The sequence below is a fragment of the Agelaius phoeniceus genome, chromosome 4 (assembly GCF_051311805.1).
Source record: "Agelaius phoeniceus isolate bAgePho1 chromosome 4, bAgePho1.hap1, whole genome shotgun sequence".
Classification (NCBI taxonomy): domain Eukaryota; kingdom Metazoa; phylum Chordata; class Aves; order Passeriformes; family Icteridae; genus Agelaius; species Agelaius phoeniceus.
Window position 1 is genome coordinate 24,323,688 of NC_135268.1, and position 121,896 is coordinate 24,445,583.

General features: G+C 38.5%; 1 protein-coding gene across 4 annotated transcripts; it reads left to right on the forward strand.

Annotated features, from left to right (window-relative positions):
• The first annotated feature begins 28,726 nt into the window (after window positions 1-28,726).
• Window positions 28,727-121,340, forward strand: RAP1GDS1 (Rap1 GTPase-GDP dissociation stimulator 1). Of its 4 annotated transcripts, XM_054633286.2 has the most exons (15): window positions 28,727-28,999; window positions 60,516-60,623; window positions 75,904-76,026; window positions 80,987-81,112; window positions 93,658-93,804; window positions 101,650-101,778; window positions 104,099-104,224; window positions 108,028-108,171; window positions 108,394-108,525; window positions 108,927-109,061; window positions 110,642-110,767; window positions 111,757-111,896; window positions 115,080-115,206; window positions 116,485-116,613; window positions 120,673-121,340. In XM_054633286.2, the coding sequence occupies exons 1-15, from the start codon at window positions 28,996-28,998 to the stop codon at window positions 120,798-120,800; spliced, it is 1,824 nt and encodes a 607-aa protein (XP_054489261.1). In that variant the 5' UTR covers window positions 28,727-28,995; the 3' UTR covers window positions 120,801-121,340. The 4 variants fall into 4 exon arrangements, with proteins under 4 accessions (XP_054489261.1, XP_077033209.1, XP_054489262.1 ...); XM_077177094.1 differs by lacking the exon at window positions 75,904-76,026; XM_054633287.2 differs by lacking the exon at window positions 93,658-93,804 and having other exon boundaries at window positions 28,732-28,999.
• The last annotated feature ends 556 nt before the right edge of the window (window positions 121,341-121,896 follow it).

A 121,896-nucleotide genomic window follows, 5' to 3' on the forward strand; every position in this document is an offset into this window, starting at 1 on the left:
CTTCCCAGCCAAAATACCCACAGTCCATGCGGCACCCACCTGGGACCTCCAGCCTTGAGACCTCCCAAAATGGCCTTGGGTAGGTCAGGCTCCAAGGCAGGGGAGAGGAAAATATCATGCAGCAGCCAGAATTTCCAGAGTGGCTTTAGCCACTCTCTCTGATCTTTGATCACATAACTGTGCACCCTTTTGTTCTGAACATTTCACTGGATTTCATGACAGCCCCTGCTTTTTGCATTGAGAAGAAAAAAATAAATCACAAACATTAACTTCCATTCATATGTTCTACGGAACCCAACACTACATAAAATTCCATCTTGGTTGTAACTTTTTCAAGATGAGTAAACCTAACCTGTCTAATGAACCCTTAAAAAACGTCCTTTCAGATCTGTGATCATCCTTGATGTCCTTCTTTGTACTATTAAAATTTAAAATACACTTTCAGGATACAGGTAACCAGAATTTCAGGTAACAATGAATCTGTAGGTAAATTATGGCATCTATACAAGGGCATAAGATTTTATCATTTGTTTTCCCTTCCTTTTCTAATGCTTCTTAATAGTCTACTTGTCTTTTTTTATTTTTTTGTTTGGACTGCTACTGTGTTTTGAGCTAGCATTTGTTTAGAACAGTGTTAAAATTTTAAGTTCTTGAGCAAAATTTAATTCAGTGTCATGGCTTTTAATGTAGAAAATTAAGATTGGATCCCAAGTGCACTTATCTGCACTAAATCTCACATGCCATTTTATCACTCCATCATGCATCATCATGAAGTCTTTCTACAGCTCTTTGCAACTACATTTGTCTTTTGCTACTTTGAATAAAGCAGTGCAGAGCGCAAACTTTAGAATCTTGGTCATCCCCTTTTTCCAGATCACTTATGGGAATATTAAATATCAGTGAACCTAGAATAAATTCCTTGAGACTCCCTTACACAGTAAAGTCAGGGAGTTTTTCTCATATTGTTTTCTATTTTGTTAACATTTACTAAACCTCGATGCATAGAGCTTCAATTTCTTTAAACTCATTTGAAGACACCAAAGTCTCTCTCAAAATGTTTATAGATTACTTAAATCAAAATTACTTTGTCTTTCTGTCAGAAAAAATCTTCAAAAATGCCTCATCTCATCTGTTACTAACCAAATTGTAATAATTTGCATACCATATTTACTCAAGTCAGTAGTTTCATAAGTGAATGTCTTTAAAACTATTAGGTTATAAGTTGTTTGTTATATTGTGAATACTTTTTAAGAGGTATGCGTAAAATAAAGTGGTAAAAACCTGTGTACCTTGGAAAAGTCTCTCAGCATCACTTGAATTCACTTCCCTTTCAGAGACAAGGATTTAACAAAACTTATGCAAACTTCTCTTTCTTTAGAAATCATCCTCTTGTTATTTCATTAGTCTACAAGGACATTTTTAGTTACAGCAAAATCTAACTTCAGATAAGCAGCAAAAAATCGTTTAGGAAATACAACAGCTATCAAAAACAACAAATGCAAAACTGATTTTTAAACATCAGATAGCATTCACCTTCAGGGGCTGCATTATAAGAATCTTACTATAGAAAAATAAAGAAGAAACTAAGGGAAACCAGATACATGAGATAAATAATAATTGTAGCAAATGGTTCCTCCCTACATTCTTTCCATTGTTGGCCAACTTACTTGAAAGAAGAGGAATTCTAATCAAATTTGTTATAAGAGTGCTGATGACTGTTGCCATCCTAAGTACAAGGTTTCAAACTTGAGATCTCCAACTCCCCACTATTGTTTACCCCTCAAGTTGCAAGGGAACTTCAGCAGGTTAAACTGGAATCACTATGATCACATATGGTACCATAGGTAGAAAGTGTTAGATCAACAAAAATACAGAGAACAATTTTAAGATGGAACCTCTTTCCCTGTGAGTAAAGCAATGCCTAACTGAAAATTTATTTTCAGCTGAGATTTTGTTGTGCTTATGTTACTGTCTGGTGTAACACTGAGAACTGCTGCAGGAGTGTCAATTTGTCACTTGATTTCTAAACAGCAGTAAAAGTGAAGGATCAAGAAAAGAATATATCCTTACAATAATTATCACTATACAACAAGGCTCTAAAGAGGCTAAACTATCACCTGGAGTGATTATTGCTAATGGTTATAAATTATTATTATTATATGTGCTGTTTCCAGCTTTGTTTTCCAACAAGTCTGAAGTGACAAATGCTGACCACATGACATTTTCTGCTCCCACACCACAGTGGCTGAGCCACATGGACACTTCCAGGCCTGCCCAGCACAGATTCCCAGGCTGCTGACAGCTGCCTCAGTGCTTGCTCTCAAAATGCAGTGCTCTACTCAGACATGTCCTCTTCGGGCTTGCACCCCAGCAACAGCTGGGTGAGCTGGTTCTTTGCACAAGATCTGCCATTAAAGAGTACAGATTATTTCCTAAAGACACCTGAAACCACATCCGGGGAGACCTTTTCAAGACACAGGGAAATAAGGGAAGATAAACAAAAGAACACATTTTCTCCTTTGACACTCAAACTCAGAGAGATTTCATTCTCCCTAGAATTATTTTTCCTTACCATTGGACTGGAGGGGTTTTTTTTTTTTTAAAAAAAAAAAGGCAACATACAACGGTTAAAAATATTCACTGCCCTTCGCTGGTACTAAGAGGTTGAATTTCTTGCTAAAGTTTTCAACAACGGATTTGTAGAGAAGACTGGAAAAGCAGCACACAACCGCAGGAAAAGAAGTACTACAGAGGTGGCTATAGATGGCGCATTTCCCCAATTTTTCTCAGGCTAGGTGGGTAAACTGAATTCTGCCCACTCCACCATTGCAAACATGATGCAGCAGAAAACGTTGCCCTTTCCAGTGCCTCCAGGAGTAAAAAAAAAAAAAAAAAAAAAAGGAAAAAGTGATTTATAAATAGTATCTTCAGGCTACTGCAACACCAAGAATAAACAAATCCATCCTGCACTCACATGAAGAAATCACACTATCAACATCAGTTCCAGAATTACACACAGTAAGGATCACTCTAGGAAGCTGCTGCAAGGGGAATTCAATAATGAAACTCTTCCTAACTGATATTCTTCCCATTTAGGTGAAATAGTCATGATTTTTATTTGGGTTACACATGTGAAATGCTGATGGAGCTCTCACATGACAAATGTCTCAAACATGGATCAGAGTTCACCCAACCTGAGCCCCAGATCCAGGACAGCCAATAACTGCATTCAGGGTATGGAAACCTCTGCTCCTCTAATCATTTCTGGAGAAGGCTTTGTGCAACAGGAACTGCAGACTTCTGCTCACCTCTTTTCTGCTGTCACCCTTATTTGAGTTGAGTAGCCATATCTACCTGAGGCTGGAAAGGAACTGCTGTGACATAAAAATCTCATGAGGACAATAAGCCAGGCTTATTGTCTGTTTTTACTGGCTTATTCACGAGGTGAATAAGCCAGTAAAAATAGAAGCATTTTTTTGTCTCTGGTGAAAATTTTACACAATTCACACAGACATCCCCACAGAAAACCAGTTTCATGGCATGAAACTAGCAGATATAAAGTTTGGCAATATATCAGAATGAAGAAATAAAAAATACTCGTATTTTGTCTGGTTTACATGAGAAGTGCCAGGCTTCAAATTCAGTATCAGAGACAGAGCCATTAGACATGAAGGAAAGTTTCCTAGTTAAGTGTGTTTTATCAAACTTGTAGAAATAAAATCATGTAAATAAATAGTTTTAAAATAACAATTCAAAAAATAAAGTACTAAATACATTTTAAAAGGGTGCCCAAGCAGTGTGAAAAGGTGCTTTAGTAATGCTGCATTATTATTTCTGATGCATCTAAGATCATGTAGACTTTGAATTTAATCTACTCTGAATTGCACTACACAAAGATGCTGATTAAAGAACGTAGCAGTGAGAGATGAGTGCATTTCAAGTTTAAAAAAAAAACAGGGAGGAGGGAGACAGGAAAAATGGCTTATTACAGAAAGAACGGTGATCAGGGAAGCTGAAGATGATCAAATCACTGTTAGAATAAATTATAAATGTTTTAAGACATTGCAGATGAAATAGTCCAGATTTCTAATCCTGGGCCAGATGTTTTTTTATTGTTGGGAATATTCCCAAGAGATGATTCTCCTTACCCTAGCATTTCTTTCTACATCCTGCTGCAAATTCAGCATCTGTTTCATTTTCCAAGCTTGTCATGTGAAAATATCTAGCCACAGCTTTCCACCAGAATCCTTCCTGCAGCTCAGACCTCACTCTACTCACATTATCTTCTTCCAACCTGGTGTGAGATTTTTTGATTAATTTTCTTTTCCTACTGCAGCTGAAACCAATGCTATCAGTTGGGTTACTGAATGGATAAATTGCATGCATAGTGTTTGTCTGGAAAGAAAGAGATGCCGGTCTGACTGAGGACAGGTATGGTATAAAGACATACTTGTTCCAATTGTTTTCCCTAGTTCCCATACTGTCTTCTAATTTTTTCATGCAGCTTTTCTATTTATCATTATTTATATATATATATTTCAGTTTCATCCAAAACATCAAACTCAGGATTAAATTCTCCATGCAGATAAGTACAGTTCATACACATGAAAAATACAAAGACTTCTGCAGATGGAGAAATGCCAATGCCATCACGTGAACAATTTTTAAAATAAGCAAGTTGCTCTGATGAGTGCAGTCCCAGATTTGCAGTTCATACTGCCACAATATGTCAATGACAATCGCACAACATCCAGGACATGCTGTGGAGGGTGTGAAAGGTCCCATGTCATATTACTCGCTGAAGCTGAATATTAAATTTCTAGAGTGGGGAAAAAAGCTAAAGAAGGGGGGGTTGAGTTTTCATTGTTTGCTTGATTTAAAGGTTGTTTACCCAACCAATGATTCTGTGAAAGAAAAAATGTTATAAACAGAAAGCATTATATTATTTTACAGCTATGGGTCAGGAGATGTTCTCAGCTTTCACACAATACAATATAAACACATTACATGTTGCAATTCTCTCCAAAGGGGTGATTATTACACATAAAATGCTTTGGAAGTTGCTTTTGACTGCTCAGTGTTTTCCATTAACACATGTAATGTGTGCACCTATATATCTATGCCCTTTGCACTCAACCATGCACATCAAAAAGAATTGCAGGGGGTTGCCCTTATCACATGAGCATTACTAGAAATAAAAATCTATTACTGTAAACCATGGAGTGTCCCATAAGGAGTACTGAAAATGGATTCATATTAGGAAGAAAAAATATATGCTTGGCATCCAAGACTGTCACATGCCCATCCTTTTTAACTGAAGCTGCTTAAACAGCATCATCTACAGAGCTGGTTGAATTTACTACATTCTATTGTTTTCATTAGGAACCAGAAAAGCAAACACTGACAATACAAATGTGTCACCAGAGTAATCTCATCTCACCTGTAAACTTTCCTTTGTTAATAAATTGGTGGCTTTTTTTTTTCCACCTGATAGCTGAGAAACTTCTCTTTCAAGTTTCATAGTCTTACAAAACAGATAAAATACATTAAAATGGTGGGATTTAATAATCACTGTATTCAGGATGCTGGAATTTTTCTTTATTATGTTAGAACCATAGTAATTCCAAAAGAAAAATAAAACTATTCTGGAAAATACAGCTACTAATGAGTTTTATTAGGTTGAGTAAGAACCACTAAAGTATGGCATGGAGGCTACATAATTATGATGTTGAAGACTTTAGGAAGGTTGAATAGTACAAGGAGGAGGGGGAAGTCAGTCTTGTCTCATTCATAATGCCACAAGGTGAAAAGCAAGCATGATGAAACCAATGCACAATTTCAGACTCCTAACTATGAATGAGAACAGGCACCAGCAGTGACAAAGAGCAGGTGATGGGATCCAAAGCCACCCCTGATTCTGCTGCAGTCACAAGTCTCAGTAGAAGCCAGCTGCCCCTTGACAGCTGCTCAGCAGCTGCTGGGAACTGAGAGCACAGTGTTCTTACTCCAGTTGCCAGTGAACAGCTGTCTGGCTTGGGAAAAAAGCAGCATCACCCACTGTCAGCAAGACAAACCAGCAGACTCAGCAGTTCTGTCCTTATTTTGCAGTGGCCAAAGCCATGTGGCTGCAGTAAGCCTCACAACAGCCCTGAACTAACTAGCCCTTCTAAAGTCTCAGTGTCAGCCTTAGCTCAGGACCATAGAGGTACTGTCACATCACTTCTGGTTGACTTTAAGACCAAGCTGTGCTTGCCCATGGCTGCCTGTAACACACCTTGTGGGGGTATATGGTGCATGTCACCCCAGGACACCCTTTATCACCTTCCATCAAGAAATCAGTCAAGTAAGTAGAGAATTTTTTTCATTAAACCTTCTGCTAAATGGGCATCCACAACATGCTGGACTAAGTAAGGTAAATAACTAACTAAATCTGTCTCCTGCTAAATCCTGAAGTTACCAACGTGAGCCTTTAATAAATCCAAAATAGGCCTTCTCCCAGTAACTTGCTACCACTGGAGAAACAGGAACCCAAGATGCAAGACAAGAGACAGAAGGAAAATGACTCAAGCTCCCAGCTCCTCAGTGTTCTGGGCACACAGAGCTATTGCTTCAGTGCCACCCAAGATCCCACCCACATCCAGAAGCAGCATGGATTGCTGAGCCTGAGCTTGGATGTCTGAGTTGCTGTTACATTCCCCAGCTGCAGCTTCCCTCAGCCTGTGTCTTCCACTCACACATTATGTGATCACTCACACCACCTCTATAAATTGCCACCAGTGCACAATACCTGTGCTCAACATTCACATCACCCAGCTGAAAACAATCACCCACACCCTAAAGCTACAGGACACTGAGGATCACCCACTTTCAAAGGAAAAATTGGATTTTATCTCAGAACTGAAGCAAGCTGAATTCAATCTTGTTCACCAAGCCAAAAGAGACCCTTGCACAAGCCTGCACAAATGCAAAAGAGACAAAGACTTTCCCCTATTAAAATACCATCATACTTTACAGCACCACCAGAATTCATGCTTGGCTCTGTATGTGTCCTTGACAATTAGAGTGGTATTTGTTCTCAGTCCTACACTTATTATTCTATTTTAGGAGCTAAAAGGCTTCTCCCTTCTTCCTTGTCTCATCAGTGGCTTTATGCAGCCTGTGGCCTGTTTCCATGGTAACCACAAAGCCAGGTGGAATGCACAGATGCCATGTGGAAGTGCACTTCCAGCAGCAGGCAGCAAGGAGTCAAGGTGAAAGGACTTCATGGGTATATATTTCTCAAAGCCTTTAGAAGTTCAACATGTCAGGGGTGAAGGGAAAAGGGAGGGTCCAAAGCTAAGCAAAAAGTGATTACAAGGTGAAAAAGAAGAAAAAAATAATCAAAAATTAAGACCACAAAAGCGAAAAACTAATTGGAGTATAAGGTGGAGATCTGTGACCCATCTCCAGAACAACATTTGCATCAGCAAAACCCAATATTTGTTCTTTGTTCTGCAAAGACACAGACATAACTGAACTAGGACTCACACAACTGGGATTTTGTTAGGTTCTTCCCCTCTACTTAGTGTTGGACATATTTTTATTTTCAAAAAAGCACTAGTTATTTTAGAGAGAGGCTTTTACTAAAATCCCATTGCTAATCCCCTTTGGGATATTTGATAGCATGCCAGCTGTATTGTGAGCTCAGAGGCAAGCAATGTAGGCATTTTACACAGCAAGCACTATAGACTCTACAGCTGCATTCCATAACTCCCCCCTCTCTCCCTACTAATACCCAAACAGCACTTTAGGAGACTCCTTTTGCTGTGCATGAGGCCCCCATCCACCTCATCTGTAAATGAGCTTCTCACTCCCATTTGTGAATGCACAGCACCATTTGGTAATTGAGCCCTTCAGTACAGGCAAAAGCTACATTAGAAATTACTTTTCTGGAAAGGCAACAGAAAAGAAACAGCAAGTCAGCACAACTTGCCTGGTCACTCTGGACCAGGGTTTGTGAGGCTCAAAAATCTTTCAGTGTGCTCCAGCTAGCAGCCACATGCACATCTAATGGCAAAAGAGTCTGTTAGAGCTGGCAGCAAAGGAGAAACAGCATTAGGGTGAATCCAGTGGGATGGCAAAAGGCTGACTTTGTTCTTCTGAGCTCCTAGGTTTTGCCCTGCCTGCACTTATTTACTTGCATCTTTTTCCTTCGTCTGAAAAATAAGGTGTAAATCCTCCTTTTGTCTTTCAATTTAAGTCAGATCTCCTCCAAGCAAATCTCAGTTCAATATTAATAAATATGGAAATAAAAGTAACACACTGTAGATCTAACAGAACACTTACCAAATAAAATACGCTGTTATTCCACTAATGTATCCACAAAAAATGTGGAAAGGAGGATACACCATATTAACCCCTCGAAAAATGAAAATTCTTCAGGGAATGAAAGACCTTAGCTGAGGTCTATATGTGCTGCTAAAATATCTACTTTGTAAACAAAGATAAAGACACAGCAGTGGCACAGAATTTAAGATCCAGCCTACACACCTGAAGGTTACTGTTGAGATGGGAAATCAGTATTTTTTTTGTTTTAAACACACTTTTGTAGACAGTTCAAGTATAAAATCTGAGTAGTGACTGATAAGTCCAATCAGCACTTTACAGAAGTAAAGATCATACTCAAAATGCCAAGCAATATCGTGCCCTTCTGCTGTTATAGTTGGAAAAAGATATTATGTGTTTCCCCCAACATGAGATCAAACTTTTACAAATATTTTCTGAATTATTGATGTTTTTCACAAAATACAAATATTTTGCTAGGTGGCTGACTTCATATTATAAAAGCTTTTCTGGATGCTTCCAATTTTAATCTCAAATCCTACCTTCAGCAGTTGGATTTGTTTCAGTTGTTTAGTTTTTAGCAAAATATATGGGATTCTCTTCAGAAACATATCCAACTTAGTTCCACTTTATTATATCTATTTTAAAAACCCCAAACTTATAAAAACTTTTCCAATTCAAGCATAATACAGCAGTTTTAAACATGGGAAGTAGATGAGCGTCCTAGTGATTAAATATGCATTGATGTTTAGTTTTTCTCTACCTCTCATTCACTTTTTCTGCTTTCTGTTTACCTTCTGTGCCTATCTTACCATGGACTAAGCCCAGCTGCAGCTAGCCTGTCCTGGAGCCTGTTTTCTTCTTCTCAAACTAAGTTTCTATTCCTCTCAGATAAGCATTCATGACAGAGGATCCCAGGCAAAGACTTTTGAGGTTTTAGCCATCTTATTCAATAATGTGGACTGTCTCTTCCATTTAGCTGTTAGGGAGGATGTCCATGCACTAGAATTCATCTTAAATGAAGTCCACAATTGCTTCCTAGTGCCTTCTCCCACATAATGCAGTTTCCTCCCCTGCTTTGCAATCCTAGCTCACAACTAACTCAGTTAGCAAAGTACATTCTGCTTAGATTCACTGGGCCTGTTGCAAGGCCTCTGGAAATGGAAAGGTTGATGTACTAACCATGCATGTTGTGTCACAGTTCATCAAATGTTACTGTGTGCCCTAAAACCACAGAAGCTGACAGGCACCCTATCAGCAGTGTACAATGATATCAACCCTGAACTTGCATGAGCAGTTTTAGCTGCTGAATTGTCTCAAGTACCCAAAGGCTATTTTGGCCTTGACATTACACACAATGAATCAGGGAGTCCTCACATTCTGCAATACCTTCCTGCTTCCTCCTTCACACGGTTCCTTCCTTCTCCAAATCACCAGAACAGACCAAGCTCCCAGCACTTCCTGCTGCAAGCTACCATCTCATCAGAGAATGGAAAGCAGCCTTCAGCCTGCTCCCAAATGGAAACTGAACTCTAGAGAAGGTGCTTTGCTGGGTTGGCATGCATTCAGCAGAACAATTATGGAATGAAAGCTCATACATCTGGCTCTTGCCACACTTATTTCTTACCATGTGCTTAAGTGGCCCATTTCTTCAGGGTCTATCCTGTATCAAAGGCTTCACACATCAGGTGCAGTACAAAATCCTGCAGTCACCTTAGATCCATTGCTGTAAGCAAGATAATCAAGTCTTTTTAAAAACCTGATTAATAGGAAAGTCATATTCATGCACCTCAGCTGCCAGGTGAGAAACCAGAGGAAACCTGGGCAAGGTTTCAAGCTTTGGCTCTTGGCCAACTCTGCAAGGTTCTTCAGCCTCTGTGTTTCAACACCCAACACCTGAATTAGCCAGGGCTTTTTTTGTCTGCAAAGTTACACTATTTCTTTGCTACTCTCAGAAGCTGAGAGCAGACTGTGCAAGAGATTATGGTCTGCCACACTGTTGACAGTTGATCATGTCATCAATAGAAACAGTAGTTAACAGATTCACATCCTTTTATTTCTCTGCTGACTTGAGGAAAGAGCTAGGCTGGCTGATATTTCAATCCTTTTTTACATCTACTTAGAATTAAATATTTGTATATCAGAATCTCAAGTGCAGTGAAAAACACCTGAGGTAGTGTTACAATATTTTTGACTCCTTATGGCAGAATTTCCAACTGTTTTATAAAATACTCTTCTAGCCCAGATATTAGTCTAAAAGTCAGTGTTCTTTTTCTCAAGCAAGACCATATCACATCAGTATTCATACAGACAAAACACTCTTTAGTATTCTCACTAGCATTTGCTTTGTCTTACACTGGGGCTTTTCATCTTTAGCCTTAAATTCCAATGAACAAGAAATTGGCCTGCTACCAATTTACTCCAGAATGCCTCATGGGGTTTTGGCTTGGTAAGGAGCAAATACCATTTCATACCTTTAACAGTCCAAATGAAATTTCTTTTTTCTAGTTCTCAACTGTCTTTTGGCCAACAATGATGGATGTGTAGTTCTAAGGCACATATTACAGACTTGTTCGAGCTTTGGATAATGAGGTTTCTTTTCCTGCGGGTAATCTCTGCAGCATCCTCAGAGGTGGGTCACTTCAGCTGTCTACCAAAACTCCTCTTTTCATCCATTACAGTAAAATAATCATCACAAGGAGCTCTCTCTTTAAAGCTAAAGTCATTTAAACTGAGGCAGTCCAATTTCTTGGCTCTGCCTTCTGCACATAGGATATTTTCCCAGCCTGCTCTTATTTTACACCCTTGCTTACCTAAGCCCTTTGGATGTTCAGCACATCTTATGCAGAAGGCAGTCCAAAACCTTTTTCTTTGTTTTCAAGCTAATTATTTCATTCCTGCACTACTTACAGCATCTTATCTCAGCATTTTCCAAGCTGACCAGCAGCTTCCATGTCTCCTTCATTTCCTGGAAAACTTTCTGGGACATGACAGCCAGGTCACTGAGCACCTCATCAATCTGTCTTGCTCTTACAGACAGAGAACTCTTTGATTTGGCTTCCACATTCACTCAGACACTTTAAATTACAGGGTCAACAGAGTTTTTATCTCCCCTGACAAAGCATTGGAAATATCCCAGAAGAGACTGGGAAAGAATATTTGAATTCATTTTTCAAAATCTCTAGTTTCCTGGCTCATTTCATGAATGCCTTTTAGCATTTTTTGTTTTGGGAGGTTTGGGAGGTTTTTTGGGTGCTTTTAAGAGCTTTCAGTATCTCTAAGAGTTCTGTTTGGGCTTACTGGAAATACCACCTCAGTAACTTTCTCCCTGGAAACTCTTACTTTGACAACAGCGCACCAAAATTTAGCTTTCATCTAATAGAGAAAATTATAGGGTCTCTTAGGTAACATTTTCATTGTTTCATATGTGATGCCCCTTACAAATTACCAAAGAACAGGGACAGGGTTAGCAAGGCCCACTACTGTCCAAGTGGACAAGTCCATCTGCCTGTCCAAATACCTGCCTTCTGTCTGTCACCACCACAGCACCCGAGCAGCAGGCTGGCTGTGGAGGGCATCAGCATGCAAAGCCAGCAGCCCAAAGTTTCTGGGACACATCCACACTTTCTCTAGCTGTCAATTCCCTCTCTGCTGGTAGCTGGAGAATGTAGAAGTCATTCCATAAGCTCTGCATCCTGCCTGGGCTCTGATGCTGCTGCTGAGGCACCTGTAGGGCTGCCTCCTGTCTGGCACAGAGCAGAGGCTCATCTGCAGGGCAGCATTCCTGTTTGGTGTCAGATAAATCTTAAAGCAAACAATAACAAAACCCCACACACAACCACACAACATCAAACTAAGCATGCCCAGACAGAAAGAACAACTGCACTAGTCTAAGAACTAGCTCTTGTCTGGATCAGTGCCACAAGGTATCAGACATTGGAAGGAGCTCATTGAATTCTAATTGCTCATCATTCCTATAATGCTACAAACCCCAAATCACTCAAAAACTGAGTACCTCACCCTCCTGATGTTGACAAATTAAGAGATGTGTTGGCCAATCTATTGATTGATAAAAATCTATTTGCAACAGCACAGCTTGTACTCCACTTTTAATACAGAGACCCCACTCTCCTGTACAGCAAATTTAAATTTGCCTTTCCTGAACATGAATGATCATTGTTATGTAGAGATCCTAAATAAGATCTAACCACTAAGAGACAACTTACAGCTTGAATTTTCATGCTGGAAACAGATCAAGACATCAGTGAGATGCTAAAGAGGAGGTATTATTAAGGATCTGTATATTTGACAACCTAAGAGGAGATAAAGCCCTGGATTAATGCACATGTCCCTCTTAACTGAAGTCTCTTAAGCCCCATGTTATCCATTGCAAAAGAAAAAAGCAGGTCCTTGATTAGAGGCTAGACTGAAAGAAGTGCAAAACACAGCCCATATTTATTCCCTTGTTTCAGTAAAGTAGGAAGACTGAAAAGACTGAAACAGTTGGTTTTGCCACTTCCTGCATGTTTAACCCTTTTCTGCCCATGGATCAGGTTAATGCAAGTAGGCTCAGGAAGAACACCAAGTTACATTTTGAAATAATTTTTTTGTTGATGCTTATTTACACTTATGTTTCATTTCTGGCTTGTCCACACAGATTTTCATGCTGCTTTAACTAAGGACCAGATGCAGCAAAAGACATACAAAAACACACATACAGAAGGATTCTATCTATGCCAGGGCAACATCCAGTTCTAATGACTGTAATCAAAATTAGTCTTGGCAGAAAATTAACACTGAACTAGTAAAGACTAAACTGTACTTGGTACTGACACAACTGAACTGTTACACAACTCTTTACCTTACAACCATTGCTCCTACCAAAATACTCAATTTCAGCAATTACTGTCCAAGTATTATGAAAATTGCCTCCATTATCATCAGTACCAGAGTGCTTGATATCTTTTAGATCCCTTTGCTTATCAGTCCAAGATGCAGCAGTCAAAGCATTTCCTCAGTGATGTCTGAGAGCCATAATTAGGCTCAGCCCATGCCTAAAACCTCATGCCCAGTCCATTTAATTTCCCTGACAACCTCTCATGAGGCACAAGCCTGTTTCTCTCACCAAGCTCATTAGTATCTATTCCCACTACACCAGGTAGATCTCAGACTTCCAGGGTCTTTTACTTAGAAAGCTATTTTATTGACAACTGTATACAAAGAAAAGGGTTATTATGAATAAAAGATTAGAGGAAATCAGTGGCTATCCACCATTCAATAAAAGTATCAACAGCTATGCCAGCAAAACTTTGTAGTGCAAATCTGACTTTGAGAAAGAAAACTGGGTTTACATCCTAATATGCAACTGATATAGTTAAACACCTATTTTACTGACACATTGATGTCTGCATAAATGTGATAGCTACTGCTAGTTTACATGTTTAAAGCATCTCTTCCTTATAAAACACGCTGATAAAATCCTGAGTGTGGAAGCAATTTTATATTTAAAGGGAAAAAAATCATATCTTTATTTACTAAACTCATAGCACCCCAAAATATTTGGATCTGCTCTTTAAAGTTTTGGATAAGATATAACTTAAATGAAGTAATTAGAAATACAAGGATAAACACCCTTTCCCACAGCTACAGAACACTTAACATTTTCCAAGGTTTAGTCATGCTTTGATAGTTATTCTGTCTCTGCCCAGAAAAAGAACAGATTTTCTTCCACTAGATATACTTGCATCTCAATATATGTCCTTAGTAACACTAAGAATTTAGTGGGGTTTTCTAAATAAAAAAAATTCTCTGTATGTCTTAAAAGTATGCCATTTAAGTGTTTGTTAAGTAGTATAACATATACAGCTATGTCTCTGAATTGTAAAAAATCATCTCACAGAGGAATGGTAAATTCAGATTCTGGAAGAGGTACTAATTTATATAGGAAGAAGAATGACTCATCTTTTGTGAAAAATTATCTCAATGTATTCAGCCAACACCAGCCTCATATCTGTCAGGCTTAGAGAATTTCTGGGAATCTAAAGAGCCTGACATTCCTGTCAGCTCCAACAACGTGTACCCTTAATCAAGATACACACACGTACAGTGATGGGACATCAATCCTGTCAACTGATCTGAGGGTTTGCCTGCCAAGAGCAGCTATCCCAGAACTCACAAGGGTGTGAATGCAGGCTGTCCACACCAAGAGCTTGCATTGAACTGGTATCCTGTGGTAGCTCTTTCATCATTTTTCCTCTTTAACAAAGGACAAATATGAAAGCCATCAGTATTTTTCTGGTTTTTATCAACTTTAAGTCATATTTGATGTCTTATTTATGTCTAGCCCTGGATTTTAATAGGGTACTACATGTGGTACATTGGGGAAAAACACAGCATATATATAAAAAGGAAAAAAATAATATGTAAAGATTAAGACTCAATAGATTCAGAACACCAAAAGAAGTGAGAACAGAAATACATTTAATTGAAACATATTACCTGTGGTCTTAAAGACACTTGCAGCTGTACAGAAATCTCTTATTAAAATGAAAGACTGAAGTTTTACATGCAAAATTACATGCAAAACCTTTGCCATATCTGTTTCTGAATATATACAATAGCTCACAGGCTGTAAGTATTTTCAAGGAGGCCATGCTTAGAACAGCTTGAGGACTAACTTCCTGTGTATCTTTTGCAACCATTTATTTTAGATTGTTTCAAATACAAATCATGTACAAAAAAAAAAAAAAAACAAAACAGCAAAACCGCAGTTCTGTGCTTTCTGGAGTATTTCTTTTTCAATAAACTCTGAGAAGTGGAACATGAAAGATGGTAATTCGATAACTCAAATCTATAGGCCTGGATTTTTTCCTCCAAAGAAAATTAGGAGGAGACAGGGCATTGCATACATCCCTCCCAGTCTGGATACTTCTATCTGTGGTGCACATTCACCCTAAAATAGAGACAGACAGCATAAAATGCCTGGAACGCAGTCTGTCTGCTCTTTTCCCTTCCTAATTATTTTCTTGCACTATCTGTGATGAGACACAAGTGACAGTCTCAGTTTCAGTCTGGAATTTCACTTTAGAAAGCCCAAGCATGACAAGTTAATTCTGCTATAGAGAACGCCTGCTGAATGCTGTGCAAAACCCTCAAAAATAACACATCTTTGATGTGTGCCTTGGCAGGGCAGCAGGCAGCACCCACACCTTGCTGCCAGAACACAGCCAAGACCACCAAGAGCCCTACAACTGACCAAATACATATACAGACATTACTTTGGTAAGTTTTACAAGGCAAAAATTAGAATAATAAACATGGGCCATCCTTCTTATCTTAATTTAGCTCCACACTACACAGTGAAATAGCATAAGCTCCCTACATATTTCAGGAGTTAAGAATAAGTTTTTTTCCTCAGACTTGTTCATCACCATTTTGCTCATTTAATGTGCCTTAAGGAAATATAAGCCTGCATGATGAAAGATTATCACAGCTCCTACCCAATTGAACAAAACTACTATAATTCAGCAACAGCACTGAAGAGTAGGAAGTAAGATTAACTATTATTTTCAACACCAAAACACAACTCCAAAGGCATAGTAGTCACAAAAAACCAAGATAGCAGGCGTACCACAAAGCATGTAGTCACTTGTGTCATTATAATGTTCCTCTCACTTAGAAATTACAAGTTTCAGTCTGCATTAACTCCACTTAAAGAACTGCTACAAGATCCAGCAGGAAATCTATGCATTCAGCCTTTCCCAAGTACATAGGTTAAGCCACTTAGGATCATACAGACCAGCTATACCTGAAGATTATTTTTTTAAAGTTTCATATACATATATAACCAAGCTTATTGCTGGTACATGGTTTAAGTTCAGAGTGAAGAAAGAGTGGGAAGAAAAAGAAAAGCTGGAGCTAATGATTTTGAACAGCATGGCAGCCAAGTAAATTGCCATCTTTTTCTCAATCTCAAGATAACACCCTCCCACCTACAAGTTCCTCTTAAATAGGACTCAAAGGACATACGCAACCTCTGGCTGCAGGGCTTGGCAAATGTGAACAGAGTAAAATGTCACAGGCAAGGATTTTGCAGTGGAGCAAGACAAAAGAGAAGGTAGGGAAACCTATAAGTGTTGATAAAGCTGATAGAAAAACCAGTCTGTATTTCAGTAGAAAATGTCAAGTTTAATTTATACACTTCTAGTTTTCTCCTAAGATTCTATAAAAAAAACAAAACAACAAGATGCCATGAATGCTAACAAAAATAATAAATAATAATATTAATAAAGCCTGTTCTTTTTAAGTCTTAATAAACCTTGTCTTTTTAAAGGCCAATCATGGAGGCTTTATACACTACAGGTTAGATTATTGCATTCAGGCTTTTCAGAGAATAAAAAGGGATTTTTTTTTCCTTCTTGTTGAAAAGCACCATATAAAATATAGCCTCAGTGTAAATAAAAGGCAACCTCTTCAAAATTACAATATAAACCAGCATGAAAGAAAGCTTAAAAAGCAAACTCCATTTTCTTCTTCGGCACATCATATCTATCCAGATGATCTCCTTTGATTTAATTTGAATTGTATCTTTTCCACTGAAATAAGAGCACTGCAAAGCATGGTTAATTATCTTTTGATTTTTCTATATTTTTATGGTGATATCTTGTAAATCCAAAAATCATGGCTGAAAACATGGAAAAGAGTAAAGATTTCATTCTCCCTCCAGACAAGATAAATCTGAGTCAGCAAAAATGCATAGAAAGTTACAGTAGGTTATAAGGACTCCACAAAGGGGTTATTTGAGCTCATTTTCTATACAGAAAACAATCATTTTTCACATCACTGGCCAATTAAAGGAGTTCAAACAAACCTCTCATATCCTGGGGCAATGCAGATTTGCAAGTAAAAAAATAGCACTCAATCTTAGAAATCCAAAGTAGGAGATCAAAGGAAAACACATAACAATACCATAATGCAAATGAGTTTTTGCCTGGGAAATAAAAAGCTCTGCTAAAAAGTCCACGACAGCAGAATTCCTAGAGCTCAGAGTTCTATAAAGCCAGTTAGCAGGGTTTGACTCATCTTCTTTGAGAACAAAAGCCTGACCCTGTGGAAAAGAGCTGGGCTGTTGGAAAGGCAGTTTCAGCTCCCCAAAGTCAGAAGCTTTGGAAATGCTCAACTTCTACTAAAACATTATCTTTATTTTTATTTATTATTTTTTGTTCATATTGAAGTGATTGTACCCTATCTGTGCTGCACAACAAGAACAAAAAAAAAAAAATCCATTAAAATAAGCAACCTCAGGAACAGCAGAATTTTTCAGTCAGAATAAAGACCTAGGGGTCCAAAAGCCTACAAGGAGCCACAGTACGTTATTCCCTTATTTTAGACTCTGACAACCATCTTTATAAATAATGCCTCTAAATTAGTAGAGTAAGATATCAGGGGAAAGCAGATGAAATATTCCATTGAAACTGTGAGGCAGAAGTTAGAGTTATTGAAGGCTCCAGTTATTTATGTTTGTTCCCTCCTGTAAAATTACCCAAGGACTTTTTACTTGCAATCCTTCCAGTTTATCAGGGTAATAAGCTATCATTACGCTATTCAGTGGTTATTGTTTGCTCTCACTTCCAGATCCTTTATGCAGATAAGCTGCTTGTGATGGTGAATTTTGATAGCCTTGGATCCCACAGGAGTCTGAGTATGAGCCCACATGGGCTCTAGGAGGCTCAGCTTGGACTTGGGTGAGCATTGGTGCTGTCAGAACACACAGCTGCCTCCATTAAGGCTCAGGTGTCACTGTTAGTCCTAGAGGAGACACAGAGGTCACCTGGAGGCATCCAAGCACAAAGAAGAGAAGAGGCTTCCCTGCACAACACACAGCCCTACAGTCCCTGCAGAGGAGATGAACTAGCAAAACCTCAATGTATACAAGACATTACAAGGGGCCAGGTGGGCAGGAGAAAAAAGGGAATAAAAAGATGAGGTTTTCTCTCTATACAATGAGGCAGGCACAGCTCTCCAACTATGCAATTTTAAGCCTTTTGCAACAGAGGAGATTTCAGTGTTTTCAGACCTACCTTGCCATTAATTTGCAGGTGAGACTTGAACATTTTATTTACTCATACTTCACTTGAATGTACTTGTGAATTACACATCCAAGTCCACTCTTTTCACAATATTACCATAACACACAGGTATAGCCACAGGCCCAGCTCCAGCTAATCCCTGAACTATTCCTGGCACATCACCAAGCAGCAGTGACTATAATGAATGACAACAGCAAAGACACGATAGCCTTATCTTTCTGGCAAGAGCTCTGAAAGCTCCTGAAACTCATCATCACTAATGCAAACCCAAGAAAGGAGGGAAATATGCTTTCACTAAGCAGCAGTCTCACTGGGGCCTCCACTTATGATAACATTCACAGGAGCTTAGAAAACTTCCTCTAATGAAACAGTCAGTAAAGACTCATACAGGACAAATGCATCCAAGTAAACATAGAAGCAAATAACCATTTTAACTACACCGGTTCATGATTTTTTTTTTCCCTGCTAATTTTCCCTTTATTATCTAGGTCTGTTGAAAAATAAATTGTTTTAAGGGCTGTTAATTAAGAGCCCTTAAAGCTAATTTAAAATTTAAACTTTGGGTAGTTACCAGCTTCATACACAAAGAAAAAGGACATAACCTCAAACATAAGATCAAAAAAATCCAAAATCCAGTAGTACAAAGGAGATATACAAATACAAAAACATTACTTGAAACCCCTTCTTTCACTTAGTCATTATTGCAGTTCTTGCCATCAAGAAGTGCAGGAAGTGCAGCTGTAGTCAGCCCTGCAGCAAGTTTAAGACTTCAAAGCTAATTTTTCCAAGTCCTCTCAGTTTGTTGTTGACAACAGCATTTTTGTTTCAACTCCAGAGGTCCTTATAACTCAAAATACTAAGATGTAGGTACATATAGGGTTGTCTCTGAATGCAGATTAGGATCAAATAAGAGGGTTTTTTTATACCATCACAATCAACAGGCAAACCACAGTACCACTTGAGGTGATTGGGAGCTCCTGGCTGTAACACAGAGCTAAGAAAGGCAATAGTGGATAGCACTGGGAAACTGCCATTTAAATCAAAATTTTCTTTGTATGGCTAAAATATAACACACATCTCATAAAGCTTTCATTTTTAAATCTCCTTCTTGATAGGCCCTCCCATTCCCTCCCCTGCAGCATCAGTGTGCCCCCCCTCATTGCTGATGGGCTCTGTCCTCTCCCAGGTGGCAGCTTGTGTGCTGCTGCAGCTCTCCTCACCATGCCAAAAACCACTGAGAGTGCACCGAGTCAGCACTGCTGACTCCTACCTGCCCCCTTCTCCCCCGAGGAAAGCCCCTCCTAACCACCATCTCCATTGCCTGAAAATGAAGATATGTGGTAATTACCTTTGCTGCAACTTCCACCCCCACCTGCAGTGTTCAGGATAATGTTTTCAGGCATGACAAGTACCTGCATGGTCTTGCAGAGTGTCACAATGCCTGACAGGCTAAATTAATACCAGTGGTGGGAAAAATATGCCATCAGAGATACATAGCACTAAAATAAGGCAGCTTCAAATCAGCTTCAAGCTTCAAAATTAGAAAGCCTGATGAGTAAAACCAGTACATTAATACCTGTTATTAGGAAAAGGATGCCTCTAGCAGTTTTCAGAAATAAAGCTGTGACTGAAGACAAATGTACCTGTACAATACATAGCCTACATCTACACTGTTAAAGGGTCATGCTCAGCATTGCCTAGGAGTGGTCCCAAGCACACTCATACAGCTCCTGGAAAACAAGGTCCAAGTTTCTTCACATGGAGTCAGAATACAAATCCATCACAGTCTCACATCTGTCCCACAATACTCTCCTCAGTAACAAGAACAATGAAACTTTCTATTCTTTCAACTTCTTATATTATGTCAATTTTAAAGCTTCTACATGAGTAACCCAGACTTTGGTCTACAACACTGATGAAAATAATATTTAAATGATTCAACAGCACAGATTTGACTAAATTGTAATTTATTTCTTTTCTATTTTGTTTGGGTAGCTTGTCCAAGAGACAATGCAGCAATGAATGGAAATACTGAAGAGTCTCTGCATTTCTAATTGCACTGGCATTCACTTCTGCCTATAATCGGATCGTCTCTTAATGCTGCTATAGCCTGGATGTCTTCTAATTAGCAGCTTTCCCTACATGTCAGAACACTACTGCTGACCACAAATCCTTTTCCATCTTGCTTTGTGCCAGATTCTTTTACCCTCTCTACTGCATTCTTTTCTCCTGATGCACCATATCAGCTTTCTCACACAAATTGGAGTATAATAGATAATAATCTTTTTTCTTGATCTCAGGTCTAAGTTTACACTACAATTGTGAACCCTTCATGGTATGTCTTACTCTCTAGTCCCTTCATAGTCCAACTGCTGCATCAGCTGTCAAACCACTGTCATATACTCAGAATCATCATCCATCAAGCCCAACCATCCTCACAGGCCTTTCAAATATAATCTTAAAGATTCTAGACTAAGCAACACCTCTTTCACACTCATCAGCAATCCTGTTGACCTCTATTATTCTTCAGCTTGTTGTATTGAAATTTTCATCTTCCCCAACACAAAAGTCTTATATACAACCCAAGGAACTTACAGGCAACTGAACCTGTTCCCATAGGGATGGTTTTTAACAATAAAAAAAGTTCTGTATTTCTACTCCCACTGGGGAAAGTAAGAATATTTTTTGACACTGGAACATCCTTCTGTTTAGTTTTTAACATGGACCAAACCTTAGAAAAGCAAACAAGAAGTGACAAACCTGGCTCAGCAAAGTTGGTTTAGCACACTTGAAACATTTGAGAGGGCCTACTACTATATATGTATGTGTAGATTAATGTTCTATTTGAGGAAAAGCAAAGGACATTAAGGAAGGAGAAACTGATACCAAGATTTTGAGATATAAAGCCCTCTGTGGATGCAAATCCCAAGAAATCCAAAGAATTAAACATCTAGATTTAACTTTTCAAGCAGTAACAAAGTGAAATGCTTCAACATCTTGAGCAGTTCTTCTGGGCATTTGAGTGTCTCAGAACTGCCCTTCTGAAATTCTCAGCCTCAGTGAGCAGGCAAGCTTGCTAAGCACTTGCTAAAATATTCAGAGGAGATAATGGCCTCACTGCTGCTGCCTAGGTGCAGATTTTCCCTAATTCTAGTTTTGGAAGACACTGTCTTCCTTTCTTTATTCAGAAATGCTACAGCTTATTCTTAATGCTATAAGGGTTGTGGTTTTATCGGTAATATCATTGGTACATAGATTTCAACACTAAAAAACAAATTCAAAATTCACAATCTGAGGCACTTGCCCCATCCTTCATGGAGACCAGCATCTTCATTGCCTAAAGCACTACTTTACAGCTATAGCTCCATCATGCACATTTTACACACACAGAGAGACATCCCTGCCTTTGCTGATACACATTAATCACTTTCACAGCATAATATGCTTTCCTACCCCAACTTCTTCAGCTGTATAGTCTAAGGAAATGAAAAAAAAAAAAAACCAACTTGAGAGCAAGCAGCTCAGACCAGAACTCAACATCTGAAAATTCGGTCTTAGATTTGCCCAACTGCACGATTTCAGCTAGAGATATGACAGATGTTATTGCAGGCTATGTTTCTTGCAGTATCTCAAGTACATTATGAATTTTGAGAGCTTTCTCAGGAAAAATGACAACTCAAAAAGTTACAGTGATCACCAGGTTGTACCCAGTTGCCTGGTGGTAAAGGGGGCTCTACCTCCAAGACCCAAAACAAACAAGATGTAACTAATTATTTACATTCTGGAATTCAGTCAGAGAAATATGATTCGCAGAAGCTTAAGGTATAGCAAAGAAAAAATGAAAAAGCCCACAAAAACCAGAAAGGACGAAGGCATGCAGCTGCAGCAAAATGCTGTCTTCAGCAGGAATGTGAAGACCGTAACTTCTTTGGGAAAATGACTAATTCTGTAGCATAGAAAAACGTAAGCCTAAGGATTTTGTCTGTGGTATTCAATGTTATTATTTCAGGCTCCCACAAATGCAAAAAAAACTTTTTTTTTTTCCCTTCATCTGCAATTCATACTTTTAAGACATCCCAGAAATAACTATATATGAACACATATTTGTGTGCATGTAGACAGACATTACATTAAATATTTTGAAGATAGGTAGAGAGATGCATATATTGAAAGTTACTTTTATGAAATTCATAGCCAGTTTTACAGTTAAGGAACCACTGAACATAGAGGGTCCTTCACACAAAAACATACTAAATAATTTTTGCTACCTTAAGATACAGCCTGAACTCCTATACTAAGGAACCAAAAGAAAAATAAGCAACAGAGTTTATATTTTATCTGCCTCAACAGAAGACAGGCTTTAAAAGGACACAGTCCAGGCAGAAGATTAGTAGTGTTAATCTGGAGAAAGGAAAATCCAGATTAACACTACCAATAATGTTGTGGGCATTAACAAGGCAAGTCACTGCCTCAGAGTTGCAAACTCCTCTGAAGAGACTCATCTGACAAATACACCACTCATTTCCTAACTTCAATCAGAATTAAATCAGTCATCATACATGGCAAAATTATTTCCTGACAGGGACAAAGCAAATGGGGTCAAAATAAAGAAAGAGCACAAAGGAAGCCCAAGCTCACTGAATTGCAGTGCTGAAAAATGGCAGAAAGATTTAAATATATAAGGCTATAAAAAAAATCTCTGAAATGTCTTATTTAAATTCTGAAAGCTTTGTGATATTATTAAAGCACTGCAGTATTTTGTCTAGCACTGAGGGATAGTGTGATTTTTCTTGGACTTTTGGGGGTTTTGGCTTTTTTGTTCTAGCAAAATACAGGCAGTTAAAAACAGATCACTTGCTACCCATCAATTGTTGAATGGGCATGCTCATGACCACACAATCACAGACCAAGGTAACTTGCCTATACCACCTGGGAAGTATGAAGGTGATATTTCAAACCAGGTTTTTGTAATTCTGCTTTATCATGTGATTTTCCTTGTATTGCAATCTTATGGTTTAGGCATCACTAAGGGTTGAACACTGTGGCATTACCTAACAACAGCTTTGCTATTGTATTTATTATTGCTCAGGTAGAATTAAAATTATTTCCACTGGTATTATCATGTCTAAAGTAGCTTTCACAAATTAGAAGTTACTTACAGAACTTACTTTTAATTGCCTTAAATTAGAGAAATTAATGGAAGCAGAGAAACAAATAGGGCATAATTACCCTAATGGAGGAGTATTATTTGTGCTGTACTAAATAATATTTAAGTATAAAATGCTTCATACTACTAAAATAAAACTCAGCATAGCAAACTCTGCTGCAGATGTATTCCCTTCACTAGGTTAAGCCTAAAAACATTTATCTGCAAATGCAGAAGTAATAAGGTATACAATTAAAAATAAAGAGCACTGTATAATTGCTTTGTACATCTAACAAGCCCCAAAGAAGACCTTACACAAGAACAGGATTGTGTATTAGCACTTACTCATAAAGAGCACTGTGAATCAATAAAAGGGATTTTTGCAATGCATCTCACACGCCTCTGATTTAATAAGGAAAAATATTAAAATTAGGAGATAATAGCCCATATAGGGAAGAATACACTTACAGAAAATTTGTAGATTTCTGCAGACAAACCTGATTTTTGGTGAATATTTTAACCCCTCTCATTTTATGGTACTTAACTCTGTTGAGGGACATTGAGCTCTCACCAAACTTGAAGGGGAATATAAACTCTCCAGAACTCTCCTTCATCCTTTTCAGCTTTTTGTCGCACAGCTGTCGTGAATAACTTCCATAAGCATAATGCCAGCAGAGGCCATTGGGCCAACAATTTAACCTGGACATTTCATAATCACTCTGACTTGACTCACCTGAACCCTACTGGGGTTTAGTCCTATCCAGCTATCTGGATCTGAGGAACAGCAATCACCCACACAAATTCTCCTACCCAAGACACCTGCACACCTGGATGCTAGTTAGGTGAGATTTACAGAGAGAAGTCCAGCTGGCAAACCACCTCCATAGTGAAGGGAAAGGCAAATATTGGCAAGGCCCCTTCTAATCTCACCTAGAAACAAAGTCCTTCCCAAGCCCAGATCTTGTGACTAGGTTGCTCGAAGAGACTTCAAACAGACAAAATAATCTTAGAACAGTTTTTCCCTCCAGTTGCTCTCCTAGCTCTTCTTGAGGTTTGTAGAAAAGGCCATAACAAATATAAAATTCTAACAAGATAACAAAACACAATACACTGTCCACTTAAATTTGAGAGCAAGCAAGAAGTCCTTTCTGACTATGCAGGAAATTTCTTTCAGCTCTAAAGTGTGAGTCAAACCTACACCTACTGTACCTTTGCAAGTTATGAATAGCATCATGCCATTTTTACTATCCCTAATACACATGGAAACAAAGTCATTGAAAAAAGCCCCAAATTTTTAGGCCAGAAAGGGTTACTGCAGTCTTGCAGCATAACACACAAGGCATACAAACTCACATACAGATTTTTTTTTTCTTCAGACAGATTCAAGCATTGGGTTTTTTTGAAAGTTTGGCATTAAAAAACCAATTCATTTCTCAAATTTCATTTTCCAAGGTCAGCCACTCTTGCATTTAAATTGCACTTAGAGATAGAAAAGGTACCTGTCACAGCATCTGGTACAGTTGAGACAGCCACAATACACAAAGTGTCGCCATACAATTCCAGAAAGTTTCAACCCATAAACAGCAACATCATGCCACTTCAGAAGGCTGCAAGCATCTGCCCTTCCTATCCTTCAGCCCAGCCTTTTATACCCCTCTTGTCCATGCATTGCACCCGTGTGCCCTCTGCTCCCTTTGGTGATGGGTCAGTGCCCCTGGGCACTCCATGGCTCATTGCTGTCAATGCTACTCACCTGCTGCTCACAGCTGCAGCCCACTGGGGATGAGGCTGGACACAGCCCCACCCCAATCACCACAAACTGTGTGTACCTACAGGTTCCTTTTTCAAATTTCAACTTACCAGAAAGTCTTTATCATGAATACTTACACAGTAGATATGGGAACATGAATGAGTTATCATAGAAAAAAGTTAAGGTGTTCACTTCTCAGTCACTAAGTGCTCTTATCCCATGGACCATGTGAGGCAGCTCACCTTCAGGGAGAAGGTTGCCAGCCAGTTGCCAGTACTTGGGGAGTACTCTTCCTTCCCTCTGCACACTTTTATAATCTCCCTATTCACATACCACAGGAAGCTCTCATGAAGTATTTTGTTCTATTTTCCATATGCAAGCTTACAGATAGCCCTGCACCATTTTGACCTCTAGTTTTACAAAAACTGAGATTTCTCAGGGTGCCAGGATTCAAAAGGTTGCCTGTGTCTCTAACAGGAGTAAAGTGCTACCCACACTTTTGCTTTCTTTGCCCTTCATTACTAAACAAGCTGCAACAGCCCATTCTGGTCAGATGATGGGATTTCCACGAAATTACAGTAGCATATCATATTTCCTTATGTATTTGAGTATCCCAGCATGCTCCTGTTGCACATGTAGCCTTCTGGCATCCGTACAGAGGCAGTTTAAAATATATTCCTTACATGCACCCTTGTGCCAAGTTAAATGATATAACGTATGCAAGAAGATTTTTAAGGAGATGTGCTGAGAATTTGAAATTGATGCAAGATCTGAGAAAGAACATTCATGAAGTGGTAAGCACTGGAAAGTCACTTGCTCAAAGAAATTTTCCGTTTCCTTGCAGGACATCAGACATAGTCAATGTTTGGGAGTGCAGAGAAAGCACTTATTAATAACTTCCTAATTTCTGTAGTCTACAACTCAATTTTCACAGCTGTGTTAGAAGTACAGAAAGAAAAGCAGTGATAAGCTGTTCTAAAGGATATTTTTATGAACTAATTTTTCAGTCTTTCCCCCACTGCTGAAATTAAACAACTTCTGAAATCCACAGAATACACTTGTACAGGTTCCTTCTCAATTTCTACTGCAAACCTCACCAGTAACAAAATACATTGTTTCTAGTTGCCTGTTTTTCTCAAAAACCTGGGTTTTAATTATTTTTTTTTTTCCTTCATGAATACATCAGGAGCATCCTAATTTCATTGGTTTTTATGATACATTCTCACAGGTATCACTGGACCACACTTTGCAGGTGCTGATCACCTTAAAAAAAATCAGCAAACTGATTTTGTGTCTTATCTTCTATACATATGTTATCTAAGCCTAAGGGCCCAAAACTCTTCTATATAGTCTTTTGGGAATGGACATTCCTCTCATGAGGATTCCTCTCCATTTTGAACTATTCCATGTGTAACTATACATGCAGGATCTTGCATTCAACTGTAAGAACGGCAGGACTTGGAGGGTTTTTTTAACAACACCTCTTTTTTCCTGCTGAAATCTTGTACCTAATTAAGGGATTGACAAAAATCAAGTCATCAGCTTGTTTGGAGCTTTCTCTTTCTGTTCTAGAATTAGTAAGTATTCAGTCAAAAAGGTCTCCCTAGTTTTGCATGGTTCTTTTCGAGCCACTGAAACGAATTTAAATCAAAGACATTCTATAGGCTCTTTCTGGCAGAATTCTTTAGAAGCCACTGCCCTCAAAATCCTTTCTTGAAGCAGGCAATGGTCCTACCTTTCTGGGTCTTGCAAAGGTATACGTGTGCATTTCAGGTAGGACATGTAAGTAAACTAGAGAAACCTGAGCATTTTAATGTTTCTCCAATTTAGCCTACATGATTTATCCCACTTGAAATAATATGTGGAATATATCTTCCATGACCTCTCAAAGACAGATCATTAAGAAGAGAATTTCACTGCCTTTTTCCCCAGACAAGTAGAGGAGACTTTTGGGACACAGTTATAAAGCCAAAGCAAAATTTATTGCTGAGTGAAAGAAATAAGGAGGTAAAAACATAGGACAAAGATGAATTTCAAACAAGGTTTGAAAATAGAGGAAAGCAGAAAAAAAAATACATCTTTTCACCACTTAGACTCATTTAAGAAACCTGTGGTTTTTTAAAGTACTGAATTAGATAAACCCTGCAGTTAAAAACCCAAGATGTTCTAGTTTGAATTTCCTGCAGTCTCAGTGCAATGAAAACAGTGACAAAACTAGTGGTGTTGTCCAGCTTTGTAAAACATAGTAATTTTCAGCATCAGTTGATCATAAATTTACTTATCTGCAGTGTCAAGTTCTGCATACTGGGACAGTGGTTAACCCTGCTGAAGTCAACTACAAAATTCTGCTATGTCCTAAGGAAAGAGGTGGTGAATCATAGGGCTGCAGCAAAGTAAATGGATAAACCCCAACATGTTCAGTCTGGACTCTGCAGAAAGACTGATGAATTATTCTTTGCTTGTCACATCACACTGCCCTTTTACAGGCATGAAAGCTCCTGGGATGTGTTCCAGAGAGGAAATCCCTGGCAGCTGCTGACTGCTGGTGAGAGGGACTACTGGTGTCACTTGTGAAGCCACTGTGGGGGATGATTCAACTAAAACTTTTTTTTGCACCACTCATCAGAATTGTCCCTGGCCTATCCATATCTACACAGCAAGCAAACCCCTATTATTACGTTCTGTGGTCCTACTCTATTTAACCACCCTTTAGGATTAACTCAGGTAAAACCTGAGTAATGAATACATAACCATGAGAAGATTTGGAAAATGCCACAAAAGCTACTCAATTCAACATCTCCTTCCCCCTCAAATATTTCCCATGAAAATGCTGTGAGAACTGTAACAGCAAACAGTTCCTTATTATTCCTTATTTTACAGATACTGAACTCGAGGGCAGAAAGGAACCGGGACCACTGAACACAGACCTTCATTGTTAAAAATGCCTTCCACACAGATCTACCTAGTGCCTTTCGGTTTCGGGTGTAAAACCTGGCATGTTGGTTCAGCAAAACGTGCAGCACATGGACATCACCTGCAGTTTCCTCTATTGATCCTTTTCCTCATACAGACCACCTCAAAAAAATCCCCTTATCCATCCAGCGTAATCCCCTCTTTCTTGGAAAACGCTCCTCCTTTGAGTCCGTATCATTAAATATGAACTTTAAAACGGCGAGCGGTGTGTTTAAACCACCCCACGTTCCTCTCGGACTGAGGAACTGTGCACAGCGACGGCGGTGCGGGGATGTGCGGGGTGCACCACGCCGCACCCGCCCTCCCTCCATCCCCGGCGGCCGGCCCCGGGACCCAGCGGGCGGCCCCACCCCAGCCCCTGTAACAAAGGAGGCCCGAGGGGCGGCAGCCGCCGCTGGGAGCGGTCCCGCCCCGCCGCCGCCTCCTCCCCAGCCGGGGGCGCTGCCGCCGGCCCCGCGCCGCCTCCTCTCTCCCTGCGCGGCTCCCGCCCTTCCCCGGCGGCAGCGGCGGCTCGGTGCGGCCGGGCTGTCGGGCGGGGTGTCTCCCGGCCGTGCCCGGATGTGCTGCCCTGACTCATAGCCCGCCGCACGCAGGCTCCGCGCCGCGCCTCGCTCCGCGCACACGCCTCCCGCGCCTCCCTCCGCGCCGGCGGAGAGGCGGCGGCTGCAGGAGCGGCAGCAGCAGCAGCAGGAGGCGGAGGAGGCCGCGGCGGCACCATGGGTAAGTCGCCCCAGCCCCGCGCTGTGCAGTCCCTGCCGCCGCCCCTCTGTCCGCGGAGGCCGCCGCCCTCTCGTCTCCGGCGGGCGGGAAGAGGCGGCCGGGGGAACTTTGCCATCGGCCGCGTCCCTCGCAGCGCCGGGGAGGAGGCTCGGGGTTCTGCCGAGCCCCCCCGGTTCCCCCGGCGCTGCCGCGGCCGCTGCCCGGCCCCTGCGGCGCAAAGTTTCCGCGGCTGCCGCTGCGCTGCCGCCGCCCGCCGGCTGCGCCCAGCCCGGGCAGCTCCGCACGGCACTCGCGGAGCCGGGGCTGCAGTCGGGGTTAGGGAAAGAGCAACTGCCCGGGTGCCGATGGGGGCTCAGAGCAAAGAATTATGTAAGGCACCCCCAGGACGCTTTCCCAGTTACTGTTTGCGTAATGGAGATAAGTTGGGGTAGTACGCTTAGATTGTTTTATAATCTCTGCTCATTGTTTGAGGAAGACAAGGGTCCTCCTATTTCTCCGTCTTTTAGAGCGCTAATCGTGCCTAGAAATGTAGCCATGTCACCTCTCCCTTTTTTGTCTTAAGATTATAAATTAAGTAGTTTCATGCTGATTGACACTTGTATGGAGTGCCCAACAAATGCCACACGAGACCGGGAAGCACGGTATTTGGGTTTTCGTAACAGAGCTGCTGGTGAATTGCTCTTGCCTTCTCCACCTCATCCTCTTGCACAAAGCTACATCTCTCTCGGTATGAAACATCCACCATAAAACAGATTTTCCAGAAATCTGGCTGTAATGTAGATCCTAGGGATGGGTAGGAGGTGCCCACGTTGCCAAAGACCCAGCCAATCTGCCAAACGTGATGGTAGGATCAGGGTTGCAGGTCCACAGGGTGAGGAACTGTGGTTCACAACCAGGCTAAGGAGGTGGCAGCTCCTGAACTCGGCTCGGGGATTTGACATCAGCACTTCCTGTGGCCTTAGGTATATCAGTAGTTTCTTTGCAGATCACATGCATCTTTCACTTTTAACTAGAAGTTTCCATGGAAGGAAGCTGTTGCTGTGTCTCAGTTTTTCTGGTTGCGAAATGAGGTTACATACTTATTTAACTCCTGTAAAGCAGCAGAAAACCTTTGGAGAATCGCTCAAACTAGAAGCTGCCAGGCTCAGACGTGAGGAATAACTGTCAGATTTCCTCAGAGTTAGGTTAAACTCTAACAATGTAGTGAAGATCTCTTTTTCATGAGGGTTGAAAAGGCAAAACACCAAAATTTAGTTTGCCTATGCTTCCGGTCTCCATTCACAAAGTAAGACGATTAGTCTCATCATTCTGGTCAAAGTCTAGCTATTTTGGCTTCCAAAAAGTAGTGACTTCAGGGCACCAGCTAAAACCTGCTCAGAAAAGCTGGTGCAGGATGAGCACATCACTCCTTTTTGGAGGAAACCACACTTCAGTTGCAGGGACATTTGTAAACAGCTTGAGAATCTGCTACTAAATCTTGCTGCAAAAGTAAGAGTAGTTATAATTATTTTCAGGAAGACTGAAATAACTTGCCTGTAGACTCTGTCAGCACCTGTCCATAACTGCCCAGAGAGATTGCTTGTGAAAACACTGAGAAAGGGTTTTTTGGGGCTTTTTCTATTCTTCACATATCAGGGTCTGATTCTACTGTCTCTAAAATCAAAGCAAACTGTAAGTAGCCTCTGCAGCAGCTCTTGTGAGCAGCAAAGATGGAAATCAGTTTCTCCTTGGCTGACAGCTGTAGTGACTTTAAATGTCTAAGATCTATGTTTAAGCTTACACAGTCAATGCAGTAGATTCCCTCCTTTGGGTTATAATTTTCTTTTTGGTAACACATAGCATAAAAGCTGAAAATCCTTAGAATTAAAACAAGGATGAATTTGTTCTTCCAATGGCTTTTATATCTTCCAGAAATCATGCTCAACAAACAAGTGCTTGTGGCAAAGAGTGCAGTGATATCTTTCATTTAAACATATAGTCTTTTCAGTATGTATGCAGGCTGGCATAGTATTAACTGGTTTCTATACTAAGATAGAACATGGAAGCCCAAGCAGATTCTAAGTCAAATCAAAAGATTTCTGTAGTTAAAAATACTTGTTATGCATACATGGATCTGCCTTTTCTTTACTCTATAGGTCTTCTGCTACACTGTTTCCATATGTGTGTTCCTCTGAAGACATTACCATGGTTGTTTCCTCTGGGAGGTTGCTCTTTCCTCTCAGTAACGTGGGTTCTTTCCAAAATTGTAACTTCTGTTGCTTGCATTTATAGTTTGTAAAGCTGTATCTGAGTAGAGTTTGAACACTATTCAACTTCTGACTTTGAGAGGTAGGTGGCCTTAAGTAGAGCTGGCAGTAGAGACTTATACTACTTTAAGTGACATGTGCACCACCACTACTTTATTTCTGTTGTTACAAAAACACAAGGCTTTTACTTTTTCAGTTACTAATGTAAGTGCAGTTCACCATGAACAGTTCCTTTCCTCAGTCAATTCTTGTTTTTAACCTCGAAAAACACAACTGGTAAACTCGTACAATCACACTGTATCCAAGAAAATCTTTCCATTTTAGAGCAGTGGCATATAGTGGTTATTGTAAGCAGGCTGCAATTATTCCTCAGATGTAAATTAATGAAATAAAAATTAGGAACTCTGTTACAATTTAACCACTCAGCAGTGACCTATTGAGCTCAGAAGATTGAAAAACACTATGTATAAGAGTTTGTATGCAGAATACAAGTACAGGATACAGTTGTCTCCATATCACTTATCACTTTGTTTGAAGTGTTAGTTACAGTCTGTAATAGTGAAAGCTCATAAAAATATTCTTCCATTTTGGGAGCCCAGGTCTTGTTAGCAGGAAATGGAAGGCAGCCTCTGCTCAGACATAGGTGTTCACTTGGGCTACAAACTGCATCAGCAGCCTGCTAGGCTCTCCTTACAATAGCTAGCATTAAAGGCTCAGTGACAAAACATGTAAGATTCCCAGTCTATAATGTAGATGGATTTGTTTTAGTACTGTCCACTTAGTTATCAGAACAAAGATTTCTATTACTGCTCTTCTCCCAGATATACTCAATTTTCCCTCCCACTTTCCCTGAAGAATCAACACGTGCAACCAGCCTCATGGTTGTGAAACACTACATTGAAACTGAACCACAGAGCAGCGTGTAACAAACCATTGCCTATCTTCAGGGTGATGGTTCATGAAATAGAGGAGGCAGGAGGATGTAAAGCTTCATGTGTGGCTGTGTCCAGTATTGCTTTTGGGAAGATAGAGTAGACCAACCTGCTTTTGATCAAAAAAATGTAATCAGTCACTTCAGATGAGACAAATGAAAATTAATGGGAAAAAGTCTTCCATCTTGGGCTCTTTTGCTAGTTTTCTTTCATGACATACAAATCTGATGAGAGTTATGTCAATTGCACAAAAAGATAATTTGTAATTCTTTTAAAGTTTTTGCTAAAACAATGATACTTCTAACACCACCTCCAGCATTTTAGTTCTAGCCAGCCAGAATACACCAGTTTAAGCCAGTATAAAGGGTTGTTAGCATTTTTGAAAAAAATGAGGCTGCTTTTGGTAAAAGTCTTCTCTTTAAAACATAAACAGAGAAAAAGCTGCTTTTAGACTGCATCTCTTGCTTCAGTAAGAGCACACCTTAAAGTGTGCTTTTAAAGCAGCCAGAAAGGTTAGGTTACTTCTGACTGACCTTCCTCAATGAATAACTGTTCCTGTGATCAGGCCAGTATTTGTGTTCTTCTGTAACTGTGTGAGACTGAAACCAACCAATTTTGTCTTTAGCTTTAGGTTAAAGGCTTCATTCACAAGTATGTTTCCTGAGAACAGAAGATTCAGAATTAGTTTCAGAAGCCTGTGAGGAACGCCTGGCTTTCTGTAGCATCAAACTGAAAGAGGAAAGGGCAGAAGAACAGCTGAAACCTGAAGGAAACAAAAGCCGTAATAATGGAAATGAGAAAGCTACAAAGACAAGAATAGAAGAGAACAGAAATCCCTTAAGGGAAATGCATGAAGGGAGAGAAATACTAGAACTAAAGATGGATGAATAGAGCAGCAGAGGACAGAAACAGGAGGAAGAAAGAAGACTACTCTATGTCCTTCCCCACAATATAAAGACAATAGCTAGGATAATGTAAATAAAATCAGATAACTATTACATTCTTTTTTTTTTTTTTTTAATAGTACCAATTGTATGCTGCTGACAGTGCTTGAGAAGAGCCATTATAGTTTTCCATCATTCTCAAGTAAAGCTGAATTATTTCTGGAAGTTCTCAGAATTTAATTCTATATAAATAGGTAAAACAAAAAGAAGAGATCAGCATAAACAACTATTTGTTCAAAAGAAAGGGAAAATAATGTCTTTACTGTTTGACAGGAGAGAAGGCTATGGAGATTGTTCTGTGGCATCTGTCAAGGAGGTTGGTTATTATTCCTTCTTAACTCTGTCACAGGATGAAGTTCATGTTTTAGGACAACAAAGGGACATTAGATGTTGACCTAGTTACTTATGTAAGAGAAAACCCACTTTTCACTGCTGACTGGTCCACCTGGGTCTGTTCACATGCTGGGCTGGAGAAAATGAGCATTCCTGCTGTCTTGATACTGTTGAAGACATTAAGTTTTAGATGCTAACTTGTTTCCAGATTAAAATAGATTAGGAACTACATCTAAGCTTCTGGAAATTAGGTGTCTTGAAATGTTAATATGTGTTCTCCAGCTAATGGAGAAGTTTTTCTAATGGCAGTGTGAATTTTAATTAGACAAGGAGCTTTTCCTACTAAAGGATTTTATAAGTAGCAGCTTTCACTGCAAGGACAATCTCCCAGGGCCACTTTTTATTAAACATGGTATAGAAAAATTTTTCTATTTACAGATTTTATTATAATGGCAACCAAATGAAATTTGTTTTGGTAGAGTAAAATGGTAGTTAAAAGCTATGTATTTCTGAATAACTAAAGGTTCCTTTTAGTGCAGAAACATAGCTGATGTGTATTAGAATTTATATGTGCTCCAGATATGCCTAATGGAATTTGTAAACCCTCTGGAACAAGTGGCTGTGGTTCAAGGAGCCTCAAAGCTGTGCACAGAGCCTGACAACGTTTGTTCAGCCAGAGAACTGCACAGCTCTGGCTTAGGGAGCTTTGAAGTTGTGCAGAAACCCTGGTGATCTCATATGGTTCTTAAGCTATAGTTCAAGTAGATTACAAAGTTGGCAGATGCCCAGAAGAATTTGTCAAATCTATAAACCAGATAACTGCTGTTCATTTTATCTCCAGGTAGAGGACAGAATTTAATGCATGAAGCTTTGGGACTTGCAAATAATTACAGCATCCCTTAACGGTACAAATGTAAGTGTGCACAGGCAGGGCATGTGTCTTAGAAATATCTCTGACCTGAAGCACTTTCAGATACAGCTCCACAAATTATGATAAGAAATGTCAGGGAAAAAATGTGTATATGTCTGAAGTAGTTGAAGTTAAGAGTATGCATAAACTGACAGCATGGATGAATGTATAAAGTTGTGTTAAACTTTGCAGTTAAAAATAAATTAAATGCTTTCATGATTTCTATTTCTAGGTCAGACAAATGTATTATAAAAATTGCACTTACACATTTAAAAATCAGGGAAAATAATTTTTTTTAAAAATTGCACTCTTGCAAAGGAAATTTTTTTGGTGGTCTACTTCGACAGTAGGTCCCATTTCCTTCACATTTAACAGCTTGTACAAACTTACTGCCTCCTAGCTGTGTATTACAGGAACATCTGAGGCATTTGTCAGTTCTGAGCTTTTATCAAAACACTGAGCTATTCACTGTTAGCAATAACTCAGGGAGGTTCATGGAAGTTAATCAGTGTTTGAATTCATCAGTCAGTTCCATCCACTGATACTTACCAGTCTGATGGACACAATGGTTTTGAACACATATACAAAATTTACGTATAATTTAAAATTTTTGTTGACCTATCCTATCAGTTGACTTGGGTTTGACAAGTCTTTTCAGTATCTGATTAAATCCAGTTAATCAAGTACTTAAATTTACATGGTTAATAGCAGCCTTTCAGTTTTCCTGTGTATGCTCTGCAAATGTATTTGGGAGTAAGACTGGACAGAGAGATGGAGCCTGAGAAGACTGGGATTGAAGGAGGAAAGCAGCTAAGCATTATAGGATGGATGATGTGATGAGGATTGAACCCTTCAGAAATTTGTCAGGGCTGCCATTGAGCCTGTGGGAAACAGACCTGTGCTTGGGAGACCTGGGGAGGTGACAGCTCAGCATCTCGTGGTAGTCTTGAGTTCTTATTTCCACTGTCAGCTGCCTACATTTATGGTCTTCATGATGTACTAGCATGGAACATCAAGACACAAAACCTGGAGTTGAAAATCCTGTCCTTATTGCCTTCTTTATCTTTTAGTAATTGCCTTAACCTCCAGAATACATCCGTGCAGAAAGAACACCATGTACTCACCTTCCTCTCATCCTGTCTTCAGGATCCTTCTACATTAGAGGATTACACTTGGAAGAGAACTCTCATACTCAGCACTTGACAAACTCTGTTTTACCCCTTTTGCCCTTAATTATACCCAGGCTGGGAACTAAAATTGTATGATATGGATTAATTCTGTGAATGGGAACTGAAAATGCTGCCGGCCTAGATCTTTTACATAAATATCAAAATCAGACAAACATGAACATCTGCAAGTCTTGGTAATCTCTAGGGTGAGTGAAATGTTTGGCTGGGGAGATCTGCCTATTGCTGAGGGTGCCTTGCTCTCCAGCAGCTGAGATCTCCACTTGGGAGCATATTTGGAAATGCTTCCTGTCTTTGATGTTGGATAAGACAGTCCAGTGACTTTAATTAGACTATTTTAACTTTCCTAGCGTTAAATGCCACCTTACAAGTACATGCCACTATTTACAGGACTAGTAGCTTACCTTCTCCTTGCTTTAGCCTTGCTAAGTTCATTCCCATATCCCTTTCCTGTGGAGAAATTCCATCATGTTCACTGTCAATAGCACCCAGTACGCTGCAGGCAAAGCTTGAGTTCAGTACTGCCAAATAGCTGGTTTTGCTACATGAAGGCTTTGGAATGATTCCTTAAATCAAAATGCTCTTTTATCTTGACAGCAGGAACAAAGCATGTGAAGAGAAAAGGGTTTTTAAACCAAAGCAGGATTGTACACATCTTTCTTATCTAAATCTTCCCTGTCCACAGAATGTTTAACTTACCCCTCCTGGGCCTTTGGAGGAACTGACTGGAGTCAGTCTTCTGAGTCTGCTGTATTGGTGATAGCATCTTCTGTATCTGACCACTTCCTTCTGCAGTCCTTCATGTGCACTCTGGGCATCACTGGATCGCTGGCCATGGTAGAGCTCTGTTGTTTAAATACCTGAGACCCCCTGCCCGAACCGCCTGAGCAAGTTAAGAGGAAATGCAGTGTGTGACCCTCAAGAGGAGTGGCAGCAGCAGTGTAACAGTTATGAGGCACTTTCATACTTACTGTTCTCTCTTTTTTTCCTTCTCCCTCAAGTGACTGGGAGCCACAATTTTTCCTCCTTCCTCTTCCTTGCTTGTGTTGAATGATTTTAGTTAGGATCAGAGTGTTGCTCTGTGGGAGGAAAAAAAGGACAACGAGAACAGAAAACCAGTCTGTGAAGACATTTGTTGTAAAAATGTCTGGTACAATCAAATGAATTTAGAAATCCACTAATACACTTTATACAAATACAAATTTGCTCTCATCTCGCAAAGCTTGTCAGGCTTTCTTACCCGTTTCTCTGCAAAGCTCAGGGAGAACATACAGACATGCTGGCTCCTGCCATATGGAATTACAGGAAAAGCAGGGAAGCATTGGTGATTGAGAGAAAGAGGAGGAATGTGTATGTAAGGAGATGCTGGCAGGAATCAAGAAGGTTTTGGGGGCAGGAGGGTTGGCTTTTTTTTAAGCTTTTCAGTGAAAATCCCATCATCTATTTACAGCAAGATAGTGCCTCAGTTGAATCAAAGATAGTAATCAGTTTATGAGCAGTAGTGCCCAAAATACACTTTCCAGGCAGAGCCCACCTATCTCTATCTGATGTTACAATGTATTTATTCAGTTCTTTTCTGGTTTGCCTAATACTCTTTTGGTCCTCTTTGTACTCTCTTTTCACAGCTTTCCTATTCCTTCAGACTTCTTTATTTCATTGCCCAATTTTCAATATTGTCTGCTTCCAGTTAGCTATTATTTTCCATCTTCCCTTCCATCTCACATTCTCTCCTCATCAGGTTCTTTCTTTATTAGTTAAAAACCTGATAGCTTCTTTTACCATATACCTTTTTCACCATCTTTGTTAGGGAAAGAATTGAAAAACTGGTGCTCAGCTTTGTAATTTCAAGAGTTTTGAAGTGGTTTGGGTTTGTTTTTTTTTAATGTTCTTTTCTTTGGTTAAATATCAAGTTATTTACAACCAGCTTAAAATCATGCTTCAGTTCTGCCTAACATACAATAGGTACATTATATAAAAGAATGTATCTTGTAGGAAAGAAATTGTACAGAATTGAGCCCTATTTGTGTAAATGCTATTTATACAGCATTCTTGTACCCCCACAAAGCCCACACTGAGCACCACTGAAGTCATTGGGCTCCTGCTTTTTTCACTTGGCTGTGCTACAGCTTCAACTGTCCTGTTTTGGTGAAAATATGTAAAGTGGCATGGGTCACTTCACCCTTTCATGGCATAGTAATATTGGCTCCCCAGTTGATGCAGCTGGGGGAGGAATGCAGACATTGGACTGATTTTGACCATCAGAAGCACTTTTTCTAGGAACTTTCTGTTCTTAGAAATGCTGCTGTACTAATACACAGCCTCTGAAGAACTTGCTAAATGAAGAAAGAGCTATATTTGATGACAGAGAAATCTATTTGGTAAACTTGATTTTTCTTTCAAATTGATGGAATTATGTAGTTTATATAATTTGTTATATCAAAGAAGAAACTAATTTAATGTGGAGATCATCATGTTAGAACATCCTTCTGTAAAAGGAACAGTAAGCACGGTGCCCTAAGCTATTAATTTACATACAGTGACCTTTGTTCTATCTTGTAGCAGCATAGAGAAAATTCTGCACTTCCAGAATGAAATTCACTTTGTAGCCATTAGGTGATGGCTTTTGATGTTTTCTGATATTCCCAGAAAATGTTAGGATTTTCTCCTTGCAAGATGTTATGCTTCCAATCACACATACATTAGTCTGGACACTTACTTCTCCGAAGGCAAGAATGGTGGAAACAAACAAAAAGCAATTCAGTAGATTTTTTTGGAATGCAGCTTCATCCCAGACATCATCTGAAGTGTCTGCTTACCTTTATGAAGGTCATAACTTCTCCCTGTACAAGGTATCACAGTTCTTTTTTTCTGCTGTTGAGAACAAGGTAGAATTTGAGACTTCTCCCACAGTCTCTGGAAGAAACTGGCAGAGTTCTCTTGTGAACATAAAATTTGAGTTCAGTGCATGCACCCAGCACAAAACAGATGGCTGGAGAGAGAAATGCCCTAGATAATGCAGCACTTCAGTTAAGCAAGGGGTGGCTTGTTTTATGTTTTCTTTTTTTTCTTTAAATTTATATTAAATAGGCTTTAAAAAGCAACAGCTGTGGACTACTGGATTGGTTTTAGCCTACTTTTAGCCCTTCCACTTCTGAACAGTCTTTTGTACTTCAGTGATCACAACAGTGAGGTATCTCTTGGAAGTGAACATACCTATCAACTACTTAAACTACTTTATTTCTAAAATCAGAAGTTGTTATCAACAAAACAGCATCTTTGGCTGTACATAAAGAACTTGCTGGATTTTTGAAAGCTGCTCAATAGGCGCATTTAAAAAATGACTTAGTTTTGGCAGGTTTTTGGAAACACAAGGCTTTTCTGCTTGACCCTTTCTAATTTTTAAAAAATATGTAGATGAGCCTATTGGTTTTTTCCCATCACCAGAAGTTTATTTTTTACAATCTGAAATGAGCTGAGGAGCCTGCTTCCAGAGTAAGATTAGACTGTCTTTGGGCAGACATGTAAATCTGAGATCAAGGAGTACATGTCAAAATTGAAAACTCAGAAATTCTTGCAAGCCCCTGATTTTTCAATTTTCTTTTAGCTCTCTGACTTCTGGCAAAAGCATCTTTATAACAAAAAGGCCTTCTCTGAGCTGGGTCACAATTTGGAGTGAAAATATTTATGTTTTAACACACACTTGTCAGCATCTCCAAGAACAACCAGAGTGGGGCTTTGATGTCCACTGTGGTGTTGTGTTTAGGTGAGCATACTATTCTGCTCTGTGTCTGAGGAACTAATTTGTTCCCAGAATTCAGCATATAATCTGAATCTTTTCATTCTAGATGCTTCTGCTGCTTCATCTAATGTAATCTAAGGGTAATACAAAACCATCAGGCAAAAAAACCTGTGGTTGCTTTGACATGAAAGATCTGCATGCTCAACACAGCTTATCAAGAGGCATTGAGGCATTAATTTAATGAAAGGAAAACTTACATTCAATGCTGAGACACGACTTCATTAAATTGAACACAGAAAACTCTATCAAATGACAGGTTTAGATGTGTGTTGTGGGCTTAAGTGACGCTGTATTGCAGTGCCTTAAATGACCTGGTTGCAGAACATTTAGAAAAGGTAATCTGTTGAAACCAGCTTTGCTGCTGAAACCTCAGTGTAGTCAGATTATAGCCTCAGTTCCTCTTGCAGTCTATTATGCATACAGACTGCAGATTTGATTTAAGATGGTATTTGGGCCCAAATTGTAGCTTTTGGATTCTGCTTGAGCATATATGACCATAGGATAATGGGTAATTAAGTGATACATAAAAAAACTATGTCCATAGTGCCTTCATATTTGAGATGACTTGTCAAAGTTTAAAATGTTTAAATACTCATCATGGTTTAGTAGAATTAATGACTTCATGATCTACATACAGAGGGTTTTGGGTTTTTTTTTTGCACTGACTCACATCTGTGGAAGCCAGAAAAAAATTGCAGATGTTTAGTACCCCAGAGAATTTGTGGCACAGGGGAATTAGTTGTATTCTCAAATGACAAGACAGTTCAGTGTATCATGTTGTCAGATAAAGATGAGAAAATCTGGCTTCTCACGTATTAGAGAGAAAATGTAGACATGCCAGCAAAGGGTGACAAACAGCTGCTGAAAACATAAGAGAACTCAACTCTGTCTTAAAAAAAAAACTCCTCTGAAGAGGTCTCTATAAGCATTAATTCATCTAAATAACCTTTTAATTGCAAGAGCGTTTAATTGTGCAAAAAGTGAACCAGGTAAATAAAAACAAGCTTAAATTTAGCCAACTCCAATCTGTTTCGTTAAAAAAGGGAAACAACAAGACTAAGAGAGTGGACTGTAAAAAGTTGTCTTCCTTTCTACTCCCATTCTTGTGCAGGATTTAAAGTTAACATATTGCATAAGGTTGTGATTGACCCAGATGAGGAAATAGAAATTAAGTGAAAACTAGATTTTTACCTTGAACTCTGAAATGTGAAAGTACACAAGAAACATAACAAATGAAAGGCAGGCCATGCAAAAGAAATATTGGTTTGATACATGTGAAAACATTTGTTCCTAAAATGTGGTTTTCTAATGGGACATTCCAACATGAATAGAGATTTCAAGGTGCAACATGTGCCACAATGACAGCTAGAGGTTAACTCAGCATTTTCAAAGGCTTATGTTCAGACCAAAACTCCTTATTCATTCAAAATATAAAGTGTCTAGATATTATTTCATTATATATGCATCACCTCCTAACAGTTAATAAGCTGTGAGATTCCTAACTGCTTGCTTTAATAGGAAAATGGAGAGTTAATATACTTTTGCAGCTCTACTAGTAAACAGTTCACAAAATAGTCTCTGTGGTACTTGTGTTCCATTTGTGTCATGTATACTGTCATCTCACAAAATCTGTGGGAATTTTTTAAAACCTAAATTCACATTTTAATGCATTCTTTTTCTCTTCAAAGATATAAATAATTAATACTCTTTCCTCAATATTGAAATGCTGTAACAGAAATCAAGCCTCATTCAAACTCCTTTTATTTTGCCTTTATAACTGGAGCCCACAGTAAAAGGGAGTCTATCCTCCTTGTTCTTCAAAGTTATGCTCACATCATGGAATAATATGAAGGATGCTCCAAGTCAAGCTAATTTTATATCACAATCACCAAGTTGCTTTTTCCTAGTAGTAAGACTTAGCTTGCCTGGTATTTCACAATCACAGTCTATCTTCATGTATATGGGAGTTCAAGCAGTACCAAAACTGCATACACTGTTGAGTAAATATCATAATAAATGAATCATAATAAAAATCTCATTCTAAAATTAACATATTGTTTGCAAGTGAAATGAAATAATTTTAGGTGTAAAAGGAGTACTTTTTACTTGTGTTTGAGACCTTTTCTTCATGAGCCCCAAACTGCTACCTGTTTTGTAGAACAAAAGAGTACTTAACCTGTTTGGAAAGAAAATGAAAAGATTTATTAAATGAAAGTCAGATAGCAGGAATAGTCAGATGAGGAATTTTCCCATCTGTGCTCTGCTAATTTTTAGACGGACTAAGCAGTTACATTTGTGACACAACAAGACTTAGGTATACCTGCATGTCCTACTTGGAGACACTGCAGTAGAAACAGAGAAAGTGTTTCGAGATGAAATTTGAAACAAGTTCATGGAATCATAGAACAAATACAGAACCATAATTTGGGAGAATTTTGAGGCGGTTGAACCAGGTCAGCTATGATTTTGTGCAGCTACTGCTTGAAACCTCTGTAGTTTCTGTAATATCCCTTCAGGTAGATTCCAGGTTTCCCCCTTAGCCTCCTCTTTGCCAGACTACAGAGGCCCCCAAGCTCTTACACATCATGAGTTGTGGGAACATGACCATTTTGATAGTTCTGCCCAGCTTTGCAGTGTCCTTGATCTGGGACATACAGACCCAGGCATAGCATTGTGGGAGACACAAATCCTTGCAGGCGTCCAGCAGAGCTGTTCATGCTCCTGATGTAACATGTAACAGTTTGCTTTGTTTACTTTGGGAACATGTTGCTGCCTCATGTTTTACTTGGCATCCCCTGTAACCCCTGGGTCTTTACAGCAGTGTGTTCCCTGCCTGCCCTGGTGCTTGGGGTTATTCTGCTATAGCTGCAGAACTCGACACTTACCCCTGTTGAACTTCAGGAGACTTCTGTTGATCCAGTCCCCAGGTTTCTGGACAGTGCCTCTGGACTCCTCTTCGGTGTGCCAGTTGTTTCTCCAAATTCAGTGTTGTTTGCAAAGATTACAAGTGTTTATCTGCCTTTAGGCTATAGGTTTATCTGCCTTTAGGTTTCAAGCACAAACTGCATACTCAAAATCTGCTGTTCAGCCAGTCTGAATAGGGCTGGCAGATCTATGTTTGACTTCTTGATAGTATGCAAAGCAATGATGAGCCCTTCATAACTGTGACTCCAGGAAAATTAAAGTTTATTTATTATCTATAAAATACAAAACCTATTTATTTATTAAGAATAGTTAAAGTCGGTTTACTTGAAAAATTGCCTAGGAGTGTTTATCAGTTACTACAAGTAACTGTGCCTTGTTACAAGTAAACATAAGTTAATGCAAGTGGATAGAGGATGGCAAACCTTTGTCTGTACGCATCCACCAGGCTAAATTCTGCAAAATCACACTGGGGATGAAAGATAGAATATAAAGGTGTAGCCTAAATAGGATTTCAGCTCTTTCTGTGCTACATTACTTATTTAGCTGATGAGAAATGCATTCAGATTGACTTCCAGCAGCAGTTAATGGGAAACCAATGGGTTCAGATCTCCCAGCCATTCTCATGAAAGCCCTACTGAGCTCCCACCCCATCTACATGTTGTTGATGTAATCTTTTTGGATTTTAGTACAGCTTTCAGTGCTTTTCTATGATTCTATGACATGACCATGTTCTTTTCCAGCTAAGCAGGGGAGAGTGCATACCTTGAGCCTTCTCTGACATGGAATATGATGATCTAGAAAATGGACTTACAAGCTCTCTTGAGTCCCACACTTCAGTCATATGCACACTCTGTCTGTTGTGGGCCATATCTGTATTAATTAGAGAGGTAAAATCCTCTACACGAATTAGGTTCATTTATCCCAACACATTGTGGTTTTACTTGTGTAATGTTACTAATTTACTTTTTTAGCTTTGGTAATAAATATTTGGCAACCTGGAGGAAAAGGAAGCTTTTCCAAGATAGATGAATTTATCCTTGCAAAGTTACTTGGTAGCATCTTCCAGTTTTTATCCTTCTGGAGCACCAATGGTGTTGACTGTAGGACAATCAAAAGTTCTGCTCAACTAGATCAGAGAATAGTTCCTTTTGACAGAAACATTTAATACTTCTCTAGTGGGACATAACTGGACTGTTTTTCAAGAAGACAAACTTCAGTCTAAAAGGGTGGTGGTGACCAGATGTGTTTCCTGGGATATTTTAGATTTTTCAGCACTAGTAGTTTTTAGTTCTCTCTCTCTGGGCTTTCCTGTACCCTTTTCTATGGATGAGTCTGGCTGATGTAGTGGGGGAGTGCTGATGTAGAGTGGGGGAGTGCTTAGTTGAGAAGGTTGATGATGCCTAGATAAGATGTAGAAGGAGCTAAGCGTGTCCTTGTGCTGGATTTATAGCAGATTTGAAATTACTAGCAGTAACCAAACTACTATTCATTGCACCCAGCTGCTTGGTTCAAAGGGACCTGAGGAAGGAGACTTTCTATCTTGTTCTTATAGCTGAATTATCAACTTTCCTGATAAATGCTGTTTTAAGGATCAATTGTTTACTGTATTAATTAATAACATTAAATAACATTCCATATTATGCTTTTATGTGTTAATAAAATGGAGAGTAAGAATATTTCACCTGCTAATGTTCTTTAAAATTTTTATTCTTATATGCAGCTTCTGGGAGTAAATAGGATATGGCCAGCAGCAAAGCTGCTTTGCTCTGTGCCTGCTGATACAGAAACATCCTTTTCTTTTATTAATTTCATTAAAATATCAACATATCTACAGTAGTTAAAATTGACAACAGCTTTTGGTTTGAGCATATTCCATGTATTTACTCCATGAAATGTCTCTAAGCTTTAGCCCGTAAAGTGTGACAACTTCTGAACTATTGTTTTCTCTACTTCCCCTTTCTTCCACTTTCAAAGGAATTATAATAGCGAACAAAAAGTTGCAGGAGAAAGAAAACAACCACAAAACTTACTAGGAGAGAGATTCTTTTCTCAACTGTGGTCCCTTTGTGGCTGGCATCTGTGGGAGTTATAGATGCTGAACAAGAGGAATTTCCTTGGTGTAAACACTGTAAACAGAGGGTATAGAAAGGACTGTGCTGTTCCTTAATGTTGGTGCAAGATGCAAGTGGAGGGTGGCCTAGGGCACATTGGTGACGTTTTTCAGACTACTGACATACCATTGCAGAGATTTTTAGTGCCTCTTGACTATTTACTGGTCCATGAATAAGTGCACTCAGTTATGCCAAAGGCTGCCACATCCTTGTGACATACTGGAGCCAGTCAGGAATTGCCTCAAAAATCATGCTGGGTTTTGACTTCTGTTGTTTGTGTCTTCCCTCTGAAGTATCCCTGCTTCTTTCCTTCCTATTGGCAAAAGGACTGGCAGCTGATCAGTAGCTCAGTCCTCCTAAGAGTCTGTATAAAATAAATGCCATGAATATCCTGGAATACTGTGGTGGCAGTTTCTCCATAGGTGCCTGGTTAGGGGCAGACTGCATTTCACATATGCTCTGAATTTTAGGTGCTGGTTTCCAATGTGGTATTTAGAAACCTGAGCCAAGAGTTCTGGCTGTGTAAATAAAAAGTGCTTGGAGAGTCCAGAAGAGGATGAACTTCCAAGCTCAGCAGGAAATCACCCTTAATTAATATGCATGCCATTTTCTGATCAGCATGATTTCTGCCTTAAGCCCAGGGCTTGAAATTATTTCTTAGAGCTGGATGCCTGCATGTTTTCTAAGGAAGTTTGAAACCTTTTTCTTTTCAAATGTGAATGAAGGAAGAGGCACAAGTGGGTTACCAACTTTGCCTTCTTTGGGACAGGCACATCTTTATGCAGGAAAGAGCTCCAAAAGTCAAAGTTTTCTTCTGCCTGAAATTAAAGCTATACCCTCAAACTGACCAGGATATAAGACCCAATAGTGATGTGTGTTCCTAGTGTGTTAGATAAGGTATATTTTTTAAAGGTGAAGGGTTTTAGTTCCAGCACTTTTTCATGTGACTACTAATTTTTTATGTGATGACTATTTAATATACAATTATAGAATTGGTTGGGTTGGAAGGGACATCAAAGGTCATCTAGTCCCAAACCCTCTGCAATGGGCAGGGACACTTTTCACTAGAACAGGTTGCTCAAGCCCCATCCATTATAAGATATGTCTCAACAGAAGAAATGAGAGGTATTTCAGTCCTCACATGAAAAATACAAAAATTTGATTTGAGTATGTTTTGGAGAAATTTTTATTAAATCCCTTCAGGTAGAGGATAGCATTTGGTTTATTTTCATGTTCACACTAATGTGCAAAAGGTACTTTCAAATTGTTGCCATGTGCTTTGCGTTGGATTCTTTCTCCCAAGAATTCCTCTATTGCCTGTGTTTACAGGACACATTGGAAGCAGGGCCTAGAAGAGCCATACCTTCAGAGATACCAGTAAGAATAATATATGAATTCGGTTAATAAGCTGCCTGAGAGAACTAAGAGAGTTCTGGATTTGGGCATATGCCAAATGCATTGGAACTTAAAAGGAAAAGTAATATTTCTCCAGAATCTGGTGTCTGATAAAAGAGTCCATGTGAGGTAGGCTTCCTCCAGTCATCTCTGCATATAAACTTGCTGTTTTTTTCTTCCTCTGTGATTTAAGGATCAGTCAAGATCTTCATGGTCATCAAAGGAATAAACGTCTCTGAGAGTACAGTGGGCATTCTTCATTTGGGGACATAGCATGTGCAACTGTATCAGGTTGACACAGATCCTTGCATCCCTTGTGAAATGTATGCCAAGGACTTGTTTGTACTTCCCATCTGCCCTTCATCCTTGAGACCTGCAGACTGTGTGCAGAACCTGACCCCTTTCAGTTTCTGTCAATATGACTCTTTACCTAGTGTGAGAGCTGGTTATTAAGCAGAGAAAGCAAAGCACTCCTCCACTTTGCACACAGTCAGACCCTGCTTGTGGGGGAAGCAAATGACTTGCAATTTAATCTAGAGAATGGCATTTTGCAGAAATTTTTCGTCTTTAAAAGTTACATTTCTTTTTGAAAAGAAATCTTGCTTGCCTTTTTTATTAGGCCTCCTGTAAATATGTATCTCTAGGGAGCTTTTCACTTGTTTTTGGGATGTTGCCCAAACACTGCTGATTGAATGGGGGATTAATAGTTTAATTAAGAGTCCTGAGATTTAAGACATAGGAAGTAGCCCTCTCTTTCTGAGATTTTTTCCCCCTGATTTGTGCTGTCAGATTTTCTCTCTCCAAAACCATATTTTCAGTGCATACCTATTGCATCATCTCACTCATTCAAATACTCATCACAGCTTTTTGAAGCGATACTTGAGGACCGTAACAATCGGATTGTGATTTATCCAGCTGTGCCCATGTACTGTAAAGTGCTGCATCAGAACATCAGTATCATGTTTACTGCATTGTCACTCTTGTATGAATTTTACTAAATAAAGCTCTTAAAGGCTGGGCAGAGGTTAATGATCACTTGTAACTACAGCAGTCATGCAGAGTACTAGTGGGTTTTGTAAAAATTTTTGTTTCAAACAGGGTTATATTGAGCAGTTTGTGCACCATTTTAATTTTGCCATCTGATTCTGTAGTTTTGTGTCAGTCTTACATGAAGACTCAGTTGAATCCTGTTCCTTTAGAGAGGATCTGAGCTGATCCCATCACTGCAGTGTTTTTATTGATGCTCTACATCCTATGCATTCCTAGGTGAAAATAAATAACTGCATTAATAGGCAGCTATTTATCACTAGAGGGATTAACCACAGATGCCTGCTAATCTTAATAACACCAGGTTTAAAGCTATGCATGATATATATATAAAAGCAAACTAAAAACTCTAGAGTAAACTTTGGCCCTAAAAGCTTATAGACAAATGATGCAAACAATGTAGCCTTCAATTTGTGATATGTGGGCACCACAGTCTGCCTGCAAAGTGCATATTGTTGAATTGAGGCCATTTTAGTAATTTTTACTAAACAGCTAAATTGGACGATTAGTGGCATTTCACCAGCCAAGAAGCAGGGATTTCCAAAACTGACTTAATTTCCTTTTTATCCTTCACTGACATTAGAGAATACTAAAAGCCTTTTTCTCCAAGGCATGAGAAGTCTGTCACACATCTATTGCCCCTTATGTGGTCAAAGGGAATTTCTTAATTACTGGTCTTAACAGTTGTGTGTTTAGGTGGAAAGTGCATTTTTATTTGCTAGTCTTTCTCTCAGATTTTCTCCTTGGGACAAAAATGCTTTGATGAACATTAGGTAGGATAATACAGGCAAACAAGTACTTAAAACCATAAGAGTGTTTGATTGTAAGACATTTGTAAATAAAAGGGTTTAGAGGCACTTATTAGATTTGTAACTAATCTGTTTCTAAGAAACTTTCACTGAAAACCTAACAATAACACAAATGGCAGGCCACTTCCATTAGGAACTTACTTGTACACACTCATCACATTCAAACAGTGTATTTTCAGGGTTAAAAGCTTTCATGCATGGTTTGTAATTATCATGCAGCTTGTAATTAAAAATAAGGACTTTTGGGGTGATTTTGGGAAAAAATAAATAAAACCAAATCAAACACAAATTTTGAAGTCCTCTGAGTACACCATAAATCACCATTAAGACTTTGTATCGAAGGAATATGTACCCTTTGGAACATCATTGTGAAGTCCCCCAGTCTGACAAGATGCAGAGGCTGCAATTCAGCCTTCTGCTGGAATAGAGAACTGGGGGAAAACTGTATGTTTCCATAAAAAGATAGCTGCGGGGATGAGTGTAGTAGATCAGCTGGTTTAGGATATGTATCTTGTCAAGAAGGAAAATGGCACTTGCATGAGTTGCATAACAGAATGCCTTATGTCTTTTTAATTAGGAACTGCTAAGCTAATCTAATTGCTACCTTTTAAAATTTGCTTATTTAATATTTATATTTTTATGTTAAATGTAAAAGAATATAATACAAAATGACCTTTATAATTGTATCAGGGTAAATGCTTACTTACTTTCCTTGCTGAGATTTCATTGAACTGTTGTGTGAGCCCCCAGGCTTTTCAATATCTGGTATCTGTTCTGTGTCGGACGTCAGAGATGTTTCTCACAGAGCTGACATGCAAAGGGGACTCTTTCAGCACCAGACACTGTGGTAGCAGCTGCCACAGAGAAACTCAAGTTGATAGCTGGACCAGGAGAAAATGGGTTGCAAGAGTGTTCTGATCAACCTTGAATTTAAAATGAGTTGCTTGAAGACCCAACAAACAAGACAGATTCTTTGCCTGGAAAAGGACTGGGAAATTCAAGTTATTAACTTATAAAAATGTAAGATCTCAGACCAAGAATACAAAAGCAGATTCCATAAATTATTTATTTCAATTACAACTTCATTTAAGGTGCCGAGATACCTTTAAAAACATAGCACAAAACAAAAATTTAGCACACAGAATATGTGTAGAAAGACCATTATATTCTGTTATTGGATCTATAATGGTCTTTCCTCAAATCTTCACAGCTTTTCCTAGGTTAGTCTCTATTTTCTACTGCTCAGATACATTTTATGTTCTGTAGTGGATTGCTCTTTGTTTCTAATCTATAGCTTTGAATATTGGAGTAGCTAGTTTTAATTAAGTCCAAAGTAAAGAATTGAAAGAGAACATCAAAGCCAAGATCTTTCTACTCAGATCCTTTCCAAAACTTCATTTGGTTGAATTGCCCACAATTTAATTAAAACAACAGTAAAAATACTCTATGTTTTTGCAGGTTTATTCCCTTTATTATCTCACTGTATGTCAGGACCTTAGAATGTATGCAGAAGTGTAAGACTCCTCAGTTATCCATCTATAAATATTGACAGAATCAGACCCTTACCTGTATAGTGAGTGCTTATCCTACAGAAATTTAAGATACAAATTGATTCCCTTAACTAACAGATTTTATACTTGATTCAGTTAAAAGAAGTTGAGGGATATGAATGAGGAGAAAGCATTACTAAACCACTTCAAGTAAGTGAAATAGCATTCTTGTCTGACTGGATTTCTTGAATCCCAGACAGCTGATCCTCAAGCTGAGAGCCTGGTGGACCATTCAGTGTTGTTTCACCTGTCCCTTTTGGCTCAGTATCATGCAGAAGGGGATGACCAACATTACCCCTGCGAGACTTGTAACATATTGAATCCTCCTGATAATTTGGTCATTATAATGATTGTTGAAGGCAATAGACCAGACCAAGCAAATTCACTGTTATGTGTTAGTGATTTACACAGCCTCATCACATGGACTAACACCTTCACACAAAAAATGAAGTCATTGATGGCATCAGCTAATACAGCCTCCTGTGCCAAGCTGGATACCTTTGAAGCTGGATCAGGTCACTCAGAAATTATATTTTTTTAAATGGGGGGGTGGGGCTATTTTGGCAAACCAATTTTGATTTTCTGATACAAATTTGATTATAAATTACAGCGTGAAAATTATTTTTCTGTATTAAATACACATATTTTATCACACTGTCAAGAGACTAAATCTAGAACTGATTTTGGCACTAAAAGATATACAGAAAATATACACTGAAAATAGTCTCCATCTGCTGCTGAAGTCTCTCTCATTGCCCAGAGTGGTTCTTGGGATTTCTTTCCCTTTGAAGATTTTTGTCAGTGAACATTTCTTTAACTTGCTGTCTACTGAGACTTCAGCTCCCTTTCCCCTACTCCCATTCTGTTGTCTTTGAGCAGGTTGAGCAGATTCTTACTAAGTTGGCAGTTTTAGAAAAGCCAGGCATCAAGTTTTCACTTTCCCTTTGTATTTGCCTAATAAGGAACTTGGAGCAGCAGTAGACTGAACAATCCTAAATGTTAGGAAAAAACGTATAACCCAAGCAACACCCCAAAGCAAAACCTCAGCAGTTTACTTTCAAGGTTAGTTTCAAGATTGCATACAAGTAAACTTGTTAGAACCTAGCCATCTGTATAGTATTAGGTGCATATTTGACAAAAAAAAAAGGTAAATAAAAAAGCTGTCAAATGACTCTTGAACATTCAAACAGCTTAAAAGCTCTTTGTGTGGTAATGTTGGCACACTTCCTAAGTGACCAGATGGAATTTTATTAACAGCCAACAGGACAAGGGCTGAGATTTTGTTTCTTAACTTACTATTTTTGAAACGCTTGTAGAGGATGTGTCAGAAAGCTTGATGTACTTTCATACTACGCAAAATTACACATATACCTTCCCTTAATGCAAAGATGAAGGCTGCTTCAGAGGTTGTCATTTCTGTAAGGTAGATAAGAAGATAGTTAGGAGATGTATGGTAATTCAGGTATCACTTTTTTTGGGTGAATTTCAGAAAGGTGTTTTTATATACACAATTAGTGGTCATATTAAAAGCAGAGCTTAGAGACAGGCTTTCTAATGAACAAACTTAAAAATGTATTTTATAAAAAAGATTGAAAAATACTTCAATATTAAAGAGACGTGATTTCTGATATCAGTAACCACTGGTACTAGTGATGTCAAATTTCCATTTAAGGATTCTGGTAAACATTAAGACCATGCAAATTTATGTGACTCCTCCTTTTCTGGCATCATCATGGATTTATTTATTGTCAGTAAGAAATACCTGAAAACTGAGAATCTCCATTGTCTCCAGTAAATGACAGGATGACGATTAGCCCAGGAAGCAGCTGAGGGATCTGAGGTTGTTCAGTCTGGAGAAAAGAATGGTAAGAGGTGACCATATCACTCTCTACAACTCCCTGAAAGATGGTTGGAGCAAGGTGGGTGTTGGCCTCTTCTCCCAGATAACTGGGACAAGAGGAAATGACCTCAAGTTGTGCTGAGGAGGCTCAGGTTGGATATTAGGAAAAATTTCTTCACTGAAAGGAAAAGGCTCCTCAGAGAAGTGGTAAAGTCACCATCCCTGGACGTGTTCAAAAAATGGGTGGATGTGGCACTTCTCCATATGTTTTAGTGTGCATGGTGGTGTTTAGTCCAAGGGCAGAGTCAATGATCTTGGAGGTCTTTTCCAGCCTTAAAGAGCCCATGATTCTATGACCTTCAAACCAGGCAGCCTAAAAGAAAAGAAGCGAAATCTGTGACACTCTGTGGAATCATGGTTCACCCTATTCCTTTCAAGTGCTTCCTTTCCATATTTAAGGTTTTCAGAGGACTCATGATAGCTAGAAAACAGCTGTCTAGTCAGAGATTAGTAGTTCATAACATCTGACAGAAGAACACTGATGTGACATACAATTAGAGCTAGCAGTACCAATTTTGAACCTAGGTATCTTACCCAGACAAAATTCTCACTGTTGCTGGTGAAAGATGTGCCTGAGGGCTTTATACAGAATCAAATCCTATATTTGTTCAGTAACTCAGGCTGGTATAAGTATAGTTATGACAGATATTGCACCATGTATTTGCGAAGTTGATATGGATTTACTTGCAGAGGGTGGGACAAAGACCAGAACTGTAGCTTGTTGAAGTCAAAGAGAATTTTTCTTAGTTCTGGAACTTTGTATCCTCAGCTTTGTATGACCTGGTTTTTAATTATTTGGTTGGTTGATTGGTTTGTTTTTAGGCTCAGTAAGAAAAAGTAATTTAACTTGCTTATCTAAAAAGCTAACAGTAGAGTAAGCTGGTTAAATTGATTAGGAATTGAAGTCTAAATTGTTGTCCTGCATTATAACATCCTACAGAAGTCCACTCAGACTAACTTGTAGCATTCCATATGTGTTATTTTGTTGGTTAATAAGCCATATTTTGTATAGAACTTGGAAAAAGTACAGAGGATTGGCAGCCTCGTTAAATTATGCCAAAAAGAAATCAGTGTTCTAGTATAGTACGGGAAATCATTTAACAAAAAATTAAAAAGCTCTTTAGGAAAGTGTTTTCCTATTATCTGTTTGTGTAATGTCTAGGCTGGCATTTGTAATCAGCTAACTTGAGTCACATTAGGATCAAGACTTTTAGAGCAGGTACAGTCAGAAAAAGTTGGACACAGTAATGTAGGCAAAGATCATTTCAAAGAAAAGGTAAAGCTGAAAAAGCTTGATACACTTAGTTTTAAATGTGCTGTTTCTAGACTGTACTGTCTCAGTAGTTTAATTTTCTTCTGTTTGTTTTCTAGCACCTGTTCTTGCTGTCGTGACTTGAAAAAGTGACTCTTGCTTGCTAGATTAAAAGTGCTTCAGGCAGAAATCATCTGGAGGAGCAGAAAAGGAAAAGAAAGAAAACAAAAGAACAGAATAAACCACCTAAAATAAATTTTAAAAGAGCCAGTAGAGTGATGCAAACCCTGCTAGCTGCTTATATGTGTGCATGCGCATAGACACATGCAGACATGCAGCTTGTCTCTTCTATACTGCTCTGTATGATTATATGTAATACAGCATTGTAGGGAATGATAGATTTGATTAGCATTAACGTTACTCCTTTTTTTCCAAGATCCTGTTTCAGTCATTTACTGACTCTTCGGGAAGAGCTATAGTCTGTTCCAACTGTCTGCTTCAGGCTGTCCATTTAAATTTGCTTGATGAGTTCTTGCATGAGCAAGAAACAGGTTTGGACTACTGTCTGAAGTAACAGTAGTCATTTAAGGTACTATTTTGGTCCTGTTGTTTTTCCCCCACTAATTTTTTTTCATTCTGTGCATAGGTGGGCAGTAATCTGGAATAATCTGGTGGAGGAGACCTTCCCTTGCCTTTTATGTTGCCATACTTTGAAACCATGTCATAAACTAAGGAGGGGTGGGCATTAGAGAGAAGTATTTAGAGTTGAATGTTCCCACAAAGAGCAGGATCCCCTTCTGCCCCACATGATACCTGAGGCTCTCTTGATACCTGCCCATGATGTGTTGTGCTCTGTTTATAGAAGTTCTGGGTGTCATCTGTACCTGCATCTGAAGACTCCTGCAGAATCCAGAGTGTGCAGGAATTCTGGAACCTGAAAATCTCATGTTGAAAACCCCACTTCCCACATAGATACTTTTAACCCTAAATTTGCAGTTCTCCCATTCACTTACACAGTGCATTGCTTCCCTTGTACTTTATAAATACCTTCTGAAAGCTAGCACATTCACATCTTTGAAGCATGATGACATAATGTAATGATAGTAACTTTATAATTGCCAGTGAGAAAGGAAATGATCCTTCATCTTTTAGTAGTACCTGGTAAATAAAAGGAGAACCGCTTGCCAAGAAGGAGGATATGAAAAGACATTCAGCTGTTCTTTGACAGAACATTTGTCCTAAAAGAGAGAGGTGTCCCTTGGATAAAACAGTATTCTTCATGTGTACATCTTGGCATGCACTGTATTGTATGGTAAATATTTTACATGGTGAAATATATGTGGGTTGATTTAATTCTGGAACTTTGTGTGTTTAAAACCATTTTGATAATATGACTCAGTGAAGATGAGGCACGTGGAGAAAAAAAGCTATATGAAAATAAATATGCAAATACAAATGCAGTCTTTTCAATTAAATTGTAATTCTTTACAAATTGGTTGCCATCTTGATAGTTTTTTCAACTACTGCTAGTAATAGAGGATCAGAAAGGATCTCTCTATAAACTGAGAACCAAATTATTTGGAACAATTACTTTTTCTATCATTAGCTGATTTTTAAATAAAATTTATCCACTACAGACTCCCTTTATCAAGTAGTTTTCTATTAAATGAAAAAAAGCTATTTCATTCTTCTTCTAGGACTGGTTTTAAGCAAAATCTTTTAAGGCTTTATGTAAAGCAGTAGAGTTATATTGATTTCACTGAATTTTGATCTGTTTCTTTAGATCTTAAGATAATTCCAGATCTGCAGTGTTTAATTATGAAATATAAAGATACTTAAATCTGTACCATGTTTTCCTAGGAAAGAGGAAAAAAAATTTCCAAGGTTCTGCAAAATCTTTGGAATTGTCATTCTTATAGCCTTTGCAAGTCATGATTTAAGTAATAGAGGATCATTAATGTGCAGAAACCAATTACAGATCCATATACCTTGGCATAGTGTGTTTTCTCTGTTAGAATCTGTGGTTTATCTGTGGCTACAGTAAAAACAATACATGAAATTATTTTCAAAGATACCAAATGTCCTCTGAGGGGCAAGGGGGGGAAACAAACAGAAAATTTGCATTGGCAAGAGATTCCAAGTGTATTGACTGCTGGTTGATGCCATTTGCTTTAGGTTTCTATCCTAATTTTAAATACAGATTGACTAAGTAGCTCTTAGTGTGTATAGGCTGACCTGATAATTACAAATCTAATTAGGTAGCTTAGTGCTCAGGTGGCAGTGAATCATGGCGTGTCAGTATTTTCAGGTAATAAAAATGAAGGCCCATGTCAGAAGAACAGATGCAGAAGCAAGAGGATAAATGAAAGAGTAACAAGTCTCTAAGACCAGATGGCATATATCTAAGATTCAGAAAGTGTTTAAGAATGAAGCAGCTGAACTGCTGTCAAAAATAGACACTCTCATTAAAATTAGTTACTATGCTAGAAAAGTAGAGCAAATGTACCTAAGTAAAAAACAGGTTGCAGAAGGAACCCTGCAGTTAATGATCCATCATTATATCCCTGGAACTAGAAAATTTGTTGGGAAAAAAGCATTAACCCACCTCAATGAACATGGTAAGACAGAAACTAACAGGGCTTCAGTTCTAAAAAAAAAGTTCTTTCCTGATTAAGATGTTGGTCTTGTATGTCTGTACAGGTCTTCTGGCATTACTAATAAAAAACTAATTCTTCACTGCTGCCCTCTGACAGAATATAGGTACCTCCTGATTAGATGCCAGGTTTAAAAATTTTGTGGATGGGCTAGGAGCAAAGTGTTGTCTCTAATGATGGGTTTGGGTGGTTTGTCAGAAAATACTGCACACTTGGGAGTGCTTGAGGGCAGCTGCTACAAAGAAAGAAGGAGATAGAGTATATTTTGGCAATGGGCTGAATGTGAGAAAAAGATTTTCTGTCCTCAATAAACTCTGTATTTGAAGTATTTTGCCTGTGGATGTGAACATTTGTATGGGACTAGGTATCTGCTGAAAAATTACCACGAGGATGTGGTTCAGTTTATATAGGTTTGAAAGGACCCATGCTGTACATTTCTGCCAGCTTATTCAATGTCCTGGGAGCTAAAAGGTTCTCATGATTTTGCACCAGTCTTCCATTTTCTTTGGGGAAGTGGCATCTGGGGTCATTAAAGACCAAAGTTGTGCTACAGATGTCACCAGCTGCTGGGATTTCTGCTGCAAGAAGTCATTCAGGCCAAATATATAAATCTCACCGAAGCAGGTTATGTATCTGATCTTTGTGTCAGGTTCTCAAATAATATCACATCAGAATACACTTTTCATCAAAAACTCTGGTGAGCCTGGGCTGCATTTCCCCTATGGGTTAGTTTGGACTGAAAGTCTAGTAAATTCAGGTATGTACAAGAACATGAAGTATTAGCAGTCTAGCCCATGTGCATGTATGTGCTTACATTTTTAAGAGATTTATGCCATTATAACACAAGGAGACCCATAAAATGGCACCATTCCTTCTGCTCAATTTTGATGTCTCATTGTTTCCTGAGAGGCAGTGGAACAGACTCAGAAGGCTCTGATGTTAATACAGCCACCTGTAATAGCAGAACTGCTGGAACTTGGTTTTTTATGTGATCAGCATGTTTCATATATCCCATTTCAATATCTATTAATTTTGAATTCCTTATTTGTTAAGTTGCATGTATAATGCAATAATCTCTTTAATAACAACATTCACGTCTATGAAGTGTCAATCAAAAGATACAGTCAATATTAATGATATGTTCAAAATCCTTATTTTGTAGAGAAAATATCACTACTGGATAAAATGTTATAAGATGTATGAAAAGCAAGCAGTCCAGACAAAAGCTGACCATCCAAGTACTCAGCTAAGACATTCTACATACTTTATTAACATCAGTCTTGGAATGGGGTTTTTCCTGTGATTTGGGTGAAGATGCCATGGACTCAGAGCAAAATTGGCAAGTTGGTTCTTACCTGCAGAAGCTGCATTACTAGAAAGACTATTGGGTACCTTTTCAAACTCTTTGCAGTCTAACCAGCACTCCTGAGGCCCTGACCCTAAACAAAGCTGATGAACTACCAAATTTTTACTAGATGAAAGAACAGTTCTTTTGTATAAAACAAGTCAGTGACTGCAAACAGGAGTGAGTCACAGAAAAGCTCTTAAAAAAATGATTACAGTGAAGTGAAATGGAATAATAAAACATTCACTAATGTTACCTTCTGACTAGTTTTCCCTGTAGAAATGCCTGCACAAGAGATAGCAAAAGGTTGCAAGAGATAGTAGTAATACTGAGCTACCAAAAAGCAATGTGGGTAATCAAAGAATTTAAACTGCTTCATTTTTTATGAGCGTTTGTGCAGGAGTAGTTATCGGGGAAAACAAAATGTAACCGTAGGTGGAATGGGCCAGACAGGTCTGACAGCTCTTGGCAGACTCCACTTGCTAACTTATCAGTTTGTAACATTAGGATACACAGGATTAAGGTGCGTGGGAATCAGAGCTTCTTGTCCAGATAAGATAACTTGTTTTCTGAAAGCAATACAGTAAGCAGATATCAGAGACTCCCTGTGCTTAGGGTCATCAACAAAATAGTTGATACTTGTATTAAATGTTAGACTTCATGCCACACATATTCACAACATGATACCACATTGTTGACCAGCTGTACCACAGGGAACATCACTAGCCAATTTTTTCAGCCATCCTAATCTTGCACCCTTAGATCTTCCTAATGTGAGCTTCACACAACTTGCATGTTGACGCAATGTACCAAGTCACGTTTCTCTGATACTCAGCCAAAAAGATTCCTTATATTGCTTTTATTTGATGGGGTTTTATTGCTGACATTCTGATCAGCCTATGCAGCAACAAGGCTAATAGAAACAGCTTCTATAGAAGGAGAGGAGGAAACACAAAAGTAAGCAGGAGATGATCACAAGAAAACAACAGGGGTTTTGTACTTGGAAAAAAAGCATTTGCAGCTTCTTCCCTAAACAATGGTTTTGGGGCAACAGTGAAACAGCAGGAGTTGGGAAGCCTTGTGTGATTATATGGTGAGAGCCCTCTGGAGCACTACAGCACTTCTCTCTGAATATCCCTGTCAGTCTCATCTCAGACTGTAAGGGTTTGTTCTTTTCAGGACAACAAAAGAAAAAACATTTATAAAATAACAAAACCTCTGAATCTGTTGATCAGTTCCCACACGGCCAAGACTCCTGGGTTTCAAAAGTAACTGTCTCTTTCAAGATATCAACTCAGTTTAGAAAGGAGATGGACTAGGACAGAAAGAACCAAAGCAAACAAATAAGTTCTTTCTTGAAGGATGGTTTCTTCCCTCTGTGCTCTTGGTGTTGTGGCATTGGGTCAAGAGATCTCTTGTCTCTACAGTATTCCTATTATATTTTCTTCTTTAATACAGAGTGATTAAGTGTCAAGCTGCAAGAAATTTAGAGTTGTAGGCTTATTAGAAAATCAAGGATTATTGTAATTTATTTTAGAAGCACACTTGATGCATATGGTTTCTAAATTAATCTCTCCTGTTCTGTTATTTTAAAAATACTCACAGCATCCAAGTATACCTAGTGGAAGGGTAATTTGGCACACAGTGCAACATTTTTTCATAAGATATTTTAAAAGTAGTATGGTCACAAGTGCCCATTGATACTTGAACTTTGTCTAAAGTTGCTGTTAAATGTCCAGGTATGTCAGTGGGATGTGCACATGCTTGGTACCATGAAAAATTGATTTCTTTGTCCTAGGGAATGAAATATTTGGATAGTCACATTTGAACAATTTTGCCCAAAATGCATACTTTTGCATATCATCTGTAATTGTGTAGTATTAAAATAGTGGACTTTCCCCAGAAAAACTTTACGTGGCACTGAGCAGAAAGGAGTGGTAGGAAAAAAGACTGGGCAGACTTCTAACTCTATTGCAGGTTTTGATGTGGAATGGAGTGAAAGAAAGAACAAGTATTTTATATAAAGCACTCATCTCCGCACAGAAAAAATAATAAGTGGATCTTGTGATTTATTGAGCACAAGTGAAGTAGAAGAGGCTGTAAGAGAGAAATAAAATCTGTGTGTGCTCTCTGACAATAGTCTGCAAAATCTGGTGTGACAGTGAATTTCTTATCTTTGCATTTTCTTCTTCCCCAGACTATAGGAACACTTGTTTTTCATATATATAGTAGATTGAGTCTTCTTATTGTAAATGTTGCTATAGCTTCAAAGTTAAGTGTGTGAATATACAAGGAGATGAGATGCCTGTAAGGAAGGAAGAGAATTAGTGCTATGTTAGCAGAAAACTGAAGAGAAGAATATGAGAAGGAGGCAGGTGAAGAAGGTATGAGAGGAGGTGGAGTGCACAATGTAAAATTGTAGTGCTGGGGCTAGTCGTTGATAAATTGTGTCTTTTGACAAATTCTAGTGGTATAGAATAATGAATTTAAACAATGAGACTTTGCAGTGCATGTTCAACTTTACTGTTGGCTAAAGGTGATTCAAGAAAAGTGCTATGGTAAGCCTGCTAGAGAGGAATGTGAGTATGAGAGGAAATCAAATTTAGGGGTTTTTTTCCCAGTTAGCTTGTTCCAGAAGGTGGGAGTTCAGCATAGTGAGGAGGTGGTAGGGAGGAAGGTTTTTAAGATCTTAAGGAGCCACAACCAAGTGTGGTTGCATTAAGGAGTACTGACACTCCTGGCTATAGTGTTGCTAAGAACATGTTCATTATGAATAGACAAAATAACTGCCTGATCATAGAAACAAATAAGCATTTTCATATATAAATACTGAACACTTTAGAAAGTTAAGTATCTCACCTTTATCTGTATGAAATATTGAACTACAAAAGCATATGCTAATGAAAATTGGAGGTGGAACAAAAGCCACAGCTTTGGCTGAGAATCAAAGCAGCTCCATCAGTGAGATTCCACCCTTTTCATGAGATGCCTGCTGTGTCTTCACTCTTTTCCTTTGCACCATGCCATACATAGGCAAGTGAAGAGGAGGCAGAGCACAGCAGGTGCCAGCTCACCTGTCAAGGAGGCTTCCTACGCTGGTGGGAAGCTCCAAGCAGCACTGGCTGCTAGTCAGGCTCAGAAGATAGCAGTGATGCACTGAAAAGAAACTGCACCTATGACTGGGTCAGGCTTGGGTCAAGGCTTGGGTCAAGGCTCTTGGTCAGCCACTGGGACCAAGAGATAGTGAAACACTATTTAACATTATTTGTTTTGAGTAACACTTTCTGCTTGCTGTCAGAGTTGGCATGGAAACTGAATCAGCACCCGTTTTTCAAAGAATAGTCCATTCAGAGAGAGGTTAGTCATCAGTGGGCTTACCAGAGGCTCAGCTGCAGCTGCAGCCTTAAACCTTGCTCATGAAAGGATAGAATCCTCAAAATGGTAACAGTCATACTACCCCAACCGTTACTGGGCAAATAGGTGTCTTTTGAGAATGATGTAATCTCATTTGCATTTGGGTGGTGGTGGGTTTTTTTAAAGAGGGAAGAGTTAATTATCTGAAATCCACAACAGAGCTTTCTTATTTCGAGAAGATGCCATCTGTTTTTATGGATCAGTTGAATTTAAAGAGTTAACACACTTACTATAAACAATGTTGCTTGTAACGCTGTGGTGGAAAGTGGCATAATTCTCAAAAGGCTCTAAGCTTAGCACTAGGCATCTGTGAATAGTCAAGATGGAAGCCTACACAGCATGCAGAAATTGGCATTTTCAATTACTTTGCCTCTATTGATGAAGAGGATCAAGATATGCTTATTTCTATTCTATTTCATTCCCACACACAAGAGGAGAAGCAAAGAAACAGCTGCTGGTTTTCTGTACCAGCAAGGCTGAGAAAATACTGATAGATAAATTGCTGTTCAGTGGCATTTCATAAAGCCATGTCACCTGCTGTGACATCCTGTTCTCTGATGCAAAATGATAAATGTATATATAAATTTGAAAAGTTTCATTTCATCTATAACCTTTGCCTCCTGGCTTTTTGTATCCTCAGAATACAGACCATGCATGTCTTCTTCATTGATACAGGAACTGTTTACACTATTTACATTCAAGACTATAGTGCTGTTAACAAATTGATGAGGACACTTCTTTTTCCTTTGTGTTTATCAAACAGATAATTTAAGTGAAGCCCTGAAAAAGCTGAAGATAACATCCACTGACAGCACAGCAGATAGCTTGGAGGGATGCTTGGACTGTCTGCTTCAGGCTCTGGCACAAAACAGTAAGTTGTATGGGCCTTTCAAATTTTATATCATATGAGATCAGTGAATTAAAATGTGGCAGAAAGACTGACTCAGGCAGTAGGCTGCTAGATTGGCTCTATTGAATTTTGGGGGGTTTTAACCCGTATGTCTGTAACGTTCCAGTAGCAACGAAGACAGTGACAGGTAAATACCTGAATATTTGGAACAGCTGTAGACCATTCCTTTCTCCACAGTGAGGTAGAACAGTTACATTTTTAATTGATCATTCAAGAAAAAAAAGAAGAGAGATGGAGAAATAAGCCTCATAAGATGGGGAAAAGGATAAGGGAGCTGCTTGCTAATTCTGACTGAAAGAGCATAGTTTCCTATTTGTAATGTATTTCTCCTCAGACTTCTGGTCACAGATTTCTTAATTCCAAGAGTTTCAATTAGCAGAATTAGGTTGTATATCCAAGGACAGTCCAAGTTTGATATGTAGTATGTAACAAAAATAACATCAGAATGGAACAAGATGTCATTTTCACCAAAAACTTTAGAATGCTTGCCCCCACTCCCAGTAGACAGAAAGGGAAGGTAATGAAGATGACAGTTTATAAGACTTTTCTGAATTACCTTTCTTAATGCTTCAGATTGTGGCAGAAGAAAAATATATGTACAATTTCAGGTTGAAAAACTTTTCAGTATAGGTACAAGCCGCAATTAAAGCTTTTTTTTTTTTTTTAAAAAGAGTTATCCCTCTGGAAATATCAATACGCTCAAAAGTACAAACTATTGATAAGTCTTGTTTTTTTCACATGATGGTATTCTACAAATCAAAGCCTCTTGGATTAATTGGTGTAAAATACTTGATGAGTATTTTCACAACTGAATATAAGCATCAGCCAGATCAAGTCAAAAATTGATTATAACAGCGTCTGCATTTAATAGTAGTCCATTTTTAATTCTCACTATTTTAGAATGAGATTATCAGCCAGAAAGTAATAAAATCTTTAAGGTTTAGATCAATCATTTTTTGAAGGTTCTGGATTTATTTATAAGGTATATCCAATACTTTAATCCAACCTCCAATTGGATTTACTTCCACTATTTTTAAGCCTAATACTTAAACAATAAGTACTAAAGAGAAGATCATATGAAAAGTGACAACTTACTACTCATGTAAATAGCAGAGTTTGCTATTTTGTCTATGAAGGTCACATAGTTGTGTCAGAGAACAAGTCTGGCAGATGCAAAATAATTTTACTAATGTACAGCAAACTTACTGATACTTCCTTGCAACCAGACTCTTCTGTCTCAGTCTAGTGTTTTGCTCTTCTTTCCAAAATCTTTTCTCTTCTAGATTTGTAGCTGCCAGATCAGATAAACAGATTATTAGGATTTTGACCTCTCTCTTTGGGGTAGTTCTAGAAAATTTATTCTCTCCATAATTTCCCATGCTCTTTGTGTGTAAGTCAGTGACATGGATACAGCCCTGCTGAGCTGCCCCCTATGATACACATCTCCATATATTTGCATTTGCCCAAGACTGAGGACAACTGAAATAATGCACTGAAAATTAGATATGGGTCAGATAGGAGAGGTTTTTTAAACAGCTTGCTGGTAATTTAGGAACCAGTATATCAATTCTGTTTCAAGGGAACTGGACACTTCCATAGCTAAGTTTTGCCAAGTCTCATTGGACGATGGGCTTTTGTTATCAAGGTTGTCTGATAATTTGGGGAACAGACTTCTGGCTTGAGATAATTTTATGAGAACAGCAGTACGTTCAAATGACTTCAGAGACTGAGGTAAATTGCATATAATGGATTGATTCAACAAATAGACACAGAATCAGCTTTCTAAATGCTTTCTCACACCTCTCATCCATCCAGTTAACATCTTAATATGGATTCGGCTGATTGATTTTTAATGATAGTCATTAAAATAGTCATTAATGATAGCCATTATCATATATAAAATACCTAGTTATGAGAGACACACTGTACCTCTGTGTCTGTGTATAAATTATTACACAATAATGATGAGAAATCAAATTGTTTATATAAAAGTACATGTTAATTGTTATGCAGAAATCATTTAAATAATATTTTGCAAAGTTATTCTGCTCTTGTTTAGTATATTTCCATGTGTATCATTAAATTAATGAAGAATACATTTACATTATAGTTCAGTAAATCATCATATTAATGTGAGATAAACAACTGTTGGAAGTTCATGGTAGTATTGTTAATCACAGAAGTTAAGTTTTATTCACTGCTTTAAAACTTGGAGATAAAAATATGATTTTATCTTATATAAAATTTAGTACATTACTAATATGCTAATGCAACCCACTCCCATCTACTGCCAGCCAAAATCAGTAGTTAAACCCAATGATACTACAACAAATTGAGATTTTCAGTAAAGGACAACTTCAGTTTTGCATAGTGCATGTACACATTAATGTTTTAATGACCTTTACACCACTATCTATTGTCATCTGCATGCATAGGTTTGTGGCTGCTGCAGAATGTTAAATTCCTGTAAGTTTAATATTCTGTGAATTCCAGAATGTTAAAGTCTGTAAGAGTACAGTGAAAATTATAGTTCCATTTATTTTGCATACAATCTTTATGTTTTCATTATGCTTCTCATATCTTCTACTGTCTACTATCTATCATTACCTACTTCTCAAATTCTCTACTTTCTATAGAAAGAGAAGAAAAGTTATGATGAATTTAGTAACTTTTCATTTCTTTCTATGTAATCTGCTGTGTTTTCTTTCGTTTTTCATTCTCATTTCCAAAACTGATCTGTTGATAATCCTAGACATGTGTAATGCCCTGGAACATGATACCTCCTGCCTGACTTTGGGAGCTATTCTGCCATTTGTCACAGCAGTCAAATTAAGGTGCATGCACACACACATATGCTATACTACAGAAGGGTGAGTCAGATACTCAGCTGAATGTGATAACTGCTGGTAAATATTTGGCAAGCCAAATTCAAATTGTTTTAACTACAGTTTGTCTAGGAGAAACTTGCATAGCTCTTCACATCTGAGACCTAGGTCTGAAAATCCTGCACAGATGGTTTCCTCAGGAGACATTGTTTTGAAATATATATATTCCTATTTATGCAGATATTTTAGTCCTTGTCTGTCACCAGCACTTCTTTCTGAGGCCAGTCATATATGGTCTATTGTGGCACTAGAGAAAACTGAGGGGGTTTTTTAAAGATGAAAGAATGAAAGAGGCAACAATGACAGAAGAATGAGACATAAATATGCATTCGAAATGCTTTAGAATAATGACATACCTCATTTTGTGTGGAGTTCCTTCAGCATTCCCAGTGAAGTTAACTAGCATTTCTGGGGACTTGGAAGCCATAAAGTTGCAGTAACATAAGTCAAGATTCACAGGTAAGGTAAGAGTTGCTTTCACCTCTGTGGAGATACCTCATTTGCATAAGCTGAGATTCTGTCCTCAGTATCTCTTCTGAAAGAAAAACACAAATATTTGATCTCTGTCCCCCTGCAAGCACTCACCATCTGCTAAACTTCCCATAATTCAGATTTTTAAGGAAAGCCTGAGGTACATGATCCATAAGCATTATTAGCAGCAAAAAAACAGAGTCAGCCATACACTAAATGAATTACTGGCTTATATTCAATCAAGAGGTGAAAGTTATGTATTACATGTGTTTTCTTTTAACAACTATCCATTAAAACAAGTTACTTCATTGTCTGCTCCATATAATCTGGATTGGTTCTATACAGACATGGATTGACGTGTCATTGTCTAGAAAGAATTTTGCTGATCTAGAAGCAGACTGTTTACAGTGACATGAAGTGTAGAATGGTCATAACAACCAAAAAAGGCACAAACCTCCTCAAAAGTATGAGTAAGACATGTACTGAAGAAAATTAATTTGAAAGATCATATACTTACTTTCTGGAATGAAGTAAGTAAAGTATAATTGCTTTATTCTGTATCTTGCACCCAAGGAAAATATGGGTATGTACTACTATTGGATATTTGGAACAATTGGTTAATTGTCTTGTATAAGGAATTACAGGAGAAAACAATACTGGCCATTATATTCAGCCAGCATATACAAATTAATACTTGTTTAGAGCCATTTCATAAATACTATGCCTATCAAAAAAGTGCATTTATCCTGAGATCTCTAAATAAATGTCCACAAGAAAGGACTGCCTGAGAGAAGGAAAGCAAAAAGGAAATAGAGAAACTTTTAAATAGCAGGCTCTCTGGGACATAATTATTGCAGTAACAACAAAAAAAGTTACTGCTAGTCCAGACATGCTGTGTTTCAGATACAAGAAGTTACAGCAGACATAAATAACCCAGTTTGGATAAATGAGAAATCTGAAAAATCTGCTGAGAATGTTATTTTTGGCTCTGCTGTACTCAGCATAAGAGGCTGAAAATGCCCACTAATCCCAGCTTTCAGCACCTGGCTCTGAAAATGTCTGACATGTAGCTGAATTGGAAAGGCTGGCACATGCATTAGAAATATTTTTTTACATACACTTTTTAGAAGATTAAGAATATGAGTTTACATGTTTGTGTGAAAAAATGGTTAAAGCAAAATCACAACAATAAAGATAAGCTTACATGAGAGGGCAAGGCCTTAGTTTTGAAAAGGATTTAGAAACATTGGAAATATTTGAAATAATGCACTTTACCTTAAAGATGTGGCTGACTAAGATGCCTTATTTTCTACTTGTTGAGCTTTGCTGATGACTGGTAACTCAAGGAACCATCACATGACAAATGAAAATTTTTAATTCATGCTTGAAACTGGAAATCTCAGCATTATTCAAAGGCTAATTCTAATGGCTTAGAAGCTATTTTTCTTCCCATAATGTACACAGTTTCATAATAGTATTTTGCTTTGCCCCAGAATATATATGCTGGATCCATGCTTTGATTAGAATATACTGGCTGTGTTGTATCAGGGAAAATAACATTGTTACAAATTACCTGAGCAATTTCTAGTAAGCTTTTGCCATCACTTCCTGCTGTTCCAGCCTGTAGGGACCATGGGCTTATCTCTCCTACCTAAAGCTTCTTGTTCAGGTTTTCTCTTGGGAGTCACCAGTGAGTTTTCTGAAATGGGTTTGTTCCTATTTGATGGCATCCCAGAGGAGGATGTGTTGGCATCTGGAGTGCTTAAGAAAATCTTGAATATCTGGAGACACAGCAGATTTCTCACATTCTTTTGGCAGTGGTGAAACTTCTCATTGAATGCCCTAAAACTTTGGTAGGCACCTGCTCTAACAGGCATCTGGTTTTCTCTCTTTAATTATTTTGGTGGATTTCCAGTTCTCACAACCATATGTTTACACAGAGGTTACATTTCAGTTGGAAATTCATTTTATTCTGTTCTTCATAGCTGTGGCTTCCATATGTTGTTGAATTTAGTTAATACTTAGGCTTCCTATATTTGATGTTCGTTTTTCTGATCTTCACTGGCCATAGAAAATGGAACAGTTCCTCTACTGGAGCAGAAAAATTATGAAGAATGAGAATTTTGTAATTCTGTAATTCAGAGCTCAACTAAAAAACCCTGAAATTTTAAAGTTTATTATTCTTGCTATTAATTTGTTGATATTATTATTTATTAATATTAATATGCATTAATATTAATAAATATTAATACCTTACTGTTGTGTGTTATATATTATTATTAATGTGTGTTGTTGTTATTATTAATTAATAACCTTTAAATTGTAAAAGAAAAAATCAAGACATACCTATTTTTTATCTATTTACCTCTTTTTTTTGGACATTCTTGATAGTTCTGTGTACACACTCTTTTATTTATTCATTGCAGAGTCAGGTAGGCAGCTGTCTGCTTAACTTGAACACTAAGTGCCATCTGATTTCAGTGAAGACTTATTCCTCTTTAGTACACAGAGGATTAAGAAACAGTCATTTCATCTTTTGTTTCCACAGTCCTCTACATTAGCATGAAAATATCTATCTTCCTGCCCCAAACATAGAAAAAATTAAGTTGTAGAACCTTTTGTCATAGCAGAGTTATTCTAAGGCACAAACAACTAAAATCACTTTCATTTTTTCCTATTGGCTAAACATCTTGAGCTTTCTCTGTTCCCTTTTGTGGAACAGAGCATGGAGAAAAAGCTCCACATTTCAGAGCATGCTCAAGCAAGCATATTCTTAAACATCAGCACACTAATCTTTCTCTGTTTTGGAGAAATTGTATGAACAGAATAAGAGTAAAATGATGCGACTGTTGTTTCATGCAGATTGTGGCCAACAAATAATGCTTTCCTGATTGTGAATGCTTGCACACTATTAAAGCTTAAAACAATAACTGTCTATAGGCCCTATTCTGACCACAGTTGTTTTGTATAAATAAAAAAAGAGCTTTGAGCATCCCTGTAGATTCAGCACACTTTACATGAAAGCTGTGACAAGGCAGTGCATAAGCACATCAAGAGAGCTTAGCACAACCAAGGGGGTAGGCAGTGGTACTAATTGGATTAGTGGCCTTAAAACAACTGATAACTAGTAGAATTAAGTTCACTGACAAATAGCATTTCCCTGCTTTCTCATTCCTCTTTGATCTTTAGCATCTCCCTTTCTTCTTAGCAGCAGTCTCCCTTCCAGGAGGATTTTGATCCTCCTTGGGTGTGCCTCCAGTGATCCCTGGTATATGTCTCCCAGCTGTGATCTTGGAAGGAGAAGGAGGCCACCTGGTGCCTTAAGTTTTAGCTTCCATATTTTTCAGATTCTGTGCTGCCTTGGTTTGTAACTCTGAACTTCATGTTAAGTGTTGATAAGTTGTCTTCACAGGGTAGGTAGGCAGAAAAATCCTTTTCCAGCCTGAGAACCAAGGACAACCATTGCAAGCCTCAAGCCCAAGAGCATAAACAACAATGAATTGAAGAGAGCAAGCAGGGAGGATGGGAGCGATGAATTGAAGAGAGCGAGCAGGGAGCTTCATGACCTGAAGCTATAATTGGACAATTAACCCCAATATGCAAATGGACCAGAACTTATAAAAGTGTGGGACCTTGTGATCAGTCGTCCATTTTGCTTGACCATTTTGGGTCCATCTTGGGTGTAGCCCTGGCCAGACTCTTCTACTGCCCAAGGTACATCCTTTAAGGCCTTTTAATAAACACCTACTTTATTCTTTAACTCTGTTCAGCCTCTGTTCTAGGTCAGCCTCTGTAGGCATCACACCCATGGATGTATACTCAGACCCAGCAGGCACAGACCTGCATGTTAGTCCTGACCTGTAAATGTCTCAGCTTGAACATTCAAACAAGCAACAGACATTTATGGTGTTATCCATGAAGAGGAAATATGCAGATGAAAGCTACAACATCCTCCTCCAACAAGATAAATACTAAACAGTATCATTGCTAACTGTCTCCTGAAATTTATAGTTCTCTGCTGAGATTAAAGTGTTCTTTAGGTAGATGGTGTCCTTGGCCTATGACAAAGATTTTAGGACTTTATTATTATTCCTGCTTTGTCTTGGAAACTACAAAAATATTAAGAGCAGCACTAAGGCATCATAGTACCTTGTAGGATTTGGTTTTTTATGTATTGAAGAAGTGAACTAGTGTCTGTTCAGATACTACTAAACCTTGATTCAGCATCTTTGGAATTCAGTGGAGTGGGCATAATGCATTTAACATCTATTCAAACCAAGGGAGGGAGAGGGAGTAGAAATGAGAAAGGAAGAAATGAAACTAAATGGATGAGTAAGAGGGAATACAGTGGAACCTAAGATTTTTATTTTAGTGGAAGAAGAGAAATGGCAGAAGGTGGAAACAGATATAAAGATAAAATTTTTGAGAAAAAAAAAAAGCAAAACCAAGCTAAATGCATGTACCTGAGTGGCTGGTAGGAAGCAGTCAAACCAAAACCCCACATCTCAGACTAGGAAGAATTTCTAGTCTGCTTCTGACACAGATAATCCCTTCTATAACAGAGGCAGGGGTTCAAATTTAATTGGGCCAGCTCAGCCAATCAAGCCATTAATCTTACCTGCAAAGATTTCTGGTCAAATGCCCTGCTAAAAGTTGAGGATCCTGATGAATATTTTTAAGAGGGAGTTTTGACTTAAATACTGTGTTATAAAGTGTTCCTTCTTTTTGCAGAAGGATGTTTGTTGCATTTTATCTCATGGACTGTTGCTTTGTCATGATATTGTACACACATAATTGTACACTCCAGAAATGTTTCCTCATTAAGAGCTGTATATAATATATTTTTACTGTATAAGTATACTAAATCAAGGTGACTGCTTTTTATTGGACTGTCTCCCAGTAAACTGGCTTACCCTAATGATACTGAATGGTAATCACTGCTGCTTAGTGGATTATATTTTACATAAATTCCCCTTAATAGTGATGTATTTAGTTAGTGCCAGACAGTTAAATGTTTATCCAAGTGTTAAATTCCAAGTGATATTCATTGAATACACAATGTGCCAAATAAAGATTAACTATTATATTTTTTTTCTTTGCAGAAGGCATTAGTGAATAGCAGTTCCAGATAATAGAATTGACACATTTTTTTTTTTTTTTAGATTGCCTCTGTATTGCATTTTCAAAAGGCAGGCCTTTTCTTTTGCTTCTGTATTGCATTTCAAAAATGCAAAGGAAAACGCCTACCTTTCACCAAAAAAATTATATTTAGAGATCATGTAATTCACAATTTCAGGTCTGCAGTTTCATTCTTAGCTTAGCTCCAGTCCCTTATTACTTAAAAATGTGATCTTTTTAAGATTAGGTTTTCTTTAAACTACTCTGATAGCACAGCTCACTAAAAATACCAGCAGATAAAAAAATTCCTGTAGACATACTCTTTCAATAAGCAAAGGGTGGAATTTCACAGCAGGCATTTTAGCTCACTTAAGAACACTCTTTAGAGTTTGCTTAAAAGGAACATGAAACATTTCCTGCATATAAAATTATCAGCTTTCAAATTTGATTTGATGTTAATAAACTAAATAAAATTTGGAGAAAGGGTTTTCTCTCATAGGACCAGAATTTGTCATACATTTGAAGAACTAAAGCATGAGAATACCCTTTACCCTGGGACCTCTACTAAGTTCAGTCAGTACAAGCAAGAGAGGAGACAAGGGGTAAATGTCCACGGAAGCCAAATACAAAACAAGAATATGTGAGTGTATGACATTTGTACTAAGATTCCAGGCAATAAACTTGGCAGCTGAGGCACTGACATCAAACTCTTTCAGCAACCTTGCTACTGAAGTGGTTATATCCTGGAGAGGGTGAGTCAAAAAGGGGGAACAGCTTGGATAAATCTACCAGCTACATGCCAGGGCTCAATACTGGATGCTGTTCAGGAACTCAGGGGTGCCAAGCTGTCTAACTTGAATATTCTGCCTTGTCCTGTGACCTATTCATGGAAGTATATGTGCATTTCTTTTCATTGAAGGCAAAGATGTCACATATTTTTTACTTCATTGGTACCTGCAATAGGCTATCCAATGGGTAGAATCTCATCCTGAAATTCACTTTTGTCCTTTGGATGTAGCTTTTGGAGAATTTAATCATCGGGACTCATGCAGCTAGTTGATTGATAAATCTGTCTCTCCATCTGTCCTTCCTTCCTTGTTAGAGCTGAGATTTTAATTACAAACATCTGTGTACTGTCTCTTTCTTCGTTAAAAATAGGAAGTGAAGTTGCCCTGTAGCTGCTGACAGAGACAAAACAGAGCAAACACCATGATGGAAACATTTGTACAGCTAAGGGAGAATCCTCCCTCCTTGCCTAATAGGTGTCTAATTTCAAGGATAAGTGAACAGGCAGATTTTGGGGATTTCCCATGCATGCCAAAAAGAAATCAAATGTCTTCAGTTATTTTTATACATAAATTATTATTATTATTATTATTACTACTACTACTACTACTAAAGAACTTCTTTTTCCCTATTTAAGTAACTCTTGATAATTGGAACAGACTCTTTGGTTAAGGTTTGTTAAGCAAAACCTCCTTATCAGTGGTGCATTCTTTGTTCCATGAGAGCATATAATTTGTTTTTCTGAGCTTCTTTACAACTCACTTTTTGTGCTTTTGTAGCCAGACTAAAATCTTCATTTAGTGGTTTGAAAAATGCAGTGGGAGGCTTTGGAGAGGGGGACAATGTTTCTTGAGGGAGGCTGTATATGGAGACAGCATCAATGCTTATGCTTGGTCACATGAACCTTCTTACTGTAGTGGTTAGGAGCATGTGCCAGATCAAAAGATATCCCTTGTTCCCTTCATTTTCTTCCCTTCTGCCTTCTGAAAGAGCAGATGGAAGGTTCCTTTCATGATATATGTGGTTCATCATTATTTATTCATATGTTCATCTTTCTGATGAGAGTACATGTAGGAGGAACATTATCAAGCCAAGGTAAATTTCTGCAGTAGTTCCAGTAGGTTTATAAAACATCTTTGCAGCTAGAAAGACAAGCATTTTTCAAAAGACTACATGGCAAACACAGTTTGCTTAAAGAGGACCCTCACAAAGCTGTTTATTCATAATTCTGTGGTGTGAAGCTCCACAACATGGGAATTATTACAGTGCTAGTCACCACGACTGTAGGATTACTAATAACAGTGTAACTTAGACTCATTGTTCATAGAGGATAAGGAATGGTGAGCCTACAGCTTTCTTCTGCTAGCAATGTACTGCTGAGAGACATGCCTTGCCTTTCCCTTCCCCCTTTCTGCCTTTTATTTCAGTTGAAGGTGTACAAAATAATACAAAGAGGAGAGAAGAGTGAATAGAGGGAAGTGAAATTTCAGAGGAAAGAGAGCTGAGAGGGAAAAGAGTGTAGAATTTTAATTTGAAACATATTAGATTTTTTTCCTATGATTTCTGCTGCTTAATTAACCAGTCTGATAGCCATGGTACTCAGCTCTCCAGCTCTGATCTGTGGCATTAAAGATTTTCCTGCCCACACCCTTAACTATTCTGACTTCAGGCACTGCAAAAACCACAAAAAGCAAGCATATTGACATTTTAATCACTCAGCTGTGACATCAATAACATTTTGACACCACGTGATCTAACAAACCCTTTGTCTTGATATCAAGTGATACAAGGAGGCATCTAAAGCAGCAGGCTTAACCTTGGAGGGCTTTCCTCTCCAATTATGCTGTGTTAGACTGTGTGCAAAAGGGCTGCTTTTAATGCAGCATTATTACAGTCCTACAGTTTCTTTGCTTTAAGAGGAGACAGCTCTAGGTGTGGGTTGGTGTAAGCAGACTGAAAATCAGTCTTTAAAAAAAGCATTTGAAATCACAGATACATCACAGATAGCAAAAGGATTATGAGGTGTGGCACCCTAATGTCAGGCTATCTATATTGCTAGGTTTTTTCCAGACACAAATTTAATGGGTTTTAAAGGGGATGCAGTTCTGCTAAAAAGGAATGTTGGCTGTGATTTCCTTTTTGGCCAGTATAGAAACACAAGAGGAGAATATGTGGTAGAGATTTGCCTAGGTCTTTCTTGCTCCTGTAGAATTTTTACATGCTCCAACAACAATTGAAATAGCAATTTAAAAGATGACAGCTGAAATAAGTTTTCAAAATAGTTTACCCTCTAATAATTTATTAGGAAGCCCAGAATGAAACTAGCATGCAGAAGACTGATATCCTTAATAAATAATACCTCTTTAGTGCATATATACAGAGAGACAGGAAGCCAGGCAGGCTTTCTCCTGCCTCTGAAGAGAACAAATAAAGGCAAGAGTTGAGGGTTGCCTATGCTAAAGCCTCTAGCAGTTTCTAATTCTCAGCAAAACATACCTTATTTCTCCTAGAGCCAGGCAGTGGTAGGGGGGGTACCAGCCCTGTGGCAGCACTGATGTGTGGTCTCCCAGTCTCAGGTTCTGCAGAATCAAAAACAACTGATGGCTTTTACAATCATAGTGAAAATACTGCTACATAAACGTGACAATCTATTGTCCACTCAAAAGAATAACACCACACACACTTCCCTTCATTTTTGTTCCTGTGTCCCTGGATATATACATTTATACAGGACAGGTGTTACGTGAAGCTGAGCACAAAGGAGAGCCACACACAGGACTGTTCACACATGTTTTGTAAGTGAAGCAATTGTCCCATTTGGGCACTATAAGAAATGCTTATATACCTACAGCTGTGCTGAAATCATCTTCAAGACCTCCAGCTTGGTATTCTCTTCTACAGACATGCATTTTAACACTTAGTCCCTGAACTGAGTGTACAGTTGACTCTGCAGACAAGCAAAGGGTGGTTGAAGATCTTTGTTTAGACTTCAGAGGGCATCCCCGTGCATTATTTGCCTGTCAAGTCTTCCTCCTTTAAAAGAATATAAAAAATACTGAGCAAAATTGCTATATTTAACAAGGCAATTTTAGGTTTATAAATAAGATGTCTTGTTCCAATTAAAATACCCTTCCTTGTTTAAGCATTTCAAAACTCCAGAAAGATTGTTTCCTGTAACAAAAATATATCTGCTAATAACATGTGACTTGTGAAATTAATTTGTATATTACAGCACATTCTTTTTTTTTTCCCAACTTCTTTATTAGAACTTTAATATGATGAACACAAAATCCCTGGGAAAAAATGGAGGGTTTTTTTTGCAGATACTAAACAGAGTAATGTACACGAGGATGGAAGAGTAATTTTCCTGGCACATTCTCTTCAGATGCCTTATATGGAAGATCTACTATAAACTACTTGCAAAGATTTAGTGTCATACTGTCATCTCTCTATTTTGAAACTGAATTAATTTTTATATTACACCAAGTGTAAATTGCATGTGTTCTGCAGAGGAAGAGCAGTGCTTACGTAGACTTGGAGTAGACAAGCTGAAGCACCCTGTGGCATTTTTTACACCTAAGGCAATTCCTGGCAAAAATGCCTCAGAGAGCACTGTGGGCTGTTAGTAGTAATTCTTCTGCCTGATGCCAGAGTAATGTGCTTTTCCTCAAAATAATCATGCTTGAGCACTCACCCGGGGTAGAGTAGAGGTAGGGTGTTCGGCACTCACTGCTGGTCTAATTAATCCATCTTCCCTCTTTTATGACTAGCGAAAGTTTGACATTGATACCCAACTGACTAAGAAGAAACATTAGGATTTTGGTTTGAAGGGATGAGTGAGTATATGTAGGTGTGCCTCCCCTACTGCTTCAGAGTAGGAATAAGTCACTGGTCCGTTTTCATCTGTGTGATCCCAGGTAATTGATTTCCCAGTTTCTGAGAGGTCTGTTAGGCCTGTGCTTTTATGGTGCTCACTTGCTTTTCTTAATAAAATAAATCAGGGTGTATCTGCTGCACACAACTTGCCTGGAGAAGCATTTAATTTTATTTCCCCACTTCTTGCAGGATATATTTAGTTCTACTTATGTAATTTATGCTTTGCACAGTAATGAGTCCATCAAACTACAGACCAAGAAAATAGGACTGGATACTGTATATCTCAGAAACATGACAGGAGAAAATGCATTAATGTCTTCTGCCTACTAAAACACATTCACACATATCCATATTTTGCATTTTGAATTCTGTACTTCAAGTTTTGAACTTAAGGGAGAGAGAAGCTCTTCCTTAACAGACATCTAAGATGTCTGGGCTAGTCTTTAGTCCTGATATGACTTTTCTGAATTTAGACTTTCATTTTGTGTGCCTATATCCACTGGAAAATATTGCTACTAAGTATATGCTACATGTCAGAGTTTATAAGAGCTTTCAAATAAGCCATAAGCTCCTTTACATTTTATCTTCTGAGAGGTTTTTTTCAGGGTATTTCAAAAATTGCAGTTAACTGGATTGCAAGCAGGTTAATAATAATTAGCACTTACATTATGCATGAGATGCTGAGATTACTCTTTACTGATGCCTAATCTGTTTATATCAGATGTCATGACTGACATACTGTAGCTGAGTGGTCCTAGCCAAACACCAACATCCCAAATTAGAATTATATACAGAAATGGGAGGCATAACTGCAGTCCAGACTACAAGTTCTCTGTTTTCAGTCTGTTTTCTGTCATGTAGACATAACCAGCTCTCGACACTGAAGCATGTACATACTCTGTGCAAGCCACAAAACCCATGGGAGTCACCTCTGCCAGGCTTGTGCTGGCTTCTGTTCAGGGGCAGCTTGAGTGGATCTCTCCCAGTCTCAGAGGCAGCAGAGTGGTCCTGGGGCTGCCACAAATCAAATTCAATTGCAGTTCTGAGAGTGGGGAAAGGAAAGAAGAGAAGAGGGAGGGTGGCATGTTATTATAAATTTACAGGTGAAGCACAGCCAAAGAGTGGTTGCATACAGCATTTAGATGGATTTGTTTTGCTTTGCAAAAGTCATCAATTGGAGCATCTGTAAACTCTGAAGAATGCAAATAACTTCCCTTATAAATGGCTTAAGAAGTCATGCTGCTTTCTAAAATGATAACTGCCATCTAGTTGTACTGTGTGTCACACTAATAGGCCATGTGTCACACTCAAATAGGCCATTTTTAAAAGCGTTAGCAAAATATGTCATAGCATCTAGTAGCTTCTCTTTAACTGCAGTTGAATAAAGTTGTTTTTCAGTTTGTTACAGAGCATTGCTGTTGGCCAGCAATATTAGGTGGGCCCCTGTTAGGGAGCAGCTGCACAATTCCTCTTACTACATACAGAAAGGGGAAAGCTTTTGTCACAAATCTTTGATACCAACTACAGGAAATCAGTGTTTTTCCCTTTCCCTTCTACTGAGTCTATACTGGAGCCACTCAGAAACAGACTAACATAGAAGATATTTTAGTGAGTGTAAGAGGAGTCTACAACCAGGATCATCTTAGCTCTCCCTCTTCTCCAGTTTCTGATTCCTACATTGCATTAAGCTGTACCCTAAACTGTAAGAGCTTTCCCCATCATTCCTTGAACATTTCCAATAATTCATCTCTTCAAAGAGTCATTCCTTGACTTTTACATAATCCCTTTACCTGCTGCATGTCACTTTATGACCTTTACTCTTACAGTCTCTCCAGTATTTTCCCCATGTAAGCATGAGTATGTATCTGTATATACTTACATAGCAGTCACCTTATAAAGGTCAATTGATTAGAAATGGCAAAGTATTAAGTTCTATGAGTACATCAGATAAAACAAGTATGGTAAGTGAACTAACAGTTGGCTTCTTACATGGGAAATAATGGCTATCATAATAACTTTTGAGAAGACTTCCCTTCTGCTTTCCTTTCTGTTCTTCCCCAAAGCAATTTGATGTACAAGTCATTTTTGTGTGATGTGTTTTTCAGATATGGAGACAAGTGAAAAAATCCAGAAAAGTGGAGTTCTTCAGGTGTTCGCGAGTCTGTTGATGCCACAATCTTCCTGCACAGCAAAAGTAGCTAACATCATAGCAGAAGTAGCCAGAAATGGTGAGGTTTTCTACAAGAACTTTTCTGCTGGAACATCTTCAGTTTTTCACCTCACTTGTCAGTATGTTTTACTTCATTTATGTTTTTCATTTTATAGATTAGACACCTTTCATGTCCCTCCCTTTCACTCTTTTTGTTTTGTCTAATTTTTTTTCTGTACTTTTTAATACAATCAGAACAGCAGTTGGCTGCTGGAATTTCTCTTACTTTCATTCTGTTTAGTTTTTGAGACAGTAATGTAATTTATTGGACAGAAATAGCTGACCACTGATGAAATGCATTTCTATATGCAAAGCATGTAGAAAAAGAGACGTGCACAATGTGTACAGCCAGTTGTGCATAGGGTTATAGCAGCAGCATCTATACAAGTGGTTAAGGGACAGTAGATAATTTCTTTGGTCTGAGATTTGTCCTAAGATTATAACCCTTATGAGTCTTTCATACCACATTGAAACCAATTAGTCCTGCCTGAAGAGCATTTTATGTGTTAGAGTCCAAAGTCACAGATAAGAATCAGCTCCATTTTGGTATGTATTATATACATAGGCTACATAATACAACATCAGAGGTAATCAAAAAACTATTTCAATTTTTCTTTAGACAGGATTATCTTGCTCACCCAATACCTGTGTATATTCAGCCCAAAAGAATGGCCTCATACCTGCAAGCAGACACTATGGGCAGACCCTGTGATGAGGGTAGAGGACATTTGTGGCTGACTTTTCTTACTCCTGGACTTGCTGCTGTCACAGCTGAAGAGGCACAGATTCCATTTTGAACTTTCTTTTACCACAGGCTAGAGAGAGAAAAGTAGACTGTTACTTACCTGCTGTCCTGGAAGCCTCATCCCTCTCCCTTTGTAAACTCTCATGTTGATGCCCCTTCAGGGAAAGGGCTACATTTTTGTTGACTGCTTTCACATTCCATTTCCACCTTTTTCTGAGGAATCACAAACTACAGCTTCTTACTGATACCCCAAGGTGACCTCCACCCAATTTACTGGTTTTAAGACAGAGTTATATATGGTTATTCAGAAACAACACAAATGAGAAAAGAAAAGAGATATGTTTAGTTTTTAAATGTTAAAATTATTTAGATAAAGAGGCAATAAAATAATAAAATATGTATACATAGAAATTTAAATTTAGAAATGTTTCAGAATGATAGAGATTTAGGCAAATATATCATGGGTTTTTTTCTGTACTTAGTGAATTCATAATAAGTCTTTTTAGAACAACACTGTCAACCATATGTCCTCACAGTTGGTCCTTTTAGCTCCTACCCAAGAAGGGAAAAGTTAAGAATAAAATCAATGCTCACAATAGCTAAACTGATTACTATGTATTGTTTCTGCAAAGATTCCCTTACAGAGCATTTTAGCCAGTATCTGAAATCACACATGAAATGTCTGAATAATTTCTAATGTGTCCTTTTGCCTGACAGCTTTTAAACTGATGAATTATGTACACTCTCAGAAAAGCTGGCATTTTACCTGGTTCATCATACAAAATAGCTTTTGTCTTTTCCTTAGAGTCATTAGCAGGTGTAACTGGGACCTCAGCCCAGATTAAAGTGAAGGTATTCAGAAATTATTTAAGGTCCCAGTGCTTTCAAGACTGAGATCATCTGGGTATTTCTCATTGGTTTCTAACTTCATTGAAACAGTTGCTTAAGCAGGATAGGAGAGAATACCTCATTTGAATTCTGTTGTTTTCCTTGTTTTATTGCATAAAACAAAGAGTTTAATGCTTATATTGTACCTGTTTTCAACAAACTTTAGGCCACTTTGAGAAATTTGTGTTCAATGGATAGTAGGCATTAAACTTGTTTCCTAAGTGTTCGTGTCATGCAGTACTGCCAGAACTTGGAGCAGAGACTGTGATTTTGGGTGTTACAGATACAACAGCATCTTTTCCTTCCCCACTTCTTGTTTTCCTCTTACATTCCCCTCATCTGATCATATGCATACCCATCTGATCACATCAAATCTCTCTACTTGCCTTGGCAGCTTTGTCGTGTTTCATCTTTTCACCTCTTCATGCTCTTGCTGTTTCACCTCCTCTGCTCACATGACTCTTCCTCCTCCCAGCTTGAGCTCATATTTGTTTCTTCTATTTTAAACACCCAGACATACAAAACTCCCTTTAGTCACTCATGTCTCTCTAGCTACAGCTATTTGCCTTTCAACTGTGAGCATCATGAAGGCTCAGATGAACTTGTTACATAGAGTTTCTCTCTCCACCGTAGACCTTTTAAACCCTCTTCCAAGGTTTTTAGTCTTGTCTTCTTTGCCAGATGCAGGAATGAGAGAACATCATCTTCACAGTCTGTAATACTACAACACAATTACATTTCACTTTCAAAATCTTGTCCTTCTTTTGGTTTATGTTACTCTGTTCTCAGTGGTTCTTCTCTTAAATTATTAGCGATTCTTTGCTGTTTTCTTCCAAGGATCTGCTTCACTTCTCTCCCAGTTTAGTTGAAAGCTTTTAAAGACTCTATTCTCAATTACTTTCTCACTCTTCTATTACTTCTGTGTAGTATCAGCTGCAAAAGTAGGTGCAGTTACCACATCTGTTTCACAGATCTATTTTGATACATATGGCACCGTTTCTTTTACTTCTTGCTCTTACATGACCTCGATAAATACAAGTTTGCTCAGCGATTGACCAATGATTTTGTTGCTGCAAAAGCTTCCACTCACTCCAAATGGAGGGAGGGTAAAGGAGGGGTTTCTTACTCCTTTTCAGCACGTGAGGAAGAACGTAAACAAACAGCAGAACAGACTGAGACCTCTCAGTATTTTGGGAGAGAACAAGTTTCATTTTCTGATACAGACTAGGAAAAAAATATCCACCTGACTTTGATGATGTAGAGACTATGGTAAGTTAGTGGGTGTAAAGGAAAGTGATGCAGGGATAGCTGAGGAACAGGGAAGTTTTTACAGGCAATTGAGAGGAAGAGGCTGAGGGAACAGAGCAGACAGAGGAAGAAACTAAATACATCTAATAAATAAACATTGCAATGAAGTTGAAAGTGGGCGATAAATATACTGAATGTTACTAGGACATGGCAAGACCAGTTTTAAAGACCAGATGTATCTGATATTTGTTTTGTTCATTACAATGGATACTATCACCATCTATCACACTATAGCATCTAGCCACAGTTCTAAAATGTTACAGTACCTTGGGAAGGTGGGTTAATTGTGCTCACATCTATCTTTTCTTGGACCTGTGTAAGTGTACAGATATTGCTGATTCTTCTTAACTGTGTGTTGATTGTATCAGAGTCATATCATCACATGATCATTGCTTACCTCCGACAATTCTTTAGCTAAAATAACACTGCAAGATTAAATACAAAAGAGACTAGATTTTGTAGTTACCAAAACATCAAAGAACATTGTAATAGGTGCAACAAAGAGAGTATTTGAGAAGATGTATTTGTACTTCAAGCATTGTATGAAATCTCTGAGTTATTGGCATGAGGAATTCTGTTGATCCAGAATCAGAAAAATTTTCTCATCTGTTTTTAGGGGGATTGTACACCCTAGTTCATTCTGTCTCATAGATGATTAAGTTACACAAAGGTTAACTGACTCTGAAAGATCCAATATTGTTTAGGATCAGAAAGAGACATATCTTGCCCCTCTACTCGGCCCTGGTGAGGCTGCATCCTGATTAGTGTCGTGTTTTGGGCTCTTCTGTACAAGAGAGTCCTGGAGCAGGTCCAGCAGAGGCTACAAGGGTGACAGGAAACTGGAGCATCTGTTACAAGGAAAGGCTGAGGGAGCTGGGTCTGTTCAGCCTTGAGAAGAGATGACAGAGAGACAGAGAGGGGACCTTAGCAATGTCTGAGGAAGAACTTCTTTATTGTATGGGTGACCAAGCACTGCAACAGATTGCCCAGAGGGGTTGTGGAGTCTCTTTCACTGCAGATATCCAAGAACCATCTGGATGCAATCCTACGTCCTGTGCTCTGGAATGACCCTGCTTAAGCAGGAAGGTTAGACCAGATGAGCCATTGCAGTGCCTTCCAATCTTATCCACTCTGTGATTCTGTGATAATTTGCAGTTCAGAGCAAATCAAAAATATATTGACCATTTGCCTTACAATACTACATCTCTAAAGGGTGCTCTTTAGTAAACTGTGAAATAACACTGGTGTTATCAGGTGGTTCCTTCTATAAACCACCTTTTTAAAATGTGCAGCACAGTGTCTGCCTGGCTGTATCTCCTTCTGCAGAACTGCCATTTATGTCTCTGACACCAGGATAGTTCTCTATGACTTGCACAGATGTAAAATAATTCTTTGGTTCTCTGTGGTAAAGCAGGAAGGAAGGGCAGAGAGCTTCCCAGTGGATGGGTCCTCTATCTTTCCTCCCATGATGGGTATCTGTTAGATTGTGGAAAGCCACAGGCCTTTGGGCTCACATAAACTCTTGTATTTCTCATTCTGTTTTTCTGTTCTTTTCTTCACCTTTGAAATAAAAGCCTGTTACTGAGCTTTTTTTTTTTTAATCTCTTGAAGCAAAAGCTTTTCTGGAATTCTAATTAAGGCAATAGAGAGTAAAAAATGCTGCTCTAGAATACTAGTTTTAAGTAATCTTTTGTGTTATTTAGAAATTCTAGTTTATGTTGAATTTGTTGTGAATTCACTTTTCTTTGCAGCACTTCTTTGTGATGCTAAAAATATGCTTAGTCTGATCTATGCTAAATTAGTTTCCATGGAAGTCAATTAATGCCCTTAATTCCTTCTAAATTAGCAAATAATGGAAAGAATTAAGCCCAAATCCTGACTTGGGCTTATTCTCTAGAAACTTACATGAGAATTTACACTGTTTGTCTGTGCGTGTGTTTAAGGCACACAAAAGGCCCAGTTGCCAGGCCAGTGTAGCTGGAATTGATGGGATTGGGAATAGCTGGCCTGGCGTTAAGAGGCTTTGCTTTATTTGCAGAATTCATGCGGAACCCCTGTGTGGATGCTGGGCTGATCCCTCCCTTGGTGCAGCTGTTAAACTGCAAAGACCAGGAAGTTTTGCTTCAAACAGGACGTGCCCTGGGCAATATATGCTACGATAGCCGTGAGTGTTGAAATCTGCTCTATTTTGTACTTGCTCTTGTTGAAGGGAGGGGAGTGTTTTGGTGTTCTGTATATTGTGTGCTGCAGGGTCATTTTCCTCTTTTCTTGGTTTTTATTTACCCCATGATTCTTCTGATTGGATGAGAAAATTGAACATCACACTTGCATAATGCTTTTGTGACAGAAAGATTAAAACATGTTTTCAATATTGTAATACAACTGGATATAAAATAGAAAGGTTTTCTGATCCTGGATTTGGTTTTTTGGGTTTTTTTTTTTCAAACATAGCTAACTGGGTTTTTAAGGAGCAGATGCTACATATGCAGAGGCACTGAACAGTTAATTTTTCCTCAGACAGAATGTGTTGGAATGGAACAGAGTCAGAATGAACACTCATATTCTAACCAGTCTCAAATCTGTGCAGAGCTGCATATGTGGCTGAAATGATGCCTGAGTTATGTTGCTGATTCTCAAAATCCTTACGTGGCCAATCAGTTGCTCCAGGATTACATATTTGTATTTTTGGTAGTCAAGGGCGGGGAGGGGGGCGACGACGGGGACACATTGGTTAGGCTTTTTAGCTTTTTATGGGCACAATAAATTTTTACAATGAGAAGCAATGGAAATTTGAAATGCAAGTGTGACTGCATGTGCTGATTACATGCATAGATTCGTCATCTGCAAAACCAAACCAGCGGTTGCAGCGTTTTGAAAATGCAGCCTCATTATCCCTCACTTCAAAATTTTGAAAAAAACCTGTGCACAATAAATATGGTGCAGAAGCAGACACACCAGGAACATGTTGCACATGAAGGAATTATGGATGTCTGCAGATGGGAAGTGAGATGAAATTGTAAAATCATTTTGTTACCCTGAGAGTTAGTGACTTATTTTATATGGTGAGAATTTTTCTGCATGCTATGTTTACCAAAAGTTCTGCTGTATGAATACTGACTGTAACCTTTCTCCTTGCTATGTTTTTCATCTGAGTTTGAAAATTTACATTTTATGTTGTTCTAAATTACCTTGCCTTTAAACTCAGGGAAGTTAATCCTATATTGGCATTTCCAGTTACAGACAACTACTGCTTGAGGATGTTAATGTATAATTCTTTCGTTTAGGCTTTTTTTTAAGGTGACCAATCAGCTGAACAGCTGCTTCCCAATGGAAACTTCACAAAGAATCGGTTAAGCTTCCTATAACATAATTTATTTACTATATTCTGTTTCAGGATTATATATGAGATCAAGATCACTGTCAGGTGCACTGGTTTATTTCATATAAGTAAAATCTATGTAATTGTTCATGTCGTTATTGTTCATCCCACATTTTTTCATGAAACACAATAACGGCACATAGAAATGGTTTTGTAGCGTCAGGTTTTATGTGGACGCTACTGGCTTTTACATTGCAGAATTTATCCTGTACAGAAAACTGTATTACTCACTTTGTGTTATCCTTCTGTGGAGCAAAGCTAGCACTGATAAAATCTACAGTAGGCAGTGCTGTGTTCTGTGTGCCATGTGTTGTCGTGCTCCTGTGGGAGGACAGTCACTACCTTCCCTGTGTATGTGAATAAAATTAATGAGTAAAGTGTAATAAAATGTGACAAAAATCAAGGTTAGCATATTGGATTTGAGTGGAAGAGACTATTTACAGTGCTTAGTTATCACATCCATCCTATCTGACATTTGCTGTTAACTTAATGTGTAATTATTAAATATTTATGCATTCTATCCTAAATTTTTCTTTAGGACTTAATACTTTCACTATGCTTATTACTAGAAAATATAGTATATTTCAGCTTCTTACTATTGGTTTTCCCTAACAAGGAGATATAAAGTATAACAAAGATGTGGAAGCTGGTAGTTCTTAATAAAAATGCAACATATTCATAGTATTTTTTTTTCCAATTGAGACAAAAGCATCTGTTACCCTTCTGGTAATTGTGGTTTGTATAAGAACTTTAAATACATCAGTAACTAGATTTTTCCAATTACATTAACTTTTTTTTTTCAGTGCTACTGGCCATGTTACTATAACATGCAGCAATGAGGAATATCTCCGTGTCCTAAATCAATGTTAGGCTGAGCCTATGCAATAAAGTCCATATTGGCTCATGATGGCTCATAGCAGCATTTCTTTATATTGAAAGCCCAGTTGTCCTGTATTTCATCCCAGGAAGCATGGATCACTTTGTTTAGTGACAGCTTGTGCCAGAGTGGGTTAATCAGGTCTCTATTTCTGAGAGGAGTTGGCATGGTGCAGGATGAAAGTTGTGGGACAAACAGCTGCTTCTGCAGGGAAATCCCCTTAAAACTGGCCTTGAAGAGGAGAAGGATGGCCTGAATTGTTTTTCCAAAGGAAAATGGCAGTGGTTCCTCAGTGTTCACAGATCCCAGAGCTGCTGCATGAAGGCAAGACTATTTCCTAAGTTCAGGAGTGGCTACTCCTAGAACACAGCTACCATGGAAAGGTAATTCATGACTAAGTGCCAATGCTGAAAGAGATTTAGTACCTTTCACGAGTTAAAGGTGAATTACACCTGGACAAAGACCTCATTGAAAAGATTCATTTCCTCACAGAAAACATGATATGAAAACCTGTTGACTTGCTGATAGATTTTCTTGTTTATTGTTTGGGGTAGACCTGTTATTGTCTGGGTGCTCACATGTGTTAGCCCTCAAAACCCTACTTAATTACCTATTTAAACATGGGAGAAAATACAGAGAATTAAATGCATTACATAAACAGTTAAAGAGGAAAAAATAGGTCAAACTTTTACCAAGCAGTCTTGAGAGCATCCTTTTTAAAGTATTTGTTTTGAAGAAATCTGTGTTATGTGAATCTCTGAACATCAAGAATACAAGCAAATATAATTGAAAAGCAAGGTAGAAGGAAGCTTTGTTAGTATTGATGAGGTTGTGGTCTCCCAGCCTTCCTCTTGTATGCAGAGATACAAGAAACAGTTGAGGCAGATAAAAAGATTTTAAGTCAGAAGTAATGAATTGCAGACTGTCAGAAGCAACTGTATGCAGATTGTTCAGTGCAGCTCTACAGTTTAAGAACAGATACATTACTGCATGTTCCTGTACAGCCTGTAATTGTTCTAGACACTTTATCTAGTAAATGCCACATAACACCTCAGACCTCAAATTTTCATCAAAGCAGAAAGTGCAAACTAAAAAAATGGAGGCGTGATCTCTCCTCCCTCCTGCTTTCTCTCCCATTGTATCTACAGCCTGTACCAAGTACAGTTGCTTGTACTTCCAAATTCCCACACAACAGAATCCTTGGCCTCATTCATGGGCAGAATTTTATCAGACCTATATTATTAGGTGCAAAGCTCCTAGCCCATTCTTTCCTTTTAACCACCAGTTATGTGGTTTTGCTTATAATCAAAGTTCAATTCTTAGGAATTGTTCAGTCAGAGCATAACAGCTATCCTAGCTGCTTCACCACTCTTTATTCATGAGTCAAACTACAGGTACCTTTCTAGTGTCTGTCTTTTCCATCCCCTCCTGTCGTTCCTCCCAGTGCTGCTTTTTTAGGAAGTTTGCCCTTTAAGGGATATTACAGAGGTACAGATGTTATAAATAATGGATACCTCCCAAACTCTTCTAAGTTCTCCCTGCACCTTGGCTCCACATGCAATGTAAAGATCTCATCTCCATTTTTTGAAAAGGTTATGTTCAATATGGTTCTTGCTGCAAAAAGCAATGTGTTAAGTCAGTGCAGAATGGCTAATTCTGCTGTAGATAAAGCCTAAGAATTATTTGCTACCATCAGCTCTGGCCATTGGGGTATTAAGTTAAAGCAAAGCATTATCCAAATCGCGCCTCCTGATCACGTAATGAACACCCTGGTGATTAGTACACCCTTCAGCTCTCTCTGGTGGCTTTTTTCACAGTAGGCTGGAAGAGTCTGGTGACTGGTCTCATGTGGCTGATCAAGTGCATGGGGGACAGGGAAACTGAGACTACAGTTTTCAACTTAGGCCTACTTTCTTGCAAGACCAACAAAACAATGTGGGAGAAAGAGAAAACCTGTCTGTAGCCAGGTCTCTCTCCTACTCTGACACCCCCCACACCAGTGCAGTTTGTCTAGGTGAAAGATCAGGCCAATCAAATAAGTTTTATCAAGAATTTTAGTGGATGATGATGCTATATTAAATTAGTAGTATTTTCTTAGCAAATAATAGCCTCACAATATTTTTTATCATGAAGTTTGCAATGCACATACTATCCTAATCTCAGTTATCTTTGCACAGGTAACTTGTTAAATACTTCAGTTCTGAAGTGATTGACAAACTATTTTTCTGTGTTTTTATATAGCACTGTGCACATGATAGAGGCTGCCATACTTATGCTATAAAAGTGATAATCTAAGAGGAAGTGAAAGGCTGGGATATTTAGGGCCTGACTCAGAAGCCATACAAACTAGAGGGAGGCATTCTGATTGACTTCAGTTGCGATTAGATTAAGCTCTTACCCATTAGAAAATATTTCCTTCTTGCTGTTTAGAGCATTCACATATTCTGAAAGCTAGCAAAGGAAATTAAGCTCTCCATATATCTTGTAATGGAAATGAAAAATTTCCCATTCTGTCCTTCCATAATATACATATTAATGGTAGTGTTTAGAGACCTTGTGTAATCCAGAAATTACTTCTTTTTGTACCACAGCCTTGTTTCTTCATGAAACCGCCAGCTTGGGTACATGTTCTTAGCAACCATACTTGGTATGTAAGCATCTTATACAGCTGGAAAGAAGCTAAAAATGCCAGCCCATTCTGTATCTCCTCTGACAGCTGCTTATCTACCTTTCTCAGCAGGAGATTTATTGGGTCCTTTTCTCATTTCCCAAGCTGTATATTTCTTTGTTATCTATGCAGTCTTACTTGTATTGATGGCAAGCCTCCTAGCTGAATTTCAGCTACGTGGCCTTTCACATAAAACCAGATCCCTCTTCATCTCAGCCTCAACGCCAGAACATGAACATTTTATCACATCTTGTTAAAAAGATCTTATACATGCTATAAATTCCATAACCTCAGCTGCCTATTTTATAAGAATGTACAGATCTCTTGCAGAGATCTGGTACAAAAGACTAAGTACAAAAATAAGAAACAGCTCAATTGTACAGTTGTGTTCTCTCAGGAGATGCGATTAATTTCAGATCTACAGGAGAAAATCAGACACTTTAAAATAAAACATACTGGAAAGAAGTCAAAATCAGTTTTCTTCAAAAAATGGCATAACCTTTTTCATTAACATATGGAAAACCAGCAGAATCCTACAACACAACTGATGTAGATAATGGTACACTACTGGCTAATCATTTTTATGAAGGTCACCCTGATTCATGCAGCTAGGCAGCATCTTAGCACGATTTTTCACTTATCATTGTACTAGATCCTAGCAAATGCACATGCCACCTACTAAGCTGTTTCCCAAGAAATATCAAGAAATCAAGACCACAGTCTTTAAATTGTTGCTTGAAAACTGAGTGTTTTGCTTGCAGAGAATTCAAATTCAAGGTTTTGACTGTACAGTAATAGTGCTTTACCTTTAGCATTACCATAGCATTTTTACTTCAGAGGTCCTTGATAGTGCAGGTTTTTCTCCAAGGCTCTGCACACAAGTATTGCATCAGCTGGAAACTAGAGTGTATGTATGCCAACATATACTTCCTCCATAATATAGAGTTCTTGCTAGCAATTAATCATGAATGTTCTTAGGAAGCTGTTAAACAATAGTATTCCATCTTCTTATTTTACAGCTGGCCTAAATGGAATCAGAATGGTGAGGAAATCTTTCTAGATCATCAGAAAAAAGACATTTGAGAGGTGATGCAAAACGTAATGAGTTCTCAGGCTAGGGTCCTCCTAGGCTTCATGATTTGGGACAAATAGCACTGACCCCACACCTAGGACTTGCCTTAGCTGTTTGTAGATCCCAGATCCACTTATTACTTTTTCAATTCTTGGAATAATTGTCCTTCTTTTTCTAGCAGGGAAAGAAAAGTACCCTGGTAGAATCCACAAACATGCTTTATGCTTGATTCTTTTGCTTTTGTTTTATTTTCTCCTTCTTGGGCTTTTCCCAACCTATTCCAAATCCCCATGGGTTTCACACTTTCTGGGAGGACAGCTCCTCTGGCTGCTTTGATGGAGACCCACAGCTCATTTGGGCTCCTTTCAGTAGCAGCCAGCAGCACACCCCTGTTCTACACCATGACTGTGACCATGCCATTCTCACTTCACACCCTTCCTCTTGGAGAGTTTGAAGCTGACAGACAACATTGCACTGCAGGCCTGGGAGTAGGAATTCTAAATAAATTGTGATGTGTGGGTCTATTCTGTTAATAGCAAGAGATTCTATAAATGCTTTTTTTCCAGTGTAGAAAAACTGCCTGCTGTTTTACTGTGTAATTGGGTTCCATGATTTATTTTGTGCTGTATGAAATACTAAGATGGCTTCAGCTCTGACTTACTCTCATAAACCTAGAGTAATTTGTTTGACTGCAATGGAATTACTAAGGAGTTTCATAGAGTTATAAAATCAACTGAAGAGTCTGCTGTAAGCATATTGTATATGAAAAGGAAGGCAAAGCTACATTCAGCTTTGAGGACCTTTACCTGACTTCAGTATATCTACATAGAACATTCTCTTCTTCTCTAAGTTGGCTTCTTTAATTTCAAACAGAATTCGGTAGCAATAATTACTACATTTTAATTACACACTGAAGTATCCTTGGAATCCAGAGCAAATTATTTGCCAATACTGTGTAGTAGTGTTGTATGTCTTGTTGCTGATAAAAACATTTCTGCTGCTGTATTAGAATATCAGATCCACTAGTAGCATTTGACTGGAACTAAAGTATTGAAGTCTTGAGCAGTAAATTCATCACTGTTCTTTTGTCTGAAATAAGAAACAAATTACTTTTCTTGTATTAATATGACATAAGAGGAATATGACTAAGAAGCAAATGTTAATGAATTCTGGTCTTGAATCCAGCTTGCATTTGACTGCTACCTCAGCACAGCATTAGGGAGATTTCAATACCTGCACACTTACCTTTCCCTTCAAATGTTCTGCCAAGCTCCTGACTCTGTAGACAAAAGAAATCATGAAAGAGATTACGGCTTGATGGCACTGATATCCTGTGGTCCACACATTGAACATATTATGAAGAGTCTACCAAAAATATCCCTAGATTTCTGTTTGGATACATTTAAAAATTGTATTTGTTTGTTAGTATAAACTAATTGCATAAGAGGGCCAATACACTGCTGCATCAGTTGTCATCAGCCAAAAAAATTGCTGGCAACAGTTTTATCCAAAAAGATCAACTCTGCCTATTTTCAGTCCTCGAAGGGGCTGTATTAAAAGATAATGTTCTCCTAGTTTACTGTTTACATATGTATTATTTTAGCAATTATTCTAAAAGAATAACTTATCAAACAGCACCTTCAATGCTTACCCTTAGCGCTAAGGATAGCTGCCAGCATTTTAAGATGAACTGACTACAGGACAGTTCTGTTATCTGAAGCAAACATAACTAATTCAAGATTGTTTTTTTCTTTATAAAGCAAAACTTTTAAGATTATGTTGATTGATTTTAACCAGTAAGCAAATAAAACAAAACAGTATTTCTGGTAATCAGCATTATAATTCCTAAAGGAATTAATAAAGGAAAGGGAAGTTGCAGTACAAGACAGAGCAATCCCAAAAATTATCTTTCAAATTATTAAAGCATGAATCTCAAAATACAGTATTGCTGTGTAATGTCCCTCTTAGACATTGCACAGAAGATATGGAAAAAGCAGCAAACAAAGGTAGTGTGGTATAATCACATGAAGCTTTCTTTCCTTGAAAAATAAAATTAATGAAATGCTACTGTGTGTGTTGTGTAACAGGGTTGTGGTCTGTAGTCATGCAGTCAGAGACCTGACAGGGGCAGTGACCAAAAAACATACACAAACCAGACTGAAGATAAAAAGTAGAGTCAAGTGTTAAAACTGAATGACAGAATTGTGTGGAAAGTTTTAATCTTACAGTGTTCAGGCAGGGAAAGAAAAGGTGAAGTCCCAGTTTATCTAAGTGGCAGTATTTTTCTAGTGTCTACATAGGTAATGTCATTTACACTAGCTCAAGGTTTGCCATTGCTTTTTGAATATTTCCTTTCTTTTTTTCCACATGTGACCAGGATTTTTTTCCTTTGGAGTTCTACTCCTGCAGTTTTTTCCTTACACATGTTTGTAATATTTGCCACATCATAATTTCTTTGCAGCAGCCAGTTTGCTATCAGACCATTATGGTTTCAGGTGAAAGAATAAGCAGCAGGAGCAAATGAGCGCCTCACCACAAAGGTCTTGCAGAGACCTAATTAAAAAACAGGGGAAAATAAAAATAGAACACGTAGAAAGAACAGTCCCTCCAACCCCCCAACTTGGGCTAATGTAGATTAGTTTTTCTTTTTTTAATTAAGAAAAGCAAGAAAGAGTTATCTGTAAAGCACTGTCCAATCTAAGCAATATTTTGGTCAAAAAATGCAGGATTGTAGCTAAAAGCAATAACAATGAAGTAATTAAAGTAAAATGGTAGTATGTCAGTTAAAGGATTTGATCATTACACATGTAAAAAGAATTTTAAAATAAATACTGTATTTTTCCCATGTCACTCAAATTTGCTGTCTTGGCAATTTGGTTTATACAAATCAGGGACCTTGATCATGCTGATGATCTTTTCCTCCCTGACTTGCACCATTTATACCAATGCAACTATTTAAACCAATAAACTTGTGCAGAACATGAACTGGGGAAAGGATAATTCAGGTATCCAGTTGCAAGACAAAACTAGAACATTTCAAAGTATAAATCTGATACTTAAAGCCCAAAAGCTTATTTTTAGGAAATGCCATCAAATTATTTTCTAGCTGATCATCTGAGAAATGGGTGTATTTTTTAAGCCTAAATATTTTCTGATATCTCTTTCTATTATGGCACAGCCTTTTTTCCCGACTTAGATTTTTTTTCTTGTTAACATTTTGTGACTTAATGATTTGTTTTAGGGCTTGGTGAATTAGGGAAAAAAAACTCAAGGGAAAGTGATGCAAACGGCTTGGGAAAAGTAAATTGAAACTGCTCTAAATGCTGCATTGTTAAGATTTAACAATCCCGTACATTAAAAAAGTTCGGTTGTTGACTTTGGGCAGGGTTGAGCAACAGAAAGATTTGACAAGACTATTCATAGAGGGAATGTCAACAGTTACAGTAATTTGATAATCTACTTAAAACCCTTTTTTTGCATAAAACTCCTTTGAACAACTCAGGATAGAAAAAGGGACTGTACTAATTCTTAGAGACAGTTGTGTTGAATTGGGCTAGAGAATATTGTGAAGTAATAACTCATCCTGTAATAAATCTTACTGTACATTTTACAGGGAAAAGAATCTGTCTGGTTTCTCAGGTTCTCATTCTGGCATCTTTAGACTGCATTACATGTACTTAAAAAAAGCTATACAGCAGCATTGCCCTTTGTGAGCTGCAGAGAAGCATTTTTAAGCAGAAATGTGAATGCTGTCATTAAACTGTTCAATCACTGCTCTCATAGGAATAGAAAATGTTTATTTAAAAAGGTCACAGGGAAAAAAATTCAACAGAGCTTCTGGGAGGCTTGGAAGCACATTAAGTGTGGGAGTTCATAGAGCTGCTGAACTGCAAGGTAATAGTTGGATTGAGAACAAGACTCAGCATGTTGGGGGCTTGTTTTGACTGTAAACGATCTGGAGTTTGATGAGTATTCTAGTGTGCAAAATCTGTTCCTTAGCGACAGAGGACTAGTGAGAAGCGAGTTGGTGAAATGCACACGAAGCATTCTGAGTCAGGACTACACTTTCTGCTTGGGGATGCTGCAGAGTGTCACAGCAGTGCTGGCAGTGGGTAGGCAGGACCTTCAGGGTTTTCCTCCAACATCTGGCACAGGATTCTTTGTGGCCTTGCACTAATGAGCTGAGTTAATCCTCTTGGGCAAAGAAGGCAGCACCAGGAGATCCTAATTATAGCACTCACCCAGGTCTGTTCTTTACTCAGCTGCCTGGGGCAAAGAAGCAGCTCCAGCATGGGAAAGAGGGAGCACAACAAACTCAGTTATGGCATCTCCTTTACAAGTCTGCCAGCATATGCAGTCCTGTCAAAGGCTGGCTCTTACAGCCTGCCACCTTCTGAGGTTCATTTGTAACTAACTTTTTGAGTGTACCATAAGGCCAGACATTTCTTGGAGTGAGATTTGTTTCTGAATCTTCCTGCTTTACTTTTGCTGCCTGTACAGCAGAAGCTGGTGATCTGTTTACTTAACAAAAACATTGTGTGGATAAGAGTTTTGTCATGTATTTGAAGTGAGAGACTGTGCAGCAGTTTTTAACAAACCAGAGATATTTTAATTTAAAGGATACATGACTTAAATTTTTCATAAAATATTATCACACAGTAATTTTCAGTAGAGTTCTGCCAAATGTTGTCCAGGTAAGGAACTTGGCTTGTAACTATCTTTTTTTTGTGTTTTAACACTTGTTTCCAAATACTCACCAAACTCTACCTTTCTATTATCCTTTGCTTACATATTTTACATGTAGTTCATCAACATCAAGACACCAAGTTGAGCTTGATTCTTACCTGAATTTATCATCTTTGTTTGTTGATTTAAGTTGCATGATAGTAATTTGAAGATCACATTCAGTCCATCTGATCCAGAATCAGTGATTCAGTTTCATTTTGCATACCTGTTTTGATTCACAGAACAGATGAGTTAAATACAAAATCATGTATTTACATAAATTTTCTAGTAAAAAATACCAGAAGAGGATAAATAAAGCAGAATGCTTGAATATTCCAACCCAAATTACTTTTTATTCTCTGCTGATTTGGTACATGTAAGCACTGAGTCTAAGCACCTGACTATATTGTTTCACTGTATTTTGATGTAGGACTTCCTTTTGTTTCAGCATTACAGCTATGTTTGTTATGGCATCAAGGATCTAAGAAATTTCTTTTCTGTTTGTCCTTTTTTTAATAGTTGCTACTTGACACAGAGTCCTACCTTGAATTTAACTGCTTAATAGATTATAATTTCTCCTTTTTCAAAATGAACTGGACATGCCAGCAGCAAAACACAGTTTTTTGACATCCTGATCCTGTCCAAGGTGGAAACAGTCATGGCAGTGAATTTATTCTGCAAAATTCTTTCTACTTTGTTAATAATTTAAGACCTGCCAAGAATTACCCTTCCTTCAGCTCCATTCAGCAAATTTTCTGAAGTCCTTATATGCAATACTTAGAATCCTGTTCTTTATATATAGTATAAGGGGTATATAAAGTTCATGAATGGTATTAACAAGAACTGGAAGATTTAGAAGTTTCTTTTTGCAGAGCAGTGGAACACAGTGGAAGATCATATTATAAATGTGCACAGCCTTGGGTTTCATGCTGAATATGTTGCAGAATGATGAAAACTTGGTGCTTGACCTGCACATATGATGGGGAGAGAGAGGAGGGATGGTAGAGTGTGAATAACAAGGAGAAGAGGAGATTTGCTTTGGGGCCATGAAGAAATTGAGGAGAGGGCGTTATTTTTTCTTATATTGCAAAACTTTAGAGAGTCCCTCCTCCTTTTCCCCCCAAGGTTTTGTTTTCATCCAGATTTTCCAGCTGATTCCAGTGATAGCTCACATGGAAATCTCTCCTTTTGGAAGCCCTGGAATTTAGTTTATTGACTGTTGTCTATTGCTTACTGCTGGGGAAGGAAGCAGTATTGATGATTACTGTAATATAAGGCCTATTTTTCCTTTATTCCTACACTGTTGTGTCAAATCTGATTTGTTGTATAGGAAGAGTTCCATACAAAGATTATGATGTGTTATTTACAACCCTTCAGAACATTGTAGTCTTTTATAGATGCAGAGTAAATTTTTCTTTTAGCCATACAAAAAGTATCTGATAGTGGCATTAAATTTCAGCTACAGAAGTGCAGAGAACATGCTGTGTGGCAGACTGAGTGCATGAACAATTGCCACTGGGAACTAGCACTTCTGTCTGCTTTGTCCATTTTATTCCTCTTTTTGTTTTTAAGTAATGCAAGCAATTTATTTTCTGTATTTCAATTTCTTGATCTGTGTAACAGCAAGAGTAATTTACCTGTATATGGACTAAGCTGTGTCAAGTGCTCAGAACCTCCCTCTGGCAAAACTGAGTGCATCTTCAGACTATTCTTTATCAGCTCCAGCAGCTCTGCCTCAAACACTGAACTCCTCTACAAAGGTATTAGTGCCAGGTGCTTAATCCTTTTTGTTGTAGGTGTTTAACTTTCCTAGCTCTGTTGCACTAAAAATTGGCCCTCAGGCATCTCTCTAGATGAATTTGACAACCCTGGTGGAATGACTTCACTCTGTTTAAAAGCTTCATTTTGTATGATTACTGTTACATTTGGGATTCGACGGTGGGGATTGGTTTCATTTTTTTTTTTTAATGTAACTCTTTGTTTTACAGATGAGGGCAGGAACGCAGTTGACCATGCAGGTGGTGCACATATTGTAGTAGACCATTTAAGGTCACTGTGCAGTAAAACAGATCCAGCCAGTGAGAAGCTCTTGACTGTCTTTTGTGGCATGCTGATGAACTATAGCAATGAGAATGGTAAACAACACCGAAAGTTTGCTTTATGTCTACCAGGAGAACAACCCCAACAAAAAAAGTTAAAAAGTTAAAATCATCTGTAGGTTTACATTGTGGATGCTTAACACTAAGTTATTCTGATGAGATCAGGGACCTAATTCACATATACAATTTTCTGTTTCAGTAAAATTATGTTCCCAAAAATACTAGATATATTCCTGACACAATTCCATATAACATAAATTGTGTGAAGTTTTAAGATCCGCATCTGGAATTTACTTCTTTGTCTAAAAGCAGAGCATAAAGATGCTTCACACAGATTTACAGAAGCTAATTAGAAGGCTACATTAAGTCCTCTCTCAAATAGTATCAACATCATAAGACTAATTTGTTTTAGATCTTCAGTGTTGTTAATTATTTAAGGGTGTATATGCCAAACAGTTCTCCTTGTGAAATCTATGTAAAACCATATGTTACATTGTTCTAAAATAAATGGGAAATCATTTATTGGTATGTTCAACACTGTTCCGTGTCTACAAATTATGTTTATGTTCATTATCCCATTAAGTGGAGATGTTTAGGGACTGGGACAAAAACTGGGACAAATATATGAGAGTATATTAAATGAGAAACCCTTGACCAATGAGAGTAACACAATAGCATTCTACATTAGTTCTACAAACTAGTACCTAGCATGCTTCTGCACGCAAGTGTTTTAATGTGCCAAAATATATTTACAGTATTCACACATTTTCAAGTTTTCAAAATGAAAATAGGAATACATTAGGAAGGCTACAGAGAGGCTGTTCTCCTGACTTGCAATGGCACAGATTACAAATACAGTTAATAATTATATTGTTTTACATTTCCTAAATTGCAGTGTTTCATCTTAGGAACAAATATCTTCTTTATTATTTACTCACCATTTCCTGAAGGAAAGCACTTGCTAACTCACTTTCCAATCCTACGTCCCCAAAACTTTTCTACTTTACAGGATGGTCCATAGACTTTATTGTATACATTTTTAATCTGCTTTATGATCTCTTCTAGCATAGTTTCCACATGTGTTTTCTGTGCCATCTCTCTGGAGATCTCAGCTCTTTGTGTTACTCATCCAGCTCCAAATATAACTGTTGTATGTGTCTCATCTCCTTCACTTGTTCTTTCATTGGGTTTTTTCCTCCTCTTTTCTTTGTATTATGTAAGAATTCTTGTTTACAGTACTTCTTCCATCTTCTCTATATAGCAGCTTTCTAGTTCCTTCATTTCATAGAGTTTCCAGGAATTGTTTTGCTTGACCACTTTGCATGAGTATCACATTTATTATATTTCATCGTGTTAACTCAGTACTTTTCTTTGTTACAATATTTGGAGCAAATATATATTCTCACCTCTAAGCTACCAGAATGCTCTGTATTAATTAAGACTAATGAGCATACAGTAGACTTGGTAGCTCAAGACAGATGAATCTAGAAGCAATGTGTAGAGATACTGTTATCAGTTTTGCTTCAGTGACCAAGCTCCCAGCAGATCTTCTCTAGGAAAACTAATTATGAGATAAATCTCCCAAACAAGCAGCTTCTGAACAGCTTAACTGTTAGGAACATTGAATAAATGACTCATTCCATCTAGTGAGAGAGCTTATTCTGATGCAATCAATAAAGCAGTTGTGTGGTTCAGTGACAGCCAGGAGGATTCACTAGCTGCTCTCCTCTCTGCTAAAGGACATCTTTCATCTCACACTATTCACAGGAGCCACTGAAGCAGTGTCAGAAGTGAGAAATGCAGGAGTATTCAAAGCTCTTCAATCAGGGTGCTCACCAGCCCCGTGTTCTACCATCAGGGAGGAGTGCTGGGAGTTTACCACACCTCCACATTACCCCACACACCTGGTTGTCTCCATGAGGAAGGGTCCCTTTTGTAGGAACCCAGCTCATGTTTGGCCCAGCATTCATGGGTAGACTGTGTAAGATTCGTGTCCTCTAGATTTGTGTCCTTCAGCACCTTCATAAAATGTGGCATCCTGATGTTAAATCATACAACTGCTGAGCCTTTCTTATTTTCACAAATTGTGAATTTGCTCACTGACTGGGGCAACCATTAAATTAAACCCCAAATAATATGACAAATCAATATTTAAAAAAAAAAAAAGAAAAGTGATTTAGAAGACTAAATTTTTAGAAGAAAATTTAGTGTCCATACCTGTAGCATGTGAATACAGAATCAGGTAGTTGACCTCTCTTGCCAGTTTTAAGAGTCACGAGCACAATTGGACCGTAATTGTGAGCTGGTCTAAAAATATCACCTGTGGGCCACCGTGAATTTTCAGGTCAGCAGTCAGTGTCATCTAGGAGCCTGAGTCAACCACACACTTCCATGCATTGCAGCAGTAGGTGAATAATATTCTGACTAAATGCAGTTCTTTGCTAACCTGTTAAACATCAAAACAGAGATTGCCCTGACAGTTAATTGTAGACACAACTTAGTGAATACCATTTTTGGGATTTACTTGCAAAGATTTGATCCCAGCTACTTACAAAGAAGATAAAACACTGCACTGGTTTTGTTGAAGGATGAGCAATAAGGGATTGCAGCCTAGAGTCACAGATTTCTTTGTCCGTAGTTATGGAAACCAATTGGACAAAAATAAAAGAAAATATATTAGGGAAGGAAGAAGTGTTTCAGTCTTTGCAATAGCACTTCTACATTCTCTTTTCATGTTTCTATAATCTTTTCCAGCTTGGCATGCTGTGTTAAAAAGTTACAGGTGGGGACTTGGAAGACTTCTTTAACTGCTCTTAATGACTTGCACTATTTTAATTTGTACTAGCTATCCAGATAAGGACCATTACAGCACAGTTGGTTCTTAGTTGCATCTAATCATCTGTGAGCACCCTAATATTTTCTAATCATCAGCATTTTATGAGCAAAAGACTATATAAATTGTCGTAGTTGATTCCAAACGTTTTGCCATTCTCAGTCAGCTAATTGCCCTCTTTTTCCAATAGCTACTACTTTATTATTAGTAACTATCAACTGCTTTATTTTTTTAAACATGAGAGACTCAGTCTGGAGTACTTTAAGGGATTTATCACATATGAGTTTTACAAAAAAGGCAACTAAGGAGCAGCTACAAGGAAGACTTCCTTTTCCTAAACAGAACAAATTAATGGAGCATTCTTCTATCTCATCCAGTTTCTGGACACTCAGCTTGAAATTGTAACTCCAGTTATAACAGTGTTGTCTAAGCTTTAAAAATAGGAATCCTTTTACAAGGTTCTTGTGTCATCTGCTTGTGTTCAGGAATTATTTTTGCTTACTGTCTCTCAATTCTTTCTTTGCTTCCTTGGTATCTTATCATTTCAATAGTAACTACAATTGACAACAAACTCAAACTTTGGCATTTCTTGCAGCTCTTTTAAGCTTAAAAAAAAGTGCTGATATTTAATTGTACTGCTAGAAATTAGAGGGTTTTTTTCTGATGGAAAACATCCCTTTGCCTTCAGCCCAGGTTATCTCAACCCTTTTGTCATAATTTTATTTTACTATCCAAATTCAATCAGACACAAATAGCTCATCCCTGCTTTCAGTTATTAGCTTCTGTGTAGCCAATAATCTGCTTAAGAGCAAGAAGCAAAGCAGGCTTGGATAAAGAGGGGAAAACTAATAACTAATCTAATAAAACTAACAATCATATGCAAACACTCATGTAAAAGAGTTACAAATATGAATGGTTATTCTGCAGATCCCATAATCCTGTGAGGCAAGTCTTTTTGCAAGTAAATGGGATCAGTCCATAAATTGTCTCTAGAGATCTCTAAAACAAACCAGGAAGGCTTTTTAAAGAAATGCAGAAATTATGGAAGAACTAGGCCAATTGGCTTATTAGATAGTCAAATTGGAGATCAGGAGTTAACTGGATACAGTATGCATGTGTGAAAGTATACGTACATTTACATATGTCAGCATATATATGTAGATAAAAATAATTACCTTTATAGATTGCTGCCTCATTTCATTTCATAGCAAACTTCAGTCTGTCGAGATTGTCTTTCCTTCAGCACCTTTGTAAAATGTGACATCCTGAAGTTAAATCATACAACTGCTGAGCCTTTCTTATTCTCACAAAACTCTTAGCAACTGGAATGAATGTTGGTGTCTGATGTGCACTGTTGACCATCTGCAGAAGCTATGTAAATATGCAAGAAATGAAAGGGAGATTTATGGCACCATTATTATGGTCTGACTGCAATATTTCAGTAATGCTTCCTCCTAAGACTTACCTTTGCTAATTTTCATGCTTGTCATTTTGTTTCATTTACACCACAGCTAGAGATGCCTAGCATGCTCAAGACCTAAATATACTGAATTGCAAAGTAACCTAAAGTATGCAAAAGCAGATAAAAGTATGTTCCCTACCACAGTGAGATAATCAATAGAATCACTTTTATGTTCTGTCATGATTTAACATAGCTGTGGGGATTGCAAGCAGGTTTCTCTAGCATATGAAATTATGCCATCAATTTCTACCAAACTAGTTATCCTTCAGTATTATAATCACAGTTATTGATGGGACACAAATGATGAGGTGTTTTCTGAAACTCTTTTCAAAATCATGAATTAGCCTAAATCAGCATTTTTAACTAAAATGTCCCCAATAAAGTTTTCAATTTGGGATATTCTCCTCAGATCTTACTCTTTGGAGTTTCCATGTGTGTCACCGAAGGACATGGAGCCATTGAAATTCAAGTTTTAGGTAGGTAATTCTTTGTGCTGGCGCATGTATTGATTGCCTTTTATCTACCTGTATATGCATCTGTACAGCATCACTGTCAGTGCTTTTCAACCCAAAAGAACACACAGACATAGTGCAACACGTGATAGCAGTGTAAATTGTGGCTTTAAGTCATAAATTCAGGAGAGGCATTCAGTTTTTCATGCTTCCTGCTCTCTGTGCATAAAGTTCTGCTTAGGAAGTGGACAGAAGTGCTGTTTCATCCTGAAACAACGTTGCCTGGCATCACGGCTCACTTTAGTCCTGTGTCAGGCAACTGATTGTAGGATGGATGCATGTTTCCCCAAAATGGTCTCCTGCTCTAGTGGGGCATTTACAATTTCTGCAGTGAAAGGCCAAGATACACAATTAGTCCAAGTTACCTAGTCTGAGGTTTTCCTAGGGCAGGGAGAGAACTGCTGGCAGTTCCTCCAGCTGAGACGGAACCACTTGGATATTTTTAATTTATCTGAAATAAAAAGTGCTGTGGGTCTCCATACCAGTGAGATGCCTGATACTTTTCTCTTATATGATTAACAGACTTTGCTAGAGAAAGAGCCTCCTGTTGGTGATAATGACAGATGTAAATGTCAGGTCTAGAATTTGTATGGCAAGCCCAGGCTTAAGTTTAAACATTGCAAATAGCTGCTGGCAGCCTTTTATTTTCAAAGGTCTTGCTTCCTTTGTGACTCACAGGGTTGCCCTGTCTTTGTCAAAGGAGAAAAATTAAAGTTTTAAATTAACACTTACTGCTGTTAAGGCAATGTTTACCTTATTGTCAATTCTTGTAATGCCATTCTTATCACTGTAGATATTTCCTGCACTCAGATGTCATCCTTCTACTCTGGGAAAATCAGACTGGTATGGAGTCTGGTATAATACCTGACATTTGACCCAATACAATTATTCTTTTTTAGAGTATGACTTCTTTCATTTTTTTAGTTTGGAAATTCTAGAGGTCCTTTAGTGAGCGCACTCTGTGCTCTCTTGAACAATGATATATCTTTCTATCTGACTCTTAAGATTCCTATTTCCTTTCAAAGATTATGTGGTTTCCCTCCATGCTTTTTATATATTTTGTATTAAGAAAGAGACAGCAGAACTAAAAACCTGCTGAAAATGGAGAGTTTATGCTTCTGATGTTGGAATGAAGTCCACAGAGATTGTCTCTTTATCCATTACAGTTGGATAAAAAGATTTTTAGAGTGACCAAAGGTATAGTCTAGTAACAAAACAATTTCTTTCCAAATAATTTTCTATGGCATTTGTGGTTTGTGTCTTTGTTCTCCCACTCTCCATGACGACCAGTTTTCCTTCAGAATTTTTAAGTGTTTACAGGGGACAATCACAAACCAAGGACAAAAACAGATTATTTACCAGTAACTTGAGTTCTCCTACACAACAATTTTCTCTGTAGAACCATTCCATCTCCCTCTCTCCCCAGGTTTCCTATTGAAAGACAGATTTTTCCAGTCAGTTTGGAATGAAGTAGGAGGGTGTAGTAGTGACTCACACATCTGCCAGAGGTAAAATGGCATTCAATGCATGCGCTAGTACAATTTGTACTTACCTGAAATTTGACAACTTCAACAGCTCTTTGGTGTCTGACATGGCGTTCTCATAAATTTCACTAAAGACCATGAATCTGTGGAAGAGGTAATCCCTCCCCCCAAAAAAGGAAATTCAGTTACTGGTAAGTAATACAGTTTTTTAAAGATGTCAAGCCATAAGGATTCCTGCTTATCCCCAATAACCTGTAATAACCATGCCATTTAATTACTTGGTACACCTAATTCATAATTATTATCAAAGTATTTTATACTGAATACAAATGAGCTAAACATTCTGGAAGCTTTCATAATTTTCATTATATGAAAATTTCAAGGTTTTTTGAGAACATGAGATGATTCTAAATTTGCTAAACTTCAGATGTCATATGGTTTTATCTCCCTGCAAAAATCTGCTTTTTTTATGGCTCTGATGCCACAGATATAAGAATTCCAACTGATTTCAGTTGCCTAGAATTAATTCCTTAACAAGAAAACCGCACTAAAAAAACCCCAACAACCAAACAAATGAAAAAACAAACAAACAAACAAACAAACCAAAACCACCTCACCCCAGAACTCACCAGCAGGGCTTGACCAAAAGCTAAATTAAGTAATACAGTTCTCTTGACATCACTGGGCTTTGGATCCTTGTCTTTTGAGTCTGTAACATTTAAACATAGTTGAAGTGCTTTAGAAACAAAGGAATAAAAGATGCTTAGGAAAATTACTAAACAACATCTGGTATGTTTATGTCTGCTTCATTCTATTCAACTGTGAAACAATGTTTTTCTTCTTTGCTATGTTATAGGTAAAATGTGTAAGAGGAAGTACTGTTATAAATAATCTTTTAAACCAATCATGTTTCTGCCTAACCATCAGAGCATCTTTCTGTTTGCAGACACCTAGGAGCAATACTTTTCTTACTTGTAAATACTATAAACTTTCATCCTATGCAAGAAATTATCAGAATGGCTTCTAAGGACTTTTCTTAAACCTTCCATTTTTTGTCTTTATTAAACTTTCTTTTTTCTCAAGCTCTTCATAATCTACATTGTGACTTCCTGTGTTTATGAAACTTTTCATGTTTATTTCAGTGCCAGTTTATATTCATTCTAATTTTAATTTTCCAGTTTTGATCTTTAATTTTAAAAAGAGTACATAGAAAAAGCTCTCAGATAAATCACTGTTTCATTGACCTTGTTCAGGTCAATTTCAGTCAGCTAGTCTCAGTGAGCCCAGAATCAAACCTGACATTTATTAGGAACCTGATAACCACAAAATTGTCAGTAGCTGCATAATTCACTATACCCTATGAACAGATCAGGAAGGAGTATTTCTGGAAGTACACTCCATTGCCAGGGACAAGAATTATGAGTCCATATCTCAAATCTGAACCAAATCCTAGTCTGAAGAGTAGAGGAGACAGAAATTTTAATGTTGCTTAGCCTAGAAGTTGCTTTGTGTGAAAAATGCTTTTTTGGTTAAAAGAACAGTACTATAAGGAGAAATGCTAATTCACTGTTGTACTCTCTTTTTATGTAGATACCTTGCAGTCACAGCTTATCAATATGGGTGTTATTCCTACGTTAGTGAAATTGTTGGGCATTCATTGCCAAAATGCAGCTCTGACAGAAATGTGCCTTGTTGCATTTGGCAATTTAGCAGAACTCGGTAAGTCCACGATACTAATCTCAAATTTACATCCAGTTTTCATAATGTTAAGTCTTAGTTAAAGACTAACAGAAGCTTGTTCAAGTCCTTTTGGTACATTCAACAATAACAGATGAGTAATTTTTGCTTATTTTCTCTAGAATATATAGTTGTCTCTTCTTTTTCCCCTTTCAGCAACTGAAATTTATTTGGGTACTTAATTCAACCTTATGTTTTATGTTACTGTGCTTCAGTTCAACTAAGCACATTTTAAATCATCTAAACAGTATTTCCATAGCACTGCTACTAAATGTGAATTATTTGTTAATAATATAAATATTGTAACCTGGTGTAGCTCCACAAAGTTTTATCAAGATTAAATTTGGCTCATGAAAATCTCTGAATGAAATTGAGGCAGGCACAGTCATTAATCTGCATATACAGTATTATTTTAGGTACAGAATTTTAATATACTCTAATCTAAATACCTCCATGTATAAATCATGAATAAATGTTAATTTTAGTTAGAACTCCATTTAAATTGAAGTTTGTGGCCCTGCTTTGATCTGATGTCTTTTCAAGCAGATCATTTTTCATTGGACTTCAACCATGTGTAAATCAATGGGTTGTTAAGGCCTGTGTTTTATTAACATTTGTGGTTTATGTTGTTCTTTTGCTAACATATTTGGAGAAATTCTAGTTTTATGAGTTGGGTTTTTTTTACACTGGAGTAAATAATACATAGCACTTACAATATCATCTAAGAACATTTAGCAATTCAAAATATGAAAAATATATCTCTGAATTTGTAGTACTTGGTGGCCTGAGTTCACAGATTTCAAGGCCAGAGAAAGTATCATGTTACCTAGTTTAGTTTGATCATACACATAATAAATTTATTTATAGGAGACAATTCTTCTTAACAAATCAATAGCTGAAAAAGCCATCAAGGTAGCACTAAAGAAATTAACGAATCAGGGGTCTGCAGGTTGGGCACTGTGTACTGTGTCTGCACAGCAAAAATTGTAACAGTCATACACTGCAAGTTCTAGTGTTTAAATACAACCAAAACCATAATGATATTAAATATGATAAATGGTAGACTCACTGAGAATTTCCTTCCCCTCTTTGGAAAGATCCAGCTCTCTCTTGTTGAGTAATGAGAACCATGGGAAAAACTTTACAGCAGCTGCTTCCCTTCCAGTTCATACACATTGAAAAGGTGCTCGTTCTTTAAGACTGGCACAAAATTAATTTACTCTGTAATACTTTATTCTCCCTTAAGCAGTAGTCAATCACATTGTAACTGTATTATTTTATTTTCGCCTTGTAACTTCAGGGAATTTTTTTGGTGAGGTTATCATTTTTCATCACTTACAAGACAACAGCATTGCACAAATCCCTTGAAAAGCATTATATGACTCTAATTCTGTGTCAAAGCAGGGCACAAACCAGTGATGGATCTGCTAAAATACTGGAAAGATCAAAAATCCACATAGAATATACTATGCAACCAGGCACAGTGAGAGAAAATTATGAGATGTGCACAAAAGTGTCCAGGATTGCAGTTCATGCTTTTCCCAAGTCCTTGGGGTCAGTTCTACAGTAAAGTAATCCCTAAGCATCTGTCAGAAGAATAGCAAAGGTGCTGGAAGGTTTTCTGGCTACAGATGGCCCTCAGGAGGTGGCAACTGGAGAATGCAGAACACCAGCCCTACCACCTGCAGCCCTTGTAATACTGCCAGTGAGGAGGAATATGATACAGGCAATGGAATAAGAGATGCTTTTGTTGAGTGTACATTTGAAGACCTGCTGGCTAATCTGGTAGGAACCTCGCCCATCTGTAAAACTGCTTTATGCTGTATCTGTGCAGTATGAGATGGCTCAGCAACAGCCACACACAGATTTCAAAAGAAATGTCACCATCATGAGACCATGTAAATATTAAAGCATTTGGTGCAAATCTTCATCTCTCCCATAGAAAATGCAGTATATAAGCTGCTCTTCTTTCTCTTAAGATGAGAGAAATCAAAGACTACTTTTTGTACTATTACTGTTGCTAGAGCTAGCTTATATTTTGGTGGGCAAAACCAGACCAAACAGCCTTGAATCATATATTTATATATTTTTAACAGCCTTAACCATAACTAATTCAGGTCAGCACATTTAAAGTGTTAGACATTTATCTTTTCATTTTGTGACAAGCATGAGTCTATTGCTCTTGTCTATGAAGAGCAGTTAGTCATCTTGCTGAATAAACCTGGTAACAAAGAGAAAAAGTTGTTCTGCCTTCTTATGTGGTTTGTTTACTTTATACTGATTTTCTCCTTTTGCTTCACAGAGTCAAGTAAGGAGCAGTTTGCCTACACAAACATTGCTGAAGAGCTTGTGAAACTGTTCAAGAAGCAAATAGAGCATGATAAAAAAGAGATGATTTTTGAAGTTTTGGCCCCCCTGGCAGAAAATGGTGAGAATTTTTTTTTCTTACTCTATCTTTTACTCATTCTCTTGTGGGTATTTTTTATTTCAGTATATCGGTGTGTTTTTCAGGCACAAAATGCAGAGTATTGGGCTGTCTCCTTCCAAAGCCACCACAGCTGATCCTTGTGATTGTGGTGTCATGAAAAGTGAATGGGTCTTAATTGTTGAGCATATGACAGGAGCCAGAACATTGTTGATGCTAATTCCATCACTGATTCACTCTGTATACAACTATGTTATATTTTATTGCTCTTTGCCCACAGTGGGAATATCAAAAGCTGCTTTTTAGAGAGCTTCACAACATTTGTCTGCAAACATTGGCTCAAGTGTTCATTGACCATTGGACCACCAGGACATTGTTTCCTGGAATTGCAGAGCCACTGGCAGTTCCATTTCCTATAACATTATTTTTGCTAGGGGCATGTCAATTGCAGAGCTAAGGTCTGGACACTCTGCCCTTACTGTTCATTGAGAGATCATATGAATTTAATTTGGGTGTTTGGTGGCATATCTTACATAGCCCCAGGCAGCCCCTGGGAGTTTGACTCACTGCTCAAGCCAGAGCAGGAATTGATGTGCACCCCTGGTCACCTGTCCGGGATGTTCCTCCAGAGGAACAAGGGATCAAACAAAGGTGGCTTGTACAATGTATCATCTGCCCTTGATGGAAATAAAGAAATGAGTTAACAGGTGGAGATGGACTGTGGGAAGCAGTTCTGTGTAGGGAAGACATCACAGTATTTGATGGCTCTCTAACCTTGTTTTAACCACTTCAGCATTAAAGCTTTTTTTTAATTGAACAGATTGTTAGATAGAACTGCAAACTCAGATTTATGTTTCATCCTATTCTGTTGTGCATGCACACTCTGTGTGTGTCTGTTTTACAAAGTATAAGTCAGTCAGTATAAACTTTCACTTCAATTTAAAAAGGTTTTTTGACTTTTAAGTGGCATGGAAAATCAATTCCTTTTTTCAGCTCTAAAAATGCACATCTTTTCCAAAATATGTAATTTACTATATAGTAACTTAAAATCTTCTCTAAGGTAGTTCCATCCTCAGAGGGACACAAAATAGGGTTGAACTTTTTGTGTGTTTGATATATGTGAGTTCAAATGCTTAATTTTTCTTAGAGTATGTTTTTTAGTTGCAATAAGATTTGAGAAATTCACTGCTGCTGCCCCTGACTCAGATGCTCAGATGTTGAAAGGTAGTCAGAAAAACATTTCCACTGTGGATTCAAGGCATACATAAATGAGTTCACTTTGCTGGTACTGTTTAGGTGCTTTTCATTGTAGATAATTAGCAATAGGTCAGAAGGTAAAAACATCTCAATTAAGTATTTGCAGAGTCTGGATTTTGGTGGTTAGGGCGTTTTAAGGTTTTTTACCGTGGTGGTTTGACAGGAAATATGTTTTCTGGGATGCTGTGGTTAGGCCAATGGATGCTCAGATTTTAATATTGGCGCCTAATGTGGCCATTGGGACATTGGACCCACCTCTGAGAGCACGGGGTTAAAGCAGGGCTCTCCCCTGCGAGGCTCTCTTGGGTTCCAGCGGGGAAAGAGTTCAGGTCTCTGCCCCGGCCCAGCTGCGGGCTGGGCAGGGCAGGGGCAGCCATGTGGCCAGGAGAGGTAGGCCAGACCTTGGACAGAGAAGGGAGGTGAAGAGGCCCTGAGGATGGAAGGGTGGGAGAAGCACCAGGAGGCATCGGGCAGCCCCCCCAGGAGAGACAGAGAGAGAGCCTGTGTCTGTGCTTGTGCCACCTTGAAATTTAATAGTGGCCAGCTGAGAAGGAGGGGGGGGGGGGGGGGGGGGGTGGTGCAGCTGGGCAGCCGTTGGAGTTCTGGACAGACAGAGCCTCAGATTTTTAACCCTTTTCTTGGATGATGGAAACCTTACAAATGCTAATCCTCCTGGAGTTGGATGAGAAGAGAGATATAGAGGAGATAAGAGGAAATGGGCCATGAGAGAAATAGAGAAGAACTCAGGTGGAAGAGATGATGGAGTAGCTTATGCTGGACTCTTTTTGTGTAGCCATAGACAGAGCCATGTTTCCTTGTGATACAGGGACTGCATTCTAGGGGGAGGCAATGCCTCAGGACCAAGAGGGTTTGGTGTGGGTACCCCTCGGCCCCAGGGGGTGAAAAATATGGGGGGGACAGATGTCCCAAAGTTGAGACTGTGCCTTTCTGGAGTGGGACGAAACATCCTTAGAAGTCGACCCTAGAAGCAGCTCTGGTCCATGTTCACTGGTGAGAGCACTGGACATGAAAGGAAGAGGTCACCATTGGCACAAGAAGGATTCCTTCTCCTCTTGATGAACTGAGGATTGAGTATTCTGAAGGGTGGTGCCGGACCGAGAGTCGATGATTTGGGGGATGTATTGTATCAGGAATTTGGTGGGGAGGAGGAGGAGATCTATTTGTGAAGTTTTCGTTTTCCTTGTGTGTTTCTTTTTTTTTTTTTTTTCCTTTCCCTTGTAGTTTAGTTAATAATTTTTTTTTTCTCTTCTAAGTGGGAACCTGCTTTGCTTATTCCTGGTCAATCTCACAGCAGAAACCAGGGAGAGAGTATTCTCATGGGGGCACTGGCATTGTGCCAGTGTCAAACCATGACATTTTCTAATTTACTTGTTGATTAAGCATGCTGGTGTAGCAATTTCAAATCACAGAACATCTGCAACCCTGTATTCTATAGCTAAGGGTATTCTCTATTTTTTAAAGCACCTCAGTGCAAAAGAGCCTATTTAAAAAAAAAAAATCCTCACTGGAGATTTTGCATTTCCTTACAAAGTTCATGAGAAGGTCAGCCACTCTTAAAGGAACAATGAATTTCACTGAGGCAAAAAGCCTAGTGACACCAGGAAACTGAGAGTCAGACACATCCTTCACCAGAGATGAAACACACTTCCTCTCCCAAGTGTGGTTTGTAAACTGTATGAAAAAAATATTTCCAAAGCCCTGGCCTAAACATATTTTAACTTGGGTTAACACCTTTTTGCAAAAATACCATTTCATGTAGAAAACTGAGAGAAATCCACTTTTGCACACTTCTGCAGAGCTTTGTGACTATTTTTCAAAATCAGCCTGCAAAAACCACCAGAATCATTTCCATGTATGAAGAGACCTCACATAGCATAAGACAGCCTGCCATTCCCTCTTGACAGAAAGGGAGTTTAGGCATGTAAAGAAGATTCCAAAGAAGATTCCATCTGTTAAATATTTTGTTATTTTAGAAAAAAGAGAAAAAAATATTGTTCCCAGATTTTATGTCACTTGAAAAAAAAATATTACCTTCTCAAGCCTTGTTTTGAATAACAACTAAGAAATTAGTTTGCCTCATCAGTTTCCAGAACAAACTTCTCTGCCAACCCAACCTTTTGGATTTGACCTTTCTGCACTCCTCCTGCAGCCCTTTCAACAAATGGCAGATATACTGTCTGTCTTTGGAAAGCATGAACACAGCACAGTCCTTATGAGTCTGCTGTGCCATGACTGAGGTGCCAGAAGTTTGCTGTAGAGAAATATCCTCATTTTTAGAAGTGAAGAGCTCCATACACCTTCAGCTTATGACTTGTGCTCTAAAGGAAGTCCAGAGCCAGAGAGCCTGTTAGATGAATAATAACAGAAGTTGGCCATAAGAATTTCAAATAAAGAACCTGTGGTTTTATGTACACAAGTTGTCAGTGAAAACACTGACATCACTGTTTCTTACAGTCTGTCCTGCCTATGTGTGTAGGATAGATGCATTTAAAATGATTCTGACTCCTATTATCCATGTTATTTTCCAGATGTCATTAAACTTCAGCTGGTTGAAGCAGGTTTGGTGGAGTGCCTACTTGAGATTGTCCAGAAGACTGTGGACAGTGACAAGGAGGATGATATTGCAGAGCTTAAAACAGCTTCTGATCTTATGGTTCTATTATTGCTTGGAGGTAAGGGTGGGCTGTCACTATGTTCTGCTAAGCAACAGCAGATACCTGTAGCACTGTTTGGCAGCTGAATTTCACTATTTATTAATTTTCTAAATAACCTAGGTGACCTGCTGCACACCAGGCAGATTAATTGTAGTGGAACCAGGAGAGCTTCACAAATATAAAGAGAAGTTTCTCTAACAAACACTTTGGCTTGCTGACTCTCTGTGCTTTTTACCTCAGATGAATCCATGCAAAAGTTATTTGAAGGAGGAAAAGGCAGTGTGTTCCAAAGAGTACTTTCATGGATTCCTTCCAATAGTCATCAGCTACAGCTTGCAGGAGCACTGGCTATTGCAAATTTTGCCAGAAATGGTAAGAACATGCCATAATAACTTAAGTAAATTTATGTGTGCCCCTCTATCATGCTCTGTCTGTAGAGCTGCAAACAAGAACTATGTTGCAGTAAAGCTGCTGTTGAGTTACACAGCAACATCAATAGTTTTAAACTTTACAATCCTCAAAAGCATTAAACCTACTTTAAAAATATTATTTTGCATGTGTAGAGGGGTAAAGGAGATTTCTGCTTCTGATTTCTTTTATCACTCTTGTAAGTTTGTCATGAGCACTGCAATTCTCATATATGATGGTAGTCAAATTCTCAACAATGAAAACTAAAAAGGAGCAAGGAAACAACCCTTCTATTCATAAGAAGCTGTTGTAAAAATCTTAGTAATAATCTTCCCTTCACAAATGACTTGTTACATCTCGCACAGACGGAAACTGCATCCATATGGTGGATAATGGCATAGTTCAAAAGCTGATGGATCTGCTAGACAGACATGTGGAGGATGGAAATGTAACTGTGCAGCATGCTGCACTGAGTGCTCTCAGAAACCTGGCTATTCCTGGTAAGCCTCCCTTTGCATTGCTAACCACCCAAAGGTGAAATTCTGTTCTCCCACTGTACCCCCTAGGGAATGTGGGTGGGAGCACTGACTGACAGTCCCAGAGGCAGGTCAGACTGCTGCTTTTCATTCTGGCCCATCACTGCTTTTGTGTCTGTTGCACAGCAGTTCAGAAAAGCAGTTCTGAATACATCACACAGGCATAGTGACTGTCCCTTGCCACTTTGATCCCACAGTATCCCCCAAAGAAAGGGCAGCCTTGTAATTGGTGAGGAGCTGAGGAGGCCTTGAATATGATTTCTCAACCTTTTTTGTCCAGAGAACTGCATATTTATTTTTCTTTCTGTTTTTTTTTTGCTTCATTTGCAATCTGTCTCACAGCTGAGGGTCCCTACCAGAGAACAGTGTCCACTTTGTTAAAACACCGCATCTTACGTAAGACACTGAAAGTTGCCAAATTAGAGCTGGAGGTAGACCGACAGAATAGCCAGCCTATTGCAGTTAGTTACTGTTTGTTGGCAGTAAGCTGAATGCTAATTTTGTCATTTTTAGTAACTTGATTTGTGTGAGTTTTGATTACCCAAGCATAAAGGTAGAGCATGCACACAAAACAGCAAATCAAATCCATAACACTTGTGTATGGTTTCTTGTGCCAAGCCAAAAATAAGTCTTTCATTCACATAGTCTTATTTTACTATTTTTGGTTTTGACAAATCCTAACTTTTAGAAATGATCATGCATACGTAACCCACTGAGGTTTAGCAGTATTCCATTTGCTTACCTTTCTCAGGTGAGTCATTCTTTTCACTTCCATCAGTCAGCTTCCCTGTAGCCTGTGCTGAAGGGTGTCTGCCAGAGACCTACATCACCATCCCTGTACATTGTTAGAAAGAAACGAGCAAGTAATAACTGACCTCAGTGATGAGCTCTGTGTCAAAACACTATTTCAAATACCTAATAACTATTTTTTTCCAAGTACACTACTGGGCAAGGTTTGCACCTTAAATACATTTCAGAGAGCTCTGTGAAAGTGGAGAACATGGACTAGTGGAAAGGATGAAAGAGAGGTTGGAGAGGGGGAGAAGGCAACAAAAGACTACAGACTCCAGGCATGTCAGGCTAGAGTGTTATTTGTATGAAGTATTGGAACTGGGTAAGGGGTTATTCTGCTAATTGGATGCTTTGCTTTGCTAATTAGTTCCTTTGCATGTGAGAAATTGAAGAGTGTGGTTGGGACTCAAAGATTCCTCCTATTTGGGGGTGCAAGTATTAGTCTGGGCTCCTGCCTGATGCATTTTGTGGAAGATACCTTTCCCACACCAAAGGGAGGAGTCTACTCCTTTGGTGGTGCTCAAGCTGAATACAGAAATTTAGATGTGCATGCTATTAAAAAGCAGTTAATTTCACAGGAATTGTGACATTTTTCCACAACACAGTATCACCAGTGCACACTGTTCCTGAAGTCTGTGCTCACAACCTCTTTTTCAAACCACGTCTGAAAATTTGCTTCCAGTCCAGCTCTGAAATTAACTGCATCTTCCAGAAATGTTTTTGAGATCAATCCCTGTTCTTTATTCATGCAGTTGTAAATAAGGCTAAGATGCTATCAGCTGGCGTTGCAGAAGCTGTGTTGAAATTTCTCAGATCGGAGATGCCCCCCGTTCAGTTCAAGCTGCTGGGAACATTAAGAATGTTAATAGATGCACAAGGTAAAAATAAACTGTTCTCTATGTTAAGTGATTCTCTTTGGTTCAGTCTGTGATACGCTGCCAAGATTCTTAAAAGAGAGAAGCAGAGCTTTTCTAAATTTCATTCCTGAAGTCATGGAATCAATTTAATACACATGCAAAAGGAGAGGAACATGGGTTGATTTTTTTTTCAGAACTCCTAAACTGGCTACCAGGGACGCTCCAAATAGGTGTCAAATGCTTATTTTTCAACTTCTTTACACTGTCACATTACAAGTGTGTATTGAGGTGTGAGTGTTTTGAGCTACCACTCCTGTTTTGCTGTTCACTTACTGTATTCCCTGGCTGTACCTCGGTCCTTGGAACAAGATAATACTCTATTAATTGATAGACTGCAATTCCGAAAAGAAAAAGCACTTTTTAGTTACCAACTTGTTCCAGGATGAGGATTTATAAAATCAGAAATCTGCTAAAAAACCAGAAATAGTTCATGAGGTAAATTAGCTGTGTATTTATTTTTGACTCAGTCCTACAGATTTTTTCAAAAGATCCATTCTAGTTCTAGCAAAGCATTGGATGCAAAATAGACTTTTTTTGAAAAAACTTATGTGACTTACAGTCTATCAAAACTGATCTGACTGACCACAGTGCTCCCTTCTGGCAGCAGTCCCTCCTGGTTTTTAATTCTTTAGCTGGCTCACAGCTCAGCTGGGGATGTGATATCACCTGTATTTTCCCTACTCTTCATCAGTGCACAAGCTTCATTAACTGGGCTGATAAGTTGTTTCAAAAACTGGATTATTAATGTTTTTCTGGATTTTTTTTTAATTTCTTTTCATTTTGACTGGCTTTACTTGCTTCAATGCAACTTAGACTTTTCCCACTGGTAGTACAGGCTAGTGAAGTTCTTCTAACTCCTTCAAGTTAGTAACTTTCAGCTTGTTTTTCTAGCACTTGCTTTAAAAAAGTGACAACCTTTTTGTTGTGTTGTTGGCTCCGGCACCATGTAGCAGAAGCAGCTGAACAGCTGGGCAAAAACGTAAAACTGGTGGAACGCTTGGTGGAGTGGTGTGAAGCCAAGGATCACGCAGGTGTGATGGGAGAGTCCAACAGACTACTTTCTGCACTTATACGACACAGCAAATCAAAAGTAAGTTAGCGGACAAAAAGGTCAACTTGTCAGAACCAAGAGTTACCTGTGCACTTCCTGTTGGTAACCAACCCTCCACTTGCAATCCTTCTAGTGAGCCAGCTTGGGTATTCATGTGTTACATCTCCTCTGCCCAAGGCTTGACTCATTTTTATTTTAAATGTATCCTGCAGAAGTTCAGCATGCTGTATTCTCTCTGTATTTATGATGCTATATATGAAGAATCAGTGAACTCAGTTGTTAGGATCTTGCTATATATTTATATTAAACTGAGATCCAGAAATAGTCTGTCTCCCTACTCTTCATACAGCATATTTCAAACTTTTAAGATTCTGATGGATCATAAGAAATGATAATTTATTCCAAATTCTAACAAAAGCTTGCTTGTATATGGCAAAAGGTACAACATTAGGAAAAATTCATCTGCCCCTCCCTTCACTTTCATATCAATCGAATATCTTTACTTAAGCAGTCCAAATCCACCATTCTTGTTCAGCTGAGTATTAGACAAAGCAGCCTTATGAAGGACAAACACATCTCTGGAGACAGGCTATTTCAGGCTCACACTTCCTTCAGCATGTTCACTGATAAGAACATAGGCTGCATTACTGAACTTAAATAGAAAGTGTGATTTGGAGAGCTTGGACTTTAATAATAGACCTCTTCATTCATCCATGGTATTTATGAAGTGAAAAATATAGTAGGGGCCTGCTGTATACTGAGTGTCTCCAAGAACAAATCAACAGGCCTCACAGGGATTTAAATCTTTGCTGATTGCTAATATCACTGTCTCTGCCTAAAACCCCTTCTCCATTTTATGTTCAGCCTCTAAAACTGATCAGTGTTCATTTTTCTGGTTCCCACTTCTTCTGCACCCCTCCCCAATGTCCCCAACATGTATGCATGGATGGCAAACACCACCACAGATGTGAGACTAATATTCTCTATAGGACAGCAGAATTCAATTCTAAATATGGAGACAGTACTGATTACATCAAATAGATATTAAGGCAGAAATTAACAGCATTATCACAGGTGAATTAATTTTTGTTGGGTGCATGTATTGACAGAGGAAATTTGACATGAAGAGGATAACAGAGCTGAGAGGGTAGGGATTTTTAAGCTTTTGCTGCCCTCTAGGTTTGAATATGAGTACAGCTGTATGGCTCTTAACAACATAAGGTTTGAATTTGGCTTTTAATTTTAAATGCTTTGGGGGAATATTTACAAAGGCAACAGTCAGTTTTAGTCATTCTACAAAACTGGAGTAGGTACCTGTGATTTCAGCCACACTAGCACCAAACCTGATGGCTGTCATCTATTCAGTACAGCCTATTAAAGGGTGAGGTTCACCTACAATATTAAAAATTCTGATGTCAAAGATGCTGATTAGTTCCTAAGCCTTATATACCCAAAATGCCACACCAATTTAAATAAAACTTAGCAGTTCCCAGATTATGTCAGTCTGAAAACTACTTTGGAGTGTTGGTTTTTGTTTTGTTTGGTTTTTTTTGTTGAGATTGGGATTGAAGGTATTTCAGATGGTACTTTATGTTTAGGTTTAGATGTTTATTTTTTAAATTTATGTTATAGTCTCACAGTAGTGAGACTATAAATCTCACTATCTTGGCTGTGGCTAGTGTAAGAAAGGGGGATGTGTGTTAAATGGAAATTTAAGAAATAGATGAAAAATTTAAATTGTGTTCTTGTTTCAAGAAATTAATGCTACTTCAAACCTTTGTGCACTCACAGGACAAATAAAAAATAATAAAAAAACAATCCACATTTCCTTGAACAGTTTCCTTTCAGAATGCCAAGTTACCTGATTTTCAGGCAAACAATTTGCAACTATTTTTGGTATATAAGATGGTGAAAACATGAGGTGCACAACCACTTGTGAAATTACAACTAATACCTGTTGAGTATTAGTCTGCTATAATCTTTATCTCTTGTCACATAAGTTGGATCAAATTTTGGACTTGAAAACAGAATCCCAGCTGGGTATTTTTATCTATTTTAGACATATTTAACCCAGTTAAATAACATTTTAAGTTCCTAGATACTGGGCAGCAGTACTGCACAACAGTTCACTTTAACAGCTGGCTTTAGAACAGAAAACGCATTGATGTCCCATACATACCTTTTCCTTACCTCCTTTGTATTTGAAGAAAAATTCCATAATAAGATACCACTGCTTGTTTTCCTGTCTTATATCTAAACAGCTTTTCAAGTACACCATTTCTGTTACATAGTAAGGTGTCATATTTGTGATCTCACTTCTCTGAACATTTTGAAGAAACTCTGAAAATTCGTGGAGAGAGATGAAGCATTTAATAACTTTATTATAACTATGTTTGTGTGTTTCCTTACCTCAACCATATAGTTAGTTGGATACTTTGAACCCCTAATTATTTGATGATTGATGGCACAGCATGAGAACTTGAGTTACGCCGTATAACCTGGAAAAGAGTTCATTATATGTGTCTTAACTTAGTTATGGGTTTACCTGCTGCAGCTAGGCACTCGGAACAAATCCAGGCATAGTAGGAACTCAGTTTACCTCTGGTGGAAAAGGTTCAGGTGACGGTGAAGAGAAAGGAGAGGATTCTATTGAAGAGTTTTAATCCAGAGTTTTATTCCAGGATGACAGACCTCTGAATCTTGTAACAGCTCCAATAGAATCCCGACCGCATGGTCCCGTCTCCTTTTAAGCCCCGGGGACAGGGGGAGAGGAAGGGACAGGTGAGGGCCAACCAGGTGGGAGGAGGGGAAGGCTCGAGGGATAAAGACACTTGGACAGGCCAATGAGCTCGGACCTGAGGGGCACCTTTTGAACTTCTGCCAACCACACGACGCCCTTGCTGGAATGTTAAGATTGATGGACAGCTCGTAGCAGGAGGGCAAAAGGGGAAAGGTTGGCACACCTGAGGGGTTGGGATAGGTGAAACAGGAAATGGCATCACACTGCAACAACCTGCCTTGGTTTAACACACTGTATCTTAGAATTGCAGAGCAGTAACAGGTGGCCTGCATATCTGTACCTTGATGTATAAAGTGATTGTATGTGCACAAAGCCAACAAGTACCCTTACCCAAAGATAACACAGCATCCCTGACAGTTCCCTTATTTAATATAGTTTGTATGCAATGCAGAATTTTGTCATCTTTGCGTTATTTATTTCAGGATGTAATTAGGACCATTGTACAGAGCGGTGGCATCAAGCATTTAGTAACCATGGCGACCAGTGAACACGTAATAATGCAAAACGAAGCTCTTGTTGCACTGGCATTGATAGCGGCTCTAGAGTTAGGTGAGTATCCCAGGAGTTCACTCCACCTGTTTCCTTTCCAGTCTGTGCCCAGGAGAAGTCGTGGAAGGAGAATGCAGTGTAGAATAGCCTCCTCCTTCCACCTGCCTTTCAGTTTTTCCATTGTGCTTCATGCAGACACAGGCAAGCCATCATGTTATGCAGGAAACTGGAGAGTGCTGGTTATACGGGATCTGCTCCATCATTCTGGTAGGTGGTGGAGTGATCTAGAAAGGCCCTCCAGCTTAACTTTCAGATTTGGGGTAAAACTCAGAAAGCAAACATATCTTAGACTAGAGACTATATGACCTGACCACATTCCTACACTGGAACATTAATCTGCTTTTGAGAGAGCTTTTCAAAATGAAGAGTCCACTTACCTAATAAGTAAGAACTTGAGAATACACAGAGGTGGTTAATGTCCCCAACGTGTCTCCATTGAATTACCCAGGATTAAGTGCAAGAATTGCCATATGTAGGCAGACATGATTACATCTCTTGACCTGCATTTATAGTACCTCAGCTTTTGAAACAGTAAAGTAAATGCTCAACAGAGGTTTTGTTTATCCTGTTTACTTTCTTATTAACTAAGGAACTAAACAAACAACCTTACATATTTTTGTTCCTTATTTCATCTCTTGCCATTGTGTACTACAGGAATGCTCTGTTCAACTTTTGAATCACTGCCAATACATCAAGGAATTGTTTTAAATAAAAGGAAAGATGTTCCTATTCACATGAATCATCCCTTTGTCTTGTCTTCAGGCATTTAAAGGTTGAGCCGAATTCAATACGTGTGTATTAGAAAGCTACAGAGGCAGTAACTCAAATGGAGATCTTGAAAAGTTTTCCACAGGCTTTATAATGGACCCTGAGCTCCCTCTACCATGGAATCAAGAACTACGCAATCTTTATTTACTCAGACAGACTTTCCAAAAGCAAATTCAGGCAATGGAAGTGTTGAAAGCTGAAATATTCCAGGTGTTGGCCTAAATGGCTAGGAAGCCTCATGGCTTTTCCATCAGCTTACTGAACATTAAACTGGATTTCATCATTAAACCTGTGATTGTCCTTTCAAGCAGTTAGACAACTTCACATTTTTATAGTAAGAGCTGTGATTCTTGTCATCATTCCATCAAATATGTGCTTGAGTTTTATACCAATGCGTTATGTACCAGTCTTTCACTCTGGTGAGAGATCATGTTTCAATAAAGGGACAACTCACGGAAGCGTCAAAGCAAGTGGCACTTCCAGACTTACAAATTTTCACTTGTATTTCAGTCACTGCTGAAAAGGATCTTGAAAATGCTCAGCTTGTTCAGATTCTACACAGACTGCTCTCAGACGACAGGAGTGCTCCAGAAATAAAATATAACTCCATGGTGCTGATCTGTGCTCTTATAGGATCTGGTGAGTATTCAGGAGAGGCTGCTTCCCAAGATTTATGTACGCAATATAGTTCTGTCCTACAGCTGAACCCAGATCACGTGCAAACACACTGTGACTGGTTCTCTGTTCACAATGGATATAAACACACATAGTTCAGTTTACTATGACTCTGTAGTGTCTATCTATAGTGTCAAGGATGAAGCTGTTAACTCAGTTTTGGATATTAACTGCAAAAACTTGACCCTGGCTTCTGCAGGATGCAACTAGCTCAAACTTTAACAGGAAAGAAATGAAAGCATTTAAAATTATACAATATCAAGTTGTCATTGTAAATATGCAGATCACAAGAATTTAATTTTCATTTCTAGCTGCAAGTTCCCTGTAATTGATGTGTGATGGTGCTTTAGGAAGGATCCTTACATTTTTGTCACTAGGAAAACTCCTTCCCTCAAGCCCTCGCATGCTCAGCCCACCAGTCACAATGTGCACTAACACACATCAGTGCTGGACACTGTAAACTCTCATCTCTCTGAGCTCACCCTCTGCTAAAGGTCAGGCTGTTTACAGGCTCTTCAAGCAGGCTGTGGTTTGATATTGCAATTTCCCATCTGTGTGTGGCCAGACAAAAACCACAAAACAAAAAAGAGCAAGGTGTCATGGGGAAATTTCATTCAAGGTTTCAAGAAGTTGCTACATTTCTTTCATTCAGTTCTTTAAGAAAGATTGAATCTGTGGAGAGAGAACAAATTTCATTCCATAAAGGTCTAGGCATTTACAATCAACTAAGATGACAAAGAACTGGAATAATTACAGAAAAGGGGAAAATCAGAGCCTGTCTGCACAACTTGCCAAGTGTGAAACATATGAAGGTTCTCTAGAGGGTAGTTTACAGCAATTCAATTAATAGATTAAAAGTTACCACAGTTAAACGTGTGCTGTCTCTGTAAACAAACATGCTTGTTTATTTAAACAGAGTTCACCATGCCTACTGCAAGTGCAATTTTGGAGACCTGTACAGCCATGCAACTGAATATTCTATTCCTGCCATTTTATAGGAACAAATACTCGGTTTTAGAGAGTATACACATCTCCGTGTGCAAAGATTGTGCTCAAAATTTGCTAACAAGCCTCAGCTCTCAGTAGGCACTCACTTTAATGCTAAGACATGTAAACTTAGTTGTTACTCACAACCTTCTTGAGCCATTTCATGCTTGGGACTATCCATGCATTTTAGAGCAGAAGCCTTTTACCAAAGTTTCACAGTCAGCCTCACCGTCTTGATCTTTATTTCCACTGCTTCCAACTAAAATAATCATCTTCAGAAAATCTGCCTGACAGTTGCATTTACCCTTCCTGAATCTTGTTACCTGCAAGACTAACAGAGTTAAAGTCAAATACCTGTCTCCAGAGTACAGAACAGTCTTATCTTTGGGGGGGTATTTTAGGGTTATCTGAGTGGCAGAGCTCAGTCTGCCACAGCACTGTAAGCTTTGCCTAGGCATAAGGCTCCTTGCCCTTGCTCCCAGAGAACAGACAGCAGCATGTCACTGCATTATGCAGCTGTGAAGTTAAGGCCCAGTATTTGACTGACCCAGTGTTCTGCCCTGCTTCCTGCTGAACAGACCTGTGTGAAAAGTGAGGACACAAGAATAACAACTGAGCAACCCTGGTATTAACTTTTAAGTTGGGGAGAGGGAGTTTACTATTTTAACGAAGGAGAGGAGAATCAAGGATCTGATTGCTCTTTACAAGGGAAAATACTAACATGCACCTCTTACAGCTCTGTTGCCTCTAAATTGTTTTCATCACCATCTCCACATCATGAACCACATTTCCTTATTCTACTGTGAACAGACCTGTGTAGTTATTTTTGAAGTAACTGACCCTAGTATAGTTCAATAAAGAATAGAAGCAGCTCCACTGGTACTGGTTTCATTTAATTCTCCAGTGACTGCTGTTGTTACTATGCTTTGTTATGGGGTATCTGGCATCACATTTAACCTGATGTTGCCAATATCTGTGTGTTCACAGAATAGGTCAAGTTGGAAGGGACCACAGTGGTCCAGCCTCCCTGCTCAAGCAGAGCCATCCTAGAGCACATGGCACAGGATTGCATCCAGAAAGTTCCAGTGAGGAAGACTCCAGAACCTCTCTGGACAATCTGTTCTGGTGTTCAATCACCTGCACAGTGAAGCAGTTCTTCCTCATGTTCAGGTGAAACTTCCTCTGCATCAGTTTTTGCCTGTTGCCTCTTGTCCTATTGCTGGGCATCACTGAGCAGAGCCGGTTCAGTCCTCTCACACCCTCCCTTCAGATACTCATAGACATTGATGAGTTTCCTTCTCTGTCATCTCCTCTTGAGGCTGAACAGACCCAGCTCCCTCAGCCTTTCCTTCTGAGAGATGCTCCATTCCTTTATCATCTTTGTTGCCCTCCACTGGACCCACTCCAGGAGCTCCATGTCTCTCTTGTACTCAAGAGCCCAGAACTGGACACAGCACTGCAGATGGTGCTTTATCAGGACTGAGCAGAGGGTCCCTTGACCTGCTGTCCATGCTCTTCCCAATGCACCCCAGGATACTATTGGCCTTCATGGCTACAAGGACACACTGCTGGCTCATGGACTACCAGGACACACAGGTCCTTCTCCACAGAGATGCTTTCTCCAGACCAGCCCCCAGCCTGTGCTGGTGCCTGGGGTTATTCTTCCCCAGGTGAAGAACTCTGCATTTGCCTTTGTTGAACTTCAGATGGTCTTAAGCAGTTAACAGATACCTATTTTTATATGATTCTTTCCATCTGGAAGTTTCTCTTGCAACTGAGTGAATGTATAGGAAAAGAAAAATGAGGACAATGGAAAATGGATCATCCAAATCAGAGCATTCTTAGCTAGCACAGTCTTCTGTAGGCAAGAGTCTCCATGAAACTGGATGTTACCAGCCATGGTAAAGCACAGTGCTTTAAATACCTGCTTAAACATGTTGATATCTCATCAGAAAGCAGGAAGTGCATACATAGCATGAACACCCCAACAGCTTCACTGACATCAGTCCGTACATACACGTTCTCAGGTCCACAGCAGCATGAGAGTGCCAGCTCTTACATGGCAGGGGTTAAACTGCATGAGAACTAAACACATGTGAACAAGGAAGTAGGTAGGGGTGGGAACTAATGCCAGAGCTTGCTTTTAAAAAAAAAGTAAATAGCACAGCATAAAGCATAGCTATCTGAAACAGATGGTTGGGTTTTCTCCCAGGAAATTCAGAGATTAGGCCTCCAGCAACATGTGGAAAGCAAAATAATATGTACTTGTTGCTGAGTGGGATTTCACTAGAGAGGCATGTAACAAAACCAACCATTTTAGATCAAAACCATGAGATGTTCAGAGTACAGGGCTTTGAGAAAACTTGTCAAATTTCTTACAATTTCTGCTCAATTTTATGAGTTGCTGCCAACCTCTCTTGAATAATACAAAAAGTAAGTAACATTCAATCCAGGATCAAAATAATCAGACAGTGTCTCCTAGTTTTGAGCAGAACATAAACACTGCATCCATATGCACAGCACTGGGCAATGCTATGCATGTTGTTGTTTGCATTAACATCAGAGCTGAGCTGTAAAGGGACAGCAAACAGTGACCAGGTGGCGACACATCCATTAAGGACCCATCTCACACCCCACACAACCAGTAAGAGTTGAAAAACACAAATGATGCAGTGAGCCTGTCACAGCCGGCTCACTTGGTCAGGCTAGTTTAAAGAATAAACCAAAAAAGTATTTTCACTAAAAATACTTCCTAAGCACCTGTTTTGGAAGGCAATTCAGGTGGATATTCTTAACTGCTATGCAGCAGCTTGATCATTCATCATGACCTGAAGTCCATGGAGTTTGTGTGTGCTGGAGGCCCTGAAAAGTTGTCTCTCCATCAACAAAAGCAATTCAAAAAAGTAAACAATAACCAGATTATGCGTACTCACAGCCGCGTGCTTGTGTGTACAGGATTTAGTAGAAAAGTTTCTCCCAGTTTTCTTCTGCCTATCTCATACAAAGCACTGTTTCTTTTAATATTTCCTTTTCCAGAACCTCTCCAAAAGGAAGTGCAGAGCATGGCGTTTCTAGAAGTCATATCAAAACTCCGCAGCCATGAGAACAAAACTGTTGCCCAGCAGGCCTCGCTAACAGAGCAGAGACTTGCTGTAGAAAGCTGAGGAAGGTCTTGTTTCCAGTGCATCCCATCACAGATTTCACCTTTGTCCTCCGTCCTGCTGCCGCTCCTGCTATGTTTTCCACTGTATCACTTGTGCATGCGTGTAACGTTCCCACACAAATTGATGAACTGCTGTAGGTACCTGTCCAAAAAGGTTTCTACAAATTCATAGGTGGTGTTAACATGAACCTGTCTCCACCCGTAACTGTTCTACTTGTATTCTTGTTGCTTGGGCCACATAGTAGAATGTGCATGTTGTAGTCCTATGATGATGTAGAAGTGGTACTACACAACTGACTCTTTCCTCATGCCCCCTAACTGCATAAAAATGTACTACTAAATTAGGGACAACACGAGATGCAGCAGCTCCAGACTAGTGTGCTGACTATAGGATTAAGAAGTAAATCTAGCTCAATTTTTGGTGCTTTGGAGATTCAGGTTTGAATGCAATGTACTGCTGCTCATTCACTGGTCTTGCCTATTAATGTCAAACTCGTGGTACCTAGAGGTAACAAATAAAAATTTCAGTGCTCTCACTTTACCCTGTGGTTTGTCCTTTTTTTCTAATCCCACACAGAAGCCGCGACTGCACCACCATGCACTGGTGAGTTCTTTCTGTTCCTGGCTCTGGCCCGACGCAATCACTGCCTTTCAGTTGAGCAGATACAAAGGAAGCTATTCCAACCACTTTCACTGTGTGTGCTCATACAGAGGCACTGTGTGGCATAACAATCATGCATTTTAGCAGCAATGCATGATACAATCCTTATCTTATAAAGCCATGTGCATATGAGTGCTCCTGGGCTTGCTTGGGATTGCTTCTTTGTTTACTGGGGGGTTTTTATAGATAGATTTTTAAAATAATATCTTGCAGCAGCTGTTCAACAGAAGCCCATCGAGTGAGAAATGGAAGATGCAAGAGACTTCCTTTTTCCCCTTTTCTAGGTAAGGGAGATGGAAAACTGCCAGTCTGAGCATCTTATCTCACAGCTGCTCTTTTGTAGGTCTATAACATGCCAGTGAGCAAACCAGCAGACAGCACTTGGGCAAAACAAGGAGCCAGTTGGGATAGCGGTTTCCAACAAGCCAGCAGATGT

Coding starts and splice junctions, on each gene's coding strand:
- RAP1GDS1 (XM_054633286.2), top strand. Junction 104,225..108,027: donor GGCCCCCCTGGCAGAAAATG/GTGAGAATTTTT, acceptor GTTATTTTCCAG/ATGTCATTAAACTTCAGCTG. Junction 109,062..110,641: donor CAGAAACCTGGCTATTCCTG/GTAAGCCTCCCT, acceptor TTATTCATGCAG/TTGTAAATAAGGCTAAGATG.